Source organism: Balaenoptera musculus, chromosome 15 (assembly GCF_009873245.2).
Source record: "Balaenoptera musculus isolate JJ_BM4_2016_0621 chromosome 15, mBalMus1.pri.v3, whole genome shotgun sequence".
Lineage (NCBI taxonomy): Eukaryota > Metazoa > Chordata > Mammalia > Artiodactyla > Balaenopteridae > Balaenoptera > Balaenoptera musculus.
This window is the reverse complement of record NC_045799.1, coordinates 4,044,534-4,174,562: the sequence shown is the minus strand read 5'-3', so window position 1 is coordinate 4,174,562 and position 130,029 is coordinate 4,044,534. Positions and strand designations below refer to the sequence as shown.

Below are 130,029 nucleotides of genomic sequence, written 5' to 3'. Positions count from 1 at the left end.
ATAGGTTACTGCAGCAGGAGGAGTATTATTCAGACATGATCAAAAGCCATATATGTATCTCATCCAGAGAATCTGGGCTTGCAGCTGTGTTTTACTTGGTGGTGACTCTGCATTATCTTCATTTGGAAAATAAGTGAGATTCTGGAGTTATTTAAGAGATGCCTACAGAGGAATTTTAAACGTTATACTTATTGGGATTATGAGCAAGTGTCTGTGCAAACATACGTGTGTGCATGCACACATGAAAGCTAAGGAGTGGACGCAGTCAGCATTTACTGGTTTGGCCTGGCCAGCACCCCAGTGCCTTTAGGGAACCGTTGTCCTCAACTCCAGTCCAACGATGTGAATGGGGTGCCAATCAGAGAACCTGGTCCTGTAGCCACAGGGCTGGGCAAATGACTCGGACCAATCATAATTCTTTATTGGCAGGAACATCTTAAGTGGCAAGACACAGAAAACCCAACTAAAATGTCTTCTGAATGAAGAAAACCTAAGGGGCACTGATAGAACACCACACCCAACAAGAGCAGAACACACATTTTTTCAAGTACACATGGAACATTCGCCAGGCTAGACAATATTGTGGGATATAAAGGAAACCTCAACAAATCTGAAAGAACTGGAATCACACAAAGTGTATTCTCTGACCACAAAGGAATTAAACTAGAAAGCAAGAACAAAGGGTACCTGAAATACCCTCAAATATTTGGAAATTAAACAGCACACTTCTAAATAACCCATGGGTCAAGGAAAAGTCTCAAGGGCAATTAAAAATATTTTGAATTAAATGAAAATGAACACACAACTAATCAAAAGCAGGATGAAGCTAACGCAGTGCCTAGAGAAAAAAATGATAGCCTTAAATACTTATATCAGGAAAGGAGAAAGGTATCAAATCAGTGATCTGAGCTATCACCTTAAGAAGCTAGAAAAAGTAAGCAGAAAGAAGCAAATAATAAAGAGGAAAGTAGACTAGAAAACAATGAAACTGAAAACAGAAAAATTATAGAGAAAAATCAATTCAACCAGAAAGTGGTTCCTCAGATCAATAAAATTTATAAAACTCTAACCAGATTAAGAAAAAAAAGAGAAAGAGAAGATATAGATTACCAACATAAAAGAAGAATGAAAGATCTTACACTATAGATCTTAGACATTAAAAGGATAAGGTAATATTTGAAACATTATACCTATAAATTTGACAAATTAGATAAAATGGACAAATTCTTTGAAAGATATAAACTTCCTAAGCTCACAAAGAGGAGACAGGTGATCTAGATATTCCTATATGTAATACAGAAATTGAATTGTTGTTTAAAATATTCAAAAAAACAAAACCCAAATCAAACCAAACCAAATGTCCAGGCCTAGATGGCTTCGGTGGTGAATTCTACCAAACATTTAAGGGAGAATACAAATTTTCACAAAATCTTCCAGAAAGTGGAAGAGAAAAAAATTGCTCCCCAACTCATTTTTGAGGCCATTACCCAGTATCAAAACCTGAAATAAATATTACAAGAAAAAGTAACCTTCAGACCAATATTCCTCATTAACTTGGATACAAAAATTGTAAACAAAATATTAGCAAATTGAATTCATCAACACATAAAAAGAATAATGCATCATGAAAAAGTGGAGGAGATTACCCTGGGAATGCAAAACTGGTTCAATATTCAAGAATCAATTAATGGGACTTCCCTGGTGGTGCAATGGTTAAGAATCCGCCTGCCAAAGCAGGGGACACGGGTTCGAGACCTGGCCCGGGGAAGATCCCACATGCCTTGAAGCAACTAAGCCCGTGCACCACAACTACTGAGCCTGAGCTCTAGAGCCCGTGAGTCACAACTACTGAGACCGTGTGCCACAACAATTGAAGCCCACATGCCTAGAGCCCGTGCTCCACAACAAGAGAAGCCACCGCAATGAGAAGCCCGTGCACCGCAACAAAGAGTAGCCCCCGCTTGCCACAGCTAGAGAAAGCCCACGTGCAGCAACGAAGACCCAACACAGCCAAAAATAAATAAATAAATTTATTTAAAAAAATTTTTTAAATCAATTAATGTAATTCAATAAAGCAAAGAAGAAAATCCATATGACCATCTCAACGCAAGCAAAAGAGAAAGAAAGAAAAATTTTAAGTGTTTGACAGAATCCACATTAATTTATGACAGAAACTTTCCACAAACTAGGAATAGAATGAACTTCATCAACCCAATCAAAGGCAGTTACAGAAAACCAACTAACGTCGTATCTAACAGTGAAAGACTGAAGCTTTTCTCCTAAAATCAACAATGCAAGGATATTTACTGTCATCACCTCAATTCAACATCATGCTGGAGGCCCCAGCCAGAGGAATAAGGCAAGAACAGAAATAAAAGTCATTAGACTGATGATAAGAAATAAAACTCTTGAGTCACAGATGACATGATTGTCCATGTAGAAAATATAAAAGATTCTACTTTTAAAAAGCTTCTAGAACTAATAAATGCATTTACCAAGGTCACAGTATTACAAGGTCAGTTCAATCAATTAAATTTCTATACACTAGCAAAGAACGATTACAAAATGGAAATTTTTAAAGTACCATTTACAAGGGCACAAAAAATCCTGAAATGCACAGGCTAAAATCTAACAAAATATGTGAAAGATCTGCATCCTGAAAAATACCAAACACTGATGAAAGAAATGAAATAAGACCTAAGTAAATGGAGAGAGATTTTGCGTTCATGGATTCGCAGGCTCGATTATTATTGAGATGTAAATTCCACCAAAATTGATCTATAAATTCAGTAAAATACCAATCAAAATCCTAGAAAGATTTCTGTAGAAATATATAAGCTGATTCTAAAAATTTACATGTAAAGGCAAAGGAACTATAAATGCCAAAATAAGATTTTAAAGAAAAACATGGGACTCCCGGTTTCTGGTCTGGCATGTAAGGAGCTTAGACGTCACCACTCCATCCTAACAAGTAAAAAACTGAACACACTGAAAAAGCAAGAAGTCTTAGAACCATCAGAGAAGTGAGATCACAGGGCAAATTGCTAGCTCCCAGGTTAGAAAGACACACAGGCTGATAGAATCACAACTTACTGGAGCAGAACCCTCTGTGGGAACCGGCACTGGGGTAGGTAAAGTCGAGGTCGTAAAAACTGAACTTTACTTGACGAATTGCTGGAGGCTCAGTGTAGACAATTCTGAGAGTTAAAAACTTAGGGGGACCAGTGGTAGGAGAACCCCAAGCTTTTGTGGTTTTGCCTCTGGGGGCTTTACTGGGTCCTCACAGCGACTGACCATCAGAGAAAAGTTTCTTCCTCCTTCCAAGCAGGGGGAGAGGCAAGTAGTCACGTTTAAATACCCCAGAGCATTCCGTTCTTAACAAGGCGTGCCCTCAGGAGAAACTACTTTAGCAGAGCCCAGCCTACTAGGTTTTTATCAGGCATAACCTACCTGGGGGAAGGGAAATACACAACTCCAGCCCCTCCAGCCAACCCAACCCACCTAAGAGGGGGAAAAAAAAGCCAGAGGCAATTATTAACGTTCACAGTCTACCCGGCACTGGCTGACCAAAAGACTAAGACCAGGTCTAGGGCCAGAGAACCCTTTCTTTACGCCCACATCTTACCTCGGCCTTACTGAAGGGACCGCAGTTCCTTTTACCCAGGACAGCACGTTGAAAGGTGGCTTTCAACAAAAAATGAAAAGACGTACTAAAAGGCAAAATATACAATTTAAGGAGACAGAGCAGACATCAGAACCAGAGTTAGAGATGGCAGGGAGGTTGGAATGATCATACCAGGAGTTTTTTTTGTTGTTGTCTTTTAATCTGATTAGTATGCTAAGGGCTTTCATAAAAAAGAATGAAATAATGCCATTTGCAGCAACGTGGATGCACCTAGAGATGATCATACTAAGCTAGAAAGAGAAAGACAAATACCATATGATATCACTTATATGTGGAATCTAAAATATGACACAAATGAGCCTACCTACGTACGAAACAGACTCGCGGACATAGAGAGCAGACCTGTGGTTGCCAAGGGGGAGGGGGGTGGGGGAAGGATGGATTGGGAGGTTGGGATTAGCAGATGCAAACTATTACAAACAGGATGGGTAAACAGCAAGGTCCTACTGTATAGCACAGGGAGCTATATTCAATATCCTATGATAAACCATGATGAAAAAGAATATTAAAAAAAGAATGTATATATATATATGTATAACTGAATCACTTTGCTGTGTAGTTGATTTACAACACAACATTGTGAATCAACTATACTTCAATAAAAAAATTAAAATTTAAAAAAATATGCTAAGGGCTTTAATGGAAAAAGTAGACAACATGCAAGAACATAAGAATAATGTAAGCAGAGAGATGGACATTCTAAGAGAGAATATAAGAGAAATGCACCACAACAGAAAGGAAGAATGCTTTTGATGGAGTCATTAGTATACTGGACACAGCTGAGGAAAGAATCTCTGAGCTCGGGGATGTGAGAATAGAAACTTCCAAAATTGAAATGTAAAGAAAAAAACATTGAAAAAAAAAGAACAGAGAATTCACAAACTGTGAGACAACTACAAAAGGTGTAACATAGTCATTGATGGGAATCCCAGAGGGAGAAGACAAGAACAGAAGAGATATTTGAAAAAATAATGATGACAATTTTCCCAAGTTAATATGAGACACCAAAGCACAGGTCCAGGAAGCTCAGAGAACACCAAACATGATAAAAACAACAACAACAAAACAAACCCTAGGCATATGATATTGAAACTTAAGAAAATCAAAAATAAAGAAAAAAATTTGAAAGAAGCCAGAGGAATGAAACCACCTTACCTATAGAGGAGCACAGATACGAATTCTATCCACCTTCTTCTCAGAAACCATGCAAGCAAGAAAAGAGTGGAATAAAATATTTAAAGTGTTTAGAGAAAAAAACAACCTAGAATCCTGTACCCTCAGAAATGATCCTTCAAAAGTGAAGGAAAAATGAAGACTTTCTCAGAAAAACAAAACTTGAGAGTATTTGTTGCCAGTAGACCTGCCTTGCAAGAAATGTTAAAAGTTCTTTAGAGAGAAAGAGAATAATATAGGTCAGAAACTTGGGCATACATACAGAAAGGAAAAGCACTGGAGGATAAATAAGTGAAGGTAAAATCCAAACTTTTATTTTTCTTATTTTTTATTGATCTAATGAATCCAAATGATTAATCCAATTGATCTTAATTAATCCAACAATATCAATAATCACGTTAAATAGCAATTGTCTAAATCTGCCAATTGAGAGATAGAAATTGTCACAGTGGATTAAAAAACAACCTACCAGGGCTTCCCTGGTGGCGCAGTGGTTGAGAATCTGCCTGCCAATGCAGGGGACACGGGTTCGAGCCCTGGTCTGGGAAGATCCCACATGCCACGGAGCAACCAGGCCCGTGAGCCACAGCTACTGAGCCTGCGCGTCTGGAGCCTGTGCTCTGCAACAGGAGAGGCCACGACAGTGAGAGGCCCGCGCACCGTGATGAAGAGTGGCCCCCGCTCGCCGCAGCTAGAGAAAGCCCTCGCACAGAAACGAAGACCCAACACAGCAATTAAAAAAAACAAAAAAACACAAAAAAACATAACCTACCTATACATTGTCTGCAAGAAACCCATTTTAAACATAAAGACACATATAGATTAAAAGTAAATGGATAGGGGCTTCCCTGGTGGCGCAGTGGTTAAGAATCTGCCTGCCAAGGCAGGGGACACGGGTTCGAGCCCTGGTCCGGGAAGATCCAACATGCCGCGGAGCAACTAAGCCCGTGCGCCACAACTGCTGAGCCTGCGCTCTAGAACCCGCGAGCCACAGCTACTGAAGCCCGTGTGCCACAACTACTGAAGCCTGCGTGCCTAGAGCCCGTGCTCCGCAACAAGCCACCCGCAATGAGAAGCCTCTGCATCACAAGAGTAGCCCCTGCTCTCTGCAAATAGAGAAAGCCCGCGTGCTGCAAAAATAAAATTAAAAAAAAAAAAAAAAGTAAATGGATAGGGAGTTCCCTGGTGGTTAAGACTCCTCGCTCCCAGTGCAGGGGGCCCAGGTTCCATCTCTGGTCAGGGAACTAGATCCCGCGTGCCGCAACTAAGAGCCTGCATGCCACAACTGAAAGATCACACATGTGGCAGTGAAGATCCCGCATGCCACAACTAAGACCCGGTGCAGCCAAATAAATAAATATTAAAAAAAAAATTTTTTTTAAGTAAATGGATAGAGAAAGCTAGAGCCTGCTAACACTAATTTTAAAAGTGGGAGTAGCTACATTAATTTCAGATGGGCCAGACTTCAGAGCAAGGAAGATTATCAGGGATAAAGAGGGGCATTACATAATGACAAAGGGGTTAAATCTGCAAGAAGACATTAACAATCCTTAATGTGTATTCACCTAACAACAGAGAATCAAAATACCTGAGGCAAACACTATTAGAACAGCAAGGAGAAATAGGCGAATCCACTCTTAGAGTTGGAGACTTCAGCATGCCTCCGTCACAAATGGTTACATTCACTAAGCAGAAAGTCAGTGAGGACAGAGCTGAACTTAACAGCACCGTCAATCAACTGGATATAAATGACATCTGTAGACTACTTCACCCAACAAGAGCAGATTACAGATTCTTCTCAAGCTCACATGGAACATTCACCAAAATAGACCACATTCTGGGCCATAAAACAGACCTTAAAAAGTAAAAATCGGACTTCCTGGTGGCGCAGTGGTTAAGAATCCGCCTGCCCGTGCAGGGGACATGGGTTCAAGCCCTGGTCCGGGAAGATACCACATGCCGTGGAGCAACTAAGCCTGTGTGCCACAACTACTGAGCCTGAGCACTCGAGCCCGTGAGCCACAACTACTGAGCCCGTGTGCCACAACTACTGAAGCCCACGTGCCTAGAGCCCATGCTCTGCAACAAGAGAAGCCACCACAATGAGAAGCCCATGCACCGCAACGAAGAGTAGCCCCCGCTCGCCACAACTAGAGAAAGCCCGTATGCAGCAATGAAGACCCAATGCAGCCAAAAATAAATAAATAAATTTATTAAAAAAAATAAAAAGTAAAAATCATACAATGTCTTCTCTCAGACCCCAACTGAATTAAAGTGGAAATCACTAACAGAAATATATCTGGAAAATCCCAAAATATGTGGAGAGTAAACAACACACTTCTAAATAACACATGGGTCTAAGAAAAAAATCTCAAGAGAAAAAATTTTAAATTTGACCTAAATGAAAATACAACTTTTCAAAATTTGTGGGATGAAGTGAAAGCAGAGCCTAGAGGAAAATTTATAGCATCAACTAGATATATTTGAAGAGAATAAAGACCTAAAATCAATCATCTAAGCATCCACTTTAGGAACTAGAAAAAGAAGAGAAAATCCAAAGTAAGAAGAAGAAAAATAATAAAAAATTACTGTAGAAATCAATGAATTTGAAAACAGTAAGTCAACAGAGAAAATCAACAAAACCAAAAGCTGATTCTTTGAAAAGATCAGTAAAATTGATAAACCTCTATCCAGGCTAACTAAGAAAAAAAGGAGAAGATACAAATGACTAATATCAGAAAAGAAAGAGAGGACATCACTATAGCTACCAAAGATATTAAAAGTATAATAAAGGAATATTATGAACAACTCTATGCTCACAAATTTTTTTTTGATTTATTTATTTTATTTATTTATTTTTGACTGTGTTGGGTCTTTGTTGCTGTGCGCGGGTTTTCTCTAGTTGTGGCGAACAGGGGCTACTCTTCGTTGCAGTGCGTGGGCTTCTCACTGCGGTGGCTTCTCTTGTTGCGGAGCATGGGCTCTAGGCACGCAGGCTTCAGTAGTTGTGGCACATGGGCTCAGTAGTTGTGGCACATGGGCTCAGTAGTTGTGGCTCACGGGCTCTAGAGCGCAGGCTTGGTAGTTGTGGCGCACGGGCTTAGTTGCTCCGTGGCATGTGGGATCTTCCTGGACCAGGGCTTGAACCCATGTTCCCTGCATTGGCAGGCAGATTCCTAACCACTACGCCACGAGGGAAGCCCCCGGGAAGCCCCCGGGAAGCCCCCTATGCTCACAAATTTGATAACCTAGATGAAATGGACAAATTCCCTGAAAGATACAATTTGCCAAAACTCACACAAGGAGAAATAGACAATCTGAATGGGCCTATATCTATGAAAGAAATTGAGTCAACAATTAATACCCTTCCAAAGCTGGGGGAGTTCCCTGGTGGCCTAGTAGTTAGGATTCTGGGCTTTCACTGCCGTGGCCTAGGTTCAATCCCTGGTCGGGGAACTGAGATCCCACAAGCCACATGCTATGGCCAAAAAACAAAACAAACAAACAAACAAAAAACCCCAGAGAGTAGGGAATTCCCTGGTGGTCCAGTGGTTAAGACTCCGCACTCCCAATTCAGGGGGCTGGGGTTCAATCCTTGGTCAGGGAACTAGATCCTGCATGCCGCAACTAAGGGCCTGCATGTGGCAGTGAAGATCCTGAGTGCCACAACTAAGACCCGGCACAGCCAAATAGATAAATAAGTATTGAAAAAAAAAAAGAAAGTAAAGGCCCAAGATGGGTTCACTGGTGAATTCTGCTAAGCCTTTAAGGAAGAAATCATACTGATTTTCTACAATCTCTTTCAGAGGATAGAAGCAGAGGGAGTACTTCCTAATTCATTCTATGAGGCCAGCATTACCCTAACACCAAAACCAGACAAAAACATTACAAGTTAAGAAAATTACAAGGACTTCCCTAGCAGTCCAGTGGCTAAGACTCCACGCTTCCAATGCAGGGGGCGTGGATTCGATCCCTGGTCAGAGAACTAAGATCCCACGTGCCACGTGGTGCTGCCAAAAAAAATAAAAAGAAAACTACAGACACATATCATTCATGAACATAAATGCAAAAAGCACCAACAAAACATTAGTACATCAAACCTAACCATGTTTAAAAAGAATTATAAATCATGACCAAGTGAGATTATCCCAGGTATACAAGGAGGTTCAACATTCAAAAATTAATGTAATCCATCACATCAACAAGCTAAAAAAGAAAACTCACATGATCATATCAACAGATGCGGAATAAGCATCTGACAAAATCCAACACCCATTCATGATAAAAACTTTCAGCAAATTAAGAATAGAGGGAACTTCCTCAGTTTGACAAAGAATATCTACAAAAAAAACCCTACAGCTGTGAAGTCAGACAAAGACAAATATCATATGATATCACTTACATGTGGAATCTAATAAAAGCCTACAAATGAACTTATCTACGCAACAGAAATAGAGTCACAGATGTAGAAAATAAACTTATGGTTACCAAGGGGTAAGGGGGAGAGGGATAAATTGGAAGATTGGGATTGACATATACACTCTACTATATATAAAATAGATAACTAATAAGGACCTATTGTATAGCACAGGGAAATCTACTCAATACTCTGGAATGGCCTATATGGGAAAAGAATCTTAAAAAGAGTAGATATATGTATAACTGATTCACTTTGCTGTACACCTGAAATTAATACAACATTGTAAATCAACTATATTCCAAAAAAAATTTAAAAAAAAAACCCTACGGCTAACATCATACTTCATGGTGATCATACTTGGCTTTCTCACTAAGATCAGATTCTAAGCAAAGATAACCCCTCTCACCACTGCTTTTCAGCATTGTACTGTAAGTCCTAGCTAATGTAAGAGCACAAGAATATAAAATAAAAAGGTATACAGATTGTGAAGGAAAACATAAAACTGTCATTGTTTGCAGATGACATAATTGTCTACGTAGAAAGAATCAACAAAAAGCTCCTGGAACTAAAAAGTGATTATAGCAAGATTGCAGAATACAAGGTTAATGTACAAAAGTCAATTGCTTTCCTATATACCAGCAATGAACAAGTGGGTTTCACAATTAAAAACACAATACCATTTGCATTAGCACCAAAAAAAAAAAAGAAGTGCTTTGGTATAAAACTAACAAAATATGTACAAGATCTATATGAGGAAAACTAAAAACTCTGAGGATCAAAGAACAGGGAGTTCTTTCACTGTCACTGGCCCAGGTTCAATCCCTGGTTGGGAAACTGAGATCCTGCAAGCTGCCTGGCATGGCAAAAAAAAAAAATCAAAGAACTAAATATGGAGAGCTATTCCGTTTTTATGGATTCGATTACTGAATATGGTCAAATTATCAATTCTTTCCAACTTGACTGAAAGATTCATTGCAATCCCAATCAAAATCCCAGCAATTTACTTTGTGGATATTTTCAAACTGACTCCAAAGTTCATGAGAAGAGAGAAAAGACCCAGTATAGCCAATTCAATATTGAAGAAGATAAATAAGTCAGAAGACTAACATTACCTGACTTCAAGACTTAGTATAAGGCTACACTAATCATGACAGTGTGGTATTGGCAAAAGAACAGACAAATAGGGTGATGGAAAAGAATAGACAACCCAGAAATAGACTCACATAAATACATCACCTGATTTTTGACAATGGATCAAAGGCAATATAATGGAAAAAAGATAGTGTTTTTAACAACTGGTGCTGAAACAACTGGACATCCACATGCAGGAAAAAAATTAATCTAGACACAGACCTTACACCCTTCACAAAAATTAACTCAAAATAGATCATAAACCTCAATGTAAAACACAAAACTATAAAACTCCTAGAAGATAACATAAGAGAAAGTCCAAATGACCTTGAGTTTGGTGAAGACTTTTCAGATACAATACCAAAGGCACAATTCATGAAAGAAATCACTGATAAGCTGGACTTCATTAAAATTAAAATTTTCTGCTCTGCAATAGACAATGTCATGAGAATAAAAAGACGTGCCACAGACTGCAAGAAAACATTTGCAAAAGAGATATCTGATAAGGACTCTTATTCAAAATATAGAAGGAGCTCTTAAAACTCAACGATAAGAAAACAAACAAACAAACAACCCAGTTATAAATTGGGCCAATGGCTTTAATGGACACCTCACTAAAGGAAATATAGAGGTGGCAAACAAACATATAAAAAGATGTTCCACATCGTATGTCATCAGAGAAATGTAAACTAAGACAAAAATGAGCTACCACTACACACCTGTGAGAAAGGCCAAAATTCCAAACACTGACATCAAATGCTGGTGAGAATGTGGAACAACAGGAACTAGCATTAACTGCTGGTGGGAATGTTAAATGGTGCAGCCACTTTGGAAGACAGTTTGGTGGTCTCTTATAAGACTAAACACACCCTTACCATACAATTCAGCAATCATACTACTTGTTATTCACCGGAAGAAGTTGAAAACTTATGTCCACACAAAAATCTGCACACAGATGTTTACAGCAGCTTTATCAATAATTGCCAAAACTTGGAAGCAACCAAGATGTCCTTCATTAGGTAAATGTATAAATAATCTGGGGTAGATTCCAACAGTTGAATATATTCAGTGCTAACAAGAAATGAACTATCTAGCCATGAAAAAACATGGAGGAGACTTAAGTGTGTATTACTAAGTATAAGAAGCCAGTCTGAAAAGGCTACATATTGTATGATTCCAAATATATGACATTCTTGAAAGGATAAAACTATGGATACAGTAAAAAGATCAGTGCTATCAGGGGTTAGGGAAGATGGAGAGATGAATAAGCGAAGTACGGATGACTTTTAGGGCAGTGAAACTACTGTGTATGATACTGAAAAGGTGGACATGTAATTATAATTTGTCCAAACCTATAGAGTATACCACACTAAAAGTCAACCTAAGGTAAATTATGGACTTTGGATGATAATGATGTGTCAACGTAGGATCATTAGTTTTAACAAAGTACCACTTTAACGGGGAATGTTGATATTGGGGGAGTCTACAAAAGGTAGTGATTTTAGGGACTTTCCTGATGGTTCAGTGGCTAAGACTCCATGCTCCCAGTGGAAGGGGCCTGGGTTCGATCCCTGGTCAGGCAACTAGATCTCACATGCCGCAACTAAGAGTTTGCATGTTGCAACTAAAGATCCCGCATGCTGCAACTAAAAATATCCCGTGTGCTGCAACTAAGACCTGGTGTAGCCAAATAAATAAATAAATAAATAAATTTTTTAAAAAAATTCTGGGAAACAAAAAGATAGTGATTAAAAAAAAAAAAAAAATGTTGTCAGTGGCCAGACCATGAAAAGCCTTATAAACCTTTAAGGAGACTGGATCTTATCCTAAGAGCATTAGGAAATGGCTGGTGAATGTTGTATTAGTTTCCTACAACTTCTGTAACAAATTATCACAAACCGGGGACTTAAAACAAGAGGAATTTATCCTCTCATAGTTCTAGAGGCTAAAAGTCCAAAATCGGGACTTCCCTGGTGGTCCAGTGGGTAAGACTCCATGCTCCCAATGCAGGGGGCCTGGGTTTGATCCCTGGTTGGGGAACTAGATCCCACATGCATGCCGCAACTAAAGATCCCACATGCTGCAACGAATTTCCCGAGTGCAGCAACTAAGACACGGTGCAGCCAAAATAAATAAATTAATTAATTTTAAAAAATAAAAAAATAAAAGTCCAAAATCAAGGTGTCAACATCCTTTGAAAGCTCTAGGGGATTTTTTTTTTTTTTTTTTCCTCTTCTGCCTTCACCTGGCTCCAATGTTCCTTGGCTGTGTCTGCCAAGGAATCCCTCCAATCTCTGCTTCTATCTTCACATGGCCTTCTTCTCTGTGTATAAGGAGACTTGACATTGGATTTAGGGCCCATCCAGCTAATCCAGGATGATCTCCTGGATTAAGTTAAGATCCTTAACTTAGTTATATCTGCAAAGACCTCTTTTGCAAATAGGGTCACACTCACAGATTCCGGGGATTAGAACATGGACATAGCTTTTTGGGGACCACCATTCAACCTACTGCGATATTAAACTACGTAACACACATCAGTAGGGTTGCTGAGTTAGTTAAGACTCTTTAAGCCTTGTAGGATGTCAAGTAGCACCTTGGACTATATCCACTAGATGCCAGGATCAAACCCCACCCTACCCTTCAGTTGTGACAACTAAAAATATCTCAAGACACTACCAAATGTCCCCTGAAGGGCATAATTGCTCCTGGTAGAGAACCACTGGTCTACAAGGAAATGCAGTAGGGCAACCTGCCTTCTTCTGGCGAGTCAGGAAGGCTACTCCAGGGGAATGATGTATGAGTTGAGGTCTGAAGCGTGAATAAAAGTCACCTAAACCAAGGAGAGGAGAGAATCACAAACCAAATGAGACAACAGCAAATGCAAAGGTGTCTGTGGCTGGAGAGAGCATATGGCATGCTGAGGAATTCAAAGAAGGGTTACAAGAGTGGACCCGAGCAGTTTGGAGTTCTGTGAATCCACTGAGAGGTTTTAGCAGAGCAGTGACAGTAAGATAGCTAAAACAAACAAAACGAGAGAGCTGAAAGCAACAAAAAAACAAAACACTTGTGGCAGTGGAACCAAAGAGAGCAAGAGAAGATATTTGGGAGGCTATAGCTACAAACTTGGTGAGAGGTGATGGACCAGTTTAGAAGAATGAAGACAGAGAAAAGTAAAAAGATTCAATATTAGAGGCATTAGGTGATGGATTGGAAATGAGGTAAAAGGGACAAGTTTCAGATGTGACTTTTAGGTTTCTGACTTGGGCAGAAATGGTGGTACCATCCACCGAGGTCAAGAGCATCGAAAAAGGACCAGGGATGAGTAAGGATGGGTGAGGGAGCCAATGATATCAACCTTGCACAGGTTGTGTCTGAAATGCCTTCAAGACAGACAAGGGGAATTGTTGATTGGGAGGTGGCTATAAAGACCTGGAGCCCAGAGGAGAAATCAGGGCTGGGGGAGATATACTTGGGAGTCATCAGGGCAAAATGATCACTAAATCTGTGGGTGCAAATATTGAGTGAGAGAGAAGGTCTAGAACCAAGCCCTAAAATCTCCAACATTTAATGGCCAAGAGGAGGAGACAGTATTGGCGAGAGAGACCAGAGACCAAGGAGTGAGACAGAAGGGCAGCCAGCAGAGTGTGGGGAAGCGTGTGTCCTATGAAGGAAGGCATGGTCAACAATATCAAAGGCTGCTGATGTCAGAGAAGAGGCAAAAGACTGAGAATGGACCCCTGGTCAGTGACCTTGGAGGCCTGGGTGACCTCAGCAAGAGCTTTTCCGTGAGTGATGAGAGTAAAAGCCAGACTGGAGGTGATTGAGGAATGAAGGGGAGGTGAGCCAGTGTAGACATTGCTGGGGAGGAAAGAGAGGTGGAGACAGAGATTAGTGTTGGGGCTGCTGGTGGGAATGTAAACTGGGGCAGCCTCTGTGGAGAACAGTATGGAGGTTCCTCAGAAAACTAGAAATAGAACTGCCATGTGACCCAGCAATTCCACTCCTGGGTAGAGATCCAAAAAAAACCAAAAACACTAATTCAGAAAGATATTGATACATGCACCTCAGTGTTCACAGCAGCAGTATTTACAATAGCCAAGATATGGAAGCAACCTAAGTGTCCATCAACAGATGAATGGATAAAGATGACATGGTATATATATATATATATATATATATATGTGTGTGTGTGTGTGTATATAAAATGGAATACTACTCAGCCATAAAAAAGAACAAAATTTCTGGTGGTGGGAGATAAATTAGGAGTTTGGGATTAACAGATACACACTACTATATATAAAATAGATATACAACAAGGACCTACAGTTTGCACAGGGAACTATATTCAATATCTTGTAATAACCTATAATGGAAAAGAACCTGAAGATGAATATAGATCTATCTATCTATATATGTATATTATTTATACATATATATGTATAAATATATACATCCCTTTGCTGTATGCTTGAAACTAACACAACGTTGTAAATTAACTATACTTCAATTTAAAACTATTTTTTAAAAAAGGACAGAATTTTGCCATTTGCAGCAACATGGTTGGATTTGGAGGGTGTTATGCTAAGTGAAATAAGTCACACAGAGAAAAGACAAATACTGTATATCACTTATATGGTGAATCTGAAAAATACAACAAACTTTTGAATATAACAAAAAAGAAGCAGACTCACAGACACAGAGGACAAACTAGTGGTTACCTGTGGGGAGAGGGAAGTGGGGAAGGGCAATATAGAGGTAGAGATTTAAGTCGTACAGACTATTATGTATAAAATAAGCTACAAGGATGTATTGTACAACACAGGGAATACAGCCAATATTCTATAATAACTATAAATGGAGTATAACTTTTAAAAATTGTATATAAATAAAGTTAAGTGCTGAAGCTGGGTGAGGCTGGGGAGGGTTGGGGAGTTCAAGTCGTGGGTATTGGGGCATTTAGAAATGTCAGTGGGAAGGATCCAGTTGAGAGGAAGAAAATGATCATGAAGAAGGGAGGGGTACGGTGGATGGTGTGAGACCTCTGAGAAGGAAAGAGGCCATGGAACCCAAAGTCCTGCTGGGGGAATTCTCATGAGACAGGGGAGCTCCCTCTCGGATAATGGGTGAAAGGAGAGAACAATAGTGAGGTTGGCCTGGGTGGCAGGAAGTTAATGAGAAGAAAAAGATGGGCAGACAGGGGTGGAATACAGTGGACCCACTTTGGGGAATGGCTACTCAGTCTCTTTTTTTCCCCTCTGGAAACTGCCCCTTCTTCAGGTCTACATGGGAAACAAAAATGGCGGAAAGCTGAAGGCCACTTTGTCCAACACAATACCGTCCCCTGGCCACTTTTGATTAGTCCAGGAATAGACACTGCATGCAAACTGGGTCAATCAGAATCCCTGTAAACATGGTGGGACCCTGGCAGCCAGTTTGCATCATACCATAGCCCTCTCTTGGCCCAGGCAAAATAACTTTCTTGATTCACGGATAGACACCTCATCCAGTCCGTGAAATTGGACGTGAAGCTAGGATATTCAGTCTTATCCTGGACAAATTTTTGCATAGTGGGGATGGAAATTTAGGAGATTTTGATGGTCACAATTTCTCACATGTAATGCATAGGACATGGAAATGCATACGGCATTATTTTGTCGAGAGGAGATCGAAGCAGAGGCAGAAGGAGATGCATTTATGAGAAAGAGGGTCCTGAGAGCTCTCCAGACCCTAGTTCCAGTCTTTCCCTGCCTATATGTTCTTGCTTCCACAAGACTCCTCATAGCCTTATGATAAATTCCCTTTCTTTCTTAAGCTACCTTCTAGTTCTTGCATCCAAGTGTCCTTACCAATTCAGCAGGGGAGTAACAAGTTGAAAATTTTATTTGAAGGAGTCCCTGAGTCATTTAGTCATATGTATCCATAAGATTAGGTAAAACTCAAATAGCGTGAAATTATGAATAATTAATTTCCGCCAACAAAGCTGAATGTAATGGTAATATACACTGACATTATAATATTAAGAATAAAGTAACTGTGGGCTTTTTCTAAAAGTTTCTTAGGCTCTTAGGGTACATTTGATCATAAGGAGGCACTCGTTCAAGCTAAGTCAAGCAAAAAGAGGAATTATTGGAAGGACACAGAGATGGGGGCCTCATAGCAGCAATGGCTGCAAGTACAGCTGGTACTCATGAAGAATCGGGGCTGGTCCATCAGAAGTAGAGTGTACTGTCTCTCAGGAGCCGGAGCCACTAGATAGATCCCTCACCTCTGCAGTTCCCCTGTATCTGATTCCCCAGCTCTAGCCCTACACCACCTCTTGGCTGCAGCAACCAACACCCTTGAACTAGTGTCTCTGGTCCTAGTTCCAACACCTGGAAAAGAGAATTAATGGCCCCATCTTGGGGCGTGTCCACTCCAGTCCAATCTACCATGGACAGGTGAAATTGGGGCTAACACAGAAGCTGACACTGTCCCTTCAGAAAGGGCGAGGGGGATGAGCAATTCTCAGCGAGGGCACGAGCTGGGCAGGTCCCCCAAGAGGGACCCTCTGCACCCACGTGCAGCACGTGGCAGCACCCACATGCAGAAACTCTAGGGGTGCCATGCCCAAGTCTCCCTTCAGAGCGACACTTCTCGGGGTGCTTTTGTCCAGAGAAGCTGCCTTACTTTCTGTTGTGTGACCCTCGCTCCCAAACCACACCTGATTGGAGCAAAAGGTGGTCCCTGTAATGGTCAGGACACTGGTAAGAAATTCAAACGACCCGAAGCAAAAGAGACAAAGGGCGACTGGGAGGAAATTAACAAGCTCACTCAATGAGGAAGGACAGAAGTCATGGTGGCCTTGAGGATGAGTGGACCCAGGGACTCGGGATACTCTGTCTGGACCTCTGTCTCTCCACCTGTCCCTTTTGCTTCTTCCTATGGGGTGTTTTCATTCTTACCTACGGCAGACGTCATCTGTGTTCACGCAGGGAGCATGGCAGCTGGTTCCACCAGCCCCACAACTAAGAAATAGCAGCCTTTCTCCAATTTGAGCTTGAAAAATCTTCCATAAGGACACACTGTAGTGTATACCACATTTTGTTTATCCAGTCATCCATCAGTGGACACTTGGGCTGCGTCCACTTCTATTCTTCACTATTGTGAATAACGCTGCTATGAACATGAGTGTACAAATATCTCTTTGAGACCCTGTTTTCAATTCTTTCAGATATATACTCAGAAGTGGAATTGCTGAATCATATGGTAATTCTATTTTTAAGTTTTTGAGGAACTGCCATACTGTTTTCCATACTGTGCTCCATTTGACAATCCTACTTTTGCTGACTTTTTTTGTCCAGTAGTCCATCAATTGTCAAGAGTGAGGTACTGAATTTTCCAACAATTGTTGTCGAATTGTCTATTTTTCCTTTCAATTCAGTCAATCTTTCCTTCACTCACTTTGGGTTAACCAACAGAGGTTGACACGTACATATACACATTTATAATTGTTATATCTAACTCTTGTATTGACCCATTTATCATTATGATTTATCTTTAAGTCTTCAAGTCTCTTTGTCTGATATTGGTAAAGAAACCCCAGCTCTCTTATGGTTGCTGTTTGCATGGTATATATTTTTTCTATCCTTTTGCTTTCAACCTATTTGTGTCTTTGAATGTAGGGTGTTTCTGTTAAAGACAGTACAGAGCTGGGTCTTGCTTTGTCATCCAGTCTGACAGTCCCTGCCTTTTGAGGTTTTTAGTCTTTGCACATTTAATGACATTCCTGATATGACTGGATTTATGCCTATCATTTTGCTATTTGTTTTCTATTTGTCTTATGTCTCTTTTGTTCTCCTTTACTGGCTATTTGACATTAAATATGTTTTCATAAACCACTTTATCTGTTGATTTTTTTCTATTTTTCAAAAGTTATTTTATTAGTGATTGCTATGAGGGATTACAATATGCATCTTAATTTAGCACAATCTACTTCAAAATAATATCAACTTAATTTCAGTAAAATCTGGGAACTTTGTTCCATTATGGTCTCATCCCCCCTCCAATCCTTTGTGCTATTACAAACCCAACCATACAGTGTTACAATTATCACTTTGTCCAATCTTATATATTTTTTAAAAGGCAAGAGAAGAAATGGGACTTCCCTGGTGGTGCAGCGGTTAAGAATCCACCTGCCAGGGCTTCCCTGGTGGCGCAGTGGTTGAGAATCTGCCTGCCAATGCAGGGGACGCGGGTTCGAGCCCTGGTCTGGGAAGATCCCACATGCCGCAGAGCAACTCGGCCCGTGAGCCACAATTACTGAGCCTGCGCGTCTGGAGCCTGTGCTCGGCAATGAGAGGCCTCGATAGTGAGAGGCCCGTGCACCGCGATGAAGAGTGGCCCCCGCTTGCCACAACTAGAGAAAGCCCTCGCACAGAAACGAAGACCCAACAAAGCCATACATACATACATACATACATACATAAAAAGAATGTAAGCAGACAAGAATAGCATTAAAAAGATAAAAAATAAAATTAAAAAAAAAAAAAAAAAAGAATCCACCTGCCAGTGCAGGGGACACGGGTTTGATCCCTGGTCTGGGAAGATCCCACATGCCGCAGAGCAACTAAGTCTGTGTGCCACAACTACTGAGCCTGCATGCCACAACTACTGAAGCCCGTGCGCCTAGAGCCCGTGCTCCGCAACAAAGAGAAGCCACCACAATGAGAAGCCTGCGTACCGCAACGAAGAGTAGCCCCTGCTCGCTGCAACTAGAGAAAGCACGTGTGCAGCAATGAAGACCCAATGCAGCCAAAAAAACAAAGGCAAGAGAAGAAATGGAATCTACTTATAGAATCTTTTACATTTACCATTTCCGGTATTCTTCATTTCTTCTTGTGAATTCAAGTCACTGCCTAGCATCGATTTCAGCTCGAAAAACTTCCTTTAGTATTTCTCGTAAGGCAGGTCTGCTAGCAACAAATTCTTTCAGTCTTTGTTTATCTGAAGATGCATTTATTTCACCTTCATTTTTTATATTTGCTAGACTGAGAATTCTTGCTTGACAGTGTGTTTTATTTCAGCATTTCAAGTATGTCATTCTGCTGCCTTTGGTCTCCATTATTTCTGATGAGAAGTCAGTCGTGAATCGTATTCCCCTTGTTGCTTTCAAGCATAGGAGCATACATGGGCAAAAATGTCAGAGATTAAAAAAAAAAAAAAAATGTCAGAGATTGACGCTGTTCTTACCTGAAGTTTGGTAATGTTCATTAAGAAATGCTTCTCAGTTTGTTGAATGCCTTTGGTCAGTTTGCACAAGGCTGCAGTGGCTATTTTTGACAGTTTTGTCCAGCTTTGCGGGACAGGATTTGTTGATCCCGCTCTGTCGTCATGCCAGATGTGAGAAAGTGGTTTGTTTTTCTTTCAGGTGAAATGGAAGCCGCTGAGGGGTATCAAACAGAGGAGGGACATAATCTGATTTTAAAAGATCACTCTGGTTACTTGTATTCATTAATTTTTGCTTCATAAGAAACTACTCCAAATTTATTGGCTTAAAGCGACACACATTTATTATCTCATTGTTTCTATAGGTCAGAAATTGGGAAGCAGCATAGCTTGGTGTTTCTGATTCAAGGTCTCTCGCAAGGCTGCAGTCAAGATGTCAGCTGGGGTTTGAATGGGAGGGGAAGACACACTTCCAAGTTCACTTTCTTGGCTGGTGTAGGATGCCTTAGTTCTTCACCACGTGGTTCTCTCCATAGGTCTGCCCACACCTTGGTGTCGGTCTTCCTCCAAAGCAAGTGACCCAAGTGACAGTGTGACCAAGATGGAAGTCACAGTGTCCTTTTATGACCTACTCTGTGAAGTCTCACCCTGTCCCTGCTTTATTCCATTCATTAGAATGAAATAGTTACGTTCAGCCCACACTCAAGAAGAGGGAAAATTAAGCTCCACCTCTTGAAGACAGGAGTATTCAAAAACTTTGTGGTGGCTGGTGAGTCACTTTGGAGAAGCAGAAAGGAAGTTAAGGGATGAAAACTGTATACCCTCTAAATCATTGTACGCACCACTGCCAGATCATTCTCATCAGATTAAAATTTGTTCATGGGATACTCTTGCTCAAAAACCATCATAGTTTTCCATTGCCTATACCCCACAGGAGGAAGGTTAAACTCTTCAGCATGTAATTCAAGGCATTCCACGATCTCACCCTATTTCCCATCCTTCTCTCCCACGGCCCTTTTCTCTTTCCTATGATCAACCTTACTTCTCACACCTTCCCTCTTGGTCCTTCCCCTTCAAATGCCCTTCCCTCTAATCTCAACGTGCTCAAATTCTGCCTACCCCTTTAGTATCTGCTCAAAAGCATTTCTCCCAAGAAACAGTGCCTAACCATCTCAGTCAGAAATGAAATAAAATGGGCAGGAGGGAAAAAAAAAAAAGAAAGAAAATAAAATGTCGTTATGGTATCACTTATATGTGGAATCTAAAAAAATGATACAAATGAACTTATTCACAAAACAGAAACAGACTCACAGACACAGAAAACAAACTTGTGGTTACCAAGGGGGAAAGAGGGGAGAAGGGATAAATCAGGAGTTTGGGATTAACAGATACACACTACTATACATAAAATAGATAGTCAACAAGGACCTACTGTATAGCACAGGGAACCCTACTCAATATTCTGTAATAACCTATATGGGAAGAGAATCTGAAAAAGAATAGATGTATGTATATGTATAACTGAATCACTTTGCTGTACACCTGAAACTAACACAATATTGTAAATCAACTATACTCCAATATAAAATAAAATTTTTTTTAAAATTAAAAAGTAAAAGAAATATGAACATAAAAAAAGAAATAAAATCTTCCTTTTCTGAATTTCAGGAAAACTTTGTCAGCACTTCTGTCACAGCAAATGTCATTTTCACCTTCATATTTAAATGATCTCTCTCCTTAGTGGATTTTCAGCTTCTTGATGGCATGGGTCACAGTCACCTTGGTCACCTTGCTCCCTCTGTGGTATGTAACCTTGCATCTAGAAGTTCAGTAAGTATTTGTTCATTTTACTTGCATCATAAATTATAGCCAAATTATAGCCAAAAAATAGGGGAGTTTTGCAATCTTCGGATTTTTTTCCTTTATGATAAAGTGATTCAGCAGAATTAAAAAAGAAAAAACTCTGTGGATGTTTGGAGAATAGACTGAGAAAGGCTCCTGCAGTGTCTAGGTGAGAGTTAGTGGAAACCTGGACCAAGACGGTGGCAGTGGACATGGGGAGAAGCGGAGAGATGTGAGGTGTGTTTTTAAAGTGGGACTGATACAGGATTTGCCTTTGGATTGGATGGTGGAGGGGAAAGAAGTTAAGGATGACTTGCAGGTGTTTGGTATTGGTAACTGGAGCTGGTGGCCCCATTTCCTGAGAGGGGAAGAAGGCAGAAGCACCATGTTGGGTGCTAATGGAGATGTCGGGATGCCCATGGACAAGCCTAATGGTGAGGTCGGTCAAGGGGCAGTTGGGTCGGTAGCTACACGAGTCCAGAGATGAGAGCAGATACGAGGGATGCAGGTACAAATTTGAGTTCACAGCATAGAGATGGCTTCAAAGATGGGGGTGAATGAGATCTCCTAGGGAGAAAGTGGGGAAGGGAAGAGTCCAGGCCTGAGTCCCGAGGCTCTGCAGTGTCTAGAGAACAAGTAGAGGGACAAGAGGGGAAGAAGTCTGAGACAGAACAGCTGAGCAAGGAGGAGGAAAACCAGGAAAGCGTGGGGCTGCCAATGCCGAGGAAGGACAGTGTTTCAAGAAGGCCAGAGCTGCCTGTGCATTTACTCTCGACAGATCAAACAGACTGAAGACCCCGCGGTGTTCTTTGGGTACGAAAGAAAGGTTGACACTGGCAAGTGTAGTTCAGTGCCATGAAGGAGACGGAAGACAGAGAGGAGTGGGCTGAAGCAGGACTAGAAGATGAGGAATTTAAAGATTGGGGTGTTTATTATACACTCACCGGATAAGACCCTTCAGCCTCTATCTGTCCAGCCTCCTAAGCCTCTCCCAAATGTACTCACTTCATCCCCACACCTGCCTCAATCTCAGTTACCATCAAGTCTCACCTGGATGTCTCATCCACAGCACCCTAACTGGTCTCCCAACCTCTACTTTGCACCCTTCAAACCCTTTCTCTATGGCGGCCAGAATGACCTTCCGAAGACCCTACATCTGACATGTCACTCTCGTGTTTAGAAGCTTTCAACGGCTACCCATTACCCCGGGGATAAAGCCCAAACCACTTGTAAGTTTCTAGGTCATATGGTTCCTGCTTGGATCTCTGTCTCTCTGTCTCTCTCTCCCCATTTCATCTTTGCTCTCCAGTCATTTTCTTTCACTGTCATCTTGGATTTTTTCTACTGTGCCCTCTTTGTATGGTCGTCGTCCTCCAGGTTCAAGTCTGAAGTCTCAGATTAAACATCATTTCCCTAGAAAGGCTTCCCTTGACCTCTCTCTTTGAGGTCAAGCCCTCTCCTCTCCACACTTTCCCTATCATCAGAGAGGACATTTCTTTTCTCTTTTCTGCCATTAGCACTAGATAAACAGCGTCTATGGTTTACAGCCCATAACCCCGAGTAGACACCCAGTAAATATTTCTTGAATGGATTAAGTGAAACCAACTTCTCATTTCCAAGGAAATTCTCCACCAGAATTTTTCTGAAATAGGAAAATATCTTAAAAGACTTTAGAATCCTTGTTTTCAGTAATGCAAGGTAATTTGGACATTTTAGATGAGGCTTTGCAAAAACAACAGGTCAACAATATCTCAGGAGGCAAGACGTATAGACTCAATTATTCTAAATCATTGCTACTTACAGACGGAATGTAATGCTTTCACTAGGGGTTGTTTGTTAATCCATTTAATAATAAGTAATTTTTTGGTTGAGAGAGAGGTGAGTTAAATAATCTCTGATTCCATAGAAGCAATTAGTTATACATACATTAATGTGCCTGCTTTCAATTCAGGTACTGTTAAAAAAAAATTCCAAGAGGAAAAGTAGTGGGAATTTGACAGCCATCCATTCTTTGCAACATTTTCAGAAAGCAAATGAAAATGAACCCTGAAACAAGCCAACAGCAGGGACACTCATTAACTTAATACACTTTAATCTCGTGAATAGAGAAGCTGGAGCCGAGTCACTTAATCCAGAGCCGCGGACTCCCACCTCTGGACACCTGCAAGACATCCAGGCATGGGAGTTCCCACGGCACCTCCAATCAGCACGACCCAATCTGAACTCATTATCGAACTCATTAGGGGCCCGTGTAGAAACCAGCTCACCCTCTGGGCTCCCCGTCTCCGTGGTGCTCCACCCCTGGCACACAGGCTGCAAGTCTCAGGAACATCTTCCCGGGCCGTCTCCTTAGCCATCCCCAAGTCTGCTGCATCCTCAGGACTTAACCTCAATCTCGCAGCAGCTGCCCCGGCCACTTCTTAGCCCCCGTTAACTCTCACTGAGGCCTCTTAACTTGCATTCCCAACTCCAAGTTCCCTCATCCTCATCATAATGACTAATACTTACTGAGCACCTACTGTGTGCAAGCTCCACGCTTGGTGCTCTACATACGTTAATGCATTACATCTTTCCAAAGAGTCCTCAGTGAAAAACCCAACTCCCCACCACCATCTCCCCGAGCCTACCTCTCCCACTTCATCCAGGCTTCTCGCTGGCCTGCCAGGTGCCAGTCTCAGCGGCCTTTGGGTTCCAAGGACACACGACCAGCCTCTGTCCGGCAGCTCTGCTCTCCTAGTGTTCTCTCCTTGGTCCAGCTTGCTTCGATCCTTTTGCCATATGACTCTCAGCTCAAATATAAGTTTCTTAGAGATTGCCAAAGTTGGGCTCTCCTATTATCCCAGAATACCAACCAGCACTTGTCACGCTGTTATTGTCTCATTTGTTTGTTCCCTCAGGTGAATACAGGCTCCCCCAGGGCGAGGGTGATGTCCGATTTGTTCACCAATGAACTCCAGGAGTAGCATAGTGCCAGGCACTTAGGGACACGCAATAAGCAGTAGTCAGATGAGGAAAGAAGGGATGCATGAAAGCACAGTGCTGATGAGCCCTCTGTAAGTGGTGGCTCTGATCTATATATCTATACCTGTACATACATATATATTCTTTTACAGATCCAGAATATATATATACTTTTTCAGATTCTTTTCCATTATAGGTTATTACAAGATATTGAATATAGTTCCCTGTGCTGTACAGTAGGCCCTTGTTGGTTATCTATTTTATATACAGTGGTGTGTATCTGTTAATCCCAACTCCTAATTTATTCCTCCCCCTTCCCTTTTGGTAACCATAAGTTTGTTTTCCATGTCTGTGAGTATTTTTCTTTTTGTAAATAAGTTCATTTGTATCATTATTTTAGATTCCACATATAAGTGATATCATAAACCCCGTGCCCAATAAGTTGGCCCTGCCCTTGTGCCCAGGTGTCAGATGAGGAAACTGATGCTCAGAGGACCAAAATTCCCAGTGAAAAAGACCCGGAGCTGGGACCGGAAGCCAGGACACGTTCCAAACTTCTACCCCGATCCAATATCCCTGGGGCCCAAACAGGTTGCGCTCCTAGATCAGTACGGGTGGTTCCCTCTGCCGCGTGTAGGCTGCCCTCTGCGCCCCACCCCTCCGCGCCGGCCCCGCCCCTCCGCCCCGGCCCTGCGCTTCCCGCCTGGGATGAGGCGCGCGTCCGTAGGGGGCGGGGCCGCGGAGCCGCGCGTGCGCTCACCGGTCCGCCATGCGCATGCGCCGTGCTCGCGCGCGCGCTCGCGCGAGAGGATGGCGGGGGCCGTGTCGGGCGCCATCATGGACGAGGACTACTTCGGGAGCGCGGCCGAGTGGGGCGACGAGGCGGACGGCGGCCAGGTGAGGGGGGTACCGGGCGCCCCCGACGAGGACTGTTGGTCTCCGTCGCCGGCGGGCCGGCCGCGCCCCCGCCGCGTGGTCCAAGCCCAGCCCGCCCCGCCCCCTCCCGCCGCGCGACCACCCCCCGGGCGCGCGGCCTCTCGGGGGGCACGGGACGGGGATACGGGGTGAGGACCCGGTCCCCCCCAGTGACGAGCTCCGGCCGCAGGGACACCGCCCCCCACTCGTGACCCGAGCTGACCTTCCGACCACCCTGGGGCGGCCTCGGGGCCGGGTCCTGGGACTTCCTCGCCTCCCCGGGAGGGTCAGACACCACCTCGAAGGTGGAGGATTGGGCATTTCACACACAGTGTGAAAAGTCGTCATAATCTTTAAAACAATCCAACTTAGCATCATGAGGGGGAAGAGTGGAACTTTGGACTTTCCCACATGTGCTTTACTGTTTGTAAACCATACTCTTGGGCGCTCTGGCTGATGTAATCAGTCCTCGGCCTGAGTGAGGAGGAAAGGATCGTCCATCCTTGACCTTCAGGGGTTTGCTGTGGAAGCTGAGGGAGGCTCAGAACCTTCTCCCCTGAAGCCAGGGGTTGCACAGTCGGAACTGGGCGCTCTCGCACGGCCAGGGGACCCCAACCTGATTCTCATCCGGAGACCCACCCGAAGTGATGTGTGAAACCCAGCTTCCCAGGCCCCTCCCCTGGGAGGAGTTGGTCTGGAGGGGAGCCTAGGAACCTGCCTTTTAACAAGAGTCAAGGCTAGGTGTTTTGGGGACATACTGAAGTGGTATTTTGAAGGAAGAAAGCCTGGAGCGGGGCGTGCCCCGTTGAGAGGGGCTGGCGGGGCACTGAGGGCATTGAAGCCGGGGTACAGGGATGCAAAGGTGGGCGCTGTGTTCCAGGAGCTGAAAGGAGGCCTGTGTGGTTAGTTGCCTGGTGGAAGCAGTGGGTTCTGAAGGGCCTTTGAGAGCTGCTGGAAAGCATGACTTGTTCAAGAGTTGGGGGCAGGGAGTGACACTCTTAAGCTTCACGTGTTGGATCATTCCAGGGTGTTGGAGGCTTAGAGTGGAGAGATAGAGTCAGATTTAGCTAATTGAAAATCTGTGCTGGCTAGGTGCTTTCATGCATTATCTCATTCCACGCTCAAGATACTGAGTTGGGTGTTAGCTCTGCTCATTTTGTAAATGAAGAAAGTGAGACGGGAGGACCTAGTGACCTGCCCAAGGTCATGAAACTCATACAGGAAGGAATGGGGATCCCACTTAGGTCCTTTGTCTCCATCTCCACTCCAGCAAACCGCCGGGCCACCAAAGCCTTCCGGTCGCAGCGCGTTACAACTAGGGCATATCTAAGGGCCATCTACTCCAGTGCCTTCATTTTATAAACTGAGCACGCCAGTTGTTCGCCTTTGCTTAAGCAGTTAGGGATGGCAGAGCCAGGCCTAGACGCCCACAGACAGGAGGCTGGGGAGTCTCACGTTTGGGGAACTTTAAGCATGATCCGGATTTGGCCCACTGACCCTGATAGGCTCTCACTGATGAGAGGGGTGGGCTAGATGTTCATTTCATGTTCATTCTAACTCTGACCTCATGGAGGACAGAGAGAAAGTCAAGAAAGGTGACAGGAAGGGTGGCACCAGCTGGATTTTGAGACAGTGGAAGATCAATTTCTGTGACCCAAATTCTGTTCACTTAACCGCATGGTGGGTGGATTTGGGGGAGGCAGGAAGACGTGTAAGGAGGCTGCTGTGACATTCAGGCCAGACGACAGAAGCTAAGGGGTACTGAAACGCAGATAGCTTAGTCCGGCTGCGGCTTGCCAGTGGGGAGTGCCGAGGGATGACACTGGGCAGGCAAGCGAGTGGAAGGTTGAAGTCCTGCTGGAGCCCGGATGTCTTTTCTGAGGGAGATAGGAAACTTTAAGCCAGAAAGAGACATCAGATTTGTGGCTTATTAAGGTCATGGTGGCATCAGTGTGAAAGGTGACTGAAAGGAAGGAATGAGACCATGCCACTGGGGGACCATTGCTACTGCGAGAGTGCCCAAAATAAGGAAGGGCGGAGGGAAAGAGGGAAGGAAGGGCCAAGTTGGTTAGACATGTGGGAGAGAGAATTTATGGGTCTTTGGACAGGATGGTGGGAGCAGAAATTGAAGACCTCTTCTAGGTTTGTGAGTTTAAGGTAACAGGTAGAGATGATGGAGTCCTTTACGAAAACATGGGTTGTAGGAAGCAGATCTGTTTAGAGGGAAAAGAGGAGGTCAGTTTGGAATCTAATGAGTTTGCCGTACTAGTGGGACATGCGAATGGAAGTGAGAATAGACAGTTGAATACTTGAGTCTAGAGCTTGAGAGAGAGAGAGATCTAGGCCAAATTCTAGATTTATGAGCAGGGAAGTGGCATGACCCAGGAGAAGATGTAGTGGAGAAGATGAGTGCCCAGGGTAGAAGCCCGAGAATCCAGACACCCAAGGATGCCTCTTGGGGCAAAGGCCGGCCTTCCTTCACCAGTCTCGCTCGAGGCTCCCACTCAGATAAGGTCTGAGAGGAGACTCCCCGGTCCCTGTAGTGCAGGAATCAGGTTCCTTCTGCTCCCAGAGCACCGCTGTCAGGATGTGAGTCTGCATCAGGGGTGGGCACGCTTTTCTGCAAAGGGCCAGATAGTAAATATTGTTGGCTCTGCAGGTCTCTGTCACAGCTCCACTCTGCCCATTTTGTAGGGGGGAAGCAGGCATAGACAACATGTTTTTAAAAAGGGGGCTGTGTGGCTGTGTTCCAATAAAGCTTTATTTACAAAGACAAAAGGAGGATGGATTTGGCCCTGGGCCATAGTTTGCTGATCTCTGGCCTAGCTCTTACCCCATCATGTTAGGGGCAGTTACTAGTTTGTAAACTCCTTCAGCAGAAAAAGCCATCTCTTGTCTTGCAGTTTCTTAGGTTTCCTGGTGAGAAGTATAGCGCTCAGTATAGTGTGAGTGTTCAAAAAGCATCTGCTTGTTGGTAACAGCGTTAAAGCTGGACAGGCCTTGGGGTCATTCAGTCCATTGTCATCACATCATCATCCTGTTTTGCCCTTAGATTCAGCGACTTGCCTAAGGTCACTGCCATGCAGAACAGAGACTGGTATCCAGGCAGGCCTGCTGATTTGAGGCAAGCCAGTGAGCTTCACTTTCTGACAGCAGATGGATGGCTTATGCCTTCAAGAATCGCTGCTTCAGTCTTTGTTGGAAAGCCTTCCATGCATGGCACATATGAAATAGTAATAGTGAAGACAGTAATAGTAGCTAACATCTACTGAACTCATACTGAATGTCAGGTGCTGTGCTTGGCTCTTCCAAAAATTAGCTCCTGGAATCCTCACAGCAGCCAAATGGGAGTAGGTCCTATTGTTGTCTTTGTTCAGTGGAAGAGAAATGGATGCCCAGGTGAGGTGTCTTGTATGAGATGCGGTAACCTGTATGACCGCGTACACAAGTTCGCCAGCATGGAGTCGCGATACAGTCTCACTTGGTATGATTCTGGATTCCGTTTTCTTAGCCACTCGTTACTTGTCCAGCGTACTTCATGAGATTGTCGTGAAAGTCGAATGAAATGACATACGTTGAACTTTTTTTTAAAATTAATTAATTTTTGGCTGCATTGGGTCTTTGTTGCTGTGCGTGGGCTTTCTCTAGTTGCGGCAAGTGGGGGGCTACTCTTCATTGCGGTGCGTGGGTTTCTCGTTGCGGTGGCTTCTCTTATTGTGGAGCATGGGCTTCAGTAGTTGTGGCACAGGGGGCTCAGTAGTTGTGGCCTGCGGGCTCTAGAGCGCAGGCTCAGTAGTGGCGCACGGGCTTAGTTGCTCCGCGGCATGTGGAATCTTCCTGGACCAGGGCTCGAACCCGTGTCCCCTGCATTGGCAGGCGGATTCTTAACCACTGCGCCACCAGGGAAGTCCGTGGAACTTTTTTTTTTTTTTCTTTTTTCTTTTAAGAATGAGATTAACCACCAGACTCTTTTTTTTATTATTATTATTTTTAAATTTTTATTTATTTATGGCTGTGTTGGGTCTTCATTTCTGTGCTAGGGCTTTCTCTAGTTGTGGCAAGCGGGGGCCACTTTTTTTTTTAAATGAGAGTTTTTTTTTTTTTTAACTTAATTTATTTTTGTCTGTGTTGGGTCTTCGTTTCTGTGCAAGGGCTTTCTCCAGTTGCGGTGAGTGGGGGCCACTCTTCATCGCGGCGAGTGGGCCTCTCACTGTCGCGGCCTCTCCCATTGCGGAGCACAGGCTCCAGACATGCAGGCTCAGTAGTTGTGGCTCGTGGGCCTAGCCGCTCTGCGGCATGTGGGATCTTCCTGGACCGGGACACGAACCCGTGTCCCCTGCATTGGCAGCCGGATTCCCAACCACTGCGCCACCAGGGAAGCCCGGGGGGGCCACTCTTCATCGCGGTGCGTGGGCCTCTCACTATCGCGGCCTCTCTTGTTGCGGAGCACAGGCTGCAGATGCGCAGGCTCAGTAATTGTGGCACATGGGCCCAGTTGCTCCGCGGCATGTGGGATCTTCCCAGACCAGGGCTCAAACCCGTGTCCCCTGCATTGGCAGGCAGATTCTCAACCAGGTGGAACACTTTTGACATGGACAGCGTTATACGGGTTTAAGGTGAGATTGCAGGATATTTGTAGTAATGAAGAATAGCCTGGCTCTTTTTGCCAACAGCAGGAGGATGATTATGGAGAGGGAGAAGATGATGCCGAGGTCCAGCAAGAATGCCTACATAAATTTTCTACCCGGGATTATATAATGGAACCCTCCATCTTTAACACTCTAAAGAGGTATGTGAGAAAGGTTGTTTGCACTGGGAGGAGAAAGTTGTGTAATAGACCCAAAAGATGATATGTGAAATTTGATACATGAAATTCAGAAGACTGTGGTACGGGAATGGAAGGCCTCTAGGGGTCCCCGCACTTTAAAAGCCTGAATAACCTGTCTTCCTCCTCACCCTGCCGTGGCTGTCCATCCCCATGCCCATCTACGTCCATTTGAGTGTCACAGCTTGTTTGTTACTCTTTTCTAGGTATTTTCAGGCGGGAGGGTCTCCAGAGAACGTTATCCAGCTCTTGTCAGAGAACTACACTGCTGTGGCCCAGACTGTCAACCTGCTGGCCGAGTGGCTCATTCAGACAGGTGCTCTGTGGGGGGCCGGGTCCTGGCTCTTCCCCACCCCGACCTTTACAGTAGACCGCTGAGTCGTTATCATGCTGATAAATTGGAAAGGTCTTCTTTGTTTTCCTGGTTCTTTTTGTTTGTTTGTTTGTTTTCCTGGTTTTTAAGACCTCTGTCAGTAAAAACTGAACTTCTTACCCATTTTCATTGGCTTGATTTTTATCTTTGATTCAATAATTGAGGTTTACAGATAATCTGCAAATGTGATTCTCACTGAGCTGTTATCCCCACCATGTTGTAGAAGTAGAGGATTATACAGTGTATGTTCAGTGTGTCATTTTTAAGAGGTCTATTATAGCAAGCAGAAACGATGGATAATTTAGGACTGGGCGTGATTATGGCTTTTAGCTAATAAGATCCAAGTGGAGCCTTACTGTAAATCCTCTGTGCTGAGTACAGATGACATCGTGGAGTAGGTGCTGCCCGGAAGCAAGTTGACCCCCTGCTGTCACGTGATCACACATGAGTGTGCCCTTTGGCTGGCATCTGCTTTGTTCTTCCATGGGGGAGGGGGGGAGGGGGGGATGTTTTTCCATTTTGGCAATTTGTCGTTGTTCCTAGCGAGGCTTCGAAGATGTCACTGTCCTTTCCACGTAAACAAGCATCCTTGTGTGTTTTGCCCTGGACTCCTTTTTGGGTCTTACCATCGAATATGAGTAATATTAATTTTTATAAGAGGCCCCAGATCCTAAGTGGTCAGAAGCAGTTCTGTGATATTTGGTTTGCATGGAAACTTTTGATCTGTCTACTTTTTCTAAAATAACACAGTGAATTGAGAGATTGCCATTTTCCATCTCGTGGCTTTCATTTTCTTTCAGGTGTTGAACCCGTGCAGGTTCAGGAAACTGTGGAAAATCATCTGAAGAGTTTATTGATCAAACATTTCGACCCCCGCAAAGCAGATTCTATCTTTACTGAAGAAGGAGAGGTGAGGAACCTTTTTCCCTTTTTTAATTCCAGCTCCTAGAGTCTTTTGCTGATTGCCCCTGCACGGGGGAGTGTGGCGCGTTGTGTCAGTCATGTAAGAGTCAGGGGCTGAAATCAGGGTGAGACCGAACTTGCATAGAGTCCGAATGTCCTGTTAAATGCTCTACTCGGGGCAGGGAGATCTTGTGCGCTCAGAGCGCCGGGCACTGGGTGTGAGGTGGACTCGGGGCCACCCTGGGTCCGTCAATCGCACAACCAGAGAGCAGGGGACACATTTTTGTGGCCGCTGCATGTGGTGACGGACGAGACCGCCTGCCTCTGCTGAGGGCGTGCAGCCCACTCACCATGAGTCGGTGCGTGTGATGCGGCCCCTAGCCTCAGACGCCACAGGAAGCGCCTTTCAGCGCCCTTTCGTGAGGGGCTGGAGCTTCCACACGCTGCGGGGCGTTCAGGGCTCTGGCTCGGCCGCCCGGCCACCAAATGGTCTCAGCAGCCCGGGGCCTGCTTCGTCCTGTAGGGGACCGCGGCCAAAGCTAGGAGCCCAGGGGCTCTTCCTGTGCCTGCTGACACGACGTACTCTTCACTTAGGCTCAAGCCAGGCCTCTTACCTTGCTGTTTGTTTGTTGTCAGACCCCCGCTTGGCTTGAACAAATGATTGCACATACCACGTGGAGAGACCTTTTCTACAAACTGGCTGAAGCCCACCCAGACTGTTTGATGCTGAACTTCACTGTTAAGGTAGGAAGAGTCCTAGAGTCCGAGAAAAGATGAAAGCATTTATGAATGAGGGTGATTTTGACTTGGTTGGTTGTTGGTCTGTGTCCTTTGAGAAGATCCTACATGCTTTTTTTGTGAAGGTTTTCGTCGTTTCACTTTAGTAAGTCATAAACATCGAGAAAGAGAAGCGTAGACTCTGTGTTTGGGGATCGACGTGGACTGGGTTGTAGGGTGTGGCGGGAACATGGCACAGCCTTGTGTCCGGAGGGGGGCCTCCAAGAGCGCCTGGGCCGTTTCCTCCGTCTCACACACGAAGAACCGGGGGTGGGGGCTTTGACTGGGACCACCAGCCTAGTTAGTGGTGAAGCGGGGATCCGAGCAGAAGTTTGAGACCCGCGACCGGTGCCAGCCCCTCCTTACCCCCGCTCGGCCAGCGGCCACCTTCCTGTGGGCGCGGGGCCACGGCTCGTCAGCGCTGGGTTTGGCTGACATCCGTGTCGCAGCTTATTTCCGATGCAGGATACCAGGGGGAGATCACCAGCGTGTCCACGGCCTGCCAGCAGTTGGAGGTGTTTTCTAGAGTGCTTCGTACCTCTCTAGCTACGATTTTGGACGGAGGGGAAGAAAACCTCGAAAAGAATCTCCCTGAGTTTGCTGTAAGCGCTTCCCTCAATGTGGCTCCGCTTAGGAGGAGGCCGTTTGCCTGGGGTCGTGCTCTTTACTGGGGAGAATGTCTGGGTCCCAGGGCGCCCTCCCAGCTGGGGACCTCCGTGCACAACTGTCGGAGTCGGACTCTTCTGTCTGCCTCTGTCATCGCTGTGGTCCTGAAACCCCATACTCTCTCTCCCTGCCGTCTTCCAGAAGATGGTGTGTCACGGGGAGCACACGTATCTGTTCGCGCAGGCCCTGATGTCCGTGCTGGCCCAGGAGGAGCAGGGGGGCTCGGCCGTGCGCCGGATCGCACAGGAGGTCCAGCGCTTCGCCCAGGAGAGGTGAGAGGCTGGCTCTCCGCTCACTCTCGCCCCTACCGCATTGCCCCGTGTCCACAACCGAAGACTCTGGGTCCTCCTGTTTTTGACAGATAGGAAACTTGCTTTTATCCAGTAGAGCTGAAAAAGTCGGGCTGATTTTAAATACGTGAAGAGAGTTTGGTTTGTAAAGTTTTGCTTCCATGAATATTTGGTAAACGATTTGCTCATCATTTAATTCACTGTATTTATGAACCTAACTGTATTTATGAACCTAAATTCCCAATATATTGGGATTCATCCATGGCGCATGGCAGCAGTCCTGAAATAGTTCTTTACTAGTCTGATTGTTAGATCGTGGTCCATATTTTACAGAACAAAACTAGCTCTAATTAGCTTCATTTTCTACTAATGGAGTCTAAGATACTGAAAAAGTGTGTGGTTCCTTTTAGGAAGCCTGCAAGCTGTACTGAACCATTCTTTCCCAGTTAGCTCTAAATGTTGTTTTCATGGGTCACTTAGTAAACGTACCAGTGGATGAGAGAAATATGAAAAAACAAAGGGACCCCAACAGTTCAAAGCATAAATCTGAAGGAAGGAAGGAAGGAAAAGGAGAGAGAAGGAAGGAGAGGGCGGGACAGGGAGCCACCTCGTCAATGATGGGATATACGATTTTTTTTCATCAAGAGGCCATGACGCCAGTCAGATCACGCTCGCTCTGGGCACAGCTGCCTCCTATCCCCGGGCGTGTCAGGCCCTTGGGGCGATGTTGTCCAAGGGAGCCCTGAATCCGGCCGACATCACAGTCCTGTTCAAGATGTTTACAAGCATGGACCCGCCTCCTGTTGAACTCGTGAGTTGCTTTTCATTTTAACCTAAGATGGGACACCCTCAGTGCCGATCGGAAGTATATGCTTTTGGAAAGGTGGTGTTCCTTTTAATTCTCTGAAGTCAGCGAGTGCACATTCCTCTTGAAGTGTTTCTGTCCTCTCCCGGTCCTTCCTCATCACGTCCTCGGCCCTCACAAACCTTGAGGCACGTGCAGCGGTGGACGTGAGCGGGCCCTCCTGCCATGGGTGCGTGTGGACTCAGCTGCCGTCTCACTCCTGTGTTCCTTCTCAGCGTGTGTGTGTGTTTCTCTTCAGATCCGGGTGCCGGCCTTCCTGGACCTGTTCATGCAGTCACTCTTCAAGCCAGGGGCCAGGATCAACCAGGACCACAAGCACAAGTACATCCACATCTTGGCGTATGCGGCGAGCGTGGTGGAGACCTGGAAGAAGGTGCTGTCGGCTCGGAGAGCTCGCGGACGTTTTCAGGGAGCCGGAAACCTCCTCTCCTTGGGGTTATTTGGGAATTTTGGCTGCAGGGAATCACGGGCCCAACTAGTCTCAGAAATGTCTTTTCTAATGTTTCTGCATAAAATAAGTCAAAGTGCTAAATGTCTCAAGGAAAGGTGCACAGCATCTACGATACTAATCTAAACTGTAATTTGAAGTGTGACTAAAGAAACGAAACCGATTCCCTAAACCACTGACAGACGCCGGTCTCCCTGGCGGACGGTCTCGCTGTGTGACGGGGATGCTTCAGAGACAGGGACGGGGGTTTGCAGAGAGAAGGGCTGAGGCCAGGTTACCCCGACTGCAAGGACGCGGGCACCGTCCGGATTCACCGACTTCGTGTGTTTTCAGAACAAGCGAGTCAGTATCAATAAAGACGAGCTGAAGTCGACATCGAAAGCTGTTGAGACTGTTCACAACTTGTGTTGCAATGAGAACAAAGGGGCGTCTGAGCTTGTGGCCGAGCTGAGCACCCTGTACCAGTGTATCCGGTGAGCGCGTGGGGGTTCTGACCCTGATTCTCTGGGGGGGGGGGGGGGGCGGGTGCTTTGAGCTTCATATTAAAAGCTCAAAACATATAACAGGTTCAGAGATACTTATTCATCGTATTTATTTTCTCTTTTGTAAATACAGAGAGAGCACTTTAAACTGTTCTAGCAGCATGAGTAATTTTCAGGTGTTTACTTGCCGGAAGTCCGTTTGCAAATTAGACTAAGAAAAAGGAAGACCAACCAGAATTATCAAAATTGATTTGAAGAAGAGGCTCTATTTACAGTAAAAGACCAACGAAGTATCGCCTAGATAGAAATGGTGTGCGTCATGCCAATTATGTAAATAAGCATTCACTAGAAAAGCTTACACACAGGGTGTCCTCTTAGGCATTTGAATATTCCTCTGTTAATTTGTACTAGTGACAAAGAAAGGGTTTGCTAAGTAAAAGTAAGCTTCAGCCCAGCCCCCCAAGCTCATGGAGTGCTGCGTGAATGGTCTTTTCCTTTCAAACCGGCACGGTTGGCCCACAGTCAGCTGAGCGTGGGATTCGGGTCCTCGAGCAGCGCGTCTGAGAGGATGCTGGTCCCGTCAGCCTGTTCTCACTCGTCGCGTCTCCCTGGCAGAGCGCGCTGAAGAGTGACTTGATGCGCTGGGTTGAGTTGGTGGTGTTTACCCTGTAGAAAACTTTGGTTAAAGGAAGCGCTCTGCCTCGTCTACCTGCAGGTTTCCGGTGGTGGCCATGGGCGTGCTGAAGTGGGTGGACTGGACTGTGTCCGAGCCGAGGTACTTCCAGCTGCAGACGGACCACACCCCGGTGCACCTGGCGCTGCTGGACGAGGTAGGGGCTGCGGGCCCCCAGCTCCGGGCCCGAGGCTCCCGCCCGTCCGCTCCACGCCTTCAGGAGACAGTCCTTCCGGAGCTGGTTATTTCTGTTCCAAATGAGGAGTTTCCTTTTAAGGAGCTAGTTTCGTCGACTCCACAGATCTCTCAGTTTTTATCAAGCGTCCCTGAAAGGACGAGGAATGGGACAGAGGCTGACCGGCCCCCGGCCGAGCGCTGGGGACCGCCGTCGTCGGCCACGAGCTGTCTTTGGTGGCGGTTCTCTGGGGCTGACGGGGAGCCCGGAGACCCAGCCGTGGCGCTCAGGGCGGCTCCCTTTGGCCTCTTTGTAGATCAGCACCTGCCACCAGCTCCTCCACCCCCAGGTCCTGCAGCTGCTGGTGAAGCTCTTCGAGACGGAGCACTCCCAGCTGGACGTGATGGAGCAGGTGAGCGGGCGGCCCTCGGGCTGGGCGGCCCCGCGGGGAGGCGGCCCCGTCTCAGCCTCGTCGCCCCGCCCGTGCAGCTCGAGCTGAAGAAGACCCTCCTGGACAGGACGGTGCACCTGCTGAGCCGGGGCTGCGTGCTCCCCGTGGTCACTTACATCCGCACGCGTCTGGAGAAGCTGGACACCGACATCTCCCTTATTCGCCACTTTGTGACTGAGGTCAGCGGCGCCGGCTCCCGCGTCCCCTGGCAGCGCCCTTCTGGGCTCGGTGTCATCCTGCACCGAACTCCGGGAGCCGTGCCTTCGGAGAGTCACGGTGATGACAGTGGCACAGTACCCGTCTGCCAGGCACCTCCTACCTGCAGGAACAGTGCTTCACCTGCCTGAGCCCCGGGCGTCTTAGTGTGGGAGATGGTGGGCAGGAAGCAGGGTGGCGGGGCGTGGGGGAGGGTCTCGCGCACGGCTGCCGTCTGACTCGTCAGAGCCACTCACGGCTGTGCTCCCCTAGGTGCTCGACGTCGTCGCGCCCCCATACACCTCTGACTTCGTGCAGCTTTTCCTTCCTATCCTGGAGAACGACAGCATCGCCGGCACCATTAAAACGGAAGGTGAACACGACCCTGTGACAGAGTTCATAGGTAGGGTTGGCCTGAGCGTCTCTTGGCTGCAGTTTTCAATGTCATTGTTTCCCTCCCGTTTCTAACCCAGTGCCTGTTTTCCTTCTGTTTGTTAAAGCTCACTGCAAGTCTAACTTCATCTTGGTGAACTGATTCAGCGCACCCTCCAGAGCCGGAGCAGAACATTCCAGGAGACCCGCTGTGGAAGAACCCTTTCCAGAAGCTGTTGTTGAAGAGGCCCCGTCAGCATCTTGGAAATGGGCTCTGGTGGGAGGAGGCGGATAACTTTGTTAAGAAGGAAGATGTTAGCAGTGTAACGGCCGTCAGCAACAGTCCCCGCTCGTGAGTCCAGGGCCGCCCCCGAGTCCTGTTTACAGTATTCGTTTCCCCCAGTAGCGGAACTAGGTTCCCGTTCCCTCTTGGGATGTAGCCAACTGTCAGCCCCAGGGGTGGTGGAAATTCAGAAACTGAGACTCTTAGGTGAACTATTTTCAATGGCAATTCAGAAACTGAGACTCTTTGATGAACTATTTTCAAAGTTGATTTAAGTTTTCTCACAAGGCTCCATTGATTAGTTCATATTGCAATTGCTTTCATTTTCCGAGAATAAAAAGCCCTTCTGCGGTTGGAAGGTGTAGGTCCCAGTGTTAATGTTGTTTTCGTGTGTAAATAAAGCACTCAGATTCAGTTCTGGTGTGAAGTGTGCATTTTATTCATCCCTTGGGCAACTTGAGATCGCCATCCCCCCTCAGCCCTACCATTGATTTCAGGGTGACAGGGGAACTGGTGATGACAAGTCTGAAATGTTCCACCTCGTAAATACATCACAGACCACAGTCGCCAAATCATTTACTGAAGAAAACGGAGGTCACATCATTCACCGCCTGGTGGATCACTCTTCTGCAGGTAGATGGTGCGCTGCCGTCCTCCCGGCAGGAAGCGGTCCTGTGTGGGTGCTGGGTCGTCCCCTCTGCGACTCCCCCCCGGGAACGCTTTCAGCCCGTGCGGCATCGCGTCAGCCATCCCTTCTCGGCGCCCAGGGCCGTCACCGGCCGTCACGTATGTGACCGTCAACCCCCAGTTCCTTCAAACCACGGCAGTACCACCCCAGTGCCCGTGAAGGTGGGATCCCCTCTGGTTACGGCTCATGCGATCACTTAGGAGCCGCTCCTCTGGAGACGTCCGCCTTAAACGATGGGGTCCCCAAATGTGCATTTCTCCTCGACGGCAAGGTTGTAGTCGGCACCCTTGCCGCCTCTGTAGGCGCTGGTCACTATGCGCATCCAGCCTCGCTCACCCTGTGAGGGGCGGGACCGTGCGTCAGCTGGATCCTGTCTGCGCTCTGCGTAGACTGACCCCCGCCCCTCCTCACTCAGCCTCAGGCTCGGGGGGCCCGCAGCGTCCCCGCCACCCGCTCGGCTGCCCCTTCCCTTTCCTGGGACCCCTGTTAGGAAATAGCTTTTGTGAAATATCTAACTTGGTTAATATTCAACACGAGGGGTACGTGGCCCTGTATGCCGAGAGCTAATTAATGTAACTAAAATGTTGATCAACTCTTTAGACCAGATGACTCGACTACCTATTAATATCCCCATTTATAGTCGTTTAATAAAAAATACTGACATTTCATCACTTCGACATAAATCACCTTCCCTGATTTCAATAACAATGAATTTGTGTCTTCAGCTGTTAATGGTTAATACTAGGTCTTAGAAATTCTGGCAGTTAATTTAATTCCCCTGGGTTTTTGACTCAACTCAAAAAGTATTTTTTAAGAAACGCCACAGTATTACTTAGGAAAGCCGAAAGTATGGCAAGAAAAAGAATGAGATGGCTGTAAAGGAATAAAAGCTAGCTAAACGGAAACTTCGAAAGCAGCACTTCTCAGCCCCCATCCCCCTTGGGAGACATTTGTCAACGTCTGCAGACGTTTTTGGTTGTCACAGCTGGGGGGCGGGGAGGAGCATCTGGCATCTACTGGGTAGGGGCCGGGGATGCGGCTACACGTGCTGCGATGCACAGAACGGGGACGGCCCCCGTGCGGCGCAGAAGGACGTCACCCCACAGGTCTGGAGCCTGAAGCCCCTCTGCTCAGGGCCGCAGTTCTCAGCTACAAAACCCCCAGAACCATCCGAGTGAGAGGAGTCGTAGTGGAAATGTCTTACCCATGGTTCGCCCCACGAATTCCGGACGATCCAGTACTCCGTCCCGTGGCTGACACCCCAGCCGGCCACGGAAACTATGTGGTTTATGTAGGCCCTGTCGTGGTATTCAGCATAGATGCCACCGGTGTAGTTAGACATCTTATCCGTTGCCATTATACCGCAGCTGAGAGCAAGCAGGGAAAGAATGAGCGCCTTCAATGGCCATCGTTGACCATCGTTAGGAAGAGCCGTGTGGACCCAACTCAGATAACGCACACCTGATGATTCTGCCCAAACTTCTGTTACTCACTTGCGTCCTCCCTACCGAAGCTGTACCAGCCGCCCCAGAGCGCTGGCTACACGCTGGGAACTGTCCATGGCTGTGTCCTTCCCTCACAATAATCCTACGAGGGGCACGTGGGCTATTGAGCTTTACTTTTGAGAGAACTCACGTGGCAGCTGTGTCTCCAGCCTTGTGGGTAGAGTTGGCCAGAAGGAAAGGGTGAAAATCACCCGGGTCCCGTTTACTGGAAGCGTGCACGCCCTCCGCAGGCAGGGGTCTCAAAGCTCCTCACCTGATGGGGCCCTTCGCATAGATTTCTGCCATCATCTTCTCCCTCCCGGAGAGGGAGCCGTAGTCGCCAACTTTCCAGAGGGTGTAGTTCTTGATGACATGGCACTCTCTGAATTCAGTGCATGTTCCACACTGGTTAAACTTGTTGCACTCTGGGGACAGCACGGAAAGTCAGCGTGAGGCCATTTCCTCGTTAACCCGTGAACAAAGAAGCACGCCCAGACCCAATCCCCACTTTTCTAACTGAACGCTCCATCCATCAGCTAATAATGGAAATCTTCTTGCCCTTGGGTGTTTAATTAACCTCTTCTTTCAGCTGCAGGAGTTATAAAAAGCCTTTCCCCAGGCCTCAGTGGAAAGAAACGTTAATTAGCACATAGTAGGTGCTCAAAAGCTCCACTTTTCCTTTAAAGCCGGGAGAAAGGCCTTTGCACAATACTCTACAGCTGAGAATAGAGTGTAATTAAATTATTCACTTTTAATAAGATTGTATTGTTGGCTAGTGAATAGGCCGACACGTTTGGGGAAAAAATAAGCATTTTCTTATTATTTCGGTCTGAGGAGGTATCAATAATTAGGCCTCAAAAAACAGTGCAGCTATGAGATCTGGAAGACTCCACACCATCTCCTGCGTCCTTCCTGGGCCCTAGACAGCATTACTTCTCACCTCGTCTATCCTGCCTCGGCCCACGGCACCACTTTTTACTGCTTTCACGTTACCTATTTCTGTTATAGTTTTGTATCTATCCAGACTCCTCCCCCAAGACATAAAACTCCTTGAGGATTAAACTGTTGGTTTAATTTGTCCCTTGGACACCAAATGCCCAGGACAACCTGAAAAAAGGTGGATCTGTGGCCACACTTGCTAATACAAAGACAGGACTACTGGGACTTGCCTGGTGTCGCAGTGGTTAAGAATCCGCCTGTCAGTGCAGGGGACACGGGTTCGATCCCTGGTCCGGGAAGATCCTGCATGCCGCGGAGCAACTAAGCCCGTGTGCCACAACTACTGAGCCTGCGCTCTAGAGCCCGTGAGCCACAACTACTGAGCCTGCACGCCACAGCTACTGAGCCCACATGCACCACAACTACTGAAGCCTGTGCGCCCTAGAGCCTGTGCTCCACAACAAGAGAAGCCACCGCAATGAGAAGCCCACGCGCTGGAACAAAGAGTATCCCCCGCTCACCGCAACTAGAGAAAGCCCGCGCACAGCAACGAAGACCCAACACAGCCAAAGAAAAAAAAAAAAAAGACAGGACTACTTATTGCAAACAATCAGGTGCTGATGAGTTCCATCTGGCCCTGTTGTACTAGGTGGGCTGGAGGGGCCTGGCCGAGGACAGACAAGACCAGTTCTGGGCGGATCAGGGCTCCAAGGACCACCTGGTTCCCGATTCTGAGCCCTCGGGGGCCCTCCCTGCTCCCCTTCATCCTGGACACCTCTCCTTGGTTCTCTGACCCCTGCTGCATCTATCACTTCAACAACTCACTGGACCAGTTTGGGGAGATGCTTTCTGGCCGGGCAATACGGCCTGGGAGGCAAGGCGGGGGCAGCCTGTGGGCGTGGGATGGCGCCTTCAGAAGGTACAGGGGCCTGAGCACACCTTTTACAGATGGAAGGGGGACAGAAAAGCCCCCCGGGCTCCCCCCACACACCGCCATCCTCCTCGCTCCTGTCTCAAAAGGCCTTTTGAGTTGGTCTCAGCTCTCTGCTCTGGTTACAAGGGAGCTCAGACAGGTGACTGAAAACTACCCACTGTGGCGTTAGGGTTTGGACTTTTTCTTTCCTTGGGTTTCCAAGGGGAGCAGCCTGAAAGGACCGTGCCGACTCCAGGGCCCCAGGCCAGCTTGCATCCGCTGGTCCGTGCAGCGCCCTCGTCTCCGAATCCACCCAGATGCAGGCGGCCGGGACCAGGGTCTCGAACCAGGCCGGGCCCGCCTGCTTCCTGCCTGCTCACCACACCCGGCTCCTGGAAAACACTCTTCCCTTGATGAGCGTTCCCCTTACAAAGGGCCATGAAACCACCAAAATGCCAACGTGTCAGAACCCAAACACCAGGGCCTGGCCTGGCCGCAGGGCACGCAGGCTGGAGACCCTCATCCCAAGTCCTTTTTTGTTGGTCTTCCCACCAAGGAGGCCAGGCCCCAACTTTCCCGTCACCCCGCCCCACGAGGCACACGGCGGCAGGGGGCTCCCAGCTCCGTCCCGCCCTCCCCCAGGGCCCCGGCCACACGCGCGCTGGGAAGAGGGCAGAGTGTGAGTGTGTGTGTGTGCGCGTGCGCGTGTGTGTGTGTGTGTGCGCGTGTGCGCACGCGCCTGGGGGGTGAGCAATCCCTACCTTGGTCCTTGGCCTGGTAGTTGTTACAGGTCTCGTCGGGGATGCCGTGCCGGTGGGCGTACTCCCACACCGGCAGGTCGTTGCCCCCCTCGCACGAGCCGGCGTTGCCGCAGTCGATCACGTGCTGCACGGACAGCAGTACGGAGGGCCACGCTCCCTTCCTCTTGATGTTGATCCGGTCTGCGGGGGCAGCACTCATGCTGGTCAGCACCCACCCCACTGCCTGCCGCTCCGGGGGCCACGCATCCCTCTCTGGAGGGCCCTCCCCTCCTCCCTGGGGTCCCTGCTCTCCACAGAGGCCTCCCGGGCCCTTCCTGGCACCGATGCCCACCCTCCCCCCACTACAAGTGCCATCCAGGCAGGGCCGGGCGTGTCCTGCCTCAAGGCTGGTAGATCCCCGAGGGCACTGGGGAACCAGACTAGGGGCCGGTTGGCGACCCCACTCTCACTCCGCACGCGCCTGGGCCCACACGGCCCACGGGGCAGCTGGGGACGGCTGAGGACAGCCACGGCCCCCCGCGCCTTGCCCCCCTTTCCCTGCACAGACAGCATCCTGCGGGGCCCTGCAGCCAACACTACCACGGCCGCCACCTCGCTTTCCACTCTCCCGGAGCCACGATCCCGCAGCCACCCACCTCGTGGCCGCATCCCGAGATCCCCCCTCCAGGTCAGAACTCCGGGTCAGAACTCACCGCAGCTGCGCCTGTTCCTTCCCTGATGACGGCGAGCAAGCGGCCAGGCCCTCCACCCACCAGCAGCCCCCTCCAGGCGCCCCCTTCCTTCCCTCCTGCATCCCCAGGCCCCCTACAGCCCTGGGGTCACCTCCTAGGCCCTTGGGCCCACAGGGCTCTACATCCGGCCATGTGACCAGCCCCGGGCCTTCTGGAACCCACGGCCAGTCACCAGCACGCACCCCAGCCCTTCCCCCAGCGCCCCTGGACGCACCCCCCAGTGCTCTTCCGCGGACAGCCCTCTGCAGACCCCCTTGTGCGGGTCAGCCCCGCCCTCCACCCCCCCTGCAGGTCTCCCCAAGCTCCTTCTCAGCAGCCTCCGGCCGGCGCTGCCCTGGGCGCTCAAGCCTCCTCCCCGGCCTTGCTGACCCTCCAGCTGACACCACTTCACCCAATAACCCCTCCCGCCTGAGGGTGCCCCGCCCCGTTCTTCAGCTCTTGGTGTCCAAACTGGGTCCCAACATGGAACAGGGAGCCAGCTTACACAGGCTGTGCAGGCGAGGCAGGGTTTTGTTTTATCTGCCTGAAACCTTGGAGGGTTTCCAGCAGAACAGAAAAGGGTCCCGGCCTGGGTCTGAGCTGCTGCACCAGGGCAGCAACAGGCGGGCCGGGGAGGCAGCTCCGCAGCGGCGCTTTGAAGGTGGGGTCCAGCCCTGCGGCCGGTGGTCTGAGGGTGAGAAGCAGGAGGCCGGCGGCGTGCCTCTGGGCTTGGGCCTGAGTGAGGGAGGGATGGCATTCTCCTGGAGCCATCAGGGAGGCTGGGGAAGGACTGGTTTGGGGGTGAGGGTGGTGGCAGAAAGGAGGAACACCTGAGGTTGGAGGTGTCCCGCGGGGGGACGTGAAGGCGGAGTCCAGGTGCAGGGTCCTGGGGAGCCCAAGGTCCAGAAGTTAAGCGGGGGGATGAGGAGCCGGTGAGGGGGGTGAAGGAGGGGCCGGTGAGGCAGAGATCGGGGGCCTGTGGCTAAAGCCGAGGAAAACATTTCGGGGAGGGGGTGATCAAGCACAACCGGGCAGGGCGAGGCCCGGGGGCAACCACCAGACCTGCCCCTGGCGGCCCCGTGCCGGTGACCTTGGCGAGGAGCTGGCAGGCGACTGGAGGGGGTCGGGTTGGCAGGGAGGAAGTGGGGACTGCAGGCCCCTCCAGGAGCCCAGAAGTGGGGTGGCGGCTGGAGACGGGGTGGGGTTCAGCGATGGCCAGGTCTGAGCATCGGCAGGGATGGCCTCGTCCAGGGGCTCAGACGCTGGACGCCCGGGGACGGGAGGGAAGGCGAGCTATGACCAGCTGCAGCAGGTGGCAGCTGGGCCGGGCACCGTGGAAGTCCCCTTCTGGGGGCTTCTGTTTTCTCGGTGAAAGAGGAAGAGGATGCCTGCTGCTAGGGAGGCCGTTAGCGGTCGGAGAGCAAGAGGGGAGAAGCAGTCATCTATCTGCCCAGGAGACTTCACTCCAGCAAGGGGAGGGCTGACCTGTTAACAGGGACACGCCATCCCCTCCAGGCCCCTCCAGGCCCCGCACTCCTCTACAGATGCAAAGCTTGGCATGTGACTCCCTCCCTAAGATCCCTCAGGCTTCTGCCTGGCCCCTCCCCCTGGGGGTAGGGCCCCTGGTGACCTTCTCAGCTTCCCCCACCCACCCTTAGGCCCCTGCCACAAAGGCCCTCTCAGTTCCTCCAGGCCAGGGAGTGCGCCATTCCTGCCAGGCCTTTGCCCTGAGCCTCTGGCTCGAGGCCTGCCCACACCCTGCCTGCCTGCCTGCCAGCCTGCGGGGCCCTGAAGTCTCCCAGCGGCTCCGGTGGTTAAGCCTCTTCTCCAGGGGCCCTGTCCATCTCCTTCCCAGTCAGGGGCCTCCCCAGCTGCCCAGAAGAGCTCCTGCACCCTAAAATGGGGCTCAGGGAGTTCCCTGGTGGCCCAGTGATTAGGACTCGGCGTGTTCACTGCTGTGGGCCGGGGTTCAACCCCTGGTTGGGGAACTAAGATCCTGCAAGCCGCGGGGTGCAGCCAAAACAAAATCTTTTAATAAAATAAAACAAAATAAAATGGGGCTCAGCCTACCCGCCCCCGCCCTCCTCCTTCCTGAAGGGTCAGAAGTACAACCCAGCCCCCAGGAGAGATGGGGCAGGGCCACCACGAGACCCTGCCAGATGCACCCAGTACAGCTGGCTGGCCCTGGGGTCCAGACGCCACCCCTACTCCTCATCCTAAAGACAGCCCAGCTTCCGGGCTCTGCTCCCGGCTGTCACTCCCACAAAGGCCTAGTCTCCTGACCTCCCTGCCAGGAGCCTCAGTTTCCTCATCTGCAAAGTGGGAGCAATCACAGGGCAGCCAGGAGGCTTAAATGGGATGAGACATCGAGCGTAGGCCAGAGGCAGTAGCCACACATTGGCTTAACACAATGCCACAGGGCAGGAGTTCGAAAGATTCCGGCGTGACTGCAGGCTCCCGGAACCCCGAGCTGAATGAAGGCCCAGGCTGGTGTGAAGTCCCCCTCCCTCCCCCACCAAGGCAGGCCCGGCAGCCTTCTAGAGCGGCGCTGACTTCGGATCCACCCCCCCCCACCCCCCGCCCCACAACCCCGGCCTCGAGGTTTCCCGCCCTCACTGCAGCCAGGCGGCTAAGGCCCAGATGAGAAAACGGCCAGCCTTGCTCAATGTTCCAAGCCCAGGGCAGGCATTCATTTCAAATATTAACTACGCTGAAAAGTAGCTTCACTTCCGCATACCCAAACACCAGCAAGGGGTTCGGTGAGTTTGTGGTTTGATCCCCAAGAGCCCAGGTCACAAGCTTCGGGACAGATAAGGCTCCTGGGAGCCGTTTGTCACAGGTCTTCAGTCCTGTGACTGCCGGGCATCCACAGGCCCCGGGTCCGCTCCCCGAGGCCTGACGCAGACACCGCCCCATGCCAGGCTGAGTCCTGGCACAGAACTGCGGGCCCCCGGGACCCTGGGCTGCAGCTGCCGGTACTGACAAAGAAGGCAGCTGGACGGGCCCTCCTGGCCCACAGTCAAGAGGGGCCGCAGTCCCCGACCTACCCGCCATGGCACTGGTGCTGCCGTGGGCCCAGCAGGAGCCACAGTACTGGGGGATGTGCTGGTTCCTGGTGACACTGGCGTAGTTGACCCCATTCACGTTGCGCCAGTCCCAGCTCTTGGGCAGATCCGATGGGGACAGGTACTCGTGAGGCCGGGGGTATGTCCTGGGAACAGACCACCACCACCGGAATCAGCACTGGGGCCCCTGGGGGTCCGGCGCGCAGGCACCTTCCCCAGCGCCCTCTCCCCTCCCCAAACTGAGAGCGAGCGGGAGAGGGCCATCTCAGCCAGCAGACGCCCCTGCCCGCTCAGAATCTGAAGTGGGCAGGGCACACCCCCGCCCCCAGTGCAGGAACCAGACCGCTCCGCCAGCAGTGCCCCAAATGCCAGGGCGGCGAGGCTGGCCTGCCTCCTGCACCGGTGCGCCTCGTCCAACCCCGCAAATGTGAAAGAGCGCGCCCCCAAAGCAACGGGGCTGGCCCTGACCCTCAGAGGTCAAGCGAGGCTGGGCGTCCTGGCTCCTGGCACCCCAAGGAGGCGGCAGGGTGACCAGGCGGGAGAGGGCGCGAAGCCCCGGGAGATGGGCAGCCCCTCCCCGCCCCCCCAGCCGCCCCGACCTGCGCCCCAGCTGGGTGAGCTGGTCCCCCCGCAGGGGCCGGTAGCAGCCGCGGCCCGGGCGGAAGTGGAGGCCGGCCCGCGCCGCGCTCGCCGGCAGCACGAGCAGCAGCAGCAGCAGCTGCGCCGGCCCGGACGACGCCATGGCTCCCGCGCCGCTGCGATCGGACCCCGACTCGAATCCCGACTCGGATCCTAACTCGGATCCCGCGCCGGTAGCTCCTCCGCCAGCCTCCGCCCCGGCCGCCCCGCCCGGTCCGGCCCTTAAGGTGGCTGCGCGCGGGCGGGACACTCCCCCGGGGCGGGGCGCGCGGCTGCCCCCGGTGACCCGGCCCCGCCCCGCCCGGCCGCACGGCCCCGCCGCCCGGACTCGGGTCACGCGCCAGGCCTCGGCTGACCCCAGACCTGACCCGGCCGCCAGCCGGGAGCCTCCCATCCGTCAGACCTCGTTCACTCTCAGGGGCATCCCCAGCCTTGGGTTCTTGGGACCCTTGGCCCCGGAGAGGTGCCCCTCTCCCCGCATCCCACGTGGGCCCAGGCCTCCGGGGATGGGCAGGGGGGTCTCCCCGCAGGACTGTGCTCTGGCCCAGCTTTCTGAAGGCCATTTCCCGAAGGCCCAGGCCCTTTCTGGAGAGACATTTTCCCTACATAGTGAAGGACGACAGGATCCTCCCAGAAAGTGCCCCTCGAGGAAAGTTTCACTTGGGCCTGAATCATTAATTCTACATTCCAACTCCCAAAGCTTGCTGGAGGAGTTTCTGCTAACAAAGCCGTTTCATCTTCAAACAGAGAAACAAAAGCAGAAGTGGGACCCTGGGGGCCTTGGTTTCGTAACTCAAGAATTTCCCCTCCTCCTGCCCCTCCTGAGTGGCGGTCACCTGAGCCGACCACAGAATGGCCTCCGTGGTCCTGGGAGAAGAGGGCCCAGGATTTTTGCTCTAGGGCCCACAGCCTTGGCTATAGGGTCCTCAGATGCGGGGACCCTGCTGTTCCCTGGACTACATGGGCATCCCCATACACCCACCCCCTCTTTCCCTCTGCCGGCACCAAACCTGCAATCAGAAACCACGGTGGCTGGCCCAGGGACTTCCAGCCATTTCTGTGACCACCCTTGGAAGCCCTGGGGCACCCACGGAATCCCAGCAGGGCTTAGTCCCTGCTCCTGAGACGCTATTGCTGAGGCAACATGTAGACACGGCCTCTAACTGTTGAAGTCTATCTGTTGAGGTGTCTTTTATCTTCCCGGAAAGTCGGCTCCTCGGAACCCTTAGTGTGAGTCAGTTCCTGGTTAGGAGGTGGGATGGGGCTGCCCACCCTCCACCCCGATTCCGTGAGAAAACGTGCAGGTTTGAGCAGTGGGGATGGGGGCACGGAAACCACGTCTGCAGAGGCTGATTTGCTCGAACAGGTGTCCTGGCCCTGGCGCCAAAGCCCTTCCCTTCCCTCGGGTGTAGCACGTGTGGGAAGGGAGTTGCCAGCCAGGACTTCCCCTTCCTACCCCTCTTTCCTCCATGGCCAAGGTGAGTCGGCCAATCTGTCCTCCATCCACGTGCGGAAACAAGCCGGCATGGTTGTCCCCGTGACCCCCGTGACATCCATCATCCAGGTGGGGTCTTCCTAAGAGGTGGGTGTTTGGTCTCCTCCGAAGAACAAGCTAAAACCTCCTAGTTGCTGAAGAATGACCAGAATGGTCCCAATATTGCAGGGTGACAAATATTTTGGGGACCCCCAAGTCCCCATAAGCGGTCAGGGCCCAAGAGGTGCAAAGTCCGACCACAAGTTTTACAACACGGGACACAGACGGTCCCTAGGCCCAGCCTCTGAGGACTGCTGTGAGGTCTGGGGCTGCATCCCTGATGCTGGGTGAAAATGATGTGCCGGGTTACAAGCTCTTCGGCACCTGCCGTGTTGGGAGACCTGGATGTTCTGGAGGCGCCCCGGGACTCTCCGAGGAGGTCCCCACGCGTCAGCGTTATGACAGGCAGGGCCGGCGTCGTGGGCTTGTGACCCCTGCCGTCAACAGGGCCCCGAGCACTTGGGGTGATGCCGGGCTGCCCAAGGCGCCCTGTTTTCGTTTTGAGCCGCAGATTGCAGAGCTGGGCCTGCCCGATGACTGGGCCTCCGTAGGCCAGGGCCTGCAGCAAGGGTCAGAGTGGGGCTTGGGGTCAGGGAGCATTCAGCCCTGGAGAATGCAGGTTAAAGGGAGGGACGGTGACATTTTCAGGCTGGCAACGAATAGGACATCCAGCGTTGACAGGTGGTGATACACCAGGGTTTTCCTGTCGTAGAAGCAACTCAAACTCAGAGAGTGACAGGAAAATCGGGCAGGAGGAGGGGGAGGGAGGCCAGACATTTGAAACCACAACTTTCAAGGCAAGAAGAAGTAAATGAGTTCTCCTGTGACCCACTCTGCTTCTTCAGCACCTGTGACGGGTCCAACACGCGGAGCCAAGCCCCTGGACCCTTTCTTCCCCTCTGAACTTGGCTGTGGTCCGCCGAGGCACGTCCACCTGGCCCACGGCTCTGAGGGGTGAGCTAGCCGCGTCACTTTAGGGGTCACTGATACCACACTGGGTCCCTTAGAGCTGTGTTCTGTTGAGGGAGGGGACCACGGCCCTGACCGCCTCTGTTAGCCGAGGGCATTTGGCCCTAGGAGGTCTCTGAAGGCACACAGGTGAAATTCAAAGGCCGCTAGGACGGAGGGAGAGGAGAACCTGCTGGACCGGCCGCCCGTCTCTCCCCGAAGCAGATGCACCTGAGCGGCAGGTTGCACGGTCCCTTCCGGACACCGCTCTGCATGCCTGTGAGGGCATTTTGCGGATCGTGACTCATCTTATCTGCCTGGAACAGAGGAGGCTCGGGCAGGGCCCCAAGGTCGGCTCCCCTCAGGCCATCCTCACCTGTGTGTCCCCATGCGGAGCACATCTAACGCATACTTGAGACTCAGACCCTTCCCTGAAACCAGGACAAAGGCCTCTCCCTGGGGAACTGAGTCACCCCTGCGCTCCCCTCCCGCTCCCTGGGCTGTGTCTACAGGCAGAGTCTGACAGTCTAGAAGGCTCTCCCGCCTGGGAAAGTCTTTTCTCATTTGACCCTAGGCGCAACCCCATGAGGTGGGAATCAGATGCCGTCACCTATTTTATAGGTGGGAAGACCGAGGCTCCAGAGAGGTTGAGAGACCGGTACTCAGCCCAAGGCTCCCGGGTGGTGGGTTTGAGTCTAGTCCCTTTTTACTTTTTTAACGCCCCGTAAAGTCTCCTGGCGAACATGTGATCCAAGGCCACGACACAAAAGCCTATTTGCTTCTAAAAATAAGGTTGAGGGCTTCCCTGGTGGCGCAGTGGTTAAGAATCCACCTGCCAATGCAGGGGACACGGGTTTGAGCCCTGGTCTGGGAAGATCCCACGTGCCGCGGAGCAACTAGGCCCGTGCGCCACAACTACTGAGCCTGCGCGTCTGGAGCCTGTGCTTTGCAACAAGAGAGGCCGCGATAGTGAGAGGCCCGCGCACCGCCATGAAGAGTGGCCCCCGCTCGCCACAACTAGAGAAAGCCCTCGCGCAGAAACGAAGACCCAACACAGCCAAAAATAAATAAGTAAATTTATAAAAAATAAAAAAAAATAAAAATAAGGTTGACTTGTCCCCTCGTCCCAATAAAGAAATCACACACTTTACAGGTAAGCCAGGGCCGGCCCAGTCTCCCAACCTGCAGCATAAGAACAAGGTGAGTTTTTGTTCACCGTGGAATTGCCTCGAAGTCCTCTCCTCTCCTTCCTTCGTGCCGTGTTGCCTGCCTGCACCCGGCAGGCTGCAGACATTTCCTATGGTTCCACGTTCCTGAGTTGAGCCACATCCTGGATACCGCATCTGTTGTGAAAGACGCTGGCGGTGACAGAAGGCAAGTCTGGCTCGCGGGGCACCGTGGTCCTCTCGCCAGCTGCAGTCTCGTCTCCATCCACGCGGCCACTGGGTCAGACGCTCACGCTGACCCTCTGCAGTGAATGTGGGTCAAGTTCGTGGTCCCCAAATGCCATCGCCACCACACCCTCTGCTGGCCGCACAGGCTCACTTGGGAGGGAACTCGGCTCCTGGGGGTCACATTCGTGAGTATCGCCTGTCAGTATCACCTCAGAACACGCTGGCCACCGCCCACCGGGCAGGTCACATCCAGCCCACCCAGGTGCTGGCCCAGGAGCCCTTGCAGAGCGGCCTGGGCCTTTCACCCGGTCCAGTCTGCTGGCGCTCTAAGGACAGTCGGCAAACATTGCTGAGCACCTAGGATGCGCCACGCCACTGACCCAGCCCTGGGGACACAGGAGTGTCAGTCCCCGCCTGCCCAGGGCGAACATTCTGGTAAGGGGCCACGTGGAAACAGAAAGAGGCTCGAAGAAGAACGTGCTAGATACAGAGCAAATGGGGCCTGGTAGCGACAGGGCCTCGGGAGTCTGCTCTGGGACGTCCTCTTAGCCATCCAGTGAGTTGGGATTGACTGATGAGGATGTAGCCATGGAAAGTGCTGGACCTTTCAAGCAGAAGGGAGAGTGTGTGCAAAGGCCTTGAAAGGCCAGCACCCTTGGTAGGTGCGGCCAAGTGCCAGCAGAGGTGGTTGGAGAAGAGGGCGGCAGGGCGAGGTCACCGGGCTGTAAACGCGCCTCTCAGCTGCCATGCTCTGCGATCTAAGACCATGCTTCCCGCTGCCCGAAGGCCACTGTCCTCAAGGTGCAGGGCTCCTTCTCCTCCACCGGTTCCCACCCAGCCCTCCCCGCCCCTCCCTCCCTCTCAGCCTCCTTTGGCTCCCTCCCTGCTTCCGAGCGTGGGGTTTTCCCATCAATCTGAACAACATATCAGCTGCGGTAAGAGGGGTGGTTTTACCCTGGTGGCCGCTAGTTTCCTTGGAGAGCCGTGGGCATGACCTTTTGTGTTCTATGAGCTCGCTCTGGGAGGATGGATGGAAGGTCAGTTAGAGGCCATTGCGGTCGTGGACAGCAGAGCTGGCGGTGACGGGTTAGGGATTCTGCTGAGAGATGGTGAGCGTGGGCACGTCTGTCTGGGCGGCAGGGCTGGCAGGACCCAGTTATGGACCAGAGGTGAGGAGGAAGGCCCAGCCGGAGGCTGTCTGGCCGGCCTGCCTCTTGACACCTGGAATCATCCCTAGATGTGGAGGTCCGCAGACCTGCGACCCACCTCTGGTTCTGCCGCGTCATCCTGGGACTTGAGCTGTTGGGTCCGTCTCCAAGCCTTAGTCTCTTCTACCAGATGGAGAGGAACCATCCCCTTGCCCAGAGGTGGGCTAAAAGAGGTATCAAGAGAGATGGTGGCAGAGAACTTGGTAACGGCCAGAGAGAGGGAACTCGGCAGGTGTGTCTCTCATTCCTGGAGGGGATTTCCTACTTCGCCGAGGTCCCTCGAGCCCCCCAAACAGTACTCAGCCAATATTTGTTGGATAAACGAGTGGATTTCTGAGACAGACAAAATGGAGATTTCTTGGACAAAAACGGGGCTGGAAGAAGTATATATTTGTGTTTGATTTCACATGTTATGCTTATCTCTCTTTCTGCCACTGAACATTGTGAATCGGGAGCTGCACACCTTGGGAGATGGGAGAGATACAACCGAGAAGGTTAACGTCTCCATACACCCTCAGAATCATGGCAACTCACGGGAAGTGTGTGTGTGTGTGTTTCCTCCTGCAAGTCAGAGATGCCACAGCCCAGGACGCTGATTCTCAATGTATCCAAAGAGATGGCACATTGTTCCCACCCTGGGCTTGGAAGCTGGAGAGGGATGGGGCGCCGTCGGTGTGGAGCACCCGAGGGGGAGAAGGTCTCAGACTCCTCCGTGGACCTAGGCAGCCTGGCTTAGTGAAAAACACTGACTAGTTTTTTAGTTAGTCCCTTTCTTCTTGCAGTTACTTCTTCATCCTCCCCGAACTTTCTTTCACAGTAAGAGAACACACGACGAAGCAGAGTACAAGCAAGTGGAACTCAGTTCATCTGATGACCTGCCCACACCCGGCTGAGTCACTCCTCATGGCCCCTCAGATGTCATTTTCTTGCTAAGACATTTGGAAAAATTTCTACCTCTGAATCACAAGCAAACACTATAATTCACCAGTCTTCTCTAAGTTATGCAAGGAAGTATGATGCACTAAGAAGTGGAAGATCAGGGGCGGATGAAATCAATGAATTCTCCGAGAACTTTGTGTTTCTCCTAATCATTCATTTGCCGAATGCAGGGCTGGGGGAGCCCCATCTGACCACGGGGGTCATCTCCAGGGGAAGTCTGGCAGCAGCCGATGTGGCGTTTCTGGATGACGCTTGGTTTTCCTTATCGTCTTGGTCCTGTTCCCATAATAGACCCGAGTGTCATCCAGGAAGGGGCTTGCTGCCACCCCGTCTTCTTGAGGACTGCTCCTCGCGACGAAGGGCTGGCCGCTGGTTCCTAATCATTTCAGTGTCCTTGGGCGAGTGGGGTCTCCCCCGGTACACAGGGCAGTTTCGCTCCTGCCCTCTGCCCCGCTGAAGCTCTGCTCGGGGTCTCTCACCATCACCTGCCTTTGTCACAGCCCTTCTCAGGGGAGAAGATGATTTTGTCATTCATCACAGATGGCCACTTTTAATCACTTGCTGTGCTTCAGGGCAAGGGGTCACCTTCAGCCTGACAGGAGAGCAGACCTTGGGTCTCCCGAGGGCCCACGTTCACCTGTGTGGCGGGAAGGGGCCACTTCTCGGGGACTGAAAAAGGCACTGTGTCATCACCTCCTCACTGGCTCTCGCTAACCTGGCAGCCAGAGGGGCGCACATTCCCCAGGGAGCAGGTACCTTCATGAATAAGGACAGAGGAGCAGAGACAGGCTGGCGTCAGACCTGCTGCGTGTCCGGCCACTCTGTGCTACCCGGACGTGTTAAATCCAGATGGAGGGCTCTGTGTGCCCACAGCTAGCTTAGGCCAGGTACACAGTAGGTGCTCAGTACCCAGGGTGCTGGTGCGTCTACGCAGTCAGCTGCATCGCCACCTTCCATCCTGTGAAGCTGACTTGGAAAACACTGCCCGCCCAGGGGTGTTGAGAGCTGCTCAGTCCTCAACGCAGGCCTGGGCCTCGGGACCGTCGTCCCGCTTTCCAGCTGAGACGGCTCAGGTCTGGGGAGAGGTGGGCCCTGCTGAGGCGCGGCCTCCCTGCCTGGCATCCGCCCCCTACCCCCAACCCCCGCCCCTGGCAGCATCCCCAGCTTAGCACATGCCGCCCAGGCTGAGTAAACACTGCTGGCCGCGCCGGAATCAAAGCAAACAGGGTTCCTCTTCTTCCCCCCTTTTTGCCAGCTGCCCCATTAACAGAAAAACCTTTTAAGCGCTCATCTGGAAACCTGGCAAACTGAGGTGACCAAGAGAGGTGTGCTCCAGGGTGGAGGCTGGCGTGCCCAGCCCGCCGGACCCTGCTCCTCTGGCATGCAGTGAACACATGGAGATCAAGGGTGTCCCTCAGGCCAGCCCCTGGGCCCCCCCAGCAGTTCTGCCCCCCACCGTGTCCTGCAGTATCCCAAAATAGCTCGTGTGCTGACTCCACGTTCGATCCTGACCTCCTTGTTCTTTGGAACAGTTTACGCTTTCAGCCTGGACCACCTCTTAGGGGACGGAGGAAAGAGCCCTCGGCACCGAGCCCCACCCATTAGGGCACACTCGAGAATAAATACGTTCTTGGCTCTAAAAAAACTCGCCCTTCTGAGCAGGGCTGCTCAAACTCGCCCAGCTGTTGGTCTGCACTCAACAAACATTGACTGAGGCCCTGTTATGTATCAGGCACTTTGGGGACTTAAAGGTGAAATGACACAGCAGCTCCCGTGCTGGTGAGGAGATAAGGCAGGAGTATAAGTAATGAGCAAACACGACCGTATGTGGAAACTGCCACTAAAGCTCTGGGGCCACCAAAAGGGGGGGGTGTCCCTGACCCCCCAGGGTCTGATCTCCTGCTCCAGTCTCGGAGTCTGCTGGGCAGGGGAGGGCGGGCTGGGCAGGTGGGGACACAGAGGGAAGAGGAAGGGGTGAAGGCACCGGGGGGGTGACTTCCTTGGAAACCGAAAGGTTCATTCTGTGTATGTATATGTATATATTTTCTTTAATTGAAGTATAGTTGATTTACAATATTGTGTTAGTTTCAGGTGTGCAGCACTATATATATATATGGTATATATACATATATACTTTTCTTTTTCAGATTCTTTTCCCTTATAGGTTATTATGAAATATTGAGTATGGTTCCCTGTGCTCTACAGGAGGTCCTTGTTGGATATCTATTTTATATATAGTGGTGTCTATCTGTTAACCCTAACCTCCGAATTTATCCCTCCCCTCTGCATATTTTTTAATTTGTGAAAAATACTGCTAAGCACATGCAGATTTCTTCCTCTTGGATTTACCCGGTCTCCTCGTCTCCTCTTTACCTTGGGGAGAGGCCAAGTTTGGACCTGAAGCAGGTGTGGATCATGCGGTCATTCAGCTTTGAGTAGACAGAAATTTCCAAACTAAGAAATGTTGCCAGAGTCCTCACCTTGTTCTAAGTTTGGAAAGATTCACCCATTGTTAACATCTCCCCACGTTTGCTTAACCTCTCTCTCCATGTATCACGTTGTTATTGCTGCCCAGCTGTTTCAGAGAAAGTTGCATGGTGACCTTGAATACCTGGCAATATCTCCTGAAAACAAGGATTTGCATTTGCGTAGCCCCTGGGCTAAGATGGATTTCAGAGATTATAACGTGGCTACACGGTTATTATCCAATCTACACAGTCTGTATTCAAATGTCCACAATTGTCCCAGGCGTGTCCCTTACAGCAACTCCTCCTCTGGTCCAGGACCTGACCCAGAGTCACACGGGGCTCTTAGTCGGCACGTGGCCGGTGAGGTCACCAGACAACGGACAGGAGAGGTCCTGCTGCTGACTCCGCGGGACAAAGTCCTTCTTCCCCACCTGTGGGCTTCCCTCCCAGTGTTCAGCTCAGGTCTTTGCTCTGCGGTTGAACTCCTGGGAGTACTAGAGGCTATCTTCCCCAGAAAGTCCTTTGGCAGTAACTTCTCTGCCCATGTCACTGACCTCACGTCGTGGGCCCCCAGAGGCCTGTAGAAAGGCACGGGGTTTAGGAGTTGACAGTCAGGCTGGGGCGTGCGGGGTGAGAGGTGATGGGCGGGGGGCTGCTGGTGGGCGTGGTTTGCTGGGAGCCCTGGGCTGAGCACCTCCTGTGTGGCCGGCCCTTGCTGGGCGTCAGGGAGGTGTGGCCGGGAGTCCGTTTGGGTCTAGGGGACTTCATCGTCTGGTAAAGGACCCAACGGCAAACAGCGAGCCCCCCGTGACAAGAGCAAAGGGGCAACAAAGCACAGAGCTGGGGCGCGAGGGGGCAGCCGGGCCCTGGTCTGGGCAGAAGGCCCGACAGAGCAGCTGCAGCTCTGCATGAACAGTGGCCTTGGCATGTCAGGGAGGGGCTCGTGAACGCCAGTGTGAACACTGGGCTGGGCGAGAGCAGTCGTGAGCTGAGAACCCGATGGCCCAGCGTCGAGGGAGGTGTCTTCCAGAACCCTCATCATACAGGCTTTCTCAGGACCAGAGTTTGGAGCGGTGCTGGGAAGGAAGCTTGGGGCCAGGTTAGCAAAGGCTTTGATGGCAAGCCGGGGAGTATATTTTATTTATTTATTTTTTAGAAGTTTTTTTTTAAGTTTTAATTTTTTTTTTTTTTACTTTTTTGGCCACACCTCGCGGCATGTGAAATCTTGGTTCCCCCACCAGTGATCAGACCCACATCCCCTGCATTGGAAGCGTGGAGTCATAACCACCGGACCGCCAGGGAAGTCCCAAGCCAGGGAGTTTAGATTCTACGTCTTGACTGCGGTTTCCCAAACTCCCAAGAATCCCATGTCACCCAGACAAATTTGGCCAAGTTCAAAAAGCAAACTTTCTCTTATTATCATTTTACTACTACATATATTAGTCATTTTTTTCTATTAACATCCAAGTATACAACGTAAAAACTGTCCACCCGGGTTCCCCTGACAGTCACCTCAGTGCCACCAGTGGCTTTCAGACGGAGCACGGCTGCAGGCGAGGGAGCCATGGCAGGTTCTTGAGGGAGGGTGGGGAGACGTCTTAGTGGTTGTATGTATGACTGTAGTGAAGCCACTTCATGCTCTGGGATTCGTGGCCTCATCTGTCAAGCGATGCGTTTAGACAACAGGATTTCTAATAATACAACTGGCTTGGATGGGAAAGTTCTCTGGAGGTGGTCCTGGTCACCCCAGTAAGCTAGGAGCCTCACCAACTTGGGGCCCGGAGCCAGCACTGGTGCCCAGAGTCCACCATGGAAGGCCTAGGCCTGGTGCCAGACTTCCACGCACCTTGCACAATGGCAGCCTTTGGTCTTGAACTCTAGGAAATGACCAGGCAATATTCCGCGTTGGGAGAGGAAAAAACTCCCCCTCCACAAGGACGATAGGGGGAGGGCTGGGGTTGGGCCTCTGGGCTGGACACACCCTCGGGTCACACTGGGAGGTAGCCTGGTCAGCTGGTCCCATTGCTGCGATGACCAGAGCTGTGTGGGGCTCACAGCGGTGACGGGCGGCTCTCCCAGAGACTGGGGACCCTGTGAAGATCTTGCCCTTGGGCACAAAGCAAGGATGCGTGAGATCGTACACATTCAGATCGGCCAGTGTGGCAACCAGATCGGAGCCAAGGTAAGGAAAGTTCTATGACTAGTGCTGGCCTTTCCGTGATCCACAGTGCAGCCAACTCAGAAAAACCCCCTAAGTTAGCAGGGAGGACCGGGAGCCCAGCAGATAGAGGCGCTTGCCGGGTATCTGACTTACTAAACGACACCTGTAGTTCAAGAGACCCAGGAAATAGTAAAGGCTTAAAGGGTTAATTTAATTCATGTTAATTTTGTTGACAGTTACATGTGTATAATACACCTGTCAACTATTTTTACTTTGATCACCTTAGCAATGAACTTTTCATATCTAAAACCAGTAAGTTGTCTCAAAACAGTTTTCCAAAGTTTCTTGGGAAAATTTTTACATCGTATCACTAAGATATCTTTCCCTCCCTCCCATGTTTATGTTATAAAGTTAAAAAAGATCAACTACTATTTTATTTCGAATGCAACAGAAAATGAAAGAGGTAAACCTAAAAGTTTTTTGGGTCCAGCAGCAGAAATAATTAAAATATATCCTCTGGAATATAAAAGTTTTTCTCCTTCCCCCTTAAATTTTTCTAAAAAAATACCCGGTACTGTTGGCCAATGCTAAAAAACAGATGCCAGGGCTTCCCTGGTGGCGCAGTGGTTGAGAATCTGCCTGCTAATGCAGGGGACACGGGTTCGAGCCCTGGTCTGGGAAGATCCCACATGCCACGGAGCAGCTGGGCCCGTGAGCCACAACTACTGAGCCTGCGCGTCTGGAGCCTGTGCCCCGCAACGGGAGGGGCCGCGATAGTGAAAGGCCCGCGCACCGCGATGAAGAGCGGTCCCTGCACCGCGATGAAGAGTGGCCCCCGCTTGCCGCAACTAGAGAAAGCCCTCGCACGAACCGAAGACCCAACACAGCCAAAAATAAATAAATAAAAAGAAAAAAAAAAAAAAAAAACAGATGCCAGAGCCCAAGGTCTCCAACCCTAATTTTAAGATGATCAGTTCTACTATATAACAACTGTCTCTTTGCTATTTTGAAATTACTTTTACTAGTACGAATTGCATTAAAAATTTAATTGCATTAAAACTTTAAAAAATTTAAATGTGATAAAATGGTATAAAATTTACCATCGTAACCATGTTTAAGTGTACAGTTCAGTAATGTTAAGTATATTCACACTGTCATGCCTCCAATCTCCAAAATGCTTTTCTTCTTGCAAAACTGAAACTCGGTACCATGAAACACTAACTCCCCATTTCCCCTCCCCCTGTCCCTGGCAGCCGCTATTCTACTTTCTGTCTCTATGAATTTGACAGCTCTTGGTGTCTCATGTAACAGTGTTTGTCCTTCTGTGAGTGGCTTATTTCACTCAGCATCGTGTTCTCAGTGTCCATCCCTGTTGTAGCCTGTGTCAAAACTTCCTTCCTTTTTAAGGCTGAATAATAGTCCATCCTATAGAGAGACTGCCTTCTGTTTATCCAGTCATCTGTCAATGGACACTTGGATTGTTTCCGACTTTTGGCTATTGGAACTAGTGCAGCTATGAAAAAATGAAAGTCTTTTAATACAGGTGTTTAAAACCTGGGGCAAAGAAAATGACTGCTTGCAAAGGAGTTGTCATCCTTCCTTGCCGAGTGATAAGACGTTCAAAACTAAAACACACAGAGAAGTGGGAGGCACGGGCCCCAACTGCTCTGAAGTTGGAAGATAAGATGGAGAAAGGACCCCAGGAGGGAGTGGAGGGTCTAGACAGGGTCTCAGCTCTGAATCCAGATCCCAGCAACTACTTATTATTTGGGGCCATAAGAACTTTAAGACACATTTAATTTGTGGTGTGAGAGAACTTAAATTTCTTTCTTTTCCCACACCCTGAAGAGTGCTGATAATTTACTATAAAGTAATCTTGTTCATAAGACCAAGGCCACATCAGAGCCATCATTTACAAGATGTGGCTGGGAAAACACCCTTGGGGATTTTAACATAAATGAATGTATTTTCATTGCACTTTACTAGGTGCTCCTTCAGGGTAATGAAAAGGGGTTATCTCGGTAACTGTTTCCATTCCATATAAAGAGCTTGGCACCTACCTATATTAATAAATACTGTAATGTGATTGAAAGTGTAGTATGTTTCAGATAGTTACAAGAGAACAGCTATGCATAATTTTGAATTGAGTGCATACCTGATCATCCAAATGCACACAGTTTAAAAGCGTGCATAGGTGTCTTAGTGATGGGCTTTTGGGAAAACTGCATGAAAATAAATCTGCAAAGTGAAATGAGATATGACTGTGAAATCAGATAAGAATTCAGTTTATTTTTACGTAGTGGGATCTATACTTTACTAGCTGCAAGCACCGTAAGGCCAAACTAGAGATACGCTTCTGATGTGAAATTCTAAAAGGACAGCATTAATGTCCACAAGGGTCTGCATTTAATAGGAGCAAAATCCAATTTAATATTTTATGTGTTGACATTTTATTGAAGCAGTTCAGGTTGACATAAAACTCAGTCTTCACTTCATGGTGAGCAGAGGTAAGGAGTACGTTACGCCATGGGGTGGGCAGTTAGGGAAAGGGCCCCCGAGATCATGCTGGGGAGGGAAGCAGGCCCAGGAGCCCTCACTTCCTGTCTTTCTGCTCAATGTGCTGTCGCCGACCTGGCGCTCGTCGGAGTCCCTCTGGACACTGACCTCCCCTCCTTCTGCTTTCAGTTCTGGGAGGTGATTGGCGAGGAGCATGGGATCGACTGGGCTGGAAGCTACCACGGGGAGAGCGCCCTGCAGCTGGAGAGGGTCAGCGTGTACTACAACGAGGCCCATGGTAGGCCCTCACTGTCGGCCCCCGTCACCAGCCCCAGGGACGCGGCAGAGAGAGGAGGTCCCGCGAGACCAGAACGCCAGACGGGGGACGTCCCGAGTGACCGAGGGCAGGACTGCCCACTGGAGGGTCACTGGTCTCTGGTCACTGGAGGGGGGAACACTCTCAACACAAGCAGTTTAGGCCTCGGCCTTCCTTTCTGGGTTTTATTTTATTTAATGAATTAATTTATTTTTTAATTTTTAAAACATTTTATTTCAGCTGTGCTGCGCAGCTTGTGGGATCTTAGTCCCCTGACCAGGGATTGAACGCGTGCCCTCGGTAGTGAGAGCACGGTAGTCCTAACCACTGGATCACTGGGGAATTGTCCCTTTCTGGTTTTTAAATAAAAAGTAGAATCATTTCGAATAGGAACAAAATCCCTGTCATTGGCAAGACAACAAACAAAACGGACAACGATGGAAAAAGTTATTTCTGCAGCATTCTACAGATTTGTGTGAATTTTGTTGCAGTCCAAGATATGATTTCCAGTCTTTCTACCAAAGACACCTTCTAGGAGGGCTTTTTTCTTCTGGACCCGTGTCACAAGGGTCTACTCTGATGCAACATTAACCTTTAGAAAAACAGCAGTTGGCTGACTTCTTCCTATTTTTCCACGCAGGTAAGAAATACGTGCCCCGAGCAGTCTTGGTGGACCTGGAACCTGGAACCATGGACAGCATCCGATCCAGCCGACTGGGGGCCCTCTTCCAACCGGACAGCTTTGTCCACGGTAGGTTTTCCTGGAAGGTTCCAGTGGGAAGAGAGGAGCGCCTCCTTGTGTGTTGCTGCCGACACCCTTCCCCCGACCCCGGCGGGCTAACCGAGTCCCTTGTGCCGCAGGTAACTCTGGGGCCGGCAACAACTGGGCCAAGGGCCACTACACGGAGGGGGCCGAGCTGGTGGAGAGCGCGCTGGACGCGGTGCGCGCCGAGGCCGAGGGCTGCGACTGCCTGCAGGGCTTCCAGCTCGTGCACTCGCTGGGCGGGGGCACGGGCTCGGGGATGGGCACGCTGCTCCTGGGCAAGATCCGCGAGGAGTACCCCGACCGCATCCTCAACTCCTTCAGCGTGATGCCCTCGCCCAAGGTGTCGGACACGGTGGTGGAGCCCTACAACGCCGTGCTGTCCCTCCACCAGCTCCTGCAGAACTCGGACGCCTGCTTCTGCATCGACAACGAGGCCCTCTATGACATCTGCTTCCGCACCCTCCGGCTGGCCACGCCCACCTACGGCGACCTCAACCACCTGGTGTCCCTGACCATGAGCGGCGTCACCACGTCGCTGCGCTTCCCGGGCCAGCTCAACGCCGACCTGCGCAAGCTGGCCGTGAACATGGTGCCCTTCCCGCGCCTGCACTTCTTCATGCCCGGCTTCGCGCCGCTCACGGCCCAGGGCAGCCAGCAGTACCGCGCGCTCTCAGTGGCCGAGCTCACCCAGCAGATGTTCGACGCCCGCAACACCATGGCCGCCTGCGACCCCCGCCGCGGCCGCTACCTGACCGTGGCCTGCATCTTCCGGGGGAGGATGTCCACCAAGGAGGTGGACGCGCAGCTGCTCGCCGTGCAGACCAGAAGCAGCAGCTGCTTCGTGGAGTGGATCCCCAACAACGTCAAGGTGGCCGTGTGCGACATCCCGCCCCGCGGGCTGAGCATGGCGGCCACCTTCATCGGCAACAGCACGGCCATCCAGGAGCTCTTCGGCAGGATTTCCGAGCACTTCTCGGCCATGTTCAAGAGGAAGGCCTTCGTGCACTGGTACACGGGCGAGGGGATGGACATCAATGAATTTGCCGAAGCCGAGAGTAACATCCAGGATTTGGTGTCCGAGTACCAACAGCTTCAAGATGCCGAAGCAGTTCCGGAGGGGAAGGAGGAGGTCGGGGGGGAGGCAGAAACGGAACCAGGAGATAAGGGGGATTAACCACGAGAGAAGCTGTGTGGGGGCAGCCGCGGCGTGGAGTCACGTCCAGTGTTCTCACCTAGGAGGAGTGAGTCCCCGCGGCCGTCCCCGGCCGGTTCCGCACCGCAGCACCGCGAGCCACACGCAGCCACCCAGTATTAGCTTCGACACAGGACTGCGCGGGTGGGGCAGTACTGATGGGCAGTGGGGTCTTCTGCTGGCACCGACTAACCTTGAAGAGCTTCATATTCCCTGCCCACTCTAGTCGCTTCTTTTTAATAGCCAGGTGAATTTATGGTAAAGCGCTCCCTCTGTTTAAAGATCTGGATTGGCTATTTGCTGTATGCCTAGCACCACGCCAGGCATCAGGGCTCCACACGTGGACGCGTGGGGAGCCACTGCAGTTGAGGTTAAATTGTAAACGCTGTAGCTACGCTGGTAAGCGTCCCGGGATTTGTACTTGGCATCCCGGGCTGCTAAGGCTCTTCCTGCAGGTGCTCTCTTAACTTGCTGCCCGCAGCCCACCTGCTCACACCTGCCGGCCTCCAGAAAAGCCAGGTGACTGCTTGGCGTGCGGGAGGTTCGCAGAGGTAAATGGGCTTCAGCGTCCACTAGTAAATTGTGGAGACCGTGTGTATGTTTCAACGTACCAACTGCAAAGGGTAAAAGGGAGGAAAGGAGAGTGGCATTCCTTCCCTCAAATACCCGGGCAAAAAAATAAAAACCAAAAACCAAAAAACGACAAGCAAAACTCGACAACTCCAATCCTCTGATCTTTATGTCTGAAGGGCTAGCTTTTAACATACGTGTATTTACATACTTTTAAGTTTCTTATTAATGTTTGATTCTGGGAATACATTAATCATCATCTTTGGTTTTCCTTGTAAAGGCTATTTCGAAATGCCCATTTCACTTTCATGCGGCGATCACCTCCTGAAAGCTCTCTATAGCTGCTCTGTTCTTTAAAAGGGCACAGGCGCGCTCGGCAACCATTCAAACGGAGGAATTGAGCAGCGGTGGCTGCGCTGTCCTTTGCGGTTACGGAGGACATCGTCTCATCAGGGAACTTCTACAGTTCAAATTAATTTGCAGAAGTTGCCATAAATGTTTGCATGAGGATGCAGCTTTCACCATTACATGATTTTAATCTGCTCACGTTACAACAGGACCAGATACACAAAAGCGTAATCAGATCATCCATAACTTCTTAATTACAGTTTACCTATTCCTGACATACAGCACTACCATCCCTTCCAGCGCCGTAAGGGTTTTAATGGCCTTCTAGAATTACCACGGAGCTGTCCTATTTGATCCACGGGTAGCTGGTGACAGGAGGAAATATTTACTTGCAGGCAACTGGATTTGCTCTGTAACCTGCAGTAAGGAGGTGGCCGGTGAATGGGTGACAGCAGCTCATTCTGAGAAACTTCACTCTTTTCATGTATGTCTCATGAGGAAGTAACTAAAACATGTACCAAGAGAAAATTAAGTCTCGCTGTTGGTATCATGACAAGTCTTCTATTTCCAGAATTACAAAAAAAAAAAAAAAAAAAAAAATTAAATACTTCCTACTTGTGGTTCAAAAAGCACTAAAAACAAAAGTAGATTTAAAAGTAGATTTAAGGAACTGCACCTAAACTACTCCTACTTTGAAGTTCATAACTTCCTTAGATGCTAAAAAGACTTATAACCTGTGATTACATAAGAATTTACACACATGATTCCTCTAGCACTTTTTTTCATTTTCTCAAATCTAAAAAGGTAATTAAATAGATGCAAGAAAGGACAAAGATCTAAATTAAAAAAAAACCCTGCTAATTTATATTACTGTAAAGATTTTTGTTTGCTCAACAGTAATCATTAAAATAAAAAGAAATGCAATTTTAAATGGCTAAATTGCTTTATTTCTGACTAAATAAATTCCTTTTCTTGGAATTCTAACCGTCCAGACTGATTAATGTGAGTAGTTAAAAATATTTTCAGAATGCATCTCACCATCCTACTCTTTCGTATGGTAGAAATAGATTAAAAAAAAAAAAACCAAAAGAACACTAGAAACCAAAAGAAATCTGTCCCCTATGATTTTGAAGAGCCTATTCCTTTAGCTGTACGGTTGCTACAGTGACATTGGTCTCTCGGAGACCAAGACGGTAGAATCCGAATTTTAGAGCTTGTCCGATTCCTTCACTTCACACACAAGAACACTGCTTGAGTGAAGAGACTGAATCCCTCACAAATCACTCAGGTGGTCAGTGAAATACCCACGACAAGATCTGATCAGGGCCCCCTGGTAATCCGGACACAGTGGTCCTGCCAGCTCCCAGCAGGGCATGAGGCAGGGCATCACAGTATCGGTTCAGGATTTTTTAATCACAGAGAAAGAGCCTCAAAGAATCTTTACTGAGCAGTGAATCTGTCCTTTACTCAGTTGACTTTTAATCCTTTCCATACCACAAGCCCTGTCCCTAAGTCTCGTCTCTAATTATCCCATTTGCCTCCCCAATAAATGACTTCTCTCTAATTAACTTGGCTGGAGAGAATTTAGCCCTTTGCCTATCAGTTACTTTACTTGCCTGCTACCAAAAAGGCCCCACGGCCTTGTGATCCATTTATTCCTGTCCCTGTAATGAAAGATGCCTCCTGGTACCTTAACTGTGGGGACCGGAAGCATGACAACTGAGGGGCCTTGACTTCAAAAGAGCAGGACAACAGCCTGAGGCACAGGGGCTCGTAGGCTGCTTCTGTCCAGCCCTGCGGCTCCTCCTCGTGTGCCCCACGCCAAGAACGAGATAAAGCCTGTAGGTCAAGTGTCCAGGGCAGGAAGTCCTCTCCAGAAGCCAACAACAAAGGCATTTTCTTGCACTCATCCTTGGCATGGCGGAGTGGCCGTGATAAATTGTTAGCTTAAGTACCAAGCTGAGAACCTGTCCTGGGGCAGAAGCTGAACGGTGTTTCAACATTTCCTGTCCAAGTGTAACTCTCTTATCTCCACAAGTGGGTAAAAATCAAACAGTTAACTTTGCAACTTTGTAAACTTTGGGGTTTTACCCGCCAACTGCCTTCAAGTTTCAAAGAAAGAGAAAAACACCCCACTGGCAACAATTCTTCAACCCTAAATATTTAATAGGTAAATGAATCACCATGAAAACACCATGCACCTGCTGTAATGATCACGCCCTAGACCTGCAGTCCAGAAGCTTAGATTTTCACGTCAGCTCGGCCATCAACTCGGTAAGCAAGTTCCTGAGTGGCTTTGCCTCACTTCCTATGAGAAGTGCTCCCAGAATATAAAGATTCACTTATAAGACAATGTGAAAAGTTATCTTGTGTTTAGTGAATTTCAACAATAGTACTTCTCGGTAGCTTTGAAGTGAACAGAAAATGAATATTACAATTTAGTATTTCTTCTTCTCATCTATGCTTTCCACAATTATCCGCACTCAGCCTGCAGAGTGGCACCCCCTGGATACGCCTGCCTGCCCAGAAGGACGAGGCCAGCAGACAACCCGCCCCACCCCTGACCCCAACCCACTGCTCTGACATGACGTCTGCAATTCAAAGGTAAGGGGCAAGACAGCCTCAATGACGGCGCCCAATTCTGTCAATTATGTCACGAAGAAGAGAACTTTCTCTTTTGAGACGTTTTCAAAATGTCTCCTGGATCCCTCTGGTCACTAGATATGACATCTGTTCTCCCTTCAACTTTTTTTTCTTTTTTTCAGCTGCGCGTCTTGCAGGATCTTAGTTCGCTGACCAGGGATCGAACCTGTGCCCCGTGCAGTGGAAGCTCGGAGTCCTAACCACTGGACTGCCAGGGAATTCACTGTTCTCCTTTAAAAAGCCCTGGTTCATATGATCATAATCCTGCAGTTGTGTGGTAGTTCCCAAACAGAAAAAGTCCGAGAGAAACCAAAAACCAACAGCAAGAGTGAACTGTACTTTAATTTATTGGCATTGTCCATCTATGAACAAGATAGGTTTTTTTTTTTTTTCCACGAAGGGGGAGCGTTTTCAATCTGCCATAACACGTGCCCACACATCTTCACCATGAACATGCAGCATTTCAAGCTGTAGTCAGGGTCTAGGAGGAAAAGAGAAATAGCACGTTGCCAGTCCTTCATGTTTTCTTAAAAATCCAACACGAATAGGGAAAGTAACTTCCTTATAATGAGCAGTATAATATGACTGCAGATCCAGTTCACTCGGTTGGTGATAAACCCTGGCTCTCAGCTGTAAAATGTGCAGGTTCACATGCACTGCCTTAGCCGAAGAGGCACTTCCCTGCTAAGTAAAACCAAACACTCTCCCCGCAATAAAGAAACACTCTGCCTTTAAAAGACGCTAAATCCCCCATGCTGCGGCGGTGGGGCTGCGTCCCCAGCACGATGGATAGGGAATGGTCACTGCTGTGCTTACCGGAGCTGGACACTCCTTCCTGGCCCAAAGCACATTACAAGGTGGAGGGAGTTCGATGCCGAGTCTGGCTCGGCCATGCTGCAGGCAGAAGCTGGGTGATTTTTCTCAGCTCGTTGTTAAAACAAAATAACCCAACCTAAAACCAGGTCTCATTCCTCAGAATTATGAGATCAGACAGAGAGCCCCAGAAAAAGGGCTCAACACCGCATCTCCAGACTTGTAATAAAATATTTACTAATTCAAAATGAAAATGAAAAGTGCTTAGGAGAGACAGTTCCAATAAGTAAAATCGCTCATAACCACAAGCTGCCAAAGGATTACTATTTATCACATTTCCCTGCAACTGCGGGCCTGAAGCTTTTTTAAAGCTAAACAAGAAAATTAAATCAGAAAAACATCTTTCTGGTAATTTGCCTCGCTTGATCTTCGAAATAATGATGTCAAGAAAGCAGTTTAGAAATCAAATCACTTTAGTAGTTTGGAACACAAAAGTCTGAACTTATCAACTGTACGAAACTGTCTTACTTTGCATTGCCAACATCAGAAGTAAAATGAACCAAACTCTGAAAACATAAATTTAGCAAAACAGTATTCACTGCAAGGTCCTGCCGATTTTATTGCTTGATAAAATAGCAGGACCCTTGCCTGTACTTGTAGCCCTATGTTCGGGAAGTAGTGATTTGTGAGAACATTAGCAGATGTGGGGGAAATAAAAACTCAAAGAACTGTAATTTTTCATGCTCCTGAACTGTTACATAACTCCAATAACAATTATAAAAGTGGGGAGTTTATCCTCCGAATTATTTGATTTTGTGCAGACACATGGAACAGGTTTAATTAAAATAAGATGGCTTTCTACCTAGCACTGCTCAATGAACTGAAAATCAACGTGGCAGTTACTTCTGCTCGTCAGGGCCTCGAAATGACATTCTTTGATGATGCCATGGGGCTTCCACAACCTGTATGCCTGACATTATCATCTCACTAACTAACTTCTAAATGTGCTGATGGACCAAATGTGGACAGAAGGCAGAACTAAAATTATTCTGATTTTTAAAAGCTCTCTAAAAACTTAAGATGCAACTCTTTCTCTAAATCCACCAGCAACTTACAGATTATTCCTTTTTCACTTTCACAATTTTTACGCTGCTGCCAGAAGTCTTCTCGGTGTTTGCTTTGAATTCCGTCTTCAGTGCATCCCTCACTGCTTTTGCACAGATCTGGGAGTATCGGATGTAGCTGGAGGAACATGAGAGACAATATAAAGCTAATTATCAATGATCCAGCCAGACTGGCTGTGTGACTGTGCTTTTGTTTTTCTTCCTATATTTTTCATTTTCGTTGGATTGTACATCATTGTAGAACTGAACTTAAAAAGTACTAATGCAGGGCTTCCCTGGTGGTGCAGTGGTTAAGAATCCGCCTGCCAATGCAGGGGACTTCGGTTTGAGCCCTGGTCCGGGAAGATCCCACATGCCGCGGAGCAATTAAGTCTGTGCGCCGCAACTACTGAGCCTGCGCTCTAGAGCCCACGAGCCACAACTACTGAGGCCCGCGCGCCCCAGAGCCTGCGCTCCACAACAAGAAGCCACCGCAATGAGAAGCCTGTGCGCAGAAACAAAGACCCAACACGGCCAAAAAAATAAACAAATTAATTAACTAATTAAGAAAAATGACTAATGCAAAAGGAATCTATACAAAGAAAAAGAAGAGCAGAAAGAAATGTATCAAAGTCTTAATTGGGGTTAGGTGATTTTTGCTTTTTCTTCTTTGCAGTGTTTTCTCTTTAATACATATTAATTTGAAATAAAAGATGCATATATTAGAGAAAAAAATCCCACAGCACAATAAACAGTCCTAAATGTTAACAGAGGGTATAATATGAGTGGTTTTTTTCCAGTTCTCTATTTAAAATTTTTTCTTCTATTATTCTTACAAGGTAAAGTATACATAATTAAAAGAGAAAAAAAAACCTATTTTGAATTAAAACAGCTCTACTTCTGATTATTTAAAGATTTTCCTGAGAATACTGGATTCTGCTTCTCAGGTCTGCCATTGAAAATACTTCCCAACGAAGGTTTCTAAATTAAACTGAGAAGTCCTTATAGAACATCAGCAATTCTAGCAAAATATCTAACAGCCTGCTTCCTGTTTGGTAGATGGACTCCCATCAACATCTTATTTTCCAAAAGATGTCAGCTCACTTTTTACACTTTTTGAAAACAGGAAGGACAGAGGGGAGGGGGCTGAGACTATTTCCTCATGTTTCAGGGTTGTTTTTTTGGGCCAGAAGTAGGAGTTCCAATTCTTGCTTCCACTCCTACTAATTGGTGAATTTTACGCTGTTCCATCTTTTGGGCTAATTTATTCTGTAAAAACAATAGAACAAAGCAGAAGGATAACAGTATTTGCCCCACTGGTGGTAGGGAGGAGGAAAGATAAAGTGTGGAGAGCAGGACTGCCCCACCTGTCTCGTAGTAGGTGCTTAATACATGGTCCCTCTGACTGGGACCATCATCCTTCCAACGGTACAAAACTCTGCTTGACCTTGGAAATCAGGACACACGTGCGTTACCCACAGGCACACACCCACAGAAGGTCACTACTAGGAGGTGCTACTTAATCTGGTCAAGTAACAAGGTGTGTTAACCTGAGCCAGGTGAGCAGCTCAACTGGGTGCACAGGCAAAGAAACCAGGTGTGACACCTAGATGCATGGTGTCTCCATTTCACCAGAAGCCATGTCCTCCAGTGGGCTCCATAGTTTGGCTTCCCAAGAGCCACCACTCACCTTGTGGCAGAGCTTTTTACACCTTATCAAGGGCTTTCACCCGTTTTACCGATAAGGAAACCTGAGAGCAACAGGAGTTAATTTAAAAAAAAAAAATGGGTGTGCCATTTTAAAAGGCCCCACCTTAATGCTGGAACGGCCAGGTATGGTGACCGTGGTTACCTCCAGAGACCTCTCTCCGCTCCTTCGAGTTCTCAACTTTTATGTGGTTCTGCTACTTCTAGAACGTCAACCGAGTGTAACTCAAAGGACAAAGGCCCCGCGGGCGAGAACGCCATCCTCGGGAAGACACGGCACTTGTCGAGCGCGTTCACGGCGGCGCACAGGTGCTCGGCGGCGCCCCCGGCAGGTGCGGGCAGGTGCTCGGCCCCGGCGCGCCCGCATCCCACGGCCGTGACCCCGGCCTCCCCGTCCGCAGGCCGCCATCTTGGGGCAGCACTCGCCGGGACCACCCCCACCCCCGCCGCGCCCGGCGTGACCTCCGACCCCGGTTCGCCCCGGACCTCCCCGCGCCCCAGCTGTCCGCCCCTCCCGAGGCCCGGCCCTACCTGAGTCCAGCTTGTCGCCAGTACGCCACCATGATGTCGCGAGAGGGGGCGCGTCGGGCCGAATCGCGAAGACCCGTCAAGGTCGGCTCAGCGTGCGAGCCGGCTGCCGGAAGGTCAGGCCTGAGAAGCGGAAGGGGCGGAGCTCCGGACCTGCCAATCCCACCGCCTCTTGCCCCGCCCCGCCCCGCCCCCCCGCACGGCCTCTGCCGTCTCGCCGCAGAATCCCCCGGGCGCCGCGAGCCAATGGGGGCGCGCGGCCCGGGCCGCAGCTGCCAATCCCCGGGCGGGCCGGCCGGCCGCGCGTTCCTATTGGCTCCGCGGGCTTCCGTAGTGGCCCAGGCGGGGCGGCGGGGCGGCGGGGCGGCGGGGCGGCGGGGCGGCGGGGCGGCGGGGCGGCGGGGCGGCGGGGCGGCGGGGCGGCGGGGCGGCGGGGCGGCGGGGCGGCGGGGCGGCGGGGCGGCGGGGCAAGAGGGGAGCAGGAGGGAACGCGCGACCGCGTAGCTTCGGGAGCGCGAGACTCGGGGCCGCGTCGAGGTCGGTGTCGGGGCGCACGCCCCCGACCCCGGACCCGATGGCCGCGTCCCGACCTTGATGTTGACAACACTCAAGCATGTCCGCCCCGAGTTAACAGTTAAAACGAGACGCCCCTCGACAATCCCTAGGGTTTCAGGCCGGCCCGGGGCAGCAGAACCTGGCCGGGGAGAATGGACTGGACATCGGAGGGAGGAGGGGAGGAGGCGCAGCGCGTCCAACTTAGAGACTCAACCTCGCGGCGCAGAGCCGGCTCGAGCGCGCGGAAACTAGGTGAATTCTTACAAGGAAAAACATTTCTTTTGCTCCTTAGTTATTAAAAAGAAATTATAATCAGGAAAAACATCATAGTTAAACGGAAGTTTTTATTAACAGGAAGGTTTTTCTTAATTCATACAAGATCCATCTTTAACATTAAACAGGATAATATGCTCCATAGTCCAAGAGTCCAATTCTAACCCATGAACACTTTACTCCAGTTTAGTCCTCTCGAATGCCTGCGATGTTATTTATATTTTAACAGGTAAAAGCCATTACCTACGAGCTACTTAACGAAAAGTAACTACACTGGAAGATGAAAATCTATAGAATTTTGTCATTAGATCAGAGTAAAAAAAATCAAACAGGATAAAATTTTGTTTAGAAATCTTTTTATCATTAGGGTATTCTTATACTTTTCAAAACAAGTATAATGTTCAGAAATTATACAAGGCAACTTATTAAATATTATTTAGCAATGGTTTGTTTAGTTGAAATGTTATTTTAATTGTAAAAACCATCTCCGGTTACAAAAAATAATCAAAAACCTTATTGGCTTTAACTTGCTTTTACAAATGTCCTAAGAAGTCACAAGCTAAACAATACTTTAAGTAGAAAAACAATAATTTTCAAATAGTTTGGTATACTATTTTTGTGGTTTAGGTACATATATTAATTGGTTTCTTTTATAGGAAACCTGACTAGAAGTTTGTCACTTTAAGTACTGTGAAATAAAGGCAAGAGCTCATCACCTTTTAACAAAAATATTCTGTATGCAACAATTCCCAGTATCAAAGATATTCTTATTTAGTGGTTGATAATTAATTGCCTGCTACAAAATACAAAACAACATTTACTGGATTCTTTTTCAGATTGCAGCTGCCCACTGGCATCCAAAGCAAGGATTTCCCATAAATAAAAGCTGCAAAGCAATTCACATACTGGTTAGTTTAGGTCAATGCTCTTTTTTCACCCTATTATTCTTTTTTCTTCTCCACTGCCCCCATCCCCCGCAGTGACACGGTATTATTAAAAACATTAAGTCCCTGGGATTTATGCTTCAGATCAAGACATCATTCGAGTAATTTCAAATGATGTACAGCTCTTCACATAAAAAAGATGTTTTGTGGTCACAATTACTTCAAAAAGTAACTATATTCAAATAACCTGACATATCATGCTTTAGCAATTACAGAACCACGATTTTGACACATGGCAATTTATAAGTTAGGCAAATATGAAATGCTAAAAGATGTGAACAGCTGTTCTTCTGTTTAAGTTTAGAGTGCTGCAAAATTCTGGTAATGATTTTATTTTTTCAGTTAACATAACCAGCCCACGACACAGCATACTAAGTCATAAAGTACAGATCCAAGGAAGGTAATACCTTTACTAAGTTACAAAACTTTGGCAAATCAATACAGTACTCTTTAACACAATAAAATATATTTTTGTTGGAGTCGTTTATTACTTTCGTGATAATTTTTACTCCAAAAATGTTGAGTACCAAATTAAAACATTGTGATTTTTAATGGTGGTTTATAGCAGAGCAAATTATTTTATACAATTAATGTCTTTTTAAAACTATACAGTTTCTCCTTTAAAAGTGAGTTCCCTCATGCAAGTTCTCCAAGTTTATTGCAGGGCAGTGGTGGGTATGTAAGAGGTGGCTCTGCTTGGTTCTGGGGTTGGTCCAAAGACAGGTAGAGTTCCAATGCGTGAAAAGCTTTGAAATTCTACCTTAAGGAGGTTTAATCAGCCAATACCAATTTTCAAGTACTTCTCAAAAATTGTTAAATTTTTACGTAAATACTGGAATCCTCAAAATCAGACAGTCATTTCAGACAACACTAGTTTCAGCCAATCCCTTTTATTTAGAAACCCTGCACCTCTTTGTTTTGATCAAGTCACATAGTCCTTCTTCAGCTTATTAAAAAAACAATTCTACCGAAAATATAGTTGTATTTTTTAAATAACAAATAAATATACTGCCAGCTCGCAGAGACCTGGGGAACTGGGTGTTATCAACTTTCATGATCATTTCTCCACAAATGCTGCTGCTGCCATTGGTGTCCTGATGCTCCCTCTTGCCGAAGCCGTCAATTCCTCAATTTCAGCATTTAATTTATGTATTACCCACTCCATTGCTTCTCGGCCCTTAAAAAAAAATCCAACATGTTTATTCTTACCAAGTGAGAGCAAAGGCACCTGTCAAATAAACGGCACATCAGGAAGTAACAAGAAGCGGTACAAGCATAACTAAACCTCACCAGGACAGGTTGTTTTTACCTTTGCTTTTTTTTCTCTCATGTTATTTACCAAATATCAAATGCCTTGAGAAACTGGCTTGATCTATATACTGATTTTAATTTTAATTTTTGCAAAAGATGTTCTCAAAAGAATCTACAATTAAACGACAGTGATGTTTTACTTATTTATGATTAGAATGGTTCCCCTTTTGGGGTGAGGTCAAACTCCTTTTTTTTCTTTGTATGTCCATATTTTAAACCAAAATCCTGTACGAGGCTCTGAAGGCTCTGGGCCCTGACTTCCACTTCAACCACTCTCCTGGACCCTGTGCAGTTCCTTGAGGGACGGAACAGGAGCATTTCCTGCTTCCTGTCTCAGGGCCTTTGCATACGCAGCTCCTCTGCCTGGAATGCTTCCTAGCAGGCCCCTCATAGCCTACCCACCCCTCATTCAGAACTCAGCAGAAGCATCACTTACTGAACACTCATTAAACACTGTCATACCTTTCTGTACTTTTCCTTTCCTAATGATGTGTTGTATGATTAATGTCGCCTTCCTCTTAGTTCCACGAGGGCAGGGACCACGTTTGTTTTGCTCCCCGCTGTATCCCCAGTCTAGCCTAGCACTCTACCTGACACAGAGAAGGCATCTATGAATATCTTTTGACTGCTGAATGATTATATTAAACATGTGTTATAAAACAGTACATCAGGCATCTCTTTCTCTGAACTTACTTTATTTTAAATCATCCATTCTCAATCAGGCAAAAATTAGTTGGGGGGCAGTGGAGAAAAATCTCACTTTTTTCATGTATAAAGCACAGACATATATCCATTTATCTATATCTACAGATATAATCTGTAGTATTAAATAATTTCATGGGGTGGGGGTAATTAGGGGAAAAATATCTACAGTGGACCTGGGCGTGAAGGGAGACGATAATGAAAAAAAGGTTGGGAATCTATGCTTTCAACAGCGACGCACTGCTACACGGCTCCCCCCCTCCCCCATGCTGGGCCCAGGGCTACAGGCTTCCCATATTATCTCATTCACTCTTCGCGCCCAACCCTGTAAGGTGGGTGATTAATCTCCACTTCGCAGACAGGAAACTGAAGCAGAGAGAGGTTCACTTAATTAATTGCCCAAGGTGAAAGGCTGGTCAGAGTTACAGCTGGGACGTGAACGCAGGTGGGCTGGACCCCAGAGCCCGTGCCAGCAACTGCCCACATCACCTCGCACTGCAGTGGCTCAGAGTCAGCTCACAAGAACAGCGCTTCCAAGAAACAAGACCCAGGAATAAGAGCAAGCAGGGAGGGACTTCCCTGGTGGTCCAGTGGTTAAGACTCCACGCTTCCACCACAGGGGGCGTGGGGAACTAAGATCCTGCAAGCCTGCGCTGCACCCCCCTCAAAGAAAAACAAACAAAACAAAGAGCAAGCGGGGAGCAGCCTTACTTACTTTATTGGCATTTGACGATATCGTGCTTGCCATCAGTCCTTCGAGGTAACTGCCGAGACTGACCCCTTTCACGGTAATTATGGCTTCTTGAGTCAAAACAGTTCTGGAACAAAACACATTTACACAGCTTCAGGATGACCTAATTTTCATTTTTCAAAGAAATATTCGATTAAAAAAATTAAAACACACTGTAAAATAGGTTTGTTAAAATATTTTTCACTTACTTTTCTGGGTCTTGAGGATGTGGTTTGTATATAAGTCTCTCATCTACTGAAACCATATTTGTAAATGAAATCTATAGAATTAAAAAAAAAGTCAAATCATTTTGGAAACCAAGATTAAAAATATTTCCAAAATTAATTCACAAGCCAAAACCTTGCTAGCTAAATATACAAAACAGCAGCAAATAAACCACTTTGATATTACTGTGTAAAAAGAAGTTTTCACTATTCATTGCTTCCTTTTTATCAAAAAAATAATAAATTTGACAAAAGCATCATAATAGTAATAACATGCACATGATGCCAAATTCACTTTATTGAGTGCTGTCTCCTAGAAGTAACAGGCAGGCTCATTAGAGCGCCGAGGCTAAGCTGCAAACAGGCAGAGACAATGCAGCATCTCAGTACTGATTTCCTAAACCAGGCTGAAGAGCATACATTTGTGTACCAACTACAAAAGAGAGAAAAAAACTAAGCCAAATAGTTTAAAATTAAAACAAAAGGGAGTCCAGACTTACATTAGTAGATTTAAGTTCCATCGTTTTCTCTACGGGATCCACTACAGAATGTTCTTGCACATATGTTTTGGTTCTTGCTGCACCAATAAGCTAAGTAAAACATTCAGAATTAGTAATCAGAGGAGGAAGGATTTCTTAACAAGTGTATCAATATTTTATGTGAAGGTAAAAAATGTGTTAATATTTTGAACCAAAAATCTGTTTTCATAAAAAACATGGCAAAGCGACAAAGGTCAGAAAGGAGGCCCGTTTAAGGGTAAAAGGACTTCACACACCGCGAAGGAGATGAGACGCCCAAGACACAAGCAGAGGCGATTAGCAACCAGCCGCTGAGAGCGTACAGAGTACAAGGCAGGACTCGGGAACTGCCAAGGTTGAGGGTGGAGCAGTGAGCCCAACTATTCGGGAAACAGGGCATCTGGAGAAAGGAGAGGTTTGGAGTGTCTGTCAGTGTTTTCCTAGCGCAGCCCAAGCGAGAGGACGCAGTGGCTCCGGTCTCCAGACAGAAAACCAGCCACGTCAGGACGAAGATAACACAGCACATCCAGGGTCACTCCCTGCGCTCTGTCCCAGGCCAGTCCCAGCCCTGCTCATTCCTGTGTCCACACCGTCTAGTGCCGTGGCGTGTGCAATGGAAGCAAATCGTTGCAAAATGTGTACTTTACTTTTCTGAGGGGGCCCACTTTCTAGAAAAAGAATCTCTACAGACAACTGGGTCCACTTACACCAGGGTTCTCTCCCATCACGATAAACTGGCACCCCACTTTCTTGCTGGTTAAACTGGCTCACTAAAGCCTGCTCCCTTGAAAGGGCACAGAATTGCTTTTAAATGTACAGGTAGAAGCACCAGATCTTGGAACAAACACGGCAGCAGCAAAGTGAGACCATGCTCCTCACTTAACAGGTGTGGCCACCACTGACCACAGCAACTGTCAGCTAACAACCAGCACCAGACCACTGCTTCCACATCTTAAGCGGCTGGCAAAGTAGGAAAAGCAGAATAAAACTTCTAGATTACAGAGCATTAGCTGGCTTCCTTCAGGAGGTTTTATCGGGTGCCTTCATGAAGACTGTAATAATATTTCCAATTCATTATACACTCATAACTCAAGTTTATTATAATACAATTTGAACTGATGCAAAAATGACATTCAGAATCGGCTCCCACAACCTATTTGAAATTATAATGTCGTTTAGAAAACTTCTCTACAGCAGTCACATTGCTTCAGGAATAAAGACACTTACAGATTTCACAATGGAAGGCAGTCCCCACTCTGTGCTGAGAAGTCTATGGCTGTGCAACTTCCCAGAGAGATCTACGTGTCTGTCCAATACATCAACTCCAACCACACTTGGGTTCATCGGGTTTGGGTATTTCTGCATTGCAGCTGTTGTAACAGTTTCCCATGGGTGGCTGCCGACAGGAATAAAAAATCAAACATTAAAAAATACGCATATAAATTAAACCATTTTTATAACCCATCAAATTAGTCTTTACAATTAAACTTTACTTAATTTACCTAGGGAAGGTTATTTTCTGAAACGTTGACTGAAAGATGATTTTGGGAGGCTCAATCTACATTTTGCACATGTGCAGATTTCAGTATTTTTTCAGCACACAGGCTATGTGGCATCGCTGATGCCGATAGGTTAGAATAACCCCCAGAGCGCTGCAGTACCGTTTCTTATGGCATCTTTTCTACTTACCAGTGTCCACTCTCACATGTAAATTTTGTTTCTAAGAATTACTGTTTCATAAAAATGTGTTTTACAATTATGTTCTACACAAACAGCAAAAAATATTACTATTATACCATTTATTCTTTTGTCTGACCCCACTTCTGTGAAGCCATAAAGAAGTAACAAGAGCAAAAGAACTTATAGGCACTACGAATTCTCATAGGGATTACAAAAAGATCCAAAGCATTACTGATTTAAATAACATAATATTAAACATGTATTTTTCTCTATTAAGGTAATAAATAATAGTGGCCCCTCCAGTCAATCTTTATCCATTACTTTCCTCAAGAGTGATTCTGATTTGTTTTGAAAAGGTCACTCAATACAATAAAATGTTTTTTTAAGGTGCTCCTAATGTGCCACTTTCTAATATTCTCTCTTAATAAGCATTTGCTTGTCATCTAGGATCGAGATGGTAATAGTATCATGGAACTGGCAGCATCTTTATATTCTTCAAAAATCACATGTACTTGGGTGATTCAAAATGTGATGTACATTTGTTCTCTTCACAACTTATCTGAACAACATGCTTGTACCGAAGATATCCATTTCAAACGAGCTTCTTATTAACTACAATGAGCCTTAAAAGTGACTGATTTTACACGTCTTCACTGAAAGGAAAGACAAGATCTGGAGATGGTGTTTCAAACTACACTTACCGATAAACCACACAGCATGACTTTATTTTTTGAAAAGCAAAACACCACCATTGTAAAGCAATTATACTCCAATAAAGATGTTAAAAAAAAAATAAAAGCAAAACAAGTAGGCAGTAATCTATTTCAACTTTTCAGAGAACTAAGACTGACAACTTTTCGTGGACAAAAGGAAAATCTCAGCCCCACTCATTTTGCAAAACCCTGGACAACCAGTAACATTACTCTTAATGCCTTCACTTTTGCTCTAATATTATACAGAAATGAACCCCATTCTGTTTTTAATCTCAAGCCTTATTCAGCAAACAGTGCAGGTATATAAGCAGAGCTACTTCATAAAGCTAAACAGTCCCCACAAATAGAAGTGATAGGGGCCAAGCACTCTGATCGTTACCAAGGAAACTATCTAAAATGAGAATCGGATGAACCCTTCCCTGTCTCCATCTAGTCATATACCATGGGGAGGTGGCTTCCACGCACTTATCTCTTCCCCCACCTCCTTGAAAAAATTAATAATTGCAAGGCTTCAGGGTGGTTATGCATTATTTGTAAGTCAGTCCTTCTCTCCTCTCTGAGCCAACTTGAAAACACTGACGTTGACTTAGCTTGGACGAAGACTGCTTTATAAAACACGACTAGCTCAAAAATCACAAAGGATGCATATTACAATTAACAATCTTCCAGTAATTCACTTTAACTGAATTAATGAAATCATGTGAAAAGACTTCACACTGCAAGACATTCAAAGATGGCCCCAAAGGACAGTCAGTCAGTAGAACCTGGTCGCGCTTGGTGAGCTGTCCAATTTTTTCACCTATAAAACGAGGTGGGGAACACTGTTAACTCCACCGAGGCAGCAACAGTGTCTTGATTTATTTACCAAAGTGGAACCAATCCAAAGAACAGTGCCTGGCACTTAGTGGGCCTTCATATTTGTTGAAGGAATCAATGAATGACTTCAACTGATGCCAACTACATGCTAGGCCTCAGAAGGAAGCACTGGAAAGTCATAGACGGGAAAGACTCAGAATGACGACTTAGATGTTGTTAGTAACATCCTTAAGATGGAAAACACAGGGAAAGCATGAAACTTGAGAGGGGAGATAAATGACTTCATTTTCAGGGATGCTGAGTCTGAAGAGCCTGCAGGACATGTGAGTAGAGATACCCTGCTAAGACCTGAAAATAAGGATTTTAAGTTCAAGAAAGACTGGAGCCCAAGGTACAGATTTGGGTACCAGAAATGTGTGTATCAGCTGGGACCTTGATCAAAAAGTCCACATTATCTGGGGAGAATCAGGATCAGGGCTTCTTCTCCCAGGACACGCAGAGCATTTATGTGAATATGTCTATTTTCTGCGAGGAGAGTCCCAGAGCTTTCATCAAATTTCAGAGAAGCATGCAACAAAAAGAGACTAATAGTCCCTGATGAAATGCAAGAAGGCCAACAACAGAATTTCACTGAACATTTACACTGAAGGGTAAGAAAAGAGGAAAACATTAAAGAAAAGGGCCGAATGAGTGGGGAGGAGGGGTAGGAAACAAGCTAGGGAGAAGAGTGTTAAGGAAAAAAATTCTAAGGAGACACAGTGCCAAGAACTTCTCAAGCATTTAAACCCAGAAGAGAACTGCAAAGAAGAAACCATCCATGAACCCAACGGCTGAAACAGAGTAGTGAAGAATGTGACCTGGTTAAAGAACACTGGAAAGACTACAAACTTAGGCTCTTTCCCCCAGAAAGACTGTAAACATTAGGGAGAAAAGAAATCTGCCCCCTGATTCTAACATTCTCTACCTTCCAGGATCCAGTGGACTCCTGCATGTGTCTAATTCACTGAGTGTGTGAAAAGTCTACAATTGTTTTAAACATTGCCCTGGAAATAAACTAAAACATACTTCCAAGCTAAAAAAATTAAAACAGTGTGGCAACAACAGCCAGACCACTGGGATAGAACAGATAGCTCAGAAATGGATTAAAGTATAAATCACAAGTGTCTTAGGAGGAAGGTGGCATTTCAAATGGGTGAAAGGAAAAAAGATTAGTCAATAAAGAGTGATAAGACAAACGATCAACAATTTGTTCAGGCAAAAATGATACAGGCGAATAAATGCGTGGTTCTTTTGTACAATGAATCATGGAACCAGAAGTGAATTTAATTCCCAACATCCAACTGGTGTAAGGCCTATTTTCCTTACCAAACGTTTCTCCCTAACCAACAGATGTTAATGAACATGGCCTCAAAGACATCTCAGCGCTGTCAGACCCTGACGACACCGTCCGTCGTCGTCTTCCATGTCTCAGACGAAAATGCGTAACCCCAAGATCACACAGCTTGTTGGAGCCAGAGCTGGACCTTGGACTCCAATTTCAAGGCCGTAAATTCTAACCCCTCAGGTCAACGGGCTGCCGGAAAAGGTCCGCTGCGTGGTCGCCTGAGCTCGCCCTAAGTCCACATTCTGAAGCAAGGAACTCCACCCGAAGATACTGGAGCGACCAGCCTCTCGACAGCCCACGATCCTCGGGGCCACGACCCACAAGGCTCAGCAAGGCCCCATGTGGCAACGGGGCGCCTCTCCCATCCCCAGCGCCGTCAGGGACCTCGTGCTCGGCGACGCCCCCGCTCCCCGAGGGGGCGTCCCCGGGAGGCAGGCCGCCAGGGCCCCTTCCCCAGCCCCCTCCCGGACGGGTCGTCTCCCCTGGGAACCCATTCCTGGGGCGTCCCCGGGGTCATGACCTTCATCCCCGCCCCCAGGGCTCCGAGGCACTCGGGCCCAGCTCCCCCAACCAGGCCCGACGCCTGGAAGCTTCCTGAGGGCCGCCCCGGCCTCGCCGCGACTCCGGGCCCGGCCTGCCCTCCCACCCCGCAGTTACCCCATGCCCCCCGCCGACCTGCCCCCGCCCCAAACGTACTCAAAGACGTGCTCCGAAGTCCAGATCTTCATGATGCCGGCGGCCCGCGCGGTGTCCGGGCAGCGGCAGGGCACCGCGAGGTACAGAAGCCACTCTTACCCCCGCCCCGCCCCTCAGCCGCCCCGGCGGCCGCCCAATGCGCACGCGCCATCGGGCCCGACGCGAGGGACGTCCCGACGCGCTGCCCCACGCCCTATCCCGGCCTGGGTTCTGCCCCAGCCTTGCGCGCGGCGCAACGGAGCCCCGCCCCTTAGCGCCAGGCTCACCGCGCCGGCGCAGTTCCGAGGGCGGCGCGGGCGCTGTGCTGCGCAGGCGCGGACGCGACCTGCGGTCCGCCCCCTCGCGGGCGTCGGCGGGAACGCCGACCTCTGGGCAGAGTTGGGCGGGGCTCAGCTGGTTCTTGGGCGCGCCGCCCGCCCGCCCTCCTCGCCTCCTCGCTCCCGCCGGGCCCGAGCTCGCCTGGCTTTACGAGGACTGTTGACGGATCCAATCGGCCCTCTTACACCGGCATCTCCTGTGTGTTCGAGGTTCCCTTGAGCAAATGTTCATGGTGCCCCATTAGAAACTTCCTCCTACCTGCTGTCTCAACCCAGGCTGTGGAGGGTCCATCGTCAACCAGCTAAGCGATCAACCAAGCAAGCAACCAGCCAAGCAGGCAGTCAGCCCTGTGCTCGTGCCACCTGCCCTCCAAGAGGTTTTTGCCCCTCCGTGGGGAGAAGAGACACAGAGTACACCGGAGAAGCTAACATCAGACAGTGTGCTTAGTGCCCAGTGGAGGGTGTAGTTAGGAAGCACGAGTGCTCAATGGAACAGGTGGAAAGCCAGCTGGCCCAGGGATTACAAGATGGCTCTCAGCTCAGCTGTCAGCGCCCCCCGCCCTTCCTTTATCACCCTTCCTTAGAGCTCCTCTAAACCTTAGTTCCTCTGACACACATCCTGTTGCATTTTTCTTAGCACTTCTCACTCTTTGAGATCATCTTGTTCATTTGTTTAACTTCCACTCAGATGTAAGCCCTTGAGGGCAAGGATCTTGCCTGCCTTGCTCAATAATGATTCTCAGTAAGGGCTCAATGGTTATTTATTGAAAAATGAAATAATAATTCTTCGTGGAATGAATGAATTACTGGAATCATACAGCCACTAGACTGTAAGTGCCTGACAGGGAGAGTCTTGCCAGACTTGTCCAGCAATCCCCCTGCACCTACATAATCCCTGGTTGTTGCGTAAATGAATGAATGAGAAGGACGTGAGGGGGCAGGATGGCATGGCATGCGGTTTCATCCACATCACGAGATGAACCTCGTCCAGTGGACAAACTGGCCTCGCTTTCAGGACAAGCCCTCTCTCTCTGGTACCCGCCACACTCCACAACCTGCACCCCCTAACAGAACAATTTGCCGTTTTAAGTGATGGCTGTGGAGGAAAATTTTTACATCTAGTTACCTAGAAGCTAGTTCGAAGCACTGCCTCATTCTTGTTCTTACCTCATTTGATTGTTAAAAACAAATAAAACCCAGGTTAATTTAGGAGGGAGGATAATTTTTTAAAATAGCCGAAGTCCTTTATATAAAGAAACAGAAAAATTACATTGGACAGGAAGGAAATAATATGGTTGGGTAGTTGCTAAGTGTAGTTTGTGGTACCTAGGACTTTAAAAACAAAACCTACAGTACTTAGAGGGGATTCTTAGGGAGGTAATGCTTTACGGGCTGCTGAGAGAGCCTCAGCCTCAATTACTGAGAAGTTAATGTCATTAACTTCAATTGAGAAGTTAATGTGGCTGGGTGTTAAAAACACTGGTTCAGGAACCGTCAGCACAGAACAGCCTGTCTCCACTATGCCTGGAGCTCCGTGAAGCTGTTCACCATCCAGGATTCCTATTCTGTTTATTTTAGAGAATGTTATTCTGCCCCCTAGTTCAATATTTCTTTTTTTTTTTTTTTTTTTTTTTTTTTTTTTTTTAAATTTTATTTATTTATTTATTTTTGGCTGTGTTGGGTCTTCACTGCTGCATGCGGGCTTTCTCCAGTTGCTGCGAGCTGGGGCTACTCTTCGTGGTGGTGTGCGGGATTCTCATTGCGGTGGCTTCTCTTGTTGCGGAGCACAGGCTCTAGGTGCACGGGCTTCAGTAGTTGTGGCACGCGGGCTCAGTAGTTGTGGCTCGTGGGCTCTAGAGCGCAGGCTCAGTAGTGGCACACGGGCTTAGCTGCTCCGCGGCATGTGGGATCTTCCCGGACCAGGGCTCGAACCCATGTCCCCTGCATTGGCAGGCAGACTCTTAACCACTGCACCACCAGGGAAGTCCCAATATTTCTGTTTTTTAAAGTTGTGAAAATGACAACTACCCCCCTCCATTCTATATCAGTCTATCGATTTTGCTCACTACAGCTTGAGTGGTGGGGATGGGGGCATGGAAGGCTGGAGATCTAGGCCCAACTATCTCTTCTGTGTGGAAGTCATACCACCGACCTTGTACTTGGGTTTGGAGAGCAGGACTTTACATAGATTATCTCCTGGAGACTCACTCAGAAACACACAGAGGAAACAAATGAATGCTTTTTAGATACCTAAGCCTTGTGTCACTGACTGTGCCCCTCACAGAAACAGGCAAGTCATTAGCAGGTAATTAAATTGACTTGAAATTAAGTAGGTGACTGGCTCTTTTTTTAAAAAAATTTATTTATTTATTTGTTCTTATTTTTGGCTGTGTTGGGTCTTCGCTGCTGCGCACGGGCTTTCTCTACTTGCAGCGAGCAGGGGCTACTCTTCATTGCGGTGCATGGGCTTCTCATTGTCGTGACTTCTCCTGTTGCGGAGCCCGGGCTCTAGGCGCACAGGCTTCAGTAGTTGTGGCGCGCAGGCTCAGTAGTTGTGGCTCGCAGGCTCTAGAGCACAGGCTCAGTAGTTGTGGTGCGCGGGTTTAGTTGCTCCGCGGCATGTGGGATCTTCCCGGACCAGGGCTCGAACCCGTGTCCCCTGCATTGGCAGGTGGATTCTTAACCACTGCGCCATCAAGGAAGCCCTGGTGACTGGCTTGTTATGGCACTTACTTACCAGGATGACACACAATCCCCAGAGCCTCACGCCCTTCCCTGTGCCTGGGGTGCGAGTTGGGGAGAATGCAAATGGGATTCCTACCAGCAAGAAACTTCAAAACTGGCTGAGGAGCCAAAACACAAGGCGAAAAATAACTAGAAGACAAACAACAAGGTCCTTCCGTACAGCACAGGGAACTATGTTCCATATCTTGTGATAAACTATAATGGAAAAGAATTTGAAAATGAATATATATATATAGCTGAATCGCTGCTGTATGCCAGAAACTGACACAACATTGTAAATCAACTATACTTCAATTTAAAAAAACCCCCAAAACTAGAAGATTTTTAAAGCGGGAGGTGGGATGGGGTTAGGTGTTCAGAGCAGAGGCCCATGACTGTGAAGGCAGCTCCTTCTCAGGAGATGGTGGTGGAACCTCTTCCCGGGCTGCAGAGCAGGATTTGGCTGAAGGGCCTCGATTAGGGGCTGGGAAGTGAAGAGGCAGCAGGGCCACGTTCGTGGGGCACAGAGACAGGCCTGGCAGGAGAAACGGATGAAGTCACATGCCTCAACTTCAGCTGGGCGCCGGCGCCTTTTATTCCCAAAGTCAGTCATTCTCATGCCATCTTCACAATTTGCCCTGTCTTCATACCATCTGTTCCATTATTACTTAAGTTTCTTATATCAGCTTTTTAACAAATACACTTTATGTAACTACCGTCAATAGAAAATTGTTTTTTTTTTTTCTCTCCTGATTTTCACTCAACACATAACTATTAAAGCAAAACAGTAAGCCTGTGGCCTCCCCATCGTCTTTCATGGACTCCAGGAGTGGGTGTGTCTCACATTGGGGTCGGTTTCCAAGCTTCTTAACGGCTCTTTAACCCTCATCTGTACTGTTCAAACTCCAAACCCACCTCTTCCTCTGAACCTCTCAGCCATGACCCTTGTCTCTGAATTTACTGTGAGCTTCTTCATCGTTAATCCTCTCTGTATTTCTCTGCACTCAGAGAACATATTCTTCCCAACCTTTTTGCCTTTGCTCCTGTCATTTATTTATTCAACAAATAGCCACAGATCACCCATTCTAGGCCCTCCCTACACTCATGGAGCTGACACTACACCAGCAGTTCACAATCAGGAGTGACTTCCTCCGAGAGACACATGACAATGTCTGGAGACCTTTTTGGTTGTCACAGCTAGGGAGGGGGGTGCACCTGGCATCCGGTGGGCAGAGGCTGGCATGCTGCTAAACACTACAGAACACAGGACAGAGACAGTCCCCCACGTCAAAAAAGTGCTGGCCCTAAGCGTCAGTAGAAACACTGCTGACATTTCTAAAAGCGTCGTAGAAACGCTGGGCTGTGGCTAACAGGCTCTTAGAATCTGGACTTAGGATCAGACAGGTCTACCTGCCTGGACTCCATCTTTTGTCCTTCCAGTCGCCAACTCACCTGACCTTTACAGCTACAGCGATTACTAGCTGTCCCTCAACAGGCCACAAGTTCCACACCCTTGAACTTTGCACATGGTGTTCTCTGCCCAGAAGGCACTTTCCCCTCATTTGCCCTAAAGAGTCTTGCTCATGTCTTGAGGCTGAAAATACTCCCCTGACCCCGAGTACCTCACAGGTGTGCCTCTCCCCAGCTCGGCCCAACGCCTTGTTTCTGCTTCTGTGCTGGTGGCACTTTGTATAGATCTTGTGATTGTATTGTGTGTGTGTGTCCACAACTGCAATGTAAAGTACGAAGTTGTGACTCCTGTCTTAGTCAGTTCAGGCTTATGTAACAAAATACCACAGGCTGGGTGGCTTATAAACAACAGAAATTTATTTCTTTCAGTCCTGGAAGCTAGAAGCCCAAGATCAGGATGCCAGCAGGGTCGGGTTGCTGACTTCTCATTGCAGCCTCACTTGGTGGAAGGGGCAAGGGGGCTGTCTCGGGCGTCTTTTGTGAGAGCATCGATCTCATCCATTTGGGGACCTCCCAAAGGCCCCACCCTCTTTTTAAAAAATATTTATGTATTAAAATACTTATTTATTTATTTATTGCCTGCATTGGGTCTTAGTTTCGGCACGTGGGCTCTTTGTTGTAGCGTGCAGGCTTCTCACTAGTTGTGGCATGGGCTCAGTTGCCTGGAGGCATGTGGGATCGTAGTTCCCCAACCAGGGATCAAACCTGTGTCCCTTGCATTGCAAGATGGATTCTTAATCACTGGGTCACCAGGGAAGTCCCAAGGCCCCACCTTCTAATGTCATTGCGTTGGATGTTAGGATTTCAATATGAATTTGGGGCGGGGGGAGAGGCACAAACATTCAGACAATAGCAACCTCTGTGTTAGAGGGATGAGAGGGCCTGTGGCCATACTGGGAAGCAAGAATCATCAAAACATGAACATATTTATTCCTGAGCCAAACACTTGGAAACTTAGCACCTGCTGAAAACACTAGCCTAGACCCTGTTGAGCCCAAGTGTCTTCTGGTTAGTCTCTCGGTGCTTGTCCATGGCGGAAAATGTACCACCAATTGTTGGAAAGTGAAGTGGCAACGCTGGGAAAAGATGCAGGATTTTATCAGGTTGAGCAGGTGACCCTCAAGACCTCCTCCATCACATGTGAAACCACCAGTGGATGACTTCCTGTGGAATCAAGGCAGCTAACAACTGAGAAGAGAAAGTTGACAAGAGATGGTTCCCAAAGTCAAAGCATGTCATAAGACAATGCTTTGAATAGCTAAGGAGTAGGAGGGACCCATGGGAAAACTAATCAAGTCCTTGACTATTTCTGCAAAGATCTCCATCACTGTGTTTGGGCTGTGAAATTCAAACATATTGTGTAGCGCTTTTTCCAGTTTGGTGGGGAAAAGGATGGCAAAACCTAGCACTTGATTCATCCTATGTATAAGAATTTGCATAGAGTTACAATTTTAACCTAAATTGTGTGTGTATGTGTCTCATAATATATATAACTATTTGTTATATATGTATCACTACATTTATGCATATGTATATATGTGCCTGTGTGTGTCTATAAACTTACTACTGTCATTTGATATTTCATTTTCCAGGGTAAAGTCCTAGCTACAATTTTTGCTTTTCATTATTTACTATGAAATTTTGCTGTTGGTTGTAAGTGGATTCAGCGGCTTGACTGGGCACCAACTGTACACTAAGTATGAGGGCTTTCTTAAACCTCAAGAGCTGGGACTACTCAGGGTGATTGTTTAGGAGGAAGATGTGCAGGCACTCAGGGTGAGAAACAACAAGGGCAGAGGTGGAAGGAGGGGAGGTGGGGTTTGAGGCATTTTTAGGAAGCCCTACTGGTAGCGACCTTGCACACACACTCACCTTTCTGCTTTGACTCAAGCAGACTTTACAAGTGGAGAGACAGAGTCTGCGTGGCCTTGGGATGAGCGGGAAGGAAGCAACCTGCACGACAAGCCCAGGAATCCAACATCCCATGGCCTCTGTTCCCTGGGGATTTCACTGGCCTGGAAAGAGACCAGAAAGCAGAAGGGACTCAGAGGCTTGCAGGGACCTCGGGCCCTGGAGCCCACTTGCTTGTCTCTACAAAGGGCACCTCCTCATCTCAGGAATCTTTCATTACTTCTAATTCAACAAGTATCTTGAGGCAAATTCAATTTTGTTCCCATTAGTGATCGCAGATTTTGGGTAACTGTCCAGAGCTTCCTATCTATATGATTTCCACCCCCCGCCCCCCCGCTCTATGTTTACCTAAGCATCTAACCAAGTTATCCCTAAGTTCCTATCATAAGAAATGAATCCCTTCTCCTGGGAGGACTTTGACTATTCCAGTAATTCCTTATCCTGAGAAATTAAGGATAATTTCTTCGAGCTAAACCAATTTGTCTTATGAGCTATCTTCTCATAACCAGGCGGTCCATGTGGAAATTAGCTTCGCTCTCTTTCTATGTGGAAAGCTTTTACCCTGAAAAGACTGCTTTGCAAACACCCTCACGCACAGAGGTATAAAACCTGGCCAGAAACCTTTCCTGGGGTAATAAAAATGTCATCATCCCATGCATCTCTGAGATGAACAATTCTAGCAGTCCTTCTTTCATGGTCATGTAAGGTACTTTGTTTGGTTCCTCTGACCACATCAGGAGACGAAAAGATGGAAGGAGGTGCCCTAGCCAAGCACCAAGCATCTGAAGACCAGAGAAGGCTCTTAGCAACATCCACCTGCACGTAGGTGGGAGCCGCGTTTCCCTTTTTTTTTTCTCTTATAAAGGACATTTCTTATTTGAAGTCACCCAGACTGTGACCTGCTGTTTGGTGACCACGGCCAACATAGCTCAGCTCCATGCCATCGAGAGAAAGGGGTGACAGTCTGCACTGAGACCCACCCTCTAGGTTTACAAAAGAGGAATCAACTATAGTTCAATTTAAAAAAGGGGGGGGGGCGTTGGAGCCTGGTTCCTGGCTAGCTGTGGAGCTTGGCAGTCTCCTCCAATTTGCTGGAGACAAACGGACCAAGCCAGAAGCAGACTAAGCCTTGTTTGGGGCTCCTCTTCCAAGTACCCTCATCCACAGGGGACCTTGGAAACAGGGAGTTACAAATGCAGCCGCCTACTGGCCTGGGACGGATTCAGACAGCTCCTTTTTGTGTGGCCTATTCTTGCTCGACTTTATCTGGATGACCTTTCGGAGCTAACATTTCAGTGGCCAACAGCATGAACACCGAGGAGGGAGAGAACAATTACAGCCACGATCCACTTCCTGAAAGCAGTCCAGCTGACTACAGTTTCAAAGGATCAAATCAGCACCTCTTTCAACCCCCGGGGTTCCAACCCATGCAGTAACAAGTGTTGCGGCAGAAATCTGGGATGAATAAATATCTTGTCTTTCTCCAAGGCAGCTCGGGGCCCATCCCATGCATCGTCTCATTGGCTAGTGTGACATCTTGTAAAGAAAGGAAGTAGGGACTTTATTCCTGCTGCACAGCCAGAAAAAGGAGGCAAAGAGATGGTTGTGCCTCTTCTGTCGCACGTGCCTTCCACTGGCCAGCACTGTTTTCTCATCACTAGATTGTGGCATGGGGACAGGGGTGACAGACACAACAACACAAAACTTGTGTAATGTATTTGCCTCGTTCCCCAGGTTGGAGGTGGCAAGGTCAGCCACAGCAGAGCTGGGATGTGTGAAATTGCAGAGTCTGACGTGGCTGGTTACCCCTATTCATTCTGTAAGAAGGTGGGTGTGTTAAAATGTTCTGAACATAAGGGGAAGTCCAATCAATATTTGCTGGATTCTATTCACAGAAGTTGGGGTAGAGTCAGCTCTTTGCCTTCTTATGGTCTTCCTGAAAGGTCCATTCTGCAGAAGGGTGACATTTTATGTACATTCAAGAAATTGTATGAAAAACAAGCACAAAAAATGGAAGAATGGAAGGAAAGTCAGTGGTTTGCCATGAAACATCTTATAATGACTGACCTGGACCATTTTAAAAAATACATGATTTCATCACTGAGACTCAGTGCCCATCACAGAAGGACCACATGATACTGTGGACCACACTGAGGAGCTTCACAGCATGTGGGTAGAAGGTTCTGGAATATGGATCCAGGAGGAGTATTCAGTGGTTCTTTTCCAAGACACTGGAGTCAGTAATACTGACCACAGGTACCTGTGGGCCCGCAGGTAGCTCCTCCCACAGAGGTGGTTTCTTTTCATGTAGCCACAATGCCTAAATTAGGTGGTTCAGTCAGCTCATGAAAGAAAAACTAAACTAGATTATTGGCAGCCAAGATGAATACCAGAACATTGGGTGGCCAACCTCGTTGGTAACGCGTGGGCTCAGGCTTGTTCACCCTGGGCGTCAGGTTGGAAAACCTTTAGGAAGAGACAACACAGAGATGTCAGCTTCCATTCCCATCGTGTGTCCTTGTGTCTCTTCCCAAACAAACAAAACAGTGTATCCTTTCTAGCTTCATGTGAGCTTCTCCCCTGAGAAAATGGGTCTATTCACATTTGGATGCTCCAGCATCATGTGGGAAATTTGCCAAGAGATTTTTCCATGAAGGATAAAGTAAACTCATACCATTCCGGACTATGAGGCAAACCAGACCCCAGCACTCAGGCTCGGAGGGGCTTGGAGGCCTGTAGGAAACCAGGGTTTTGATCTTCTTAGTTCTGAGGGACCCATGCAGACAGAGGGAATACTCCAGAGAGATGGTCTGTCTCGTTCACAGCCGTGTCTCCAGTGCCTACCCATGACCTAGCACAGTGCCAGGCACATAGTAGCTGTTCAAAAAGCAACTGTTGAATGAATAAAAGAACGAACGGAAAGCAAGCCCTAGCATGAGGTGACACTATGCCTCATGTATTGATGCGGGTCAATAACAGTGTTGACAGATGTATGAAGCTGGATAATTACCAGAATTTGGAAATTGCAAGGCACAGCATGACGGTCTAAAGCCAGAAAGAACACAAGGGAACTGGGAGAGAACCAGCAGGTGCCTGAGTCTGAGCAGTGCCCCCAACCACTCTACGGGTCAGTCTAGGGAGACTGGTCTTGGAGGCCAGAGCAGAGACAAGCAGGGGCACCACTCTGGCTGGTGGCTCAGAGCACGCCTGGAGGGAAGGATGTGCCCGGGGCCCAAACTGCCTTCATTTAAGAGAACAGCTGTTTGCTTGGGCCTAAGGTTGGGGGAAAACGTGCTGTCCTTAGTAAATCAGTGCGCAGCGCTGTTAGGAGAATTGCCCAAATGATTGATTAGAGAATCATCAGCCAGTCCTTGCATATTGTTTTACTTGTGTGCTGCAAGTTAGTTTAATGTCAAAATGTACCAAAGTCTACCCAGCTCCGTCTACTTCCATTTTTCATCAAAGAAATATTTGACAAATGCATGTACTGTAACCACCGGGGAAGAGAGGAAAGTAAGAAATTTTCTTAAGGGCTCGGATGGAGAAGGGAAGCATCAGCTCCAACAGAAAACATGCCCTTTTACGGATTGTGTGTTACATTAAACAAGATGAAAATGTTTATGAGTACTTGCAGGCTGATATATCATGATGGAATCTTAAATTTACATAGACCTTCCTTCCAAACACTTCAGAAACCTAGCAGATGGGGAAACAGAGGCACCAGAACCCATGTGTTGAGAATCTTTGGAATGCACTGGAGAAAGACCATATTGGCATGTCCAGGCTTTTTCCTTTTCTAACTTGTCTGTTCACTAAATAATAATGTAGAAAAAGCCTGCTGTAAGAAGTAATTTCAGTGGTTTCTTATTTCTTCAAATGCCATTGACTGTAACTCTGAATAAGACGAAATCCTCATATAGCTTTAGTTATTTCCATCAGCCAACGGGTGCTGAGCACAAATACATTCAGATATTTACATTTAAAAAAAATTATTTTATTTATTTATCTATTTATTTATTTTGGCTGCGTTGGGTCTTCATTGCTGCGCGTGGGCTTTCTCTAGTTGCGGCGAGCGGGGGCTACTCTTTGTTGCGGTGCGCAGGCTTCTCATTGCGGTGGCTTCTCTTGTTGTGGAGCACGGGCTCTAGGCACACGGGCTTCAGTAGCTGTGGCACGTGGGCTCAGTAGTTGTGGCACACGGGCCCTAGAGCACAGGCTCAGTAGTTGTGGCACATGGGCTTAGTTGCTCCGCAGCATGTGGGATCTTCCTGGACCAGGGCTCGAACCCGTGTCCCCTGCCTTGGCAGGCAGATTCTTAACCACTGCGCCACCAGGGAAGCCCCAGATATTTACATTTTTAACAGAATCAATCAGCACACAGAATTGGTTGTAGATCTCTTAAAATTATACTTTAGGTAACTGTGATTTATTTGAAAAGCTAATATAAAATTGTTTACATTTAATTTAAAATTAATTTAAAATACAAAAAATCAATAGCTTTTTTTTCATACCAGCAATGATCACTTATAAGCAATAATGAAAAATTTCCATTCAAAATAACCCCAAATACAACATACCTAGGAAGAAATCCTAACAAGAGATGTATAGGATCTATATAAAGAGAATCATAAAGTTTTTCAGAAGGATATAACAGGAAACTTGAATAAAGGAAAAGCTACCATGCTTCTGGGCAGGAAGATTGAATGTTTTGATGTTGTCAATTCTCCCCAAATTAGTTTAATGAAATTCCAATCAAAAGCCCCACAGGATGCATTTGGAACCTGACAGAGTGACTCTAATGTTCATTTGGAAGAATAAAGAGTTGAGAATTGCCAAGAAAATTTTGAAAACGCAAAGAGGAGAATTTGATGTAACAGGTATTACAACATACTATCTAGTTATAGTAGTCAAAATAGTGTGATACTGGGCAAAAATGGGTGGAAAGGAATGGATAGCTTTAAAATTAACCTTAGTATATATGATATTTTAACATTTGATTTCTTTTTTCTTTTTTTTCCGGCCGCATTGCGGCATGTGGGATCTTAATTCCCCTACCAGGGATTGAACCCGTGTCCCCTGCAGTGGAAGCGTGGATTCCTAACCACTGGACCACCAGGGAATTCCTAGCATTTGATTTAAATCAGCATTTCAAATCCAAGGGGAAAAGATAGCTTAGTAAATAAATGGTGCTGGGACAGAGGGTTAAGTATTCAGAAAAATCAGTTAAGTTATATTATCTCAGGCTATATGCCTAAATAAGTTCTAGATTAACTAAAGAGATAAATGTTAAAAATCTAATTATTCATAAGGATTCCACTGCACAAATAGCACTGACACAAAAATAGAAATAATCAAAAACAAAATTGAAAGGAAAATATTGTATGAAAATATTTACCACTAATATGGCAGGTTAAGTGTTAATTTTCTTAATACATAAAAAAACTCATAAACTATTAAAACCCCACTAAAATCTTTTAGAAAATAAAAATACCACAAACAGACAATGGGTAGAAAAAGTGAAAATGGTGAATAGATGTGAAAAAATGCTCAACCATACTGGTGATCCAAGAAATAGAAACTAAGACAGTATACAATTTTTTTTTTTGCCCCTGAAATTAACAATGATTAAAATATAGCTCTTATTCAGAATTGATGAGTGTGAAGTGAAATAGGCACTTTTATACACTTCTGTTGAATGTATAATTGGTACAATCTTTGTGGAGAGCAATTTGGCAACATCTCTTCAGAGCCTTAAACATTCCTCTTTGTTTTTTGTGATTCCTAATGCAGGAATCTACTATAACAAAATATTCTGAGATTCAACAAAGATCTAGATCACAGAATTATTTGTAATAATGTAAATTTTGAAAAAACTTAAATGTTCAAAAAATTATTCCCTGGTTGGATCGGGAAAGAAAAGAAGCCCTTCAAGGGGAGGGAAGAGGAAGGAGGGAATTCTAGAGAGAAAGAAGAGCATGGCTGGTGTCAGGGGTGTGTGGGAGTTCAGTGCGTGGCCAATTTGGAGACTGTCGTGTGCTCTGTCATGGCTGACATGGGGCATATGGGGGAGTAGGAAGGGGTGAGGCTCAGAAGCGCTTATGCAGTCGTCTGTCACCCTCATGAGAGTTTAAGATGTCAGGATTCTGTGTTGGTCATCTTTATATCCTCCCAAGTTCCTATTAGGTGCTTAATAAACGTCTGTTAGTTAATGAATAGATTTCTTTCAGGTGGTGAGTGGCTTTGAGTTCCATATTTTTGAGTTGTGGTGTTACTCTTTCACCAGTGAAGATCCAGCAAAGTTTCTTAGGAAGAAAATTGATAAAGACTCTTCCTAAGTAACTCTATTGATTCATTTTTATGACATGCATTAAATGACATTTAAAAATAAATTTATTTGGACTTCAGTCAGTAGGGGGTGCACTGATGCTGGAAATTCCAATATTAATACAGAATAACACTTACTTGTTAATCTTATGGTTCTTTATACTGGTTATGCTTTATCTCCTCTGTGCCCCTCCCCCCACTCTTCCCCCCCCCAACAATTCTTCTATCACATACATACATTACTAGTAGATAAATATTGCCTCAGAACCACCAGTTACAAAACTGGGTTTTAAAAAGAGTTAATTCAATATTGCTATTTATTATAGTTGTTACAGGTAAGTGTGACATTTAAAAATATTAGTGCTATAAGGAAAAGAGTTTAAATTGTGCTTATCATTTACTCAGGACAAATTTTCCATCAGAATAAGTGGGAAAGTACCAGAAAAAAATGGAGGTGATATTTAAATGGTGCATGTGAACACTAATACTATAATTGGAACAAGAATAATAGTGACCTTTAGAGAAAGAATATTTCATAAAACATTCATTAAAAAAGAAGGAATTGGCTTTTGAAACATTATTTTCTCAAAGTTCTTCTTGAAACAGAATTAATAAAATTTTATGGTTTATTGAAATTTCAAAAAAAGGAAACTGTGGAGTTGTGTAGAAGAATTGAGAGAAAAGTAAAATGAGGTTTGTATATGGTATTTTTGGTACAAAAAGGACTTGAATGACATATTTAAAAATTGAAGACAATAGCTAAAAATATTGTACCAGAATAATAAGTCTCAAAATCAAAACATAAGAAATAGGAATCAGCATTTGATGGAAGACAAATGAACAATTATAGAATTCAAGAAAGCACAACCTGAATAGGAAGAGAGAGCTATTTGTAGTGGTGGGGAGTTTGGAAACTTGGAGATGGCTGCATTTCATTAGACAATGCTGTGCTCTTTTGGAATGATGATATAGGGAACACCAGGGAAGGAAAAAGAATGGAACTAAAAGAAAAGGAAAAACACCAAGTGGAACTCCCACTAAAAGGCAAAGATGCTCAAAGGGGATTCTGGTTCAGCACTGTGCTGCTCATGAATAACATACATATAAAAAGTCACACAACCTAAAATTAAAAGTTTCTATAATGATATAACAATGATAATAAATACAGGAAAGCAAAGGTTGGAATAATAATTTCAAATAACTCAAGATAAAACATATTAAGTGAAATAAATGGGTGGTTATACAAAGATAAACATAGTACATACTTAAGATATAATTCATATGCGAATTCATATGCACCAACTAACGTAGCAACAAAACACAAAAAGCAAAGAATGTAAGAATTTCATGTAGAAACAAACAAAAATTCAGTTATAGGGGAGAATTAAATTCCTTATAACCAAAGCTATAACAAGTAAATTAGGCAAAATTCTGTCCTCTATAAATGAGATATAATTTTTTTTAGAATTACTCAAAGAACACTTATCAATCTTATCTCTTGCTAGTTTACAGAAAATTAAATGAATAAACTTCACCAGAGGTTTTACAGGCTACATTCTAACCAAAATACAACTAAAACTTAAAATTAGAAGTCCTCAGAATAAAGAAACAGAATTGCAAATTACTCTGATATTTTAAAATAATCTCCTAAAGAACAACTGGTACAATGGGAAAATCAAGAACTCAATTAAAAGACAATTTAGAAAATAATAATGATAATATCCTGCATACGAAGATCAGTGCTTAGAAAAACATCAATAAAAGTTTTAAATGTTTTATTGCTAAAATTAAAAAGAGAAAGTAAATAAATTATTCAACTTAATATCTCAGAGAAGAAAAACAAAATGAAAGAAATAAAAGATAAAGTCATAAGTTGGAAAGCAAAAAATAGAGTCAATGAAAACAAGAGCTGATTTCTTGAAACTTTAATAATATAGAAAAAAACTTCTGATAATTCTAATTAAGAAAAATGAAAGAACACTTAAAAAGAGAAATTAGAAAGGAAATAGAAACTCTATTGAAATAAAAACTATGAGAAATAAATATCTAAAGTATGCTACTGTATTTGTAATTCTCAAAGAAATTTCATAAAAACTAAAAGTTTCTAAAGTTGATGCAAGACAAAGACAATCTTTACAGATTGATAAGAGAAGAGAAAATCAGAAAAGTCATGAAAGAACTATTACAATTCCATTAAAAGGCTCTGAATATGAGTGAATTTTTAAAATATTTAAAAGATAGATAACACTACGTTGCAAAGTGTGTTCTTGACTAGAAACACTTAATACATTACTGATAAGGATAAGCACTCCAAACAAATAGTCAATGACATAAATATAGATGGGGAAATCTTAAACAAAACCCTTCAAAAGGGCATTGCATTAGAAAGTAAAATGTACCCCCTGGAATTCAAGGATGGTTCAATTGAAAAATCTTATAAGACACAGATGAGTTAAATGAAAATTTACATATGGTCATTTGCATAGATGCTAAAAAATAATTTGAAACACACATTCCAACTACATTTTTTTTTAAAAAAGGACTTAACAGGGGTGAGATAGGGAGGGTGGGAGGGAGGGAGATGCAAGAGGGAAGAGATATGGGAACGTATGTATATGTATAACTGATTCACTTTGTTATAAAGCAGAAACTAACACACCATTGTAAAGCAATTATACTCCAATAAAGATGTTAAAAAAATAAAATAAAATAAAATAAAAAGGACTTAACATATTATGAAACTTTTTTTTTTAAATCAAGGGACAATGTTAGGTCAATGAACAATCTTAGAGACATTTCTTTAAAAGCAGAATGAAATTAAGGTGCTGCCTTAGTTTAATATTGTTTTATTCTCTTCAATAAGTTAAGAACCAAAATTATGACATAAGAATAATACATATTGGGCCCTTAGAGACAACATATTCAACTTCACGTGATTAAAAATGTAAAGAAACCTGCAAAAAGTTGCCAGATATAGAAGAAATGTGTAAAATAAATAATATTCTTGTGTGGCAGTATTAACATCTCTTTAATTATATCAAGAAATAAATTATAAAGAAAATTAATTATAAGTTTATTGTTTAGGAATAAACTTAACAAGGAATAGATGTATGAAAACAATGAAAAATTTACTGGAAAGTATAAAGGGAGATGATGGAATATAGAGCAGTGTGTTCTGGAAGAGAATAAATTTTCTAAGAATGATAATCCTCCCCCAGTCCAACTAAAATCCCTAGAAGATGTTAAATAGAACAAACAGATGAAAACAACTGAAGTAAATAATTATAAAATCATTAGGAACAAATGGCCATAGGAACATATAAATAATTTAAATAAGTGGAGTGTAGCCCAGATGGCGGAGGTGGATTTACCATGAAACTAATGAAGCTTAAGCTTCTGTGCCCTCTCTGTGCGGACTTTCCCAATGTCCTGGGAGGTGTTCTAGCAATGTGTTCTCATGGTCATATGTTTTTATTAATTTCACAAAAACTAAATATATTTTCTTTATGACCCGTGTCCCCAAAATTGTATAAGCTCCAGATGCCACAATATTTGACTCTACCATGCCAGATATAAAATAATGTTATAAATATACAATAGTTAACAGGTTACTCAAGTGGTGTAGAAAATTAAGTCATTCGAATAGAAAAAAAAGCTAGAAATATTCCATTGATATATAAAATGTAAATATATGAGAAAGTGTTACAAAAAATGTGATGAAAGAATGAGTAATTTAATACATGGCATTGGGTAACAAACCAGGTGATGTTCAAAATATTAACAACAGTATGGAATGGGTATGTCTACCAGGTGCCACAGTACAGGTGGGTGTGGATTTAATGTAGCCCTGGCTTAAATTAGGAAATTGGGAAATATACTTTAGATCCGTATTCTCTACTATATTGAACTCCAGATGAATTAGTATATTAAATATAAGATATTTGATGCTAAACAGATATTCGGAAGAGTGATACAACTTTCTAAGGAATAAAGCAATAGAAGAAACCAAGCCTTTAACTATTAGACTGCAGACCACTTTTTTTTTTTTGCCGCACCATGAGGCATGTAGGATCTTAGTTCCCCAACCAGGGATCGACCCCATGCCCCCTGCAGTGGGAGCGTGGAGTCCCAACCACTGGACCGCTAGGGAAGTCCCCTAGACCACTTCTATAAAATGAAAATTAACCAAATAAAAAAGGAAACAACTATTTGGGGAAAAGATGTAGGAATCAAATATGACAAAGGGTTAATATCTAAAGAAGCCACTTCAATATACATCAGTAAAGTTATGAGTCCAATAAACAAAGAGACAAAGTTCATAAGGAGACAATGTACAGAAGAACAGACATATGAAAAAGTGTTGGGCTTCCATGTGAATTAAAGAAATGTTAAATAATGTACAATAGGTGGTATTAAAACAGTTCACATTAGCAAAAATATTTAAAAAGATAATACCTGTTGCTAGTAAAGCTGTAGTCACACACAGTTAACTATGTATGTTACAGGTAGTACTTTTCTTTTGAGCAGAAATGAAAGGGATATTGGCAATATTAAAAGTAGAATAATAAAAATGTTTCTGCCTTTTAACTGCATAATCCCACATCTGAGAAAAAGCGTAGTACCTGAAGAGAATGTGGCATTTGAGTTGGAAATTCTAGGTTTGGATCCTGATTCTAATATTTGAAAGCTGAGTGACCCTCAGTTTCCTCATCAGCAAAGTTGGGATTCTCATTTGTACCTCAGAGGGTTTGAATAAGGGTTAGATGCAATCGTGCACGTCAGCTGATAAGCCCTGTGTTTCCGTGACACTTTGTACCTTTGTCCACGAGCCTCAGTTTCCTTATCTGTAACACGGGGATAATAATGTCTATCTCACAAGCTTGTTGGGATAGTGAGGTCAGATAATGCATTCATTCATTCAGCGGCCAGGCTTGAGTAGTTACAGGGCGCTGACCAGTGCTGGCCACACTGGGGTGGACCAGGCAAGCCCAATCAGCCATTCCGTGTCCAACCGGAGCTGAGTCCAGAGATGGGTTTGTCGCATGGCAATCACACCGCAGGTCTCAACAAACAGGACCATACTGTAATTAATTAGCAGTTCTTACTGCACAGTACAGACCACACTCAGTGTTCCTCAGAGGAGCTTTCACATTTGCATTCCGTTTTTGTGCCCTCCACATAGAACAGAGGCTTAAATTAATATTCCCTCCATTGGATGGATGAATGCATGCATGCATATGTTTACAGGAGGGTAATTTGTTTTAATGAATAATCTGAAGTCACCTAGATGTCCAATACAAGAGGAGTGGATAAGCAAATGATGCTGTAATCACTTAGCAGAAGAGTTTGCAGCCATTAAAATGGAAAATTATGAGGGTCATGAAAGACAGGAAAATATTTGATATAATATTACAGGTGCAACAAAAGCAGAATACAAAACAGCCTATATTTCCCAATCACAACTGTATGTCCAAAGTGAGATCAGATACTGAAAAACAAACATTTTGATTACAGTAGGGAGATACTGGTTGAATTTTTAAAATTCCTTTAATTATTTGAAAATATTATTTTAGCAATAGAATAATAATAACAATGAGAGAAAATGGCTGCTGTGCAGAGAAAAAATAGGTGATTTTACTTAATTTTTGGTTGAGGTATAACTTACAAAGAGTAAAGTGCTTTTAAGTGTTTTTACATATGTATTTTTTTACGCGTATACACCTGCTTAACCTTCACCCAGGTCATTTACAGAACATTACAAATGGGTGATTTTAAAAGGGAAAAACCATTTTTTGTGTGTACTGTGAGGGTGGACAGAAAACTAACGGATGGTATTATTCTGCGGAAAGGGATCACTCTTTTCCTAACGAGAAGATGAAATGTTAGAATTAGTAAAATCAGCAGAAAATCTAGAGCCCATTTTCAGAGGGAGTTCAGAAGTCGACAGTTTTTCCAAGGCAAGCATTGTGAGCTGACTTTCCTTTTACATTAACTGGCCCAAATGGAGGAAAATCCGTCTAGAATGATTACATATAGTATGCATAAGTACAAATCTGACACCACCATAGTAAGATGCAGAACCTTGGTTTTCCTTCCCGCAGGATAAACAAAGCAACACAGAAAAATCCAACTGGAAATACGACCCTCAAATGCAATCCCCCCAGTCCGGGACTGGGAAAAGAGAGGGACGTCAAAGAAGCAATTTGGGAACCGGAAGCCTACGCCTGGCCTTTTTTTCTGCCCTCATCCTTCCCCCTGCGTCCCTCCAAAATGCTAATACACATTTATACGTCCCTCTCACAGCCATCCTAACACCCTAACCGCAAACGCTGACGCCTTCTATAGCTTCACAGCGTTTTCTTTTCGGTGGGTAATTTATCTGAAGTGTTGCTTGGCTGCCTTATCTTCCTCTCCCTGCACGGCCTCTGAAATTGCTTCAGCAGATCCTAACCTCTCTGGAGGTTAGGGAGACAGGCATGCAGCTTTGTGCCGGACGGAGCAAGGCCCCGCGTCCGCGTGGGCGCCAAATGATGGTACATGATGGCAGAGTGAGTCACCGAGATTTAGGGCGAGAGTGTGGAGGAGGGTGCCGATGAAAAGGGCTCTGGCACCGCGGGAGACGAACGCAGGTCAGGAATCCTGACGTCAGGCCCGAAGCTGGGCTTTAAAAATAGTGACACTTCACTGTGAATCAAAATGATTCTATGGGGGAAAAACTAAATGGACGATGGAAGGTTACATGGCTTCGTAAAAGTAATTTATACTCGACCTCCAGACAAGCAAAAGTGACAAATCAGAATAGACTCAGAAGTGCTTTAAGTATTCAGAAACTTATCAAAAAGAGTTGGAATGAACTTAACTGTGTTCTGTACAATAACTGCAGATGATTCGAGAATCGAGAAGACTAAGATACCTGGCTCCCTCCCCCCTTGCAGTCACCTGGGCGCGTGGGAGTCCTGGCTTCTGCTTTAGGACGAATAACATGTCTCTCGTGGGTCCTTAAGAGAAAGAATTCAGGATGGGGTATCAATGGGTATGGATTACAGAGCCTGCATTGCTGAAGTTAACCCCAAAGAAGAAAGGCCCTGGGTAGGTTTCAGGGTTACATAACATGCCCAGACTTGAATAGCCCAGGTTGTTTACCTGTATATGCCTAGTATGCCAGATTCAACCTTACTGAAGCAGGGCCAGCTTTAATTAGTTTAATCAATTTCATCTTTTGATGGAAAATAGAAACATATTAGGAACTACTCCAAATTATCCGCCTCCTGGAAAGTCTTTGTGAATTCTGTACGATGAGGTGGTTAAATTCTGCAGTGAGTGATTCTGTACAAGCATATAATCACAAAAATAATATTTTTGACACACAGCTGGCATTTAATAAATACCAAATAACTAGTCAGAACACATTAGTAGTTCTAAATTTGAAAATCAATTCTGTGACATTAATAACAAAAACAATCACCTGTGGGAATTAGGTTTTTTGTTTTCTTTTAGTGATTCACAAGCCTGTGGTAATAAGTACAAAAATAGGATTTACCTACTGAATAAAAAATGTTCTATTTATAAAAACCAAGCAAGGCCAGTAATTAAACCCTGTAGTTCTTTAAAGTTTAAAATTTTAGTCTTTTTATAAAATTAGCTCTAATATTTTAAGTGATAAATAGTACAGGAGGCTAGAGGGCCTTTTCTTTTTCTTTCTTTTTTTTTTTCCTTGAATAACATGAAGCAACTTAGGGACAAAACAAACAAGTTAATTTTAGTTTCTGTTGTTAGTCTTTCTATACCATCAAGGTGGGGCCATAAATTGTGAGGTGAGGGGAAAATGGTGGTTTTAATGAATCACCCTTGATTTTTCCTGGTTCCCTTCATGTACTGATACATTTTATCCACATGATAAAACATCAGTGTAGAATTAAATACTATACTAGCAAAAAAAATACAGGAAATAAATATGTTTTATTTTACCTTTTATTCCCCACCCCCCCTTGCACTTAGTACTATCAATGAGTTACAAATAAGGGACAGTTACCAGTATCAATTTGTGCTGTGATTACAGTTCTGCTAATTTATATCAGTAGAGGCCAATGCAAATGGTTGCAGGGAAATCTAGGTACATCTATAGAGAGAGGCACAAATACATCATGGAAACCTGAGTTGGGAATTACAAAATGAAAAGAGTATGAAACAAAAAACTTTCGCTGCATTATATTTTTCAAAGAAAACTATGCGGATATCAAGAAAGGTAAAGATTCCGACTATAGAACTGGACATTATGACTCTAATTCTCCAGTTACCACCAAGATAATGTATAATGGTCCAATGGGATGAAAAAGATAATTGTTTCTTCAGAAGAGATCTCATGACTTCTCAGAGGGAAGCCACATTCTGTGTCACACTATAGAAGACACAGTCATTGCCTTTTTTTTCCTGAAAGGATTCAGAGGCATAGAACACACTTATGATAAGTAGGCAGCTATTATATTGAAACAATTTGGAGTCTGCAATGATTTAGAATGGTTTAGAGATGAAATATGTTTAATAACACTCTTGCATTCCTTTCCAAGCTATTCTGAACAATTGATTCTATAGATTGGATGAAAATTGTCAGCCTTTAATATTGCTAAAGGATAAATAACAAGGATATTGGCTCAGAATAAATAACAAGTTAAATATTCTCCCTATGACAGAGTAATGCTTTTACTTTCATGATTATAAAATATCAATCAGAAATATTTTAAAAGACATGTTTTAGAAGAAGATAATCCAGAAACTGCAATGTATTATCCACATGTCTGGCATATAGTAAGAAATTACCTGATTTGAGAATAGACAAGAGATGTGATTGTTCAACCAGAAGCTCAAAGAATCAGTAGAAGCAGACCCAGAGGTTATCCATATACCGGAGTGAGTAAAAAAGTACTTCAAAATAACTATGATTAATATGCTAAAAAAAAAATAGAGACAGGGCTTCCCTGGTGGCACAGTGGTTAAGAATCCACCTGCCAATGCAGGGGACACGGGTTCGAGCCCTGGTCCGGGAAGATCCCACATGCCGCGGAGCAACTAAGCCCGTGCGCCACAACTACTGAGCCTGCGCTCTAGAGCCCGCAGGCCACAACTACTGAAGCCCGCGCGCCTAGAGCCCGTGCTCTGCAACAAGAGAAGCCACCGCAATGAGAAGCCTGCGCACTGCAACGAAGAGTAGCCCCCGCTCTCAGTAACGAGAGAAAACCCGCGTGCAGCAGCAAAGACCCAAAGCAGCCAAAAATTAAATAAATGAATAAATAAATTTATATAAAAAAATAGAGACAAATGTGGATGGATGAAAAGATGAAGTATTTAAAAATGAATTAGATTATATCCAAAGGCTTAGAGTCCTGGCTACGATCTCCAACACAATGTTGACTAGCTGTGGTCATAATAATCATCTATATCTTGCTCCCAACCATAGGAATGATGAGAGCTAAAGGGTTTTTTGTAGCGGTGCCCTTAAGATCTGGGCACTGTACTATCTGTAGGTTATACCACAATAAAGAAGAAAAAGAAAATAAATATCCTAGGAGGTACTTTTACTTGGGTGTTAAACTGTTCCAAAGGGGTCTAATCTCTATCTTTTATTTTAAAAACGCTAAAGTGCTCAATCTAATCTCTTTTCAGTTACTGAGAACTGCAGTTTTAGGATACTGATGGCCTTCCTAAATTATTAGTGACATCAGCTGTAAATAAAACAGGAAACAGTTGCTTGGAAACCTCAAAACTGATATAGAATTATTCTGATCAAAATATTTTAACTGAAATGTTATTGTTTCAAAATTTGGCAGTTGGTTTCTTGGTCTCACCATGATGCCAAGTACTGGTGAAAGTTAAATATTCAGTGTGTTATGGGGGCAGGGGTGGGGCTCAATTCACATAGACATGTTAAAACCTCTGCTACATGTCCAGGCTGCTACAAATGTCAGCAAACGGTTTAGTAATTGCTGTGATTGAAATTGGGCTGGGGGTGTCATTCAGCGATGATCTGACTCAATCGCCACTCTCTTTCTCAGCTCATAGCGGAACCCAGAGGAAGCAAAACGCCCTCAAATCCAGACAGGGGGCGTCTTCATCTTTGAACCCTCTAACCCAAGAAGCAACAAAATTCTTCATTTATCGTTTTCATTAGAGACTCAAACACAGGATATCAAACTTGCAAAAAATTTTTTCACAGAAAAGATTTCGGATGGCCATTTCATCACTTGTTTCAACATCACTTTTTTCAGTTTCGTGTTCCTTCCAGACACTGCTGTGAAGCGGCATTTAAATGGAAGATATACATTCCCCCCAAACATCTTCAGCTACCTGATGGGAAACATGACGGCCTATTCTTTTGATTCGAGCAGGGCGTTTATTTCCTCGGTTTTCAATGCTGTCTCCGGCGTTTTGATTTTCTGAGCGTTCAGAGGCTTCTACTGACTGATTCTCCCGTCTTAAAAGATTGTCAGGGCTGCTGCAGGCCTAGGACGCTGACTCTGCAAATTGTTTTACTTTCACACAATAGACAGGCATTAGATACTTGCCTCCTGGTTTGCTGCAGGCACATTTTGCAGTCGATATACATCTGTGTACGGAAATCCCGTGGGCAGAATGTATACAGATACTCTCAAGCACAAGTGCGCAAATGCAGCTAGCCCCCCCGTTTCCGTACAGCCCATGAGCTGAGGATGGTTGTTATATTTTTAAATGGTTGGGGAAAAAATTAAAAGAATAATACGTTGTGACACATGACAATGATATGAGATTCAAATTTTCTTGTCCATAATAACGTTTCGTTGGAATGGAGTCACCCCATTCATTTGCATACCATCAACCGGATATTTCATGGTGTAGCCACAGACTGGAGTCATTGCTGCAGAGACCCTCAGGCTGGCAAAGCCTCAAATATTTACTATTTGGCCCTTTACAGAAAAAGACTGCCCACTGTTACAGATTAAATTATGCCCACCAACCCCCAAAGATGTTGAAGTCCTAATCCTCAGTCTGTAATCTTTGCAAGCAGGCTAAAAATGAATTCCATAAATTTACAGAGGTCAAATTTCAAGTCTCAGTATTTTTTTTCCCCATTGCACCAAATTTAGAATTGGGCATCTAGAACCTTCTCAGTAAATCTTTTGTTTGATTAAGAACTGGAGATTTGTTTGTTTTCGATAGATGTGCTCTAAACTAATATAAAACCAAATATTTATAAATGAAATCATTTACAAAAGAATCCCAAAGCCCGGTTATTTATTTATTTAGTTATTTATGGCTGCGTTGGGTCTTCGTTGCTGCGCACGGGCTTTCTCTAGTTGCGGCGAGTGGGGACTACTCTTTGTTGCGGTGCGCGGGCTTCTCACTGCGGTGGCTTCTCTTGTTGCGGAGCAGGGGCTCCAGGCGCGCAGGCTTCAGTAGTTGTGGCACGCGGGCTCAGTAGTTGTGGCTCGTGGGCTCTAGAGCACAGGCTCAGTAGTTGTGGCACAGGGGTTTAGTTGCTCCACGGCATGTGGGATCTTCCCGGACCAGGGCTCGAACCTGTGTCCCCTGCAGTGGCAGGCGGATTTTTAACCACTGTGCCACCAGGGAAGTCCAGCCCTGTTGTTAAAGTGAATAAATCACCCCCTACCTTATCTTTCGTTCACATCTTGATGTTCATTAACAGCTTATATTTGTATTGGAATGCCTTCCACGAATGATTTAAACATTTAAAAAAACTGTAACTAACTGTAGAACATAGGTGGGGAGAATTTATTGTTTATTCTCAATGGTAATTTTGTTTTCATCAAATATTTCAACTGAAACCCATTTTGAAAGCAGGTTTAGTTCCTTAAAATGTTTTTAAAAGGAGCCCAAAACATTTATTTCCTCGTTTTGTTATTTGGGATATTAAAATGAAAAGCTGAAAGTTTCCCTGTGTCCTGGGATTCTACTGGGCAGTTCCACTGGTGAATGTTCTCAAAAATATTGGTAGAAAGAACATCACATGCAGTCATCCTTGTTTTATCTTTTAAAAGAAAGCCTCTTTGTAAAAATTCTAAGTTTTGAATAGGAGGCTATGAGAAGTTGGTTCAGGTTGGAGTTTAACTGCCAGTTCTTGATTCATTTGTTATTGGGAAAAACAGGTGTGTGTCACAAGTGGGGAGTTTGCAGGTGCACAGAGGGGAGCCAGACGTTACCAAGGAGCCTCAGGACCAAGACAGAGCCCAGGTCACTCCCAGTGGAAGGGAAGGCAAGACATATCTGTGGCATTGTGGAAGTCAGACACTCTTAAGAACTTTTCCAGTGATCGGAAAAGGGCAAGAGCACCTTTTAGTGGATGACATTTATGTTTTTAGATCGGGAGTGAGTGTTTCCATTTGCTAGGGCTGCCATGAAAAAGTGCTACATGCTGAGTGGCTTAAACTGCAGAAATTTATTGTCTCACGGTCATGGAGTCTAGAAGTCCAAGATGAAGATGTTGGCAGGGCTTCTAGACAATCCCCCTCTCCACCACGTAAGAAAGAGAAACCACTTCCACGGGCTGGCAGCCACGGTGCCACTGACTAAGAAGACCTGCCTGGGGGCAGGGTGGTTTCCGAATAAACCAGCGGGCAGGTACCAGGCTGTGGCGGGGACTGGAGCAGCCCAGAGGACGGGGACATGCTAATGGCAGTGGGTGGGTTGGGGAGAGGGAGGGATGCAAAGCATTAATTAATAAGATGCGCAACTTCGAAGTCACCTTTTTTACTTTGCCCTAGGTTTTTACCCAGGTGATAAATCTTGTTGTTCCTCCTTCAGACTATCTTGCCCTTGGTTACCCAGGCTGAAGACCTCGGTTCCCGTGACCCCTCCCTCTCCCTCACTTTCACCCACATTTATCCAGTTCCAAACTCTAATATGCGAGTAGCATCACTGCTGCAGCCACTGTGCAAGTTCAGAGACTTCAACAAAAATTTGGCCAAGGTCACACAGCTAATCACTGGGAGGTCTACAGGCTCCAGACCCCACTCTTCTTCCCTGACGGCACGAGGTCTCCTCACTGGTCCCCGAATGGTTAAGCCAGCACAGCTCCTGGTCTACAACAATGCTTTGTAAGTGTTTCCTGACCAAATGAAGAATAATATCTTTCCTTCTGATTCCACTTAGTAGCTTCTTCCGAACAGGATGTTTTCAGACTTTGAGGACTGTCTTGTTGTTTGGTCACAGAGGGCCTGATCTTCCCCATTGCTTTACGCTGCTGCCTTTAAGAGAAACAGGGCACGAATGGAATTTCACAGCAATCTTTGGAGTACATGGAATTGCTATTAGGAGTTCATAAATCTCTTTTTTTTGGGGAGGTGGGTGGGAGAGGTAAGGGCAGAGAAAGATGAGCTTAAGAAATACAATTCTTAGGCCAGGGAGCAAGCATGGGTTTGCAGCGGGTAAAGAGGAGGATCCAGTAGTTAATACCTTGAGTTTTGGACAGTAAGAGCATGGGAAGGCTCCCATGAATAGGTAATGACAATGATGAAACATACAGACACCAAATACAAACAAGTCACTTGGTAACAAATGAAAACGATAGATGCACTTCTCTACCGCTCGGTAACAAGTGAAGGGCAACTCAGATCAATTCAGAAACACTCTACTGAAAAAGTGGACATCTTTTCCTCATGCACTCTGCCTAGAAAGCATTGTTATTTGATCCTATGAATTCGTAAGGAATAAGAATCAAAATCAAGCAGGTTTCAGTAAAGCAGTATGTCAATGTATCGCGTAAGGAAGATTGAAATGCGTTAAAATATAAGGTCACATAAAATTCCCATTTCGCTGCTTGACACACAGTACCACCCCACACAGTATGCATCTTACCTAATGTGAGTCCTCCAAATATGTACTTTTATGCTTAAAATTCAGTATAAATTTACTAAATGTAGTTTATTCCGATCAACTCGGTAGCTCTTCTGAGATAGAAAAACTTGCCAACTGCCCTCCTAGCTCCTACACACCAAGGGGAAAAAACAACTTTCAGAATTACCACGTTGAACTTTGATGCTACTCAAGAAAGTTACTGCTTAATTCTACATCTCTTATGCAAACTGGGTGGCACACGATTTCATTTCATCTTGTTAAGTCAATTACCTGAAAAATAGACACCAAATTACAATGTATACTGTTTTTTTCCCACTCTATAGAGAATCAAAATGTCACAGGTAGGTGGGATACAACAGAATTTAAAAAGTTTTCTGCTTATGAATGATACATAATTTCAAATGACTCATAGCACTTGTTGAAATAAAGTATCCAACCTGGCTGACTCATAATAACACTGACACTGGAGTTTCAAATAGAGTTTCCATAATAACAAAAAAATTGACCCATCGTATGCATTACAGAGAGTTAGCTTGACCATAACAAATCACGAATGATTAGGCTATCAATCATTTAAACAAGCAATACAATCCCAAGATAATGCACTTAATTACCCAACCCTGACAGGAAGTTCCATAGGAACCACTTTCATAACTTTAACAGAATGCAATGGGATACGCTGAAAAGTCTTTTTAAATGAAAGCTCTATTGTCAAGCTCTAATGAGAAAGTAAGACTCTTTATTTGCCTATAATTTTGAAAATGGCCTCATTTATTCTCCAAGAACATTCAAGACATTTTGGATAATTTAAGAATACTGTATTTCTTAAAAACATGGTGTGAGAAATGTCAATGTCTGGGAAGGAAAAATTTGGGGTGGCTTTATTTGTTTCATCTCCTTTTGCACCGACAGAGCCTGAGGAGATCATACAATGGGTTTTTCACTTTGGTGTCTTTTCAATGGCAGGGTATTAGAACAGAAAAAATAGAGCCCTAAGTAATTAAGACTGATTCACACTTACCAGCTCACAACCATGTTCTACTTACTTCTACTGACTAATTTATAACACCTTTATGAAAAGTCAGATCTCCTCCATTTCAGTTTCCTGTTCCAATATGGAAGATGGAGATTTTACTTTAGCAGCAAAACTTCAAAGGGGAAAACTTCAGAAACAGACTGAGGGCTCTTTGCATTGTCTTCATTTATAAAAAGAGCAGAGAGACTAATGGATTTATGTGAGGAAGGTTAGCAGGTTAGCTTTTATTGAAGTCCTATATTCGTATCATTCAGCTTCACTATCATTATAAACACTTTTTCCATGTGAAAGGGGCACCTGTTAATTTTTTCTCCCAAGGGAGATTTCCATGGAGGAATTAAAAAGTTCTGAGGAAATAGTAAGAATCTCCTAAGAGCTGATTATTTTAGACTTTTCTAGTGTTCTAATATAGTCATCTATTCATTCAACCAGTATTTATCTAATACCTATTATGTGCCCACTGGAGAACAAAAATGAGATGGCACTTGACCTCATGGGGTTTACCCTCTAGTGGGAAAGATTATTCCTAACAAGCAAACACTTTATTAAATACAAAGCGTGGGAGAGCATGAGAGATACGAGTATGGTCGAAAAACTGAGGGTGCCGTGTGGGAGCAGAGGGAGAGGCGATGGCTACCGAGGCAGGTCGCTTTGGCTACCTGAGTAGGTGACACTGAACCTGAGATCTGAACGATGAAAAACAGGCAGCCCCTGGTCAGCAGGAGGAAGCATGTTCAGGAGAGGGGATGGGGGCTGGACACCTGAGGTCTGGACGACTGGGCTGTGGGACGAGGTAGGAGGTAAGAGGAAGGAGGGAGAGCATTCACATTCCTTCTCACCCTGGTCCCCCCGCTTCCCCTCTACTCTTAGGAGGGAGCCACGTCAGGTTCCAGTCAGGTGAGGGAGTGGGGACTTGATGCAGTACGGCTGAGAGCAGCCCTGAAGGCATGTGTTTCAGAGAACACGTGCATACATGTGCCCCTTAGTGTGTGCAAGTGTGGGTTTACCCAGGGGTCCCACTCCCTGGCTGTACCAAGACTTGTCCGGGAGGCCCAGAATCTCCGTGCCACCGGCGTGTTCTCACGTAAGTTAGTCTATGATGTGAATGGCATCCTTTTAGACGTGGTGTAGTGTCCAGCCTGGACACCGGTACATAGCTGCCTTGGGGGTGAGGAGAGCATCAAGAGATGATGCAGGTTTCTGGCTGTGCCATTACAGAGCTAGGGAGAACTGGAGGACAAAGTTGAACCGGAAAGAGGAAGAATACCCTCCCCCTATTATGTGGCTAATTTTTTCCAGTTACGCAATGTAAGATGTCACAGGGGCAATATGAAGTCTTGATTTGTCTCTTTACCCTTTAAGCCCAATAGCAAGCCCAAGATGAATGTGAGCTCCAGCACTGTTGTGGAGAAGGGAGAAGCCCACAGCTCTGGGGTCAGACTGCTTTGGTTTCTGCTGGGCTTAACCATTTGCCAGGTAGTAGGACACTTAACCTTCTGAGCCTTGACATTGCCATCTGTAGAGTGAGAAGTTCACACAGCTAATGAGAGGAGACACCTGAGTTGGGACCCAGGTCTTTGAGATTTCAAGGTGCCAGCTTCCTGTTTTTCTACCCTTTAACTTCTACATCTCCTCGGTGTCTGGATTTGCAGACCCATGTTCTTGGTTGAAAGGGCTTTTCTTTAGAGCAAACATTTAAATTTTACTTTTTTATCGTTACAAAAGAAGTCTAAGGTTTTCTAAGTAAATGAATTTTAAATGCAGCATATCAAATTTTAAAATACAGAATATCAAATACCTCCTCGTGGTCCATGTAACATATGGTAACAATTTGCAAATTATTCCAAAATGTTTCTCTCCTTTGCTATAGGAAACTAGAGTTGAGAAATGGCTTCATTTTTACCTTTCTCAGATATAAAATGGTCAGTTGAAATGAGATGTATATGGTCCAAGAGTACCGTGTAGTCATAATGAAACTCAAACTTCTCATGCTCTATTTTCTGATTCTTACATTTATGTCTTTAATTTTTTTGGAGCCAGTAAAGCATGACAAAGAGTACTTAGATTTTGGGGGGGGGGGTGCGGAATTCTGAGAACTTTGGAAACATTGTCAGTGCTACCAGGAAAAAGGAGTTAATCACACAAGAATGATCCAATCAACCTTCAGTCCATCATGAGAAAGATCTGCATTTAATCCAACTAAATATTTTTTTATGAGAACCACTGACATTTTAGTCATTTCACTTGATCTTTCAGCAGAAAGAAAGTTTCCCTCTGCACAGGATGACCTTGGACAGCTGGTCTCATTGGGCACTTCTGCCCTCGGCTCAGAGAAGGAGGAACTGGGAGGGGGCACTTCCCAGGAGAAGCAGTGATGCAGGACCATGGCGTCCACCGTGTGGCAGACATCATCCTGTTTCTAGTGACTCCCAAGTGAGACTGGGGTTTCAGCTCAAGAGTTCCCTGATGTGCTATTCTGCCATTTCAAGAAAACATATTTTACGTCATTAATTTCTAGAGAAATGCAAGTCAAAACTACAACGAGGTATCACCTCACACCAGTCAGAATGGCCATCATCAAAAAGTCTACAAACAGGACTTCCCTGGTGGCGCAGTGGTTAAGAATCCACCTGCCAATGCAGGGGACACGGGTTCGAGCCCTGGTCTGGGAAGCAACTAAGCCCGTGAGCCACAACTACTGAGCCCGCGTGCCTAGAGCCGGTGCTGCGCAACAAGAGAAGCCACCACAATGAGAAGCCCGCGCACCACAACGAAGAGTAGCCCCCGCTCAGCCCAACTAGAGAAAGCCCATGCACAGCAGTGAAGCAGCCAAATAAATAAATAAATAAATAAAATTTTAAAAAAAGTCTACAAACAATAAATGCTGGAAAGGGTGTGGAGAAAAGGGAAACCTCCTGCACTGTTGGTGGGAATGTAAATTGATACAGCCACTAGGGAGAACAGTATGGAGGTTCCCTAAAAAACTAAAAATAGAACTACCATACGACCCAGCAATACCACTACTGGCATATACCCTGAGAAAACCATAATTCAAAGTGTCATGTACCACAATGTTCACTGCAACTCTATTTACAATAGCCAGGACATGGAAGCAACCTAAGTGTCCATCAACAGATGAATGGATAAAGAAGATGTGGTCTATATATACAATGGAATACTACTCAACCATAAAAAAGAATGAAATAATGCCATTTGCAGCTACATGGATGGACCTAGAGATTATCATACTAAGTGAAATAAGTCAGGCAGAGAAAAACAAATATCATATAATATCACATAAGTGGAATCTAAAAAAATGATACACATGAACTTATTTACAGAACAGAAATAGGCTTACAGGCATAGAAAACAAACTTATGGTTACCAAAGGGGAAAGAGGGGGGAGGGATAAGTTAGGAGTTTGGGATTTACAGATACACACTGTTATATATAAAATAGGTAAACAACAGGACCTACTGTACAGCTCAGGGAACTATACTCAATATCTTGTAATAACCTATAATGGAAAAATATCTAAAAAAGAATTTATATATATATAAATATATATAACTGGATCATTTTGCTGTATACCTGAAACTAACACAACATTGTAAATTAAGTATACTTCAAATAAAAAAAAAAAAGCAAAAAAAGACCTGCCTGCTCTTAAAAAAAAATATATATATATATAATTTTTTACCACTCTCCATAGCTCTCAGCATATCACTGTCATCAACAAGAAAATGTGGTGATATTTTCTGAGAAATTTTAGAGGGATGTGGCCCAACTCAGGCCTCATGTCCTTCAGAGAGTCTTTCTGGATCAGTCAAGTGAGAATGATTTTTCCCTTTCTTACAGGCCCATGGTTCTTGGTTTCTACCTCAACTGCAGGACTTTGTGTGATTTGCCCTGTAGTGTGATCAGATGGATATGTGTTTTCACTAGATTTTGGGTCCAAAGAAGAAAAAATCGGAAACATCTTTAGCCTTTCTTCATTCCTCAGAATAATGTCTTAAATAGGATCATTCCTCAACAAATATTTATTGAATTTGAATTTCATATTTATTCTCTATTAATAGATTCAATCAGTGACAAGCCCATGATTTGTATCTCAAGTTTAATCTCAGTTATACACTGTATCAATCAAGGGTTCTGATTACCAATGACAGAAATGGATTCTGATTAACTTGAGAGGACAGGAATTTATAGGAAGGATATCAACAGTTCAGAGTACCAAAGAGAAGGCTGGTGACATAGTCTTGGAATGTGAGCAAGGTGTGCAGGATCAGGAAGCCAAGGACACCGAGATCACACCATAAGGGGAGTCTAGCTGGGTCTCCCCACTGGCATCTGCCTGTCTGTGCACTGGCCATCACCACCCCTTGGCTCCTAACTCCGCTGCCATCATGCTTAATACCCTGTAGGTGCACCTGTTTCTTAGGGTCACTCCCTAAAATTTCAAAGTCATGAACAGGAGTGTGCAATTGGCTGAGCCTAGGTATATTCCCATATCCTGGCAGCTGGGAAATAGAGAGAGGGTACATCTGCATCCCTGCCTTGGCTCCCTTCTGAGAGGCAGGGACTTCACAATGGAGAATTTCACCAAGATATGAAGGGTATTATCAGAGTGGAGAGAATGTGGGGAGGGAGAGAGGGTGGGAGAGGAAGAAGGAGGAGGAGGAAGAGGAGGAAGGGGAGGGGAGGCAATGTCCACTAGGTTAGGGGAAAAGTTTGCTTTTGTCAACCATGATTTTTTAAAGCAGGTTGAACAAATTCTTTTCAAAAACACATGAGCCTTTTCTGAATAAATTGATCTAAAAAAATCTACATGGTTTGTGTGAGTAGAAACAGCTTAACTGGGGCTTCCCTGGTGGTGCAGTGGTTAAGAATCCGCCTACCAATGCAGGGGACACGGGTTCGAGCCCTGGTCTGGGAAGATCCCACATGCCGCGGAACAACTAAGCCCACGAACCACAACTACTGAGCCTGCGCTCTAGAGCCCGCAAGCCACAACTACTGAAGCCCGTGTGCCTAGAGCCCGTGCTCCGCAACAAGAGAAGCCACCGCAATGAGAAGCCCACGCACTGCAATGAAGAGTAGCCCCCGCTTGCCGCAACTAGAGAAAGTCCGTGCGCAGCAACGAAGATGCAACATAGCCAAAGATAAAAATAAATAAAATAAATACGTTTATAAAAAAAGGAAAAGCTTAAGTAATTATACAATCTAAGTGACGAACTCCATATTAACAACACAAAAGACTAGAAACTTTAAACATTTAATAAAACCAAAATACAGAGAATGAAAAGTGTTGATTATTTCAATACTAATAAAGAGGGAACTGTTTTAGAATAGAAATCAGAAAATTAGGTATTAGCTAGAGGGTTATTAATTAGGTCCCAGTGGTTGAAACTAATGAACTGTGTAATAAACATTCTCATATTTTCGCTCTATTGGGGATATCTCTACTCTGAGAAAAAGACCAGTTGTGACACCAGGAAGTGCATGCTCCCAAAGCCTGCTAACATATTGGGAGTATGAATTATAAATTATTTTGTTTTCTCATGGTAAATCAAAACTCTTCTTCCTAGGGCAGAAATGATTTGGTCATTATAACCATAATGATTGTCTGTGCCATGCATCTAGGCTAAAAATTCCCCTCTTTAATATCTTGCAGGTTCTCTCAGTCTTCATGAATTAGTTATTTTAATGTTCCCAGATAGTCCAGCTGACTCTATACCTCTGCACACTCCTCAAGCTACGAAAACATGTTCCTTTAAAAATAGGGCCTGCCATTACTTATGCCGTATCAACTCTATTGTCATGCTTCGAAAAGATAGAAACCTATTACGATAAAATAGCATGCTGTAAAAATTACCACCAATTCATGGTTATTAAGTTTTTCTGGAAGTGGGTACATCCAAATTCCTGCTATGTAATTTATTCATAATATCCTAGAAATAACAAAAATAAATTCTTAAAAAATTAAAATTGCTATTCATCTTGTTCATGGAGTATTTTTTCTTCGATTCCTAATTATATGCAGAATTTTCAAGGTGCATGAAAAGGCATTTCTTTGGTAAACAGTGACACAAATGATCAACTCCATGCACTATTTTACTCTACTTTCCATGAAGGGAAATTAGATCATCACCAAAGAGGTGCTTTACTGCCCTAAAGGTGATAATACATAAATCATCATTGCCTTAACAAAAAGTTAAACAAGTCCAGCATTATGGTGATCACAGCAGAGGGAAGAGCAGACATTGCCTCTAAAGAATAGAAATGATAAATTTTCAAGAAGTGGCATCTGATTGTACAAATGAAATACCTAGTTTTAGGATTTAATCAAGCAATGAGTTATTGCTCAAGCCAAATTATTGAACCTGAACAACTCAATAGTTATAACTGTTCATAAATTGAGCTGTCTTGATAAAGGGTTTTCCACACACATTTAAGAAAGTGTCATATCCCTCAGATACTTTTAAAGCACAGTGTTGGTTGTTCTTTCTAGCAAAACCATAGGGAAAAATCCATATGTGCAAATAAGTGACAATATAGGCTTACTACCAGCAGGTTTTAGGGCAGGTAGAAATTTTTTTTAAAAGCCTGTTATATATTGACATTTTGGCAGAAATGAGTAACTTACCAAAAAGAGGTCAGATATGACAGGAAGTGTGAATTGGATCAATATTTTTTGAAGGCAATTTGTCAATACATGTCCAAAGCCTTAGCTTTATTTTTGCTCCAACAAATCCACTTTTAGAAATATATATTAAAAAGACATAATAATGAATTTGTGTAAAGATTGTGGTAGGAGGATGTTCACTACAGCATTGTTCATAAAAACAGAAAATTATTATTAATTAAATGTCCACCATCAGAATACTAGGAAAATAAATCCTACACAATGGCATGCTAGGCAGACATTAAAAATAAAGCTGGAGGGGAGGGGGAAGGGGAAGCTGGGACGAAGTGAGAGAGTAGCATTGACAAATATACACTACCAAATGTAAAATAGATAGCTAGTGGGAAGCCGCTGCGTAGCACAGGGAGATCAGCTTGGTGCTTTGCAATGACCTAGAGGGGTGGGATAGGGAGGGTGGGAGGGAGACACAAGAGGGAGGGGATATGGGCATATATGTATACATATGGCTGACTCACTTTGTTATACAGCAGAAACCAACACAACATTGTAAAGCAATTACACTCCAATAAAGATGTTAAAAAAAAAAAAGCTGGAAGGGGCATGCAAATCAAAGCCACAATGAGATACCACTTCATACCTGCTAAGTTGGCTATAATAAAAAAGTTGGAAAATAACACGTTTTGGTGAGGGTTGGAGAAAGTGGAATCCTCAGATACTGCTGTATCTGAGGGAATGTAAAATGGGTCAGCCACCGTGGAAAACAGTTTGGTGGTTCTTTGAAAAGTTAAACATGGAATTACTGCACAACCCAATAATTCCACTCCTAGGTATGCAGCCAAATGCATTGCAAACAGGGACTCAAACACTGGAACATGAATGTTCATAGCAGCCCTATTCACAACAGCCAAAAAGTGGAAACAATCCAAATGTCCATCGACAGAGGAATGGATAGAGAAGATGCGGTATAGCCATACAATGGAATATTCTTCAGCCGTGGAAAACAGTTTGGTGGTTCTTTGAAAAGTTAAACATGGAATTACTGCACAACCCAATAATTCCACTCCTAGGTATGCAGCCAAATGCATTGCAAACAGGGACTCAAACACTGGAACATGAATGTTCATAGCAGCCCTATTCACAACAGCCAAAAAGTGGAAACAATCCAAATGTACATCGACAGAGGAATGGATAGAGAAGATGCGGTATAGCCATACAATGGAATATTCTTCAGCCATAAAAAGGAATGAAGCACTGATACACGCTACAACGTGGATGAACTTTGAAAACATTATGCTAAGTGAAAGAGGCCAGATATAAAAGGCCACATATTGTATGATTCTGTTCATATGAAATGTCCATAATAGGTAAATCCATAGGGACTGAAAGACTAATGCTTGCAGGGGTGGGAGGAGAAGGGGATTGGGGCGTGAATGCTCAAAGAGTCCAGGGCTTCCAATGGGGGTGGTGAACATGTTTTGAAACTAGATAGAGGTGATGGTTGCACAACACTGTGAATGTACTAAATGTCACTGAACTGCTTGCTTTAAAATGGTAAATGGTTAATGGTTAAGTTTATGTTATGTGAAGTTTTCCTCAATATAAAAAAATGATGATGGAGAAGAATATCTCATGATAAGGAAAATGTTTAGTATATATTTAGTGGGAAAGAAGTGTCAAAGAAGGCAAGAAAATAGTGGATATAGGCATTTATTGTTGTGCTTGCTTAAAAAAATTTATATATATATATAATTACACAAAACACATCAACAGTGGTGATTCCTGGGAAGGGCGAATTTAGAGGATTATGTGATGAGGCTCTAATTGACTGAATTCTTGTCTTATCTCTATTTCCAACTACGTCATAATTAGCATGTAATACTTTGTATTAAGAAAAACAGTATAGGTAATATAACAAAAATAGGAATGAAAAATCAGGATTAGGTCTCATGACTCACAGAGTGCCTCCAAAGAACCCAGCAATAACCTGGACAACTTTTACATGAGCTCATTTGTATTATCGGGTAAATTATGTCCTGTGAGACATAATAACACAGTGAAAAGCCGGATATATCATGCTGAACAAACACTGAGGCTCTCCAAAGTGCTAGACTACACTTCTGTGCGAAGACTTATACCTCTTAGGTGAGATAATATTGAGGGAATTGTAGTAATACAATTAGGTTACATGGCTTTTGAGTGCACTCAAAAGAAATCTACTTCCAAGAAATATCATGTCAAGAAAGTAAATTCACAAACTGCATTTAATAAAACATAATTTAATAAAAAGTTTACTTATTAATAAGAGCTCTTTCTTCATAAAGTATATCAAAATAAATCAATTTAACCAGAATGAAATAAAATATATTTACCATTTTTCTACTACTATTTCAGATTGCTGTTAAGAAATCTACCCAAGTGAAAATATCTGTATTTTCACGCTTTAAGAAAACTTGATAAAAGTGCAAAAACAGGGATGTCACGTGATTACCAACTGCACTACTAAAGGAAAGACGGAGTTGTCCTATGAAAGAATGAGCTCCTTCAATGCGTTTTGAAATTTTCAGTTTTTCTCCTTGTACAGAGTTACTGCAACTCTTTAAGTTTGTCTGTATCTACTATTATGTGTCTAGATGTTGCTAATTGTTATCACAAAGTTCCCCTCCCAGCCCCCATTATGTCGGGTCTTCTTTGTTTTTAGCAGAAGCTGATATCCACTCGCTCACCTAGGACTTGAGGAGTATCTACCATACTCCAGGCAAGGTGCCCAGTGCCGCTGGGCTGCATGCCACTGGCCCTACCCTAGGTCCTAAGTGTCTGGAACAGCAGGAGCACACAGCAAGCACTTGGTAGATAAGTGTTGAATATCAGTGCTGGGAGGAAGAGCCTGAGTGAATCTGGACATGCATGTGAGGGCCTCTCCCAGGGTCAAGTGTGGGCCATGCGGACTTGCGTACTACATATGGCAGGTGGGTACGAGCTACCATCTATGGAACATCTACCAAATTCTGGGCATGATTCAGAGCAATGTAAATGCACCGAGTGATTCACTCCTTGAAACACTCCTTGATATAGTGACCATTATCTCCACTTTATAGATAAGAAAATTGAGGTCCAAGAGGTTTAAATAACTTGCTTGAGGTCATATGCAGTGAAAATTAGACATGGCATCTGCCTGCCAAGGGCAAGGAGGGAGAGGAAAGTGCTGAGGACCAGAGGTAGGTTCCTGGGGACTTTCTACTTCAAGGGGAAGAGGAACAGGTGGAGGGCCAGGATTAAGAGCACAGAGGGGCTTCCTAGATGTTCAACAAGTGCAGAATATGCTTCAGGAAGACCTGGCCCTCAGGGGTCCAAGTGCTAAAGAGCGGTTTGGGGTGAGATGAGAAGGAAGGCCCAGAAACATGTGGTTTTAGGAATTGGGGCCTTCCTGGGAGCACCTTCGGTTACATGGGGAAGATAGGGCAGAGCCCCTCAGCCTCCACGCCTGACTCCTCTTTGCAAGAGCCTTGGGGTGGAGGGCATGCATGAGCTTGGAAGGATGTCTGAAGCCGGGAGGAGAATTCAGGGAAGAATTATTTTAGGCCAGGACAAGATCAGTAGAGAGAGAGGCTGGACAGAGCAAGGGACATGGAGAAAGGGTGAGGGCCAGAGGAGAGCTGGGTCAATGGGGTGAAGCTCCGCAAAGGGGAGGGGAGGACTTGTTCCCCCTACAGGGGTAAATGAAGAAGGCTTTGGAGAATATTAGGTGGGAGATAGGGACTTTGAGGACCTATGCCAAAGGCAGCCCAGAGCTTTGGTGAGGGTGCTGGCCCTGCAATCAGACCATTCTAACCCCAGAGAATGAGGTACTCAAATCATAGTTTCTTACTGTTACTGCAAGATCCTTTCATCTTAGTAAAATTTCAGGCAATGTGACCTGGAGCAAGACAAGAGATGAGAGTAGAAAATGTTCAGAACGGAGGTGATGGGCACGTACACCTAAGAGTTACTTAGTCATTTCATATGGCGACTTTCTGTTCCAAGCTGGTGATGCTGGTTTTTCCATCCAGTAGATTCATAAAGCTCGATTTAAAAATAAATCTATTTGGGTAAAATAAATAAGTCCACTACAGGAAAAATGTAAAGTAAATAACGGTACAGATAATACAGGGACATGGCAAAAATTGTAAAGGTGGGGTGTAGATGAGGGAAGACTGGATGATGTTGAACTCAGGATTATATTTTCCAGTTAAAATCATTTGAAATTTAATGTTTTTAAAAATATACCGTTAATTGCTTCACCTGGCTAGGTGGTGCCACATCTCAGCCAAAACTAACACCCACCCTGAGAGAAGAGGGGGCTGGGTCCCTGGCAGGGTTTCCAGACTGGTGTTGGCAGAGACTGTGGCCCGAAGAAGCCGCCCAGCACAGTGGAACGTGTGGATTTGCAGCTGTGCACCCAACAGGTTCCGAAAAATTAAAAAAAAAAAAAAAAAGAAACAGCTACCCTTATTTCAGTGCTCCATTAAAACAATTTTTAATGTTCCTTCTCAGGCATATATAATTTCATCTCACTCTATATTTCTAAAGCATTTCAAAAGAAAGTGGAAAAAATCTTTGCTCTAACAGCTAAGCAGCAGAGTAAACCAACTGGCAGAATTTTACCAAATTGGGTCTTCTGTGGCAGACATTACTGTGTCTCTTTGTAGCATCCAAGACTTTTGCTGGTTATGACATTGATTCTGGATGCTGGGACATAAAGGGACCTTAAGACAAATGTTGGCTTCTCATTAGGTTTTAACCTTCTGTTTAGGTTTCCCTTAGGATACTGGGTTGACTTATCAGTTATCCCTATTTAACTCTAGAAAACCGAAGAATACCTGCCATGTAGAGATGAGAAGGTAAGTTCCACAACCCTTTTCCTTCTACTAGGACATTCATGGGGTGCTTTGTAAGTTATAGACAAATGGTGAAAATAAAATTCTAACATAAAAGGAAAGTATGGACATGCCTTATATTGTTAGGTTTTATTCACAGATGGGGCAAATTACCTTTTTCTTCTATTCACTTCATTTCCAAATTTCTTCCAACACAATATCATTAGCTGTGGAAAAAAGAGAAAACTAGAAGTAAGATACTCTAATACCTGTGTCTTCTGGACCTCCAGTGGCTGTTGACATACCATGGTTGATAGCTGTCTGGTCAAAGAGCAGTGAGGATGGAACTTCTGGGGCAAAATGAAGGCATAATTGCATTTAAAAATGAATCTGCTTGATACACAAGATTACTTCAATACTCCACCTGTAAGATTCATAAGGAAACTGGGTCACTCAGTAGTATATAAGTTCAAAATAAAGATATTTCCATTTATCATGAGGGAAAAGTATGGTTCAAAATGAAAATCTTCTATATAAATGAAGATTCAGCTAAAAATCCATGAACCAAAACATTAAAAAAAATCAAAAGACACAAATCTTGATTGTTTTTTTTTGGTCTTATCCTCTAGACAATTTTTAAAACATCAAAATACAGCTACGTAAACTGCTTTCAAAAATAAGATCCTTGATTACTGGTGCTGTGAATTGGATAGGAAACAAATTTCAAATGGCATAAAAACACTAAATCTGATTTTACAGCATTCCCTTCAAAACTCTAATTAAATTAAATGCAAATAATGTAAACATATATCATCCAGAAAGCTTATAACCCTTCTAATAAAATTCATACAAATTCTTTAGGAGATTTTATATAGAAAAAGACAGACAGTAGAACGAAAATACAAAAAATATGTACTTGCCTAAAACTTTGAGATAACAACCAGACTATATGCCTGGGAGAGCAAAAATTCCTATGAGTAGAAGGGAATTATGTTTTCATCATTTTAATGTCTGTTAGGAGGCTGGCCACATAATGAAAACAAAAAAAAATGGGTTGGTAAATTTTTGTAACTAAACTATAAAGGTGACTTATGTACCGTATGACAAAGTATAAAACTGTTGTAACTTGTTCAGATGCAATCAAAATTTTAATATTTAATACATTTCTTTATAAATATCCTTTAATATATAATCAAGAAAACACTAAGTAAACACTAGTATAGTAGGAATAGAATTGTGAACTCCATATTATTACTCAACATTCTTAGTATGTATATTCCAGAATTGTTTTCCAAAATGGAAGGCACCAATGGAGAAAAACTGTTCACTATAGTAGGGGTTAGCAAATTAAGGTCTGCAAGCCAAATCTGGCCTGCTGCTTGGGTTTGTAAATAAAGTTTTATTGGAACATGGCCACATCTGTTCGTTTACATATTGTCTCTGGAAGCTTTTGTGCTTCAACAGCTGAGTCTAGTAGTTGTGGCAGAGACCTTCTGGCTTGCAGAATCTAAAATGTTTCCTCACTGGCTCTTTACGGGAAAGTTTGCCAATACATCTCATAGAATCATTCAGAACTGTGATGATTTATATGTACTTTAATATTCACCAATGATAGTGGATTGGCAAATTAATTAATTTTGCTTCTCTTTGCTTTTCTACACTCAAATTATGTGTTTATTTTAGAACTTGTGGCTGATCAATGCTCAAAAGCAAATAAGAAAACTTGTTCATCAGAACTAAAAACTCTGCAAGTTACTTTCATAAAAATAAATGAGGCAGAGAATAAATAAGGCATACGATGGATAATATAAAGAATGAGATACTAATTCTGAGCTGAAGACTACCCTAAGGCTGCTAAGATAATGTTACTTGTAGGAAATGATTAAACTCCCTTGCAATGTATCCACCCTCTCCTTTGTGAAATAAACATTCCCCATCAAAGGCATAATGACAATATTAATTTAAAGCTCGAAAAGTTCTATATTGAGTGAGATATGGGCTTGGATTCTCTTGCTTTGTTGTTGTTGTTTATGAGAAACTCACGGTAAAGAGCTGAAATTTTAATTCTATAGGAGCATACTACCAATTTTTGAACTTGGGATGCAACTGTAAATAAGTATATAATAAATATTCTCTAAAATATAAGATATTGGTCAAAGCGTTAAGGTGAAAATAATCTCAACGATCAAAACATAATTTAAAAATTAGAGATAAAATGGATTGGTTGGTGCATTGCAGCAGGTGAATAGAATACTCTGGAATGGGCTATGGTCCCTGGTCAAGAGGACCACCAGGGGGCGCCTCATTTCTAAGATTTCCCCAGGGGTTGTTCTAGTTGGTTAAGATTCCTGGATTCAGGACCCAACTCAGAATCTTTAGAGAGACTGTGAGACTGATTAATCAACTCTGAGGCACTCAGTTCCTTCTCAAGTCTGGTACTCAAATACTCCTATGGATCCTTGAAGGACAATAGGACGGTTATGTCCCTGAGATTTGGGACCCTGTATTTTAATTGATGTGGGCTTCAATTTACACAGTCTTTAAAAACACATGGTCAAGTGGAGCCCCAGGTCTTCTTCACACAAATTGTGCTTAGGTTCAGGTTTATTCTACGAGGAACTGTTTGTGGAAAACAGGACAATGTATTTTGGAGGTCAGGACCTAGATGGGCTTTGCCTCACACATACAGTATGTGACTTTGAGCAAATTACTTGCCCTCCTTGGGGCTTCAGTTCTCCTATTTGCTACTTTGTAGGACTGTTATGAGGATGAGATGAGATAATGCCTGTCAAATGTCCAGCATGTAATGGGCACTTCATGCCATTCACCAACATGCCGCTATCCTTTAACTCTATTAAAAAAAAAAAAAGAAAGAAATCTAGGTTTTTACACACACTCCTGTTAAATTTCTTCTTAATTTTGGTCCAGCTTTCACCTGTGAAAACCCTTCTGACTCTTGACTTGTTTTGTTCATCAAAGGATAAGCGTTTCTTTCCATTCCTGGGCTACTTCCAGCTTGGATACACATTTCTTCTGAGTCTTCATCTTAGTTGAACAGAGAGGGTCAAGCGGAGCCCAGGGGTATAACAAGGCACTCCTTCCAAGTTGACAGCAATCTACTGGTTGACAATTCTTGGGGGAAACCCGTCTTGAGGGATTCTAATTTTTCCAAGCCAAGGTCATGGGCAATTATAGCAATGGCCATCACTTGAGATCTCCACCTGGCCCTGCCCCTGGAGCCTACTCTTCCCTGGTCTTCTTGCTTTCCTGTTGGATGCCTGTCAGTTAAACCAGCCTTGGTGGCCCCTGGTGTTTCCCCAATTTCTTAGGCCCTAGGTGGCTCAGTTCTGGGACAATCTTGCACCGTTCTTACTGCTTCAAAGATTGGAGACTGGGGACCATTGTTTTTTGCCTCTCATCTGCTTCTGTTCTCACCACTTCTCTTGAGGTGCATGTCCAGTGTTGGGGATTGGTTTTCTTCCCAGCAGTAGATACATTTCTCTCCACCCACCTTGGACAATCTGGCTTTGGAGTGCTCACAGAGCTTTTTGACTGCCTGACAGTAGATAGTTTTTATTTTTAAAGTTCTTAATTCCTCCTATCATGTTACTTGCAACACGTTCCCAGGGGTCAGCTCCAAGGGCATTTGAGGGGTGCTGCCTAGGACCACAACAATTGCAGTTTAAGTCACAACTTGGATGCCTGGTCAGTGCAGAGGAATGCAGAGCCTTCCTAGCTTGGAGAGAATGCCTTGCCTTGTGAGTTTCACAGACACAGTAAGCTGTTGGAGCATCCCCTTTTTAAGAGACATTAGCTCCATGGCCCAGGGGCCTAGAGTCTTCAAGGGTCTTTTCACTATTTCTCCCAAGAGGTCTCATGGGTCTTCAGGCAAACACAGCTACTGATGACCTACTCTGGCAGCTCAGAGTTCTGGGATGGACCCCCATAGAGATCCCAGCCACGGTTCTCAATGCATTTATTGAGTCTATAACATAGACAGAAAACTGGGAAGAAGAACACACATATTTAGAAACACTTAGCAGTAATGCCAATTTTTTTCCTTAAAACATTAAAAAGTTTTTCATTGAGGTGAAATTCACATAACATAAAATTAACCATTTTCAAGCAAACAATTCAGTGGCATTTACTACATTCACAGTGTTGTGTAACCACGTCTCTCTAGTTCCAAAACATGTTCATTATCCCAAAAGGAAACCCTGTGCCCATTAAGCAATCTCTCCCCATTCCTCCCTCCATCCAGGCTTAGCAGCCACTAAACTCCATTTTGTCTCTATGGAGTTTTCTGGGTATTTCACATAAATGGAATCATATAATATGTGACTTTTTGTGTCTGGCTTCTTCACTCAGCATGTTTTTAAGGTCCTTCCACCTTGTGGTGTGTATCAGTGCTTCATTCCTTTTTATGACTGAATACATTCCATTATATGTATAGACTACACTTTGTTTATCCCTTCATCCACTGATGGGCATCTGGGTTGGTTCTACCTTTTGGCTATTGTGAATCGTGCTGATATGAAAATATGTACACATTTTTGTTTGAATACCTGTTTTCAAATCTTTTGAGTGTATACCTAAGAGTGGAATTGCTGGGTCATATGGTAATTCTATGTTTAACTTTTTGAGGAACCAACGATTTTTGCCCACTTTAAAATGATTTGCCTTTTGTTGGTGAGTTGTTTTTTATTTATTCTGGATACTAGACTTTTATCAGATATATGATTTGCAAATATTTCCCTACATTCTGTAGGTTGCCTTTTCACTTTCTTGATAGCATCCTAATTACTGCCCCCCTTTTTAAGAGTCAGATTTATCGAGGTAGAATTTACATACAATAAAATTTACCCTTTAGCAGTGTTCAGTGCCAGGACTTTTGACAAATGTTTACAGCCAGCACCACTATCAAGATGGAGCATTTTTATCCCCACAGCAAGTTTCTCTTGTGCCCTTTCAGAGTTAATTCCCCCCTGATGCTAATTACTTGTTAACTTTTGTCATTATACCACAAACTTTAGCTTCCTGAAAAATTACCATGGAACATCGAATAAAACCATGTTAGATAAATGATGCATGATTGTATTATTTGTACCGACACCATTTAATTTGTGGAATATTGACATTTTATATTTTTAATTTTCTCTTCCCTGGCACCCTGCTGCAAGGGTAACACTTGTTTCGGTTGTGTAGACTTGGAATGCCAGCAGGAAACATCAGAACTCACCTTCTCTCCTCCTATGATTCGCCAAGAAGACTCACTCTGGTAGGAACGCAGAGGTAAAGTCCACCGCGAAATACATGCCATCCAAATTACTCCACATGCAATCTAAAAAGATTTAAAATAAAGGCTGAAATATTTCTTTAGTAATGTTCTTTTTTAAGAGCAAAAGAGGACTAATGATTTTCTGGTTTCTCAAGAGATATAGGAAACTTATTTAAAAAAATAACTGAAATTTTCACACTAGCATGAACTTGCTTTGACACTTGTCAATGCTTTTGGACACCTACCCTCAACCCTGAAGTTCCATATTTGTCCCTGGAGTTTTCTAATTCCTTGCTGAAACTGTCCTAGAGATGTGCCATCCCTACACTACTGAGGGGCTTCAGTCATTATCTGTGCCCTTTATTTGAGCTGGGTTGAGTAAGTCTAGATTTTTGAAACTCAAAGAGCCTGATCGAAATAGAATTGATACAAAGAGTGAAGTTTCAGAGAGGTTTCAGGCCTAAAGAAGAAAGGAGAAATTTGGGATGCTTGTAAGGTTATCAGGACACAGTTGGGCACATGATAGGGAGAATCCCCTCCAAATCCTACAGTGAGAAAAGCTAGTGCTCTGTGGTGGTAAAATTCTTAATAGAACTGATCTCTTGAGACTCAAGCCCAGGGCTTTTAAGTCTCTGAGTAGCGAGAATAAAATGACCAGCAGCACACTATGGTTCTGCAGGTGAGCACGTGGGTCTCGGCATTTACATCATTTACCACTTCGTATTGAAGTGATCTGTGTTCCTATTGAAAAGATCTGTCATCTCTTCCTGGGCAGGGGTCAGTTTTATTTGTATTTGTATCCCTAGTGTCTCCGTAACTTAACAGAGGGGTCACTCAGCACATGTTCCCAAGGACTCAGCTGTGCCGTCTTCTGTGGTTACGATGGTGTCCAAACATGAGATGCTCAGCTGTACCTTTCCAGGGCTCTTTCTACCTTTGCCACCCTTCCTTAACATCCCTGCCACTTCTTAAGATACCTTCATTTAAATTACATTCCAAGCATCTTTGAACTAGGCCAATGGATATTTAGTGCTGAAGTCCAAAATGTTCAGGTAAATAAAGAAAAAATTAAAAGTTAGTTATTTCTAGATGCAAGGCATGATAATGGATTGGATACTGGGCCAGAAAAAAGTTGCTCTGAAGGACATTGTTGAGACAGTTGGTGGAGTTGGAACACAGAGCAGCGCCCATTATCCATCTGCCCTCTGATTCCACCTTTTCTTTCATCACCCCCCCCCCCCCAACCCTGCCGCCACCGTTCTAACTGTAGATTGGGTATGAGTATTATATCAATGTAAAATTTCTTGAATGTGATAACTGTATTGTCATTACATTAGAGAAGGCCTCAAATGCACATTGAGGTATTTAGGGATAAAAGGACGTGATGTACGCAATTTAACCTCAAATGGTTCAGACAGAGAGAGAATGATAAAGCAAATGCTGCAAAATGCTAGCAATCGGTGAATCTGCGTAAAGGATATTGGGAACTCTTTGTACTATTCTTGTAACTTTTATGTAGCTTTAAAATTATTTCCAAATAAAAAGTTAATATAAGGTAGTCATTTCTAAGACCATTAAACCTTTTCTTTGATGCACTGTGAACGAAAGGCACAGGCCACAGATATCCAGGACTTAGCAGCTGGAGCAATACCTCTTTATCCATCCACTTCTCATTCCTCCTTCTCCTTTATCGGCGCCCCTCCTCCCCAATTCTAACTTGCTTTTGTTATCTAAATGTGGACAAGCCCTGAGGCCCCTTTGTTTGCTGTTCCTTTCTCTACACTGTCTGGGTGCTCTCAATTGTGCTCCTGGCTTCTCTGGCGGCATTCACCCAATACTATTGAATGGTATTGTGAAGGGTGTTAGGGAGACTTGCAGATGTTCAATTTATGGTAGCATAGATAAGGCAAGTGCCCATAGGGTGGTTCTGATCTGGGTTTTAAAGGAACTGTGGATACTAAATGAAAATGGAGATCTTCACATCACTGCCTATTCACCACACAGAGCAGGCTGGTTTTGGTTTTTATCACCATTCAAATCAATTGCCCTTGGTAGGGTCACCAAGAGCTTCTAATTGGAAATCCAACAGACAGGTTTCAAACTTTGTCACACTGACCTCTTTGGAAGCTGTGTGGTCTCGGATAAGAGTAATAGCAACAATTACACAGAGCGTGTTATGGCAGGCTCTGTTCTAGGCACTTGTGTAATACTTGCTAATTTAATTCTCTCAACAGTCCTAGCTGGATATTATCATGTCTTAGTCCATTTGAGCTGCTATAACAAAGTACCACAAACTGGGTGGGTCATAAACAACAGAAATTTACTTCTCACAGTTCTAGAAGCTGGGAAGTTCCAGATCAAGGTACCAGCATGGTTGGGGTCTGCTGAAGACCCTCCCCTCCGTTGCAGACTGCCAGCTTCTCACTGTGTCCTCAGATGGTGGAAGGGGACAAGGGAGCTCTCTGGAACCTCTTTTATAAGAGCACTAAACCTATTTCTGAGACTCTACCTTAATGAACTAATCACTCCCAAAGGCCCCACCTCCAAATACCATCGCCTTAGGGGTTAGGTTTCAACATATGAATTTTGGGGGGGACACATTCAGACCATAACATTATCATTCCCATTTTACAGCAAGAAATTAAGGGACAGAGACAAAAAGTAACTGGCCTAATTTAGTAAGTGCTGGTGCCAGGACTGAAGTCTAGGAATCTGTGCACTTATCCACATTACACCCCACATAAAGTGCTTATCACGGTGCCTGGTATTCAGCCAGTGCCCAATACACCTGAGCTCTCATGGCTATTATTAGCTCTCTGGACTGTTAGGTCTGGGCCTGACGGTCTAGAGCTGTGCTTTCCAACACCATCCCAGAGCCCCATGTGGCCACCGAGCCCTTGACATGTAACCAGTGCAAACTGAGATGTGGTTTAAGTGTAAAATACACGTCAGATTGAAGATTTCACACACACACACACACAAAGGCTATAAACTATCTTGATAATTAAAAAATAGTTTGGATATAGTGGCATAAGTACGTTATTAAAATTAGTTTCACATTTAAATTTTCACTTAAAAATGTATTTACTAGAAAATCTAAAATTACATACGTGGCTTGTGTGGCATTTCTACTGCTCAGTGTCTCCCTAGGGACTGGAAGGAAAGCACGAAGCCGGAGCTTCCACGGGAAGAAACATGACGCCCTTTGGGATTATCAGCTGGTGGATGGTGGTGAGCAGGAAAGTTGGAAGCAGCTTTGGGGCAAAAGACCCCAGGACCCGCACAGCTGCCAGTACAAACGCGCATCGCCTGCCCTAGCCAGAGAGTGAGGGCCGCAGAGGAAGGAGGCCGCACAGAAGCTTTCTGCTTTCAGTGGAATTGCTTCAAATTCTGGGTGAGCAGACGTGGTCCAAGTACTGCTGCCATCAGAGACTGAAGGGCGTGAGCAGGCGGCCATGTTGCCGTCTTCTTCGCTTGTTGGAGGTTCCTTCCGGTCTCGGCGGAAGTCCCGCCCCCCTTCGAGGGAGGCCCCGTAACTGACACCGCGAATGCACAGCTGCCGCTGCCTCCGGTGGATTTTTCTGGAAACCCTGATTTTTCCGGGAACCTTGTAGTTTTCAGAGAAAGGGTTGCCTCACAATTTACCTGCTGGTCTAATAGTTTCTCCTCCTCTTCCGGGTCTAGAGGTGAAGGGAGGGTCGGGGACTCCCATCACTTGCCGTAGACTCCTTCTGAAGCATCTCCGCCTGGCTCTGCCCCGTGAACGCCTCCAAAGCCATCTCTCCAAAACTGATCTCAGAAGCCATGCCTGGAACCTGCCTCCCTGGTGTGCTGGCCCCAGTAAATCCTTCAACGGCTCCTCCCGCCAAAACCTGGGCATCGTCTTGGCGAATCCGCCTTCTTCAGCCTGCTCGTCCAATCAGTCTGCAAGTTCTGTGCACTCTGCCTTGTAGATCTATCTGGAACCTATCCCGTGGTGGCCCCCCAGCCCAGTGGAGGACACCTGAATGACTGGCAGGGCCTGGAAGGGTCTTCGGGGGTCTTCCCGTTTCAATTTGCCCTGCGCGCCTCCATCCAACCTTGTACTCTAGCGGGTGTTTTTTCTACAGCGCCTGGTAGTGTCACATGACATTGTTTCCATAAAGTTCTAGCTCCCACATGTGGCTGGCTGGCAGGCCTTTAATCAGTTGGCTTCTCCTTGACTCTTCAGTCTCCTTGCTCGTGCTTCTCCCTCTCCCACTTTACAATTCAGCCGTCTGAGTCTTCTTGCTTTTCTGCCCCAAATCCCCCCTCCATCAATACTATCTCTGTACCCCACCCCACCCCTCCACCGCAAGAATTTTGCCTTGCAGCCTCGCTGTCTGTTCAGGTCTCAGTTTAACTATCCTTAACTCATCCCGTCTACTTTTCCCCCATAAGAGCACTTTGAACCCTGCTTTATAGGCTGCTCTTGATCTCTGTTTGCATCTCCAGAAGTAGCAAAGTGCCAAGGAGATAGCAGTTGCACATAAGTATTTGTTACATAAATGAGTGGGTTCAACACAGCTGACTATTGCCAGAGGGCAGCTGACATTCAGGTCAAGAAGTCTTTAAAGCCTGTGTAGCTATCAACACTCAGGTTGGCCTGATTTCCAACTTTATAAAAAAGTAAAACTGCCAAGGTCAAGGGCATTAGCCTGCTAAAATCCAGACTCCTCTTTTCTTGGGCAGCTGATGAAATGTTCATCTCCTCAATCCTCAGGGTCGTTACTTGCTCCCTCTTTGCTTATTTTTTTGAGGGTGGCCAGGCTAAGAGTGTGTCAATAGAGGTGAGGCTGGGAAGAAATTGTTTCTGCTTAGCTGTGGAGAGTGAAGTAACTTCAAAATTGTTAACTATTTACTACTTTTTATCAGCTTACTCTTTTCAAGTATTGGTCCCAAATTAAATCTGAGTCGTTTTGGGGACTGGCAATATCCTTCTGAATTATTGGATGTGGCTGGGAAATGTGTTCTCAAGGAGCCCCTTGTAAATTTCCACGAGCTGCTGTTATCCTAAAGTCACATGAAGGCAGTAATCCATCAGAGTTACCCCAGGTGCATGAGGAAGGACTGTTTAGAATCTAATTTTATCTCTAACTCTATAAACAGCCAAGTGTACCATTTATTATTTTACATAAATCAATCCTGAGACCAAATTCTCCTTTAAATGTGTCCTTCAATCTTTTCCAATACTGCTTAAAAAGGCTCCGTAGCTTGAAATAGTTCTGTGGCCTCTGCATTTGGGGAAGAAGAAGGGGCTGGAGGAAGGAGAGAAGAGGAGGGTCTTGAGAGGCAAGAGGAGACCCCTCTCCAGCAAAATTGCCCAACAAGGCTTTGGCCCCATGAGCCAGAACACCTGGAGGAAAAGCAAAGTATCAAGTCCATGGCTGGCCTGTTCTCAGCTTGGCCAGATGCCTTTTTCTATTCTCATTGAAAATATCTTTTGGAAAATAGGAAATTGTAGGTCCACATTAGTCATCATTAGGAAAACTTGTACAGGAATTTGCTCTCTAGTGACTTGACTTGGAGAGTAGCCGGTATCCATGGGTCCTTAATAAATGTTAGTGAGAGATCAGGACTCTGATGAAGATTGATGCTAAATGGGCCATATGCTTC

General features: G+C 45.6%; 5 protein-coding genes across 7 annotated transcripts; 2 read left to right on the top strand and 3 right to left on the bottom strand.

Moving 5' to 3' along the window:
* Window positions 1–25,207: 25,207 nt before the first annotated feature.
* On the top strand, window positions 25,208–37,450 carry NELFCD (negative elongation factor complex member C/D). Of its 2 annotated transcripts, none has more exons than XM_036825559.1 (15): window positions 25,208–25,316; window positions 30,008–30,123; window positions 30,366–30,475; window positions 31,333–31,442; window positions 32,072–32,179; window positions 32,662–32,814; window positions 33,020–33,150; window positions 33,814–33,979; window positions 34,272–34,406; window positions 34,815–34,954; window positions 35,679–35,793; window positions 36,128–36,223; window positions 36,301–36,441; window positions 36,731–36,860; window positions 36,958–37,450. In XM_036825559.1, the coding sequence occupies exons 1-15, from the start codon at window positions 25,230–25,232 to the stop codon at window positions 36,990–36,992; spliced, it is 1,773 nt and encodes a 590-aa protein (XP_036681454.1). In that variant the 5' UTR covers window positions 25,208–25,229; the 3' UTR covers window positions 36,993–37,450. The 2 variants fall into 2 exon arrangements, with proteins under 2 accessions (XP_036681454.1, XP_036681456.1); XM_036825561.1 differs by having other exon boundaries at window positions 25,216–25,316; window positions 30,011–30,123.
* A 104-nt stretch (window positions 37,451–37,554) lies between these two features.
* CTSZ (cathepsin Z) lies at window positions 37,555–46,535 on the bottom strand. Its single transcript, XM_036825562.1, has 6 exons — window positions 46,272–46,535; window positions 45,655–45,818; window positions 41,898–42,077; window positions 39,559–39,709; window positions 39,005–39,167; window positions 37,555–38,137 (listed from the first exon to the last, which is right to left on the bottom strand). Exons 1-6 carry the CDS (start codon window positions 46,412–46,414, stop codon window positions 38,027–38,029), a joined length of 912 nt encoding a protein of 303 aa, XP_036681457.1. The 5' UTR covers window positions 46,415–46,535; the 3' UTR covers window positions 37,555–38,026.
* Window positions 46,536–56,448: 9,913 nt separating this feature from the next.
* On the top strand, window positions 56,449–65,291 carry TUBB1 (tubulin beta 1 class VI). 2 transcript variants are annotated; one of them, XM_036826803.1, is made up of 4 exons: window positions 56,449–56,984; window positions 59,649–59,757; window positions 60,416–60,526; window positions 60,637–65,291. In XM_036826803.1, exons 1-4 carry the CDS (start codon window positions 56,928–56,930, stop codon window positions 61,713–61,715), a joined length of 1,356 nt encoding a protein of 451 aa, XP_036682698.1. In that variant the 5' UTR covers window positions 56,449–56,927; the 3' UTR covers window positions 61,716–65,291. The 2 variants fall into 2 exon arrangements, with proteins under 2 accessions (XP_036682698.1, XP_036682697.1); XM_036826802.1 differs by lacking the exon at window positions 56,449–56,984 and having other exon boundaries at window positions 59,413–59,757.
* A 327-nt stretch (window positions 65,292–65,618) lies between these two features.
* Window positions 65,619–69,717, bottom strand: ATP5F1E (ATP synthase F1 subunit epsilon). Its single transcript, XM_036826804.1, has 3 exons — window positions 69,449–69,717; window positions 67,223–67,349; window positions 65,619–65,775 (listed from the first exon to the last, which is right to left on the bottom strand). Exons 1-2 carry the CDS (start codon window positions 69,478–69,480, stop codon window positions 67,226–67,228), a joined length of 156 nt encoding a protein of 51 aa, XP_036682699.1. The 5' UTR covers window positions 69,481–69,717; the 3' UTR covers window positions 65,619–65,775; window positions 67,223–67,225.
* A 607-nt stretch (window positions 69,718–70,324) lies between these two features.
* Window positions 70,325–80,221, bottom strand: PRELID3B (PRELI domain containing 3B). The gene is made up of 6 exons (XM_036826887.1): window positions 79,992–80,221; window positions 75,930–76,098; window positions 74,685–74,774; window positions 74,170–74,240; window positions 73,946–74,048; window positions 70,325–72,394 (listed from the first exon to the last, which is right to left on the bottom strand). Exons 1-6 carry the CDS (start codon window positions 80,021–80,023, stop codon window positions 72,275–72,277), a joined length of 585 nt encoding a protein of 194 aa, XP_036682782.1. The 5' UTR covers window positions 80,024–80,221; the 3' UTR covers window positions 70,325–72,274.
* Between the last annotated feature and the right edge of the window lie 49,808 nt (window positions 80,222–130,029).

Bases quoted from the DNA above. Each gene is read 5' to 3' on its own strand.
- NELFCD (XM_036825559.1), top strand. From the start codon at position 25,230: ATGGCGGGGGCCGTGTCGGGCGCCATCATGGACGAGGACTACTTCGGG. The intron at 32,815-33,019 runs GTAAGCGCTTCC...GCCGTCTTCCAG, and splicing joins AGAATCTCCCTGAGTTTGCT to AAGATGGTGTGTCACGGGGA. The intron at 34,407-34,814 runs GTGCTGTCGGCT...GTGTGTTTTCAG, and splicing joins TGGTGGAGACCTGGAAGAAG to AACAAGCGAGTCAGTATCAA.
- CTSZ (XM_036825562.1), bottom strand. From the start codon at position 46,414: ATGGCGTCGTCCGGGCCGGCGCAGCTGCTGCTGCTGCTGCTCGTGCTG. The intron at 45,819-46,271 runs GTCGGGGCGGCT...GTCTGTTCCCAG, and splicing joins CTCACCCAGCTGGGGCGCAG to GACATACCCCCGGCCTCACG. The intron at 39,710-41,897 runs GTAGGGATTGCT...TGCTGTCCCCAG, and splicing joins CTACCAGGCCAAGGACCAAG to AGTGCAACAAGTTTAACCAG.
- TUBB1 (XM_036826802.1), top strand. From the start codon at position 59,490: ATGGGGTGGGCAGTTAGGGAAAGGGCCCCCGAGATCATGCTGGGGAGG. The intron at 59,758-60,415 runs GTAGGCCCTCAC...TTTTCCACGCAG, and splicing joins GTACTACAACGAGGCCCATG to GTAAGAAATACGTGCCCCGA. The intron at 60,527-60,636 runs GTAGGTTTTCCT...CTTGTGCCGCAG, and splicing joins ACCGGACAGCTTTGTCCACG to GTAACTCTGGGGCCGGCAAC.
- ATP5F1E (XM_036826804.1), bottom strand. From the start codon at position 69,480: ATGGTGGCGTACTGGCGACAAGCTGGACTCAG. The intron at 67,350-69,448 runs GTAGGGCCGGGC...ATGTTCCTCCAG, and splicing joins TGGCGACAAGCTGGACTCAG to CTACATCCGATACTCCCAGA.
- PRELID3B (XM_036826887.1), bottom strand. From the start codon at position 80,023: ATGAAGATCTGGACTTCGGAGCACGTCTTTGA. The intron at 76,099-79,991 runs GTACGTTTGGGG...TCCTGTCGGCAG, and splicing joins ACTTCGGAGCACGTCTTTGA to CCACCCATGGGAAACTGTTA. The intron at 74,049-74,169 runs GTAAGTGAAAAA...GTTTTGTTCCAG, and splicing joins CATCCTCAAGACCCAGAAAA to AACTGTTTTGACTCAAGAAG.